The sequence below is a fragment of the Sorex fumeus genome, unplaced genomic scaffold, assembly GCF_029834395.1.
Source record: "Sorex fumeus unplaced genomic scaffold, SorFum_2.1 ptg000014l, whole genome shotgun sequence".
Lineage (NCBI taxonomy): Eukaryota > Metazoa > Chordata > Mammalia > Eulipotyphla > Soricidae > Sorex > Sorex fumeus.
Genome location: NW_026606071.1, coordinates 14,716,394 through 14,834,249, shown reverse-complemented (window position 1 = coordinate 14,834,249; position 117,856 = coordinate 14,716,394). Strand labels below are relative to the sequence as shown.

Here is a 117,856-nt window from a genome sequence, read left to right as displayed (position 1 = left end):
GGAGACCTGAATAGTATTCTCATCCTGTTTACGTAGGACCCAGGTCTCTGAGGCATATGTTAATGCAGGAAGAACAGTGGAATCAAAGAGATGTGCCCGGAGCCGGAGGTTCTTCATCCTCTTATTTATTTCTTCGACGTTCTTGAAGGCGTTCCAAGCCGCTCTCTTCCTCCTGCGCAGCTCGGGTGCCAGGTCATTTGTCATGTTGACTTCTCGACCTAGGTATACATAGCTGTTGCATTCGGAGATGGTCGTTCCGTTGAGAGCGAATGGGGCGTCAGGAACAAGGCTGTTTCTCATAAACATGGTCTTTGTAAGATTCAGCTGTAGTCCTACCTTTCCACACTCACGGTCAAAGTCAGCCAGCATTTGTGCCACTTGGCTGATGTTTGGTGTTATTAAAACAATGTCATCAACAAAGCAGAGGTGGTGTAGTTGCCGACCATCTATCTTCACTCCCATTCCTTCCCATTCCAGTTGTCGCATGATGTTCTCGAGGGTGGCACTGAAGAGTTTCGGTGAAATGGTATCACCCTGCCGAACCCCTCTCTTGACATCAATGATTACGTCTTTGTAGAATGGTGAGATCCTGGTAGTGAATCCGCAATACAGCTCATGGAGGATCTTGATGTATTGGGCTTGAATGCCCTGATTGGCTAGGGCTTCAATGACTGCTTCTGTCTCGACAGAATCAAAGGCCTTCTTTAAATCAATGAACGTTAAACAGAGCGGCATCTTGAACTCCCAAGAAACTTCAATGAGCTTGGTTTTTATGTGGATATGGTCGATGGTGCTAAATCCTTTGTGGAACCTGGCTTGCTCGCATGGTTGTCCTTCATCTAGTGTTCTGCCAATCCTATTTAGGAGGACTCGAGTGAACAACTTGTAGATGACAGACAATAGGCAGATCAGGCGATAGTTGCGAATGTCATGGATGTCTCCCTTCTTGAACAGTGGTATGGTCCTGCTGGTTTTCCATTGGGATGGAACCTTGCATTCAGACAGATAGCATGTGAAGAGCCGAGGCAGTATATTGATGAGTACTGACGGCAGGTTCTTCAGGTGTTCAGGTCTGACCTTGTCTGGGCCCAGTGCTGTTTGTTTCTTTACTGACGAAATGGCGTGTCAGATTTCGGAAGGGAGAACGTTGGGAATGACATATCCATCCTGTGGAATTTTATGTCGGCAAGTGGACATGGCTATCAAAGAGATTTGAGTAGAAGTCATGGATAATCTTCTCCATTGCCATTCTGGAGGATGTGATGGATCCATCAGGACATCGGAGGGCAGTCATCTTGGTCTTTTAGTTGGCGAAGGACAGACGGGCGTTGCGAATACTTTTCCCAGCTTCTGCTGCATCTACCAGTACTTCTGCTCTTCTCTCTTTGAGGTCTTCCTTGATCGCATTTCTGCACTGCTTTGTGAGCTCGGACGTTAGCTTGCGGTTGCCTGAGGCATGCACCAAACCACGCTGGCAAATAAGCTCAAGAGTTTTCGAAGATAGTCGTTTTTTTGTGGCTATCTCTCTTTTGGCGTTCCTCGCACATTCATGGAGGTGCTGTACCAGTCGATCGTATTCCTCATCAATGTTGTCAACAATGGCATCTTCCCATGTTGCCGCAATAGTGCCAAAGAGCTCCCAGTTGGTGGTTGTTCTGGGAGTTCTCTTTTTAAACTTTGCAGCCCTTTCTCCCCGCTGTGTGAAGTAGAATTTTGCACGAAGGAGACGGTGGTCCGATCCCGTTCGGAATTTTGGGACAACAGCAACATCGGTCAGGCAAAATCGTCGATTGAATATAATGTGGTCTATTTCGTTGTGGAATCGTCCACCGGGAGACTCCCATGTCCATCATTTAGATTCTGCCTTCTGGAACTGTGAGTTACCATGGATGGTCTTGGTCGACATGATGAACTCAGACAGTCTCTCACCCTGTTCGTTCCATTCTAGGCCCTGGGTCCCAATGTGAAGTTCTTCAGCTGATCTTCTCGGTCCTATCTTGGTATTAAAATCACCCACAATGATCTTGTAGAAGGTGTAGTCTTCTTTATAGAACTTCTCCAGCTCCATGTAGAACTTCTCGATTTCTCTTTCATCATAATGAGATGTTGGTGCGTAGACAAAGAAGATAGAAACTGCCAGCAGTGAGCCACATCTATTCAAATGTAAACATCCGATTCGGGTTGTTAGGCATTTGAATGAATCAATGCTCATGGCCAAGTTTGTGTTGACAAGGACACTGACGCCTCCGACACCTCTTTTATCGCATGTTCCAAGGAAAAATTCTTCTCCAGTGTCGAAAACGGCATGGTGAGATTCATGCCTTCTTGTCTCGGTCAGACCAAGATGTCATACTTGATCATTCGCGCTTGTACCATCAGGTCCTCGATGGATGCATCTGATGCTAGCGTACGTGCATTGAAAATACAGACGATCATTTTTGTCTTCCTTCGTTGTGGCAGCCTCGTTCGGCCTTGAGATTTTATCGGCCTCTCCTTTCTCATCCTTCTCAGTGCTGCCATGTCGGTGAAGCCTTCAGGGTCAGGTGAATGAGACCAGTTGTAATTACTGGTTTTGGCATATCGAATACACAACAGATAGCTTGCCAGGCTCTTCCGTGCGGGCGGAATACTCTCGGTAGCTTGCCAGTCTTTCCGAGAGGGATAGAGGCTTTTGGGGTACCTCTAATCGCCCTCGTAGGTGTTACCATATTTTAACCCTATCAAATATGGTACGACAATTCCGGAAAATGGGTATTTAGTGTTTTATGATGTGTCACACGGCCGAAAAGCGTCCTGGAGTGTGGTGGCGGCTGGGTAGTGGAGGTAGTGTCGGTAGTGTCTGCCAGTGGGGTATTTATCTGGTCCTGGTAGGGGTAGGGTGGGTCTTCTGTGTGCAATCCGATCCCTGGGTGGTTGGTGGAAGCAGACAGGGCAGGGTAGGGTGGGGCTCCTGATTAGAATTCCTTTGTCACCTGTGGTTGGTGGAAGCAAGCAGAGGATCTCTGTCCCTTGGTCCGCCGAGCCTGGAGTCCAAGGTCTCAGAGAGTTCCGCTTATCTTGTTCTGTGGGTCTTCAGTCTTCCTCTGCTTGCTTCCACCAACCACAGCCACCACCACACTCCAGGATGCTTTCCGGACCCGCGTGGCAGCTCCGGCCGAGACTCATGCACGACTGAAGACCCACAGAACAAGATAATAATATAAAGCTGAAATAATAAATCTCCTTCTTTGATCCTATATGCTAGAGGCACAATTCAATGATTATACCACATATGAGAACAGTTCTGCCATAAATATTAATTCTTTGTTTGCTTCCTTTTTGAATAGTGTCAAGAACTGAATCCAGAGCCTCACATATGTAAGATAAGTGTTTTACCATGAGCCTCCTAAGCATTAGTACCAGCCCCTAAACATCAGTTCTTCAAGTGTCAGTCTTTGAAGCCTGAGAGATAATATGGTGGGTAGGGCTTTAGTCTTGGATATGGTTGGCCCAAGAGATCCTGGGCATTCCATATGGTCCCCTGAGCACCACCAGGAATAATTCCTGAGTGAAAAGTCAAGAGTAACCCCTGAGCATTGCCAGATGTAACCTCAACATCACGGTCACGGTCCTCCCGTTAGTCATCGATTTGCTCGAGTGGGCCCAGTAACATCTCCATTGTGAGACTTTGTTGTTACTGTGTTTGGCATATCAAATAAGTCATGGGTAGCTTGCCAGACTTTGCCCTGTGGGCGAGATACTCTCGGTAGCTTGCCGGGCTCTCCCAGAAGGGCAGAGGAACCAAACTCGGGTCGGCCATATTGGCTGCGTGCAAGGCAAACGCCCTACTGCTGTGCTATTGCTCCAGTCATTGAAATTTGTTCTGGAAAATCATATGCCAAAATTTTTCTCCTTTTTCATGATGACCACCCAGAAGTTAGGATTTCATTTTGTTTTGTTTTGCAGTAACACTCAGCTCTCAGAGCTACTCTTGGTTTTGTGTTCCAGGGGTCTGTCCTGGGGGGTGCTCAGGGATCAAACCAGGGTCAGCCTCATACAAGGCAAGCTTCTTTATCCTTATAAAATCCCTCCAATCCAGAACACCGTTTTTCAAAACGTCTTTTATGATATAATGCATTTTCCCCTTTCTTTACATCTCATGTAAAGAGTTACTGCTGTCAAACTAAGTTAAAATGAGATTCATCTAATTCAGTTTATCTTCTAGATGAATTTGTTTTAAGTGTAAAAAAACTATTAAGGTAATACACACTGTCCTCCTGTTGTTCATCGATTTGCTTGAGCGGGCCCAGTAATGTCTCCATTGGAGACTTTGTTGTTACTGTGTTTGGCATATCGAATACATCACAGGTAGCTTGCCAGGCTCTGCCATGTGGGTGAGATACTCTCGGTAGCTTGCTGGACTCTCCGAGAGGGGCGGAGGAATTGAACTCGGGTCGGCCATGTTGGCTGCGTGCAAGGCAAACGCCCTACCACTGTGCTATGGCTCCAGCCCATTAAGGTAATATATGAGCAAATATTTAGAGTATAATTCAGAATGCAGCCATAAAATAAGGATTGTCTGAATGCTAACAACATAACTACTGAAAACTTCTGTGCCACAAAAACACTCTGCTAACAGCCTGAAAAGGCAAACAGCAACAACCAAAAAAAAATCAAGAAACAAATGACAGAAAAGGGCTAATACTCTAATCATACAGAGATGCTCAAAGTGAAAATGTACAACCAAATAGAAAAAACTGCAAAGGTCACAAATAGGTCATATTTTTTACAAATATATTATAACATAGAAACAACCAATAAACATAGGATTTCAATTCACTAATAAAAAAATTGTAAAAAAAATCAAGTTTTTAAAAACCTAAAAATGGTTAAAAAAAATTTTTTAATTAAAAAAAAGGTAAAATAAATCCCCAAAATACCTTTTTAAAAAATTGAGTTTGAAAGCCAGATAGAAACTATAGGGGTTAAAGTATTTGCCTTGCACACTACTGATTTGGCCCTGGCACTGCATATGATCACCCTGTAATCCCCAAGCAGGAGTAAACCATGAGCACCACCGGGTGTAGCACCACTCCTAAAAAATGGGGAAAGGAGAAAAGATTGCTAATACCCCATGCTGGTTTGGAATATGGGCCCGGGTGTTAGGGGAAGGGCGAGGGGGGAACACAGCCTTCCAAAGTGAGACAGCTTTGAAGACGGAGGCTGTGCCCCATAAAGGATGGAATGGAAAAGAGGAAGATCCTGGAGGAACTATACTCAATACCACCAGCCTCTGGTCTTATGTAGAAAAGTGATACTTGATTTAGTAGTGTTCCAGCTTACATCATGGTACAGATTGCAATCCCCCCATCATAAGAATTAAAGTGGGTTATCACGTATATCTCCTTATCTGCTTTCTACACTCAGTTCTTGTCCAGAGTGATCATTTCCAACTAATATTGTCATTATGAACCTCTCAGCATCTGTATAGCAAACCATAAAGCCCAAAATGAGAAAGAGAAGGAGAAGATAGGAGCCTGCCATAGAGGCAGGCGAGGGTGGGGAGGTGGTTTAAAGGGATGAGAGAAACTGTGGACACTGGTGGTGGGATGGGTGTTGGAACACTGTATGACTGAAATGCAATCATGAGCAATTATGTAATGCTCTATCTCACGGTGATTTAATTTAAAAAAATTTAAGTGGGGGCTGGTATGACCCCTAGTGCAGCTGACGTTGTTACTCCCACCACACACTGTCCACTGGCCAAAAGTGATTTGGAGTGCCACCACGCTACCCCGCCTTTGGTGGCTGCTGGCGTCACTGCAAAATGTGTGCTTTCTGGCATGCCATGACGGTTGTCTGCAAGTACTGCAGCTAAGCAATGTTTCAGCACTCAACAAGGTATGCGAACTCACCAATTGGGCACACACACCAATTGGGTGCATGCTCCCATCATTGGAACAACACAGGGAAGGAAAAACACCGAGTGGGGGCAGGGGAGGGGGAGTTGGGTAGAAACTAATCTAAAGCTTTCCAACGATGTGCAGGGAGCATTTATGCTTAGAAACATGGGGCCCGAGACACAGAATAGTGAGTTAAGCACTTGCCTTGCACTCAGCCAACGTGTCCCAACTCAGTCCTCCTAGGAGTAGCTATACTAACCATGAGACTTCTGACCATCACCCCAAAACGTGAACGTGAACGAAAAAGGATTTTCCCCTTATAGATCAAGAGAGATAATCCAGAGATTATCACAACAAGCTCCTGGGAGTGTGTGGCCGCATTTGCGGCCGCGCGACTATTTATTTACTTTTCTCTAAGTTTTCAGGGTACCTTTAAATATCCCACCCGCACGGCAGAGCCTGGCAAGCTATCCATGGTCTATGCCAAATAGACCAAATTGATATACCAAATCCAGTAATAAATGGATCTCATTCCCCTAACCCTGAATATGGCAGAGTCGAGAAGGATATGGAAGGAAAGGCTGATAAAAATACCAAGGCAGAAATAGGCTACCAAAACAAAGAAAAACAAAAATGATTGTCTGTACTTTTAATGCTCGTACGCTGGCATCTGCTGCATCCATTGAAGACCTTATGGTACAAGCGCAAAAGATCAAGCACGACATCATTGGTCTGACCGAAACGAGAAGACATCAATCACATCATGCTGTTTTTGACACTGGAGAAGAACTGTTCCTTGGAACATGTGATAAAAGAGGCGTCGGTGGTGTGGTGGTGTCGGTATCCTTGTCAACACAAACTTAGCCACGAGCATTGATTCATTCGAATGCCTAACAACCCGAAACGGACGATTACACTTGAATAGATGTGGCTCACTACCGGCAGTTTCTATCTTTGTTGTCTATGCACCAACATCCAGTTATGGTGAAAGAGAAACTGAGAAGTTCTACATGGAGCTGGAGAAGTTCTATAAAGAAGATCACACCTTCTACAAGATCATTGTCGGTGATTTTAATGCCAAGATAGGACCAAGAAGATCAGTCGATGAACTCCACATCTGGACCCATGGCCTAGAATGGAACGAACTGGGTGACAGACTGTCTGAGTTCATCATGTCAACCAAAACCTTCCATGGTAACTCACAGTTCCAAAAGGCTGAATCTAAACGTTGGACATGGGAGTCTCCCGATGGACGGTTCCACAATGAAATAGACCACATCATATTCAATCGGCGGTTTTGCCTAACCGATGTTGCTGTTGTCCCAAAATTCCAAACGGGATCAGACCACCGTCTTCTTCGTGCAAAATTCTACCTCACAGAACGAGGAGAAAAGAATGCAAGGTTTAAGAAGAGGACTCCCAGAACGACCACCAACTGGGAGCTCTTTGGCTCTGTTGCGGCAACATGGGAAGATGCCATCATTGACAACATTGATGAGGAATACGATCGAATGATTCAGCACCTCCATGATTGTGTGAGGAATGCCAAGAGAGAGATAACCACAAAAAACTGCCTTTCTTCAAACACTCTTGAACTTATTCGCCAACGTGGCTTGGCACAAGCCTCAGGCAACCACAAGCGAACATCTGAACTGGCAAAACAGTGCAGAGAAGCCATCAAGGATGACCTCAAAAACAGGAGAGCAGCAGTACTGGTAGATGCGGCAGAAGCTGGGAAAAGCATTCGTAATGCCCGCCTGTCCTTCACCAACTACAAAACCAAGATGACTGCCCTCCGACATCATGATGGATCTATCACATCTTCCAGAAGGGCAATGGAGAAGATTATTCATGACTTCTACTCAGATCTCTTTAATAGCCACGTCCACTTGCCCACATACCACATACCACATGATGGATATGTCGTTCCCAATGTTCTCCCTTCCGAAATCCAACATGCCATCTCGTCGGTAAAGAAACAAAGAGCACCTGGCCCAGACAAGATCAGACCTGAACACCTGAAGAACTTACCATCAGTACTCATCAATACATTGGCTCGGCTCTTCACACACTACCTGTCTGAATGCAAGGTTCCATCCCAATGGAAAACCAGCAGGACTATACTACTATACAAGAAGGGAGACATCCACGACATTGTCAACTATCGCCCAATCTGCCTGTCGTCTACAAACTGTTCACTCGAGTCATCCTGAATAGGATTAGCAGAACACTAGATGAAGGACAACCATGTGAACAAGCCGGATTCTGAAAAGGATTCAGTACCATCGACCATATCCACACGATTACTAAGCTCATTGAGGTTTCTCGTGAGTTCAAGATGCCGCTCTGTCTAACGTTCATTGATTTAAAGAAGGCCTTTGATTCTGTTGAGACAGAAGCGGTCATGGAAGCCCTAGCCAATCAGGGCGTACAAACTCAATACATCAGGATCCTTCGTGAGCTCTATTGCGGATTCACTACCAAGATCTCACCATTCTACAAAGAAGTAATCATCCATATCAAGAGAGGGGTTCGGCAGGGTGATACCATTTCACCAAAACTCTTCAGTGCCACCCCCGAGAACATCATGCGACAACTGGAATGGGAAGGAATGGGAGTGAAGATAGATGGTCGGCAACTACACCACCTCCGCTTTGCTGATGACATTGTTTTAATAACACCAAACATCAGCCAAGTGGCACAAATGCTGGCCGACTTTGACCGTGAGTGTGGAAAGGTAGGACTACAGCTGAATCTTAAGAAGACAATGTTTATGAGAAACAGCCTTGTTCCTGACGCTCCATTCGCTCTCAACAGAACGACCATCTCCGAATGCAACAGTTATATATACCTAGGTCGAGAAATCAACATGATGAATGACCTGGCACCTGAGTTGCTTAGGAGGAAGAGAGCGGCTTGGAATGCCTTCAAGAACGTTGAAGAAATAACTAAAAGGACAAAGAACCTCCAGCTACGAGCACATCTCTTTGATTCCACTGTTCTTCCTGCATTAACATATGCCTCAGAGACCTGGACCCTACAAAAACAGGATGAGAACGCTATTCGGGTCTCTCAAAGAGGAATCGAAAGAGCTATGCTTGGAATATCACAATTCACTCAAATGAGAGATAGAATACGGAGTTCTGATCTTCATCAATGCTCAAGAATCAGGGGCGCTGTCTCATTTGCCAAGACATCAAAAATCAGATGGGCTGGACACATAATGAGGTTTACAGACAACTGCTGGACTAGAGCCATTACTGATTGGATTTCACGGGACATCAAAAGATCACGTGGACGCCCATCTACAAGATGGTCAGACTTCTTCGTCAAGACCCTGAATGATCGGTTTGAGGCTCTGCATGTTCCTAGAACGAACAGATACCATTGGGCTATGCTAGCACGCAACCGGGATGAATGGAGACGTTACTGGCACCCACTCGAGTAAATCGATGAATAACGGGGATTAAGTGATTAAGTGAAGGTCAAGAGAGCTTCTGGACCAGGAGAAATGCATGCTTGCAGCACAGGCATGTTTGTAAACATGAACAAGCCAGCCCCATGGAGTGTGTGGTGTGGGCCCTGAGTAAGCATGTGTGCAGTTGCACCTGCCACCTCATGGCTGCAACATCATCTTCCTCAGATGGGAGGGAGGGCAGGGGCAGAAAAGAAATCTATTCATCGTCCTTCACCTGGTGACCCCCTGGCTGTCCTCAGGCTCTCCTGGTCCTCTCCATGCCCCATGCTGATTTGACCTGTTATTTATTTATTTACTCATTCATTTTTGATACTTTTTTCCTTTTATAAATTTAAATTGTTTTTTTATTTGTTTTTATTGAGACCGTGATTTACCAAGACATTTATGATTTTGAGGCATACAATGTTCCAACATTAATTCCTTCACCTGTGTCCACTCCCCTCCACCAAAGTCCCCAGTTTCCCTGCCACCCACCCCTGCCTGCCTCTAGGCAGGCAACATTTTCTCTTAAAGGCGCTGTGGCTTACAATACTGTTACTGATAGGGTTTCAAGCACCCACTTGGCCACTCTCCTATACCCCCTTCTCCTCCAGAGTGAGCAATGCCCTCCTTCATTGAGGTAGTATTTCCCTCCCTATCTTATCTCCACCTCACAAGTTTCCTAATGAAGACCAGTCCTCATGTTTTTCTTTTCTATTGTTTGGAGCATTTACTCTCACTTACTGTTTATAAGGAAAATTATTGGGGGTGGAGTGATAGCACAGTGGGTTAGACATTTGCCTTGCATGCGGCCAACCCGGGTTCAATTCCCAGCATCCCATATGGTACCCTGAGCACTGGAGTGATTCCTGAGTACAGAGCCAGGAGTAATCCCTGAGCATTGCTGGGTGTGACCCAAAAAGCAAAAAAGAAGAAAAGATTTATTGTTTGTCTCTCTCCCTCTAACTTCTCTCAACATGATACTCTCCAGGTCCATCCATAAAGCAATATAGCAGCAGATTGCATGACTTCATCTTTTCGTACGATGCAGTATTCAATTGTGAATATGTGCCAAAGTGTTTTCTTACGCAGTTATCTGTTCTTAGGCACTATTTCCAGATTTTAGCTACTGTGAACAGTGCTGCAGGGAACAAAGAAGTGCAAGTGTCTTTTCTGCATTGTTTTGGGGTAAAGAAAATTGGAGTATATGAAAATGAGCTCTACAGTATTGGTAAGTCCTTGAGTCTTACTTGTGGGTGGAGCTTGAGAAAAGGCAGAGGAAATGATCCCTCAGATTTGGAAGCCTTGAAGCCCCTGCTTCCAACACCAACCCTGATCCCAAGACTGGACTCTTCAATAGCCCCAACAATGTGATGCTCCAGTCACACCACTAAGCCGACGTTCTACTTGCTATTATCTTACACTGAGCTTTCCATTGTGCTTTCCTTCTCCTCTAATTCTGCAAAATCTCCACCAGTTGTTTTGTTTGGTGTGGTATCTGCCCAATCAGTGCACAGGGAGTCTGGGGGCCATTCCTGGAAATACTTCATTGATGGTTTAATCAAAGGGCCTCCTCTCAAGGACCTCATAGGCATTACACTGAGCTACTTTTCAGAGACGAAGGGGTGCAGGGAATCAAGGCAGGCTGATAACATGGCAGACAAGAGGAATGCAAGACTGCATGCCTTAACCCTGTACTCTTATCCTGCTCCTTGCACCATTCCTTTCTTAATCACAAACATCAAGTTTTCATTCTTCTCCAGTAGTCTTTCAGGAAGATATGCTGTTTACATAGATGTTATCTAAAGTTTATTTCCTAACTTTCTTTCAAGATCTTAAATGCAATCCTTTAAAATGCTGTATTCAGGGGCTGGAACGATAGCACAGTGGGTAGGGTGTTTGCCTGTACACAGCCGACCCGGGTTCGATACCCAGCATCCCATGTGGTTCCCCAAGCACTACCAGAAGTAATTCCTGAGTGCATAAGCCAGGAGTAATCCCTGTGCATGGCCGGCTGTGACCCAAAAAGAAAAAAAAATGCTGCATTCACTAATCTAATTAAATGGAAATGCTACCTTTATCAAGGGAAAAAGTTTCTTTTAAGAGAAGCTGTTCAGGAAATATGCCATCTGTATTAATAACATGTAAGTCCTTAATTTATCCACTAGTCTGGATCTAGATTATAAACTAAATTTTTGCAGGATAATGATTTGAAATATTTTATATTAAATAATTTGATGCATAAACACAGACAGCAAAAGCTATCTGCAGTGTATAATTACGAGCTCAAAAAGCACATCTGGGCCCAAGTTGAGAAGTCTATCAGGTTATTGCTTAATTGTACAGAAGTCCTGAAGAATGTATATATTGCAAAATTTCTGGCATGCTTGCAAATTGCCTAGTGAAAGCTAAAGGCAAAAAAGATTATAGCCAATTAGTGACAAGCCTGTTTTAAAATTAGAATTGTAAGAAGGAAGGGGCTTTTTATAAGCCAAAAATTACAATAATGTTTAAAACAAGTTGGCAGTGACTTCATGAACACAAAATGCAGCGTCTGCATCAAGGTGCTAACACACACCCTAGAAATACAGGAAGGTCTTAAATTCCGTAATATCCCTATTTAGTGCACTACACTTCATTATGTACCAAACTTTTTCACTGTTTACAAACTTTAGGTGAAATGAGTTTTCACAGCTCCCAAATTTTAGTCTATTCCCAGAAGCCCGGACAATGACTGCCAAATGTTAAGTTCTGATCCAAAGAAGCACTTTTAGGCACAAACAAAAAATTCTATCTAAAATGCAACTTAAGGGGCCAGAGATTGTACAGCAGATAGGCCACTTGTCTTGCATAAAAGACCCAGGTTCAATCCCCAGCACCCCATATAGGCTGTTGAGAAACCAACTTATTTAGCCTTGTTCCTAAATAGGCTTTACTATATTTTGCAACACCAAGAAAGCAAATGGCATGCCCTTATCAGACTCCTTCCCCTAGGAACTCAGTTACATTAAGTGTTGTTGCTATTCCCAGATTTATTTCCCCACTATCTACAATTATTAAAATAACTAGCTCTGCTATTTAGTGCTTTGAAGGGAGTATAGCTTTTAACTTCTATCCTAAACTGTCCATTATTTCGAACAGAACTGAGTCACCCAGGAAGCTTTTAAAAACCCAGATTGAAGCATTCCCATTCGCAATTAAATCAATTTCCCAAACGTAGAGTCCAAGAATAGTTTTAAACTTTGTTTTTTAATGTACAGAGATTTGAAAAGCATTCTTCCACCCCATTTTTATCAATCTTGACTGTCTCACAAAGTGGAAAGCAAGGTCTCGGAACCACAGAACTTTTATGCACCAAAACTCATGCCAAGAATTTAGCTACCAATGGATCATTACAAGGACACAGTAAATGGCAATCTGCAGAAAATTATCTCAAGTATACAACTTTTTCAGAGATTTATAGCCAGACACAGTAACAACAAAGTCTCCAATGGAGACGTTACTGGGCCCGCTCGAGTAAATCGACGATCAACGGGAGGGCCTTACCTTACCTTACCTTACAGAAAGCATGTGTGAATGGGAAGTATATGGTTTATCACATGCAGGAAATGTAAAGCATTACTGTCAGAGTAAATTGTTGATAGCATGGAAAACATTTTGCGATCAATAATGTAAGAGGATTGCTAGGATAAGTTGAATAGCAACCTCAAATGTTCACTTCCTAATTCCCAGAGTCTGTTACTATTACTTTATATAACAGGAAAGGGGCTCTCCAAATATGGTTAGAATACTGAGTTGGACAATTATCTTGGATCATCCATGTAGGCACAATATCGTAATCAAATATGCCTTTGTAAGAGGGAATGCAGAGAGTTCACTATAGAAAAGGAGGCAATGAAATAAAGTAGAATTGGAATAATGTGGCCACAAGCTAAAGAATGCCAGCAGCACCTCACAGTTAAAAGACACACAATACAGACACCACTAGAAAGAAAAAGGAACCAATTTTAGCCTAGTAAAACTGATTCCTTGCTTCTAAGAAACCCTAGTAAAATAAGCCTAAGTCATTTAGTTTGTGGAAATTTACATTAGCAAACATGAAAAACTATTACATGGTATAACAGAATAAAATTTATAAAGTTTTGGGCTTCCTTTTTTTGGAGGGGGCACACCCACCACTAGTGCTGAGGGAACTACTCCTGGCTCAGTGCTCAAGGGTCATTCCAAGCCATGCTCAGGGGACCATGCAGTGCCCGAGATAAAATCCAGGGCTCCTGTATACAGAGCACACAGTCACATTGGTTTAAATATTCCCCAATCATCATTTCTCTTCAAAATACACAATTGGCTTAAATATTTAATTCAGAGGCTGGAAAAAAATAATAATAATTCAGAGGCTAGAGACAGTGGATAAGGTGCTTGACTTGCATGCAGCCAGCCCAGATTCCATAACCCTGTGCCCCATTTGGTTCCCAAAACACCAGGTGTGATCCCTGAGCAGAGGGCCAGAGTAAGCCCTGAGCATTGCAAGCCAAACAAAAACTAATTGGCAGGTTAAAGACATACAACTGGCTCAGTGGGTAGCACACATGCCTCCCATGTGAGGTTCTAGGTTCATCCCCAGCCATGTAAATAAATAAAAGACATGTCTTGGAGGAGGTAATAGAGATTTACCCTTAAAAATCAAGTGGAGCAATAGTACACTGCCTAGGGTGTTTGGCTTGCATGGAGCTGACGCAGGTTCAATCCACAATGCCCCATATGATTCCTTGAGCCTGCCAGGACTGACTCCTGAGTGCAGAGCCTGGTGTCCTGAGCACACTGGGTGTGCCCCCCACTCCAAAGAAAAGTGGATAATCAGAATTAAGGGTATGTTACTTTCTAATATAATAAACAACCATACACTGCTTTACCTCTGGTGTTTTCTTGTTCTTGCACTGCTTTCCATCTCTCTCGAAAGGACAGTGACAATATGATGACAAAATCCTATCAATTTCTATTTGACTGAACTTCTTACACTTTTAGAAAATGATCTATACATTGAAACATTTTTTCCAGACATTGATACTGAGGAAAATGAAAGGCATTCAAAATAGACAAATACAGATGAATAAAGTTTTACATATTTTATGCACAAGCTCCTTTGACAATGACAGAAAAGTTTCTATACAATCTAACAAACTATGTTCTTATATATTTTGGAAGTGGGCACACCTGGCTCTGTTTGGTAGTCATTTCTGGCAGTGCTCAGGGAACCACACAGTGCGTGGGATCAAACCCTGGCCTCCTCCTGCATGCAAAGCAAGCACTCTCCCAGCCCAGTGTTTGTTATATAAAACACAAGTGAATCACATGAGGTCAGCCGGCAGCACATGCATGGGGAAAAGGTAGCTCAGATAGAGAAGGGAACACCAAGTACAGGATGTTTGGAGGACTCACTCAGGATGCAAGATGCATGCTGAAAGTAAACTATAGACCGAACATGATGCCCACTCAATACCTCTATTGCAAACCACAACACCCTAAAGGAAAGAGAGCAAGAGGAAATGCCCTGCCACAGAGATGGGGCGGGGTGAGGGGGATGGGGGGTAGGGGGTTACTAGGATTATTAGTGGTGGAGAATGGGCACTGGTAGAGGGATGGGTACTTGATCACTGTATAACTGAAACCCAAGTACGAAAGTTTGTAAGTCTACAACTGTACCTCATGGTGTTTCACTAGTAATAAAAAAAAAAATGGTACATAGTTTATGCAATTATAAACTACTTTCACTAAGAGCAGAAATCCAGGTCAGGATAAAATTCTCATTTTGAAAATTAACTAATTTTGAATGATACAATTATCCTCAAATCAACACTTGACATACTATTCTCTTAAGTTCAAAACATCTTTTGTATTTATCATTTTGGTTTTTTTGAGCCACCCAGCACTGCTCCAGCCAGGATCACTCCTGGTGGGGCTCAAAGAACCAGATGTGGAGCTGAGGATCAAATTAAGTCAGTTACGTGCAAGGAAAGTGCCCTACCCATTGTACTATCACTCCAGCCACTGCATTTATCTTTTGTGTTTAGTATTGTACTCCCTAAATTATATTAGGTTTTCATATTTGATATGAACCAATATAGATGAAGAAAAATGAAAGGAGCACTATAATTCCCCAACACACATAAAATCCCAACACACCACCAAGCGTTCAGATTAAGGCTCACTATACCTCTTAGATGAAAAATCTAAGTCTCTAGTGTGCTTGTTTGGTAGTTTTCTAGATAGTGTATCCTACGCTAACAATGCATAATTTTTCAGGAAACAAATTTGGATGTTTTGACCATCTCAAATAAATACCTAAACATGTTGTGCGGGAATTGGCCTTGTAGTAGGCAACACAGGTTTGATTCCCCGCATCCATGTAAACCCCAAAGTCCTCCAGGAGTAAAGCCTGAGTACTGCTGGGTGTGGCACCCCCCCTTCAAAAAAACAGTATGTTGTGCCAACATACCTGTAGCATCTGCACAATTAACAACTAGCTGCATTCAAGAAATTAAAATCAACTACTTTTCTAAGAATTTATATAATATTAAAGAAAAATATTAAGAAATCTTAGCAGAGCTCAAGAATGCAGACAGTGGTAAGGGAGCACTTGCCATGCAGGTGTGAAGCCCAGGGTTCAATGCCCAGCACATGCAAGAAAAAGAAACAGATGGAAGATAGATCAAAGGGTTAGAGCACATGTTTTACATGCTAGCAGGCAGGATCCAATTCCCTGAACTGCATGGTCCTGAGTAACACAAAGTACCAAACACTGAGACAAGTATAGCCCCCTGCATTGGCAGGGGTAGCCCCCCAATATAAACAAACAAGTATATCTTAGCAAATTTATGAGGCAATAAAAAAATTAGGCATGTAAAATATAATTAAAATGAGCTATGCAAATAAAACCATAGGCAACTACAAAGGGAAAAAGTCATCATATAGAGAGTAGGCAAGCATACTAAGGGAAAAATAATTTGTTCTACTACCATGAATTTGATATCAGTCAATAAATGTGTTTATATATATACAATATAGCTTTTATTGGCAATGTAGTCATGGATTTTAAATATTTTCCTGCTATTAAAAAAAGTATTAATTCATTAAAATTAACTGAATAACCTTTGGAAAGGTCAATTTAATCACCCAAGAAAGAAATGTACAAAAAGAATTATGTTATGTAACAGGAACATAAATTATTCTGTTACCTTCTTTTCCAGATATGAGAAAAAGAATTAACCACATAATTAAAATAACCTTATGGAAAGAAAAAAAATTAACTTCTGGGTCACAGAGATAGCTCAAAGGGCTACAAGGACACTTTCAAGTTGGAAGGTCCAGGTTTGATTCCCCTGCACATAGTCCTGAGAACCACAGGAAGAAATCACTAGCAAAGAGCTGGAATAACCACTATCACACTATCGCCAGGTGTGACCCAACCCCCCTCCCCCAATAATAATAAAATAAAATGAGTGGAATACTTTAAAGGGGGATAAAATAATCCAAGGTGGGCCAGGGACGTGACCATGTGGCTTGTAAATGTAAGGCCCTAAGTTAGAAATCTAGTAGCATAAAAATAATAAGTAATTCAAACAAAAAAACAAGCTTAACTTCCTCATCACAAGAATTATAATGTCTACCTCCTCTAGTCTTAGAATCACAATTTATAGATCAATGGTTTCCCGGGCTCAATTTGTAAATATTGCTTAGGTAGATAAGTGTGTATTTTCAAAATTCTATAAATTGTACTAAGGAAAAAGTTTTATTCAGGTTTTACCCAATTTAGTGAGCAAGTCAAATTCATGGTGCAATGAATACAAATGAGATGTCAATATGAATACAAAAGCAAGAATACAAACTGATGTTTTCTTTTGGGGATTTTTTTATGATCAATTCCAAATACAATACAGGGAGAGGGAATGAATAAGAAAAAAATCAAATGGTATTATTTCCCCATTAACACCAAGCTACATTATGCAAAATGTGTTTCAAAATATTAGCCAGGTCATCAATCCCAGCTACTGTCTTGGTTCAATGTTCATTAGCAACAGGAATCTTTGAAGACACCATCTAGAGAGAACAGCTATATCACTATATATGACTTCTAAACTCAGTAGTCTCTCAATTTAGCAAGCTTATGTAAAAATTACTATTCCCATTGGTATTTATACTGACATTAATATAGATGCATAATTTCAAAGTCAACATTCTTTTATCTGTGAACATAAAACTTCTGAAAATATAATTGTGGGATGGGTAAAGTAACAATTAACTGCTGAGAAAGCACTGTTCAAATATGCTGGCAGGCTTAGAAAGGTAAATATATATACACACTCTCAGTATGCTACCATTTCCCACACTTTTGCTGTACATTTCATAATGTTTTTCCTCAAATTTGAAAAAATAACTAAAATTAATATATTTTCATCTTCATTTAAAAATAACCTTTTTAAATGAAAAACAAGTTCCTTATGTTTCTTCAGTCTCTCATGTTGGATTTAAATTTTTTTCACTACATGTACATTTTTAACCTTTTTTAGCCTAATTACAACCAGTTTGGCAATAATAGGAGTTCTAGTGCTTTGTTAAAAATAGCTTTCGGTAGACTGTAAGAATATAAAATCTGTAGTTGAAGTCTTCTTAAGACAATCATAATGAAGTCATTCATAACACCTGGGAACTATTAAAAAAAAATCCTCACATGTGCATACAATTCAAACATAAACTTTGTGGGGAGAGGGCAGAAAATAAATACATTTCTGAACTCTGCTTAAATGCCTGCCTAGATGGTTAGATAAAGAGATTAATTAATTTCACTAATAGGAAGAGCTAAACTATTTTAAAGATTGTTTCCAAGTACTTAGAACAATTTCGGAAGATGAAGTCATATCAATATATTTCCTGTAGTGTAATATAATCGCTTATAATGAGGTAAAATCTGAAAGCAATTAATAAAAATATTAATAGGGTAAGTCACTATTAAACCAGTCTGAAAAAAAGTTTCTGGCTAATGTAGTTTGGGGAGGGAGTAAGGGAAAAACTGGGTATATTTCCAGTGGGAATATCACTTATGTGCCTTATGTATGTAAGAGTTCATTGTTGCAGAAAGATAAATTCCTCCCAAGAGTGCTGCCTAGGATATACTTTATGTAGCATATAGTAAGACTATTTAAGAATTACTAAAATTCTACATTTATATTTGAAATATATGGTTATGTACGTAGGTCAAAAGTTATTTAAACATTAAAACGTCGATTTCAGTTTTTAAAAGTCTGAACTAGGTACTACAGAATTTTCTTGAATTTCTAAACCTTAGGAAGAAATATTACTATTTATTAAATGGTTTGTGCAAAACTTGAAGCTCATCTTTTTATAGAGGGGTTTATTTGATGAGGATTGTGATCCAATGATTGTTTAGCAGCAATTTTACCAAACTGTAAATTCTTTTATTAACAGGCATTATAAACAGATAATACTAATCTTATATTTAAAAACCATGAGTGCCACACTGGTGAATATACAGCTCATGAATAACTTAAAAAGTATTTCTCATTTAAAAGGCAACACACAGCATACAAAAACCTATACTAAACAGAAAAGCTATAATATGAATACATGATTGATGTGTCTAAAATGATATATATACAGTACATAATTAATGTTAATTATGTGATCAGTACATTTTTCTGTATGATTCCCTTCATGCTTCACTTTCCCCCGAAACTGAATTCTGAACTTCCTCTTCTAAAATTGGTACAATCAGGTTATCCTTCGACATCAAATTATATTTCATCACGAATTTAGTAAACCGATGACACAAAAATGTTTCATTCTGTAGAGAAAGAAAAAATGTTACTTTAATATCTAATATAAACAAAAACTAAACACAAATAGTAATATACACTATTATTCAGATAATAATTAATCAGGAAAACTGACAAAATATACTTACTTCATACTCATCAAATATCTGCCGGTGATGAAAATAAGCATGTGAAAATATTCTGTAAATCCTACGGCATACTGATCCTAGTTTTGCTACAGATGATTCCTTTATGCTAACCCTAAAAATATAAAAGAAAAAGAAATCAAATTTTCAGAGAAAGCAATAATATATTTTTTTTAAAAAAAGGAAGAGGGGCTGGAGCAATAGCACTGCAGGTAGGGCATTTGCCTTGCACGCGGTCAACCTGGGTTCGATTCCCAGCATCCCATATGGTCCCCTGAGCACCGCCAGGAGTAACCTCTGAGTGCAGAGCCAGGAGTAACCCCTGTGCATCGCTGAGTGTGACCCAAAAAGCAAAAAAAAAAAAAAAAAAAAAAAAGGAAGAAAAAACCACAGATCCATAAAATTGGAAAGATCTCTGGTACGAAATAGCTTAATTTTCTCAATTCATAAATGTGGAAACTACTAACAGTAACTAGCAAGGGTAATACTAGAACTGTTGTTTATTTTTTGGGGTTTTGGGCCAGACCTGGTGATGCTCAGAGGTTACTCCTGGAGTTGTACTCAGGATTACTCCACATGGTGCTCAGGGAACCATAAGGGATGCCAGGAATCGAACCCAGGTTGGCCATGTGCAAGGCAAATTCCCCACCACAATTCTCTACTAATGCTCTGGCCCCAAGAATAAGGATTTCCTCTAAAGCAGCTTAATGAAGAGAGTTGGAGGAATAGACAACAGGTAGGGTGTATGCCTTGCATGTGACCAATCAGGGATCAATCATTCTATGATCAGTTGTTTTTTTATCTATACCTAAATTAAATTCAGAACAGTCTGGAAATTTAATAAAATTAAAATAAAATCCTAACACACCAAATTTACTAAAACATACACTTATAACATTAACAAGATGTCAACTAGAAATCAGTAACTGAAAATTATTATTTTATTATACAGAACTTGAATTTATTTTTGCTTTGTTTTTGGACCACAACTGGCAATGCTCAAGGCTTACTCCTGGCTCTGCACTCAGGGATCAACTCCTGGCAGTGCTTGGGGGATCATATGGGATACCGGAGGTTGAACTCACATTGATAACCATGTGCAAGGCAAATGCCCTACCCACTGTACTATTCCTCTGATCACAGAACTTGATTTTTTGAAACCTAGTTCTGATATCTTTTTTCAAAAACACACGTATAGGATATCAAAAATTAGGAGGTAAAAAATGTTATTTTTTTTCATCTGTTTTATATAAACTCTTATAAGTCAGTAATATATGGGAAAGAAAATATATGGGAAAGAAAATTTTCAATCCTATTCACCTCATAACACATATCTTACTAGAACAAAAGACTAGTCACAAACTTCATCAGTAATGTATTATAGTATATATAGGCTTCAATTCAGATGTTCAAAATTTATGAACTAGAGCCAGAGCTACAGTAACAGAGTTAAGGCATTTGCTTCTTATGAGACCAGTCTGATCCCCAGCATTGCACCACATGGTCCCTGAGCAGAGGGCCTCCTGCAGAAGCTTCTAGGTACTATGTATGAGGTGTGGCCCCAACTCCAACCCCCACTTCTCAAAAAAATCTGTCAGGCAATAATAATAATAATAAGGATTTCCTCTAAAGCTGCTTAATGAAGAGAGTTGGAGGAATAGACAACAGGTAGGGTGCATGCCTTGCACGTGACCAAGCAGGGGTCGATTCCTGGCATTCCAAATAGTCCCCATAGCTCTACCACAAGTGATCCCTGAGCACAGAGGCAGGTGCAAACCCTGAGCACTGCTGGTTGTGGTCTAAAGACAAAAAATAAATAAATAAAATAAAGCAGTTCAATTTAGTGAAGTCTGTTCTTTAGGCAAGCTGTCTGAGAAAAGACTATCAGAGATTTAAGGAATCAACCAAATACCTCAATATCAATCATGAGAAGGAAAGCCTTAGAGAATGAAAATAGCATTAGCCAACTCTACCACTAATTGGCTGTTACCTCAAGTCAAATCTGCTGACTTTAATTACAACCTTAATTTCAAAATTTAAATGATTTTGAACAAGTCAAACGTCACTGTCACTGTCCTCCCGTTGTTCATCGATTTGTTCGAGTGGGCCCAGTAACACTGTGAGACTTGTTACTGTGTTTGGCATATCGAATACATCACGGGTAGCTTGCCAGGCTTTGCCGTGCGAGCGAGATACTCTCGGTAGCTTGCCGGGCTCTCCGAGAGGGGTGGAGGAATCGAACTCAGGTCGGCCATGTTGGCTGCATGTGAGGCAAACGCCCTACCCGCTGTGTTATCGCTCCAGCCCAAGTCAAACATAAAATAGGAAAAAATATTTTAAACCTACAGAACATAATGCAATACCACAATATGCTATTAAATAAAATTTAAGTCCAACACCATGTTTAATTTTTGTTTACCTGCTGGGAAAATATTTATTGCTATTCAGAAGACATGCAGCACCATCAAGTGTGTGTCTAGTATAGTCTATAGCAGGACACTAAAAGAAAGGATTAAAAAAATTAACAACGAGTTCATCTCTTAAGATTGGGTCTATTTTTTTCAAATCAAATATATTTTTATACAGATAACCCAACTCTGCCCTTTCCACCCAATATACAATCCCAAAGTATAATCTAATAGGTTTTTAGTATTTCTTTTTCCTAGGAACACTGAAAAATGTTTCATATAAACTCACGGCAATAGTGTTCATGAGAGGGAGAGCCTTAGAGAATGACACACAGCAATAGGGAGTGCCCTAACAGTCAATAGCTTAAAGAAGAGAATACAGCTAGGAAGCACCCAAAAAAACATTATTCAGATATGCTGAGCCCTCTGATTTATTTGTAACAAATAGCCCAGAAGTTGTCTTTTCTTCAAAAATGCCTTCCTACATTCTAGGAAACATCTAATATGTCCCTGGAACCCTAATATCTAGGTGAAAAAAATCTAATAATCTTGGGTGAAATCTAAAAAAATCTAACAATCTTTGGTGAAAAAATTTACCAAAGAATTTTCTCCTTGAACCTCCTCCGAGTTTGTAAATTTGTTTTTATTTTAGTAAAGTAAGTAAATCGTTGATCATCGATTTGCTTGAGCGGGCCCAGTAACGTCTCCATTGGAGACTTTGTTGTTACTGTGTTTGGCATATCGAATATGTCACGGGGAGCTTGCCAGGCTCTGCCGGGCGGGCAAGATACTCTCGGTAGCTTGCCGGGCTCTCCGAGAGGGGCGGAGGAATCGAACTCGGGTCGGCCATGTTGGCTGCGTGCAAGGCAAACGCCCTACCGCTGTGCTATCTTTATCTTACTTCACATACCAGAAACAATAAAGTCCTAATAAAGTAAAATTAAAACTATGAAGTTATTCTCTTCATCTAGGACAGAGAAGAAGCACCAAAAGAAAGAAACGGTAGGCCGTAAGTGCCCAAGAACATACAAATGGATAAACTATGGCACATCTACACAGTGGAATACTATGCAGCTGTTAGGAAAAATGAAGTCATGAAATTTGCCTATAAATGGAGGACATGGAGAGTATCATGCTGAGTGAAATACGTCAGAAAGAGAGGGACAGAATACAGAATGACTGCATTCATTTGTGAGATACAAAAAATATATATTCCCCTATATAGGGGAAGACTAATATCCATGGCCAGGAAAAACAGGGGCTAGGACAGGTCAATGGTTTGAACTAATCACAAGTATGTATGGGATGTGCGTAGGTAAGATAGAGGAGAGACCAGTATGACAATAATAGCTGGGAATGATCACGCTGGACAAGATCTGTGAGTGTTAAAAGTAGATAAAGGAATACTCTTTTTTTTTTCCCCCTTTATTTTATTTTATTTTTTTTTTTAAGTTGTAGATTTACAATTTTTTGTGCTTTGGTTTCAATTATACAATGATCAGATACCCATCCCTCCACCAGTGCCCATTTTCCACCACCATGGATAATATCCCTCCCACCCCCATCCCCCCATCCCCCCTGTCTCTGTGGCAGGGCAATCCCCTCTGTTCTCTCTCTCCTTTTGGGTGTTGTGGTCTGCAAAAGAGGCATTGAGTGGCAAACATGTTCAGTCCATAGTCTACTTTCGACATGCATCTCCCCTCCTGGGAGGATCCTCCAAACATCTAAAGGAATACTCTTGATAACCTTTGAGTATCAATACTGCAAACCACAATGCCCAAAAGAGGGAGAGGGGTGAGAGAGGGGGAGAGAGAGAGAGAGATGGAGGAAGGGAGAGGATAGAGGGATAGAGAGATGGGAGAGGGAGGAAGAGGGGAATAAGGGGGGAGGGAAGGGGAGAGAGGGAGAGAGAGAGAGAGAGAGAGAGAGAGAGAGACAGAAAGACAGACAGACAGAGAGACAGAGAGAGAAGAAAATCAGGCAGGGGGTCAAGGGTGAGGAGTGATGAGTGATGAGAGGGAACCTGGGTGTTGGAATACTTTATGACTGAAATCTAATCATAAGCAGTTTTGTAAGGGTCTATTTCACAGTGATTCAATAAAAAAGAAAAAAAAAGAACAAAAAAAGAACACTAAGCTAGAGATATGGTTCAAATGTCAGCTAAATGCCTTGCAGATGCAAGACCCTGGGTTTGATCACCAGTATATTACCCACTGGGTTAGGTGTGTGGCTCAGTTTCTTAACAATTTTTTAATTGCTTAATTGCCAGGAGTAAGTCATCAGGTGTGGCCAACTACTCCCAAACAGCAAGCAACAACAACCAAAAAAAAAAAAAAACTATTTAAAGACTGAGAAGGAGGGGCTGGAAGGACAGTACAGTGGTTAGGGTGCTTGCCTTGCATGTGGCTGACCTGGGTTCCATCCCTGGCATCCTATGTGGTCCCCCAAGCACCAGCAGGAGTAATTCCTGAGTGTAGAGCCAGGAATAACCTGAGCCTTGAGGGGTATGACCCCAAACCCGAAACCAAACCAAACAAAAAACACAAATAAAAAAACTGAGAAGGAACCAAGGAATCAAACAGTTACCAAACTTATTTCTCCTGTCACCTCCTTTTCAGAAAAATAAAAGCACTTATTGCCCCACTGAAATGCACCATTTTTAAGCAAGCAAATACAAAGCTCACACCACAACTGCACCAGATGAGACAAACACCCCCTGAAAAACACTGCAATGGCCCCCAGGGATGGTTTCACCCACTTTAGGAAACAGTGAAATAGAAGGAAAAAATTAGAGAAATGCTAATAATTATACTATCTTATATTTAATATTTAGGGAAAAGTAGATATGATATTGGCAGAGTATTATAACACATTGCAAAATGGATAGTTATTTTATTTTCAAGAACAATGCATCTTTACTATTTGCATGAAAGGGCAGAGGAAGAGAGTGGGAGAAGAGAGAAGGGGAAAGAAAAAAGGTGCAAGGAAAGCACTGTACTATGTCTCTATGGCCCCTATTAGCTATGATCTTTTTGATCTTTTATGGGGGGGTCACATCTGGCAATGCTCAGGGGTTACTCCTGGCTCTGCCCTCAGGAATTATTCTTGGCAGTGCTTGGGGGACCATATGGGATGCCAGGAATCGAACCCAGGTCGGCCACATGCAAAGCAAACACTGATCTGGCCCCTATTAGCTATGATCTTAAAATTTATTTTGTAAATTCTCACCTCTTTTGGAGTTTTATGAGCTGCACAAAGAAAAATCCATTGTTCAGTTGCTGTCATTTGAGTGCAAGTATCTGGATGGCATTCACTCTATTAAAAATATCAAAAAGTTATAGTTTTAATATGTAAAATAACAATAAAGTTTAACATTTTGGTACTACAGTTCACATAAAAGCCTAGCAGAAAATAATTAGAAATTTTGAAACAGCTTGCAAACACATTAAATTCCAAAAAAAAAAACAAAACAGAACTTTCATTATAATTAATTTAACTTAAAGAAAATATTACCTGAAGTTTGACAGCAAGACCATTTAGCTCCAGGCAGAACTGCCTAAAAATGTAAATACATAAGTGAAAAAACTTATCTTTTTTCCACAGTTATTTTTGTAACATTAACTATAGTAAAAGAAACCCAACAATGCCATCCTTCCTCCATCAATACTAACTGAACTGACATGGCAAATTTCTTGCAAAGACCAAACAGATTTTTAGAACACAATATGAAAACTAAAATCTTAACATTCACTTATCAGAGTTCAGTGAGTTGATAAATTACATTCTGATTAGTAAAATGTTAGTATATACATAAGCATAAAAAGAATGCATGCTTGTATACATAGAGTAAAGATTTGAGTGTACAAAAATCTACATTAACAACACAAAGAAAAATCTAGATGGCATAAACTATGATGTACTTTCCAAGTTTTGTCTTGATTACAAACATATTCCTCTTACAAACTTCAAACACAACCAAAGATACAATGCAGCAGATGAAAGTCCTCTATAATTCTATCACCTTGTTCAAGAAAAACATTATTTAATGAAAATATAAAATTTCTATGCAGATTAAAATATATTACGATCATATATATAATTTTCTAACTTGCATGTTGCTAAATGGACTCTAGACTTTTTAATGATATACTTTCCTTCTAAATTACCAAACAGAGAACTACAAAGTACAGAATAATGTCTGAAATACACTAATTGTTTCTGTTATCTTGCTTTTTTTTTAAATGGTGAGAGGGATTCAACTAGAGCCACACACATGTGAAAGGAATCCCTGGCCACAACAAATGTTTCTGAAAAAATGAAGAATGAAGAAAATTACATGACATTAATAGAATCATTTTTTAACAGACTAATATTTTAATGAGAAGGCAATTCTCTATACACACAGATAACTTCCTCTATAACTATAAAAATGCTGAATGTCGTACAAAAAATCTATCAAATTAAATAACCACTATTATTATCACATCCCTTCTACTGCCCCACATCAAAAGACTTCAAGCTACATGTTTTGAAATTGTTCTCATTTAACAGTGGTAATAAAAAATGCTTATAAGCAAGTTTGCTTTACTTTCTTTTGGGATTTTTACGCACTCAGTGCATAGTGAGAAATCCTAGTCATGGTTCTCATGCTCAGGAAGGAACCTTGATGGTGCTAGGAGAACCATATGCAGTGTCAGGGACCTAATCAGGGCACTTAAAATAAACAATGCCTTATCTCTACCTCTTGTACTTATTCTCTTGAACCTAAGCAAGATTTTTTTAATCTATCCAAGAAACTGACAGGAGTATAAAAAAAGTCTTTATATAAGCCTTTAAGAGTATAAAGAAGTCTTCCCTGGGATAGGAGTGACAATATAGTAGATAGGACATTTGCCTAGCATACAGTCAACCCACATTCAATCCCTGGAATCCCATATGGTCCCCTGAGAACTACCTGGACCAATACCTGAGTGTAGAGCCAGGAATAAACCACTGAGCAACACTGGGTGTGGTCCCCCCCCCAAAAAAAATTTCTTCCTATTCCAAAATTGCTAGACTGTTATGATAAAATGTATTGTGTCTTAAAAGTATCACCTGTACAAGAAGCCTACAGCATATTTCATTTTTTAAAAAATCCTTGTGCAAAGTTGAGGAACTTGGATTCGGGGCAATGGTACAGTGGGTAGGTCTTTTGCCTTACACTCAGCTGACCGAGATTTGATTTCTGCCGCCCTATATGGTCTGCCAGCCCATCAAAAGTGATCCCTGAGCACAGAGCCAGATGCAAGCCCTAAGCACTGCCAGATGTGACCCAAAAACAAAAATAAATCAAGTTGAAACACTCATCACAGAAAATGTCAACCAATTTATTCATAGGAAAAGTCATAGTTCTAAATTCTTACCCAAATTTAAAAACAAACTGAAAGTAACAAACTCAAACATACATCTCCTATCTACGAACTCATGCCCAAATTGAAAGTAACAAACTCAAACACACATCTCCTATCTATGACCTCATGCCAGCTCCTATTTACATTAGTAAATTAATGACTTCGAAAAACAGTCTAGTAACTCATATAGTTATTTCTAAAGTTTAATCTACCTATGCACTAGTCATTAATCCCTCCCTCCCTTCCTCCCTCCCTCCCTCCCTCCCCCCCTTCCTTCCTTTTCCTTTGGTTTCTAGGCCATACTCAGTGGTACTCAGAGATTATCCTTGTTCTGGGATCACTCCTGGCAATGCTTGGAAGGACATGCAGTACTGAGCATCAAGCCTAGGGTTCTCACATGTAAAGTATGTAATCCGGTCCTTTCAGCCATCTTACTGATTAAAAGAATATTTTCAAAACCCAGAGAAAGGGGCTGGAGTGATAGCCCAGCGGGTAGGGCATTTGCCTTGCACGCGACTGACCAGGGTTTGATTCCCAGCATCCCATATGGTTCCCTGAGCACCGCCAGGGGTAAGTCCTGAGTGCATGAGTCAGGAGTAACCTCTGTGCATTGCTGGGTGTGACCCAAAACCCAAAGAAAAAAAAAAAAAGCCAGAGAAAATATTGTCAGGGGTTGAGGAAATAGTACAGTGGTAGAGTTCTTGCCTTGCACACAACCTGGGTTCAATCCTCGGCACTTCCTATCGTTCCCCAACTACCTTCAAAAGCAATGCCTGATTGGGCCCCAAGCAATAGTACAGTGGATAGAGTGCTTCCCTTGCACACAGCCAACACGTTTGATCCCCAACACCACATATGGTTCCGAGAGACTGCTAGGAGTCATTCCTGAGCACAGAGAGAAGGAGTAAGTCCTGAGCACCACTGGGTATAGCCCCAAAACAACAAAAAGTGATGCCTGAGCACCACCAGGTGTGGATCAAAACCAAACACAAAACGAAACAAAAAAAAAGCATTATAATTTTTATTTACCAAAGGGGAGGCTAAAGTTCGAAGCAGATTATAGGTAACTCAACAAAAAACAAGCCTCAACTAGGACATAGAGGGTCAACCTCTATAAAGAGGATAAACAGAAATGATTATAATTAAGAGATATAATTAAGAGAAAACATGTAAACAGATAATACAGCCAAAATTTATAAAGTAGAAAACAATAAGTAAATTGTAAAACTAAAAATACAGAAGTTAAGGGAAAATAAAACACAAATGCTTTAAATTTGGGTTTTGGATTTGTAGATACATAATTATTTCATCTATGTTAAAGATTATTCTTAATAACAGAAATACTACTTAAAAAAGGCCTTCGTTGAAGGTCTGGGAGATAACACAGGGTGCTTGCCTGGGATATTGCTGACCCCAGTTCCATACCAAGTACTGCTGGGTGTGGTCCAACTCCCTCCCCACCAAAAAGAAGGGCCTACCTTAAGTGTTCATATTTCCATACACCTTCATCTTGGCCTTCAGGTGGTTCAAGAATTTTGTCAATATTGGAACAATCTGCTCTTATGTTCTGTTGAATATACTACAAAGAAATTCTTATGGTTAATTGAAATACAGTAAGTCTAATTTAAGATATAAAAAAATTTAATATGCACTCGATCATTCAACTTGTGGATCATGTTCAAAACTGAAAACCAAATACAGAATTAGTAACTCAGAAGAAGGTAATTTTTTTTTAATGGTGGAAAAGAAATTGTATTTAGGATTATCCAGCTGGACTGTTTACTTACTTATTCTTTTTTGTTTTGTTTTTGGAGGCACATGTGATGCTCTGTGATTACTCCTGGCTCTGCACTAAGGAAATTACTCCTGATGGTGCTTGGGTGACCAAATGGGATGCCGTGCACCAAATCCAGGTTGACCACAAACAAGGCAAGCGCTCTGCCCACTGTATTTCTTTCTCCAGCCCCAATTTTTACCTATTCTTATCCATTTCAGCTTCTGAGAGATTGCATCTACTACAAAAATGTAGATATGGTACACCAGGGTTGAAACTGGGATCAAAATGATAAACTCATAATTTTCATATGAACATAAAATACATGAAGATTCAAACCTGAGAAGCAATAAAGCATACACAGGGGAAGGAACCACAACATAATAAAAACTTAGTGACTATATTTTTAAAATGTCCTTACTTACACATAACAAAAAGCCCTTTACACTTAATGTAAAATCAAAAAAAGAACATAAAACATAGACAATGGGACCGGAGAGATAGTACAGTGGGTAAGGCACTTGCCTTGCACACAGTCTTTCCAGGTTTGTTCCTTGGAATCCTATAAGGTCCCTTAAATGATTCCTGAGTGCACAGTCAGGAGTAACCACTGAGCATCGCTGGGTGTGGCCCCAAAACAAAGAAACAGAAAAAAATAGACTAAAAAATAACTGAACAGATAATATGATTTGGCTATTGTCTTGTCAAAGTACTGGATAGAAGAGCAGGAAAGACTAAATGGCAGAGAAGTTGTTGTATCTCTGTTTTTCACTTTGGTATCCTTTGACCTGAACTCAATACAGAATGAAACCAAGAAATAAGATCAAAATTAAAATTAAGGAAAAAAATCACAAATGAGTACTGTTAGTGCTGAGAAAGTGATACAGGAGAATTAGTGCAGGCTCAAGGAGAGGAAAAAGAAACTCCTAAAGCTCAAGGAGGATAGAAGAATTTCCCCAGTGTTACGATCCCTTTTCTCTCTTGTCATAGACTTATGTCTAAAATATCTCTACATGGCAACAAAACAAGACAGCAACTTAAAAACAGGAGACAAAACTCTGAGAACACCCTTCTTTACATTTGCTGGTAGGAACCTATATCTTGCTCTCTTTGCCTTACAAAACTGTACAATTCTGTTAAGTGGTTTCTGAATGGAGAAATTAAATTAGGTAGCCTCAGAAACCAGAATCAGTTACAACAACAATGGAGGTGCTCAAAAGTGAACCCAAAAAGCTGTTTTACAAACTGCTAAACTCAATCTTTATCTGTGCATATATTCATGGATTTGAGTTTAACTCACACAGGGTAACATTTTGAAAACTGGAGCCAGGGCTGTATCAGCAGTAGACTGATTGCCTGACATCTTGCATTTGTGAAATCCTAACCAAGTCTGATCCCGTCAGTCAATTCCCCTTAAAAAAAAGACTTTGTAATGGAATGAGTAACTCTACCAAAACTTTGATAGCAAACTTAAGAAGTAATGCAGACTTAAAAAAAAAATAAAACTTTGGTCCATTCAAATGTCCAGTCTGGTGGGATGGAGAGTCAGTACATGAGGCCAACCCAGGTTTAATCCAGAGCACTTCATGTGGTCCCCCCAACAATGCCATAAGTGACCACTGAGTGCAAAGCCCCGAGCACACTGGGTGTAGCCAAATAAATAAATAAATAAATAATTTAAAAAGACAAAGAAACAAAAATAAAAACAAAAGCAAATGTGCAACTGTATCTAACAAGGTTAAATATCTGCTAGAACAAAAGTAACATTTTTCATAAGATTAAACAAAACTAGGGCCAGAGTAAGATAGTTCAAAAGGCGAAGTGCAAGCTCTGCATGTAGAAGGCCCTGGTTCAATTGTAGCCATGCATGTTCCCCCAAGCACTGCTGGGAACAATTTCTGAGCACAAAGCTGGGTATAACTGGGAACCACCAAGTGTGGCCCCAAAATAATCAAATTTAAATAAAACCACAGTTTCAATCTGTCCAGGAAAATAAAATCACTTTTGAAATAAAATCTCAATTTTCATGGAAAAACACAAAATCAGAATGACAAGATGTCACAGACGCTGGGGACCTGGGTAACTCAGTTGGCAGACCACTGACTTCACATGACTCAGATCCCCAGCTAAATTCTACTTCCTGATGCCCGAGTTACTGTCATTTAGTAACTAACCGTAGAGCCACAACAGTGTTAGATCTCTGGTGCACTCAGAACCAATATATCTGAGCATCACAAATGAAAGTGTAAACCTGTGGCAAGCACTACAATATGCAAGCATCAAAGTCAAGTGTACGTCCCTAAGTCATAACAATACCAAAAAGTGAAGGGATGGAGGGAAACACTTGCATCAAACTGAAATTTTAAAATAAATATATGATAACTAAATTAACTCACTAATAGAATGGAGAACAATGAGTCAATAAACCTGAAGATAAATAGCAATTATCCAATCTGAAAAAAGAAATTAAATGATTAAAATAACTATAAATTAAAATAATAATAAAAATAAATAATAATAATAATGCCTCAGGAAAAACAATAAAACGATTAAAGTCATGTCACTAGAATCCAGAAAAGCTAACAGGGCTAGGGGCCAGAGGAATTGGGGCACTTGCCTTGCACTAGCTAACCTGGGTTTGATCCCCAGCTTCCCATACGGAGCCCTGAACACAGAGCCAGGAGTAAGTAATCCCTGAATACCCCCGAGTGTGACCCAAAAATGAAACAACAACAATAACAAAAAGCTGCTAGATCTACATTTCTAAAGTTCAGTGAAGATGAAAATTAATAAATTAAAGAAGCTGAATGGATGACCTAAGAGAATAATTCAACAGGCTGAGGACGTTTTGTATGCAGGAGACCTGAATTCCATCCCCGTTGTAGGAAACAGTCCTCTTCCCCAGGAGGAATAATGGGAAGTTACCAAAGGTGAATAGGTTCAGTTGGGGAAGATGAAAAATAAAGAGACAGTGATGACTGCACAGGTATCTATATCCTTAATGCCACGGAACTATATACACTATACACTATATATACACACACATAAAAATTGTAAAAAATGTAAATCCTACATTTTGCCACAATTTAAGCAAATATGAGTGAAAACCAGAATCCCAAGAAATGTATGCTCAAAGAAATGTATGCCCAAATACATCATAATCAAACTGCCAAAATCTAAAGAAAGCAAATAAAAATAGACACATGAGCTATGGGAGAAAGATTCCATGATTACAGCTTACTCATCAGAAAGCACAGAAGGAAGACAGGAGGAAATGATTTAACATGGGGCTGGGGAGATATCTCAAAGGTCTCTAATGTACGCTTTGCATGTAGAAGGCCCAGGTTTGAGCCTCAGTATCACAAGGTTCCTTAAAAGCAAAAGCCCAAGCACAAACCCAGGAGAAGCCCTGAGTAACTGCCGGAACCTCCCTCCATATCCTCAAAAAAAGGAAATGATACTACATTTGTAAAGAGTTAAAAGAATTGTCAACCCAAAAAGAAAGGGCGGGGGGATGTGAGGGGGAAGAAAAGAATCATCAACCCAGATTTCTGTAACAGAAATGCACTTCAGGAATGAAGGAATGAAAACATAGACATTTTCAGATGAAAGAAAAATCTCAGCAAGCAAAATTCTCTAAACAAATGCCAAAGGAAGCCCCTCAGACAACAGGGGAAAAATCTGAATAAAATTTTGACCAACAGAAGCAACAAAAATGATAAGCTCCCAGGTATAATTATAATAAACCATTCTTCTCTTGAATTCTGATAAATATGTTTAGCAACTGAAAGCAAGACCATTGTATGATGGAGTTTTTCAGTGTACAGTGATGTAATATAATGATAGCATAAAAAAGGAGTTTGGGGGCCCACAATAAAATTTCAACATTTCAATTAGAGAAAAAATACCACTTCTCAGTAAACTGGAAGAAGTATTTAAGTATAACTCTAGAAAACAAACCTAGAAATAAACTTAAGGAGGCTGAGAGATAGTACAGTAGGTAAGGTGCTTGCCCTGCACACAGCCAATATGGGTTTGACCCTGGCACCACTCATGGTTCCTCAAGCCCATTAGGAATGATCCCTGAGCTCAGAAACAGGAATAAGTCCTGAACACAGTTATGTGTGGCCCAAACAAAAAAAATTTAAGGAGGCAAAACACTTACTGAAACAAAATACATACTGAGAACTATAAAACACTGCTGAGAATAATTAAAAGACAAAATTCATTAAAATTCATCTATTCTTAGGCAGGAAGACCAAAGCTATCCACACATACAATGCAATCCCTATCAAAATTCCAACAATCTTTTTTACAAAAATGGAAATGCTGATTCTCACATTTATATGGGTTTGCAAGGGATGTAAAATATCCAAAATAATCTTGAACAAAACTGAAAGGTTCAAATTCCCCAAATTTAAAATTTACTTTAGGGATCAGGGAGACAGCTCAAGTAGCAGAGCATATGGTTAAACATGTGCAAAGCTAAATTCAATTATGGGCAAAGAATGCCCCTTAGCACCATGAACACCCTCCTCCAGCACAGCTGAGTAAAGCTATGGTGGCCACTGGTCTCCCACCTTCCAACCCCCTACCCTACCCCCCAGGCACTTCAATATGTGGGCCTGGTGATTCCCCCAAGCACACCACTATGAAGCCCTGAACACCACACCATTAGGTCTGTGCTTCCAGTCCAAGCATAGGTAGGCCTATAAAAAACAAAATTTTAAACCTTATTTTAAAGCTTTAGTAGTTAAGAAAAAATATGAGCCAATGGAACTAAGACTAAAAATTTACAAGACAATTCAACAGAGAAAAAGTCAAAAGTGTACTGTTAATGGCATCAGTTACATTCACAATGTTGTGCAAACAAAGCCCTGAACCTTATGGCTTCATGGTGAAACCTACCAATCATTTAAATAACTTAGAGATCTTTTTCAAACTCTTTTAAAAAATGAAAAGAAGGAAGTATTTCCTATCAGTATTGCCTGATATCCAAAGTAATGCTAAGACAATTAGAATTAGGGTCTGGAGAGAGAGCACAAAAGCACAGGTTCAATCCCTGGCATCACATGGTCCCCAAAGTATCAAGCCAGGAGAAGCCCTGAGCACCACTAGTTGTGGACCAACAAAACTCAAAACTAACAACACCCCCAAAACTATAAATAAGGGGCTGGAGCAATAGCACAATGGGTAGGGCATTTGCCTTGCACGTAGCCGACCTGGGTTCAATTCCCAGCATCCCATATGGTCTCTGAGCATCACCAGGAGGAATTCCTGAGTGCAGAGCCAGGAATAACCCTTGTGCATCGCCAGATGTGACCCAAAAAGCAAAAAAAAAAAAAAAAAAAAAAAACCACCTAGAAATAAACATTCCTTATGACACACAAAAACCTAGCAAATCTTATTCAGCAGCAGCAGCATACTATACACCATACTAATCACTATACCAATCACTATACACCACATTTAAATGTGTAGAATGCCAGGGTGGTTTAAAGTACAAAAGTTGACAAATACGATATACCACATTAACAAGATGAAGAATTTTTTTAAAAAATGCTCATCTCAAATGGTGTAGAGAAAGCATATGGCAAGATTCAACACCTCTTGATGATTAAAAAAAAAAACACACACACAACTAGGGGCAGGAGAGTATAACAGGTAGGGCACTTGCTTTGCACACAGACAACCCTGATTCGATTCCCAGCATCTTAGATGGTATCCAAGCATAGCCAAGAGTAATTCCTGAATGCAGAGCCAGGAGTAACCCCTGAGCATCACCAGGTGTGCTCCTCTATCCGACACCCCCCCCCCCAAAAGAAGCACAACTAAAAAATATGTGAAAACTACATCAACGTTAAGAAAAAATTCAAACTAAACATTTATACTCAATGTGTGACAAACTGAAGTTTTCCTCTAGAATATGAAAAAAGCTAAGGAAGGTGTCTGTTGTCACTCTACACTGGCAGCACAACTAAGTCAAGTAATATAAAGGAAACCTAGATAGAAGTTGTTTATAGATGACATGAACCCATATGCTTTATGAAAACTATAAAGATTCCACACTAAAAGTTGTTAGAATTTATAAGCAAATTGGCCTGGAGCGATAGCACAGCAGTAGGACGTTTGCCTTGCACACAGCCAACATGGCCGACCCGAGTTCGATTCCTCCGCCCCTCTCGGAGAGCCCGGCAAGCTACCGAGAGTATCTCGCCCCCATGGCAGAGCCTGGCAAGCTCCCTGTGACACATTCGATATGCCAAACACAGTAACAACAAAGTCTCCAATAGAGACGTTACTGGGCCGGCTCGAGCAAATCGATGATCAACGGGAGGGCCTTTACTTTACTTTACTATAAGCAAATTCGATGACTAGTAGGACAGTACCTCTGTTTTTTTTCAGGTACCAAATATGCCTTGTTCCTCTACTAGAGTCATCTTTGGCCCCATCCTATAGATTTTTTAAATCTTACTGTTAGGATTATCAATGAAATTTTTTCTACTCAAAATATTCAAGTGTATTTCTAATTTCTTTTCTCCTAGGTCTGTCTTCAAATGCTATAATAAATTCACATAGAAATATAGTTTAACTTGTGGTTATCATGCTGCAACCCAAAATGTTTACAGCATATTTTCTTTTAAATATGCTTTTAAAACAATTTTTTAGTTTTTTCTTAGCCCCAATTCCCCCCCCAACACACACTGGGGATAGCACTGTCCTCCTGTTGTTCATCGATTTGTTTGAGAGGGCCCAGTAATGTCTCCATTGTGAGACTTGTTGTTACTGTGTTTGGCATACCAAATGCATCATGGGTAGCTTGCCAGGCTTTGCAGTGCAGGCGAGACACTCTCGGTAGCTTGCCGGGCTCTCCAAGAAGGGCTGAGAAATCGAACTCGGGTCGGCCTGGTCAGCCTCCAGCCCCAACACATTACTTAATTATTGCTCCTTCCAAAACACTAGCATAGCCTAATTTCATACTCCCTTTATTTAGCCTTTACTGCATTCTTATTAACCAAGGAAGGTATTTTCCCCCCAGATTACAGGGCACGAACCACATCACTTTTTCTTTTTAAATCCAATATAAAATACAACGTAATTCTCAATAAAAGTTATAAGAATCTCTTTCCAGGAGATATAGTAGAGCAGGTAGAGTGTTTGCCTTATACATGGCCGGCCTGGGTTCAGTCCCTAATATCCCATAAATTCCTATGCCCTCCAGGAGTAATTTCTGAGCACAGAGTCAGAAATAAATGCTGAACACTCCTGGATGGCACCCCCTCCCCCCGCCAAAAAAAAAAATCTCTTTCCAGGGGTTTTCTTCAAACCAAGCAATCCAGTAGGAGCCTACTTCAATAATTTCTGCTTTGGGGGCTAGAGCTATAGTATAGCGGGAAGGGTGTTTGCCCTGCACGCAGCTGACCCAGGTTTGATCCCCAGCATACCATATTGCCTCCTGATTACCTCCAGGAGTAATTCCTGAGTGCAGAGTCAGGAGTAACCCCTCTGCGTTGCCGGGTGTGACCCCCCAAAAAAAGGGAAAAAAAAATTCTGCCTTCATGAGCTACTTGATAATGACAATAATCTGAAGAAAGGACTCTTAGTCCTCAAATATACTGGAAACAAAGAACTAAAATGGCAACTGAAATTAAAATACCAAGTTTAAATACACGTTCTAAAGTGTTCAGTCACCTTTGTTCTTACTTAGCATTCAATTAACTATAAATTAAATTTATTATAAATACAAATTTAGTATCCTACATGGTCCATCTTAAGTAGTATCAAAATGCTTGCTTACAGTTTGAATTTAAATAATATGTGACAGATAAATTTGAAAAATGTATTCCATTAATTCTATGGCTTCTGGTCTGTGCTAAAGAAATATGTGCAAGGATGAATCTTTACTTTTATATATGACACTTAACTATGCCAAAGATCATTAGAAATGCAAATGAAACTATTGTTATTACCTGCTGAACAGCTAGTGTACTGTCCATTTCATCAAAGGATTCATCAGGCCAATTATAGAAATCCTGTAAAAAAAATTCATTGATATGCACAGTTAGAGATTCAACACTATTACAATTCAGCTCAATTCTTAATAAAGAGTAAGTTTTAACTAGAGGGGGAAAAAACTCTCATACTATAAGCATTGTGATTATCAGGAATATAATCATGGCTGACCCGAGTATGATTCCTCCGCCCCTCTCAGAGAGCCCAGCAAGCTACCAAAAGTATCTCGCTCGCACGGCAGAGCCTGGCAAGCTACCCATGACATATTCGATATGCCAAACACAGTAACAACAAGTCTCACGATGGAGACGTTACTGGGCCTGCTCTAGCAAATCGATGAACACGGGAGGACCGTGACCCAACTTCAATTTGCGGGGGCAATGAGGAGAGTGCAACACCCAGTGGTGCTCAGGATTTACTCTTGGCTCTGCACCTGGCAAATGTGGGAACCACAGAGGATGCTGGGGATTGAATAAGGGTCAGCCACAAGCAAGGCAAGTACCCTACCCACTGTACTATCTCTCCAGTCCTACATCCAATATTTTTAAATGAACTGAATCATGATTTTACTTAATTGAATCATGCTTTACATTTTTTCGACCAAAAAAAAAATCCTCAAATATGGCTCCCATATCCTTTTAAGTATTAGGGAGATACGTTTATCACTTTAAGATGAATTAATAAACCTCGAAAATTTACATTAAAAAAGAATCTATGTACCACAAATCTTAAGTTGTTTTTATTTGGAGGAGGTGGGCCCACACTTTGGGCCATACCCAACTATACTCACAATCACTACTGGAGGGGCTCTGGGGACCATATGTGCTGCTACCAGGGCTTCACATATGCTAAGCAAGGGCTCTACCACTGAGCCATACCCACAAACCAAAATATTGTATTTACTATTTTTCATTTTTCTTGTTTTGAAGCCACAATGGAAGTGCTTGGGGTTTGATTCTGGTTGTACTTAGGGTACCATGTGGTGGTAGGGAACAAACTGGGATTAGCCACATGTAAGGCAAGCACTTTAACACCCTTGTATTAATCTCCCCAATCCTGAATACTTAATTTTATATGCTGGGGTAGAGGGGTAGGCCACTTCTTTCAGTGCTCAGAGGCTAATCCTGGCTCTGTGCTCAGGTATAATCCCTCTTGGTACTGAGGGCCATTTATGTTGCCAGGGATCAAATTGTATGGAGGGATACAAGGCAAGCAATTTAACTCCTGTACTATCTCTGGTCCTCCTTAATTTTACACTTACTTTCATACTGAGATATAAGGAAAGAACTACAGAGCAGTAATAACAGGCAAGGGAATCATACTTTTCTGAACCCCTATTCAGAGCAATTTCCATTTTTGTCCAAATTGCCTTTAAAAAGTCTACTGGGGCCAAGAGATGGTAGAGCCTTGCACACATTCAACCGCAGGTTCAATAGTTGGCATCACATATGTTCCCTGAGCACTGCCAGAAGTGATCTCTCACTGCAGTGCCAGAAGCAAGTCTGAGCACAGCTAGGTGTAATCCAAAAACCAAGTAATAGACTACTGGGCCAAAGAGCTCCTAGGGCTGGAGGGCATGCTTTGGATGTATGAACCATGGGTTCAATCTCTGCCACCACATGGTACCCAGTTCTAAGCCAGGAGTAGTTCCTAAGCACCACCAGATATGGCTGCCCAAAAGAGCTCATCAAAAAACAGTAGCAGGGGAATGCCCTGCCACAGAGGCAGGGTGGGAGGGGGGGTGGGGGGAAATGGGCACTGGTGCAGGGATGGGTATTTGATCATTGTATGACCGAAACTCAGGCACAAGGATTTGTAAATCTACAACTGTACCTCATGGTGCTTCACTAATAAAAAAAAAAAAAGAAAGAAATATAATTCATCTCAACTCAAAAAAAAAAACAGTAGCGATTTTCTTGCGTTGACTTGGAATTCTTTTATAATCTAGTTCATAGACATACTCCTAAGAGATCTGAATTTTCTCATTTAAGTTGGGGCACAAGCTCTGTAGCAGGGGCCAGCAGGGGTCAACCCCAACACTGAAAACATTTTTTCTAGTTGAGTGATTTTCCAGCAAATTCACCTATGTTTCTAGTCTGTACCTAATCTATAGCTTAATGTCTCAACAAAAACGACTGATGGAAAAACTGGGAGAAAAAGTAACAGCAAGTGAATGATTAATAAACCTTATCAATCATCACAAATGATTTACACAAACGCTTTGAGTGGGGGGGAAAAAAAGAGAAAATTGGAGGATCCAGGTAGATGGCAGGCCCCAAACCAAAAAAAAAATCAGAAGAAAAATAGTTGGGGACCAGGCAGTAAAGAGGGTAAGGTGCTTGCCTTTCTGCAGGTTCAATCCCTGACACCCCAGATGGTCTCCCAAGCCAACCAGTAGTGATCCATAAATGCAAAGACAGAAGTAAACCCTGAACACAGCCAGGTATTAAAAAAAGAAAAAGAAAAAGAAGAGAAAAAGGAAAGGAAGTAAATATCTTAATCTATTTTTATAGCTGCCCAATCCAAATGAAAATTAACTTCATTACATGTTAAAAGTAAAAATCTTCCAGAAAGTATTTCAAGTTGTCTTTCTAAAATTAAATGATGCTTACTCAAAAAAAGTGCTTCTCACAGAGGCAGACTGGTGGGTGGGAGGCAAAGCTAGGGAGGGGGAACTGGTTGAGGGAAGTGGACACTGGTAAAGGAATTTTTGCCTGAAACGCAATCATGAATAACTTTGTAATTTCATGGTGACTAAAATAAAGTGATATAAATATTACTATTAAAATTTATCCTATATCATTTATATTTTGGGGCCATACCCAGCTGGCTCAGTTTATTCCTGGCTCTGTACTCAGGAATTATTGCTGGCAATGCTCAGGGGACCATATGGGATTCCAGGGATAGAACCAGGGTCAACCACATGCAAAGTGCTCTAGAAGCTATACTATATCTTCAGTTCCACTAGTTATTTTTTTTAATTTTTTTTCAATTTGTTGATTTTTTTTTAATTTAAAAAATTCAAAATTTTTTTCCCCCAAATTTTTTGGGGCTGGAGCGATAGCACAGCGGTAGGGCGTTTGCCTTGCATGCAGCCAACATGGCCGACCCGAGTTCGATTCCTCCGCCCCTCTCAGAGAGCCCAGCAAGCTACCGAGAGTATCTCGCCCGCATGGCAGAGCCTGGCAAGCTCCCCATGATGTATTGGATATGCCAGACACAGTAACAACAAAGTCTCCAATGCAGACGTTACTGGGCCCGCTTGAGCAAATCGATGATCAACGGGAGGGCCTTTACTTTTTTACTTTTACTTTTCCGTCCCATTACTTATTTAAAAATTTTTTTTTGCTAGCTAGGATTTGGGAGATAGCTCAAGCTGGAGCACAGGCTGTGCATGACAGAGGCTCAGGTTCTACCTCCTGCAGCACTGAGGGAAGCAATCCCCACCACCGTCTGGGATATTAAAGTTATATCAGAAGGGCCAGAGATAAAGGGCAGGGATTAAGGAATTTGCCTAGCATAAACTAACCTCCCAATCCAATCCCCGTCTCCACGTGTTTCCCTGAGCATGGAGAGGAAGCAGTCCCCCAAGCACTGCTGGGAATGGCCCAATCCACCCTTCCAGACCACCCAACCAAAAAAACTAACTAGGAATCATATGTTCTGCTTCATCAAAAGTGTAATGTTGGGGCTAGAGAGATAATAGACGGGCTAAGGCACTTGCCCTCCAAGCTACCAACCCTGGTTTGATCCTTGACACCACATATGGTCTCCTGAGCACTGAGAGGAGTGATCACTGAGCAAAGAGCAAGGAATAATACTTGACACCTCTGGCCAAAAACAAACAAGAAAGGAAAAAAGGAAAGAAAAACTGTAATGCTTTGTGTGGTGTTGAGGAAATAACAAAAGAAATGTAATGGGTGTGTTGGGGGGTGGGGTGGCAGGGAGATTACTGAGGATAGAACCCAGTTCCCATGAATGCAAAGCATGTACTTAAACAACCAGCTCACAATCCCACCTATGATGCATCAGTTGTGGGGGAGGAGGGATGCAGAACTCTGAGGATGCTCAGGGCTATTCCTGGCTCTATGCTCAGAGAGAACTTCTTGTGATGCTCAGGGGATCATTTGTGGTGCCCCAGATTCAAACCAGGGTCAGCTTCATTTAAGGAACAAGCATGTTACCCCCCTGGACTATCTGACCCCTGATGCATTTTAAACAGTAGTAACCAAAAAACTGACTTAAAGAACATTCTCTTGCAATTCAGACATTATATTAAAAAAACAATGGGTCTACAATACAACTAGTATTTACAAAAACAAAAAGATACTCCACTATAATTTTAAGTATTTTAGAATGAGCCATTTCACTAAATGAAATGAGTATGATAAAGGATAAGACAAACTGTTGCTAAAACATTTTTTTAAATTCTTACTTCTTTTGCTGCATTTTATTTAACAACTCTGATTAATAACAAATAAGGAAAAAGAGAACTTCCTGATACTCTCTCATAACATAGCAAACAGATTGTTACAATATTAAAATTCATGTTATAAGATTTCAAAACTCTTAACTTTAGAGTAAATAAAAATAGATAACAATTCTTAGTACAAAAGTCTGTGTCTGCTTATAAAATATAAATGTTGCTCAATTATGCATAAGGAACACTGGTTGGCCCAAAGTAAATAAAAGTACCTGACAAAAGACCATTAAGAAGTTTGGGAAAGGTAAAAAGGAAAGCAGAAATTGTATTTATGGGCCAGAAACATAGCACAGTGGGTAGGGCCAACCCAGCCTCAATCCCGGTTACCATCTATTTTCTCCTGAGCAAGGAGTGATCCCTGAGCACAGTGCCAGGAGTAAATCCTGGGTACAGCCAGGTGCGTCTCTGCACCAAAAAAAAAAAAAAAATCATATTCATACAGTTTAGATCACTAAACTGACACCCTGATTTGATTCAGTACTAGAAATAATTTGTCAAACAAAGAAAGTCGCCAATGGACAAGAATCGAGAGACTTAGTAACCCTGAGCAAACGCAGCCTCAGTTTCCCTATTAGTACCCAGGTCTGGGAAAGTCCTGATGCACAAGTTCCCTGGAAAAGGTTATCGGTTTCAAAACGCTAGGAGGAAGACAAGGAATTGCCGGAAGGACGGTTGCACTGCTTTGCGGTGGTGGTTTTTTTTTCATGTGCCATTCCTCCCTCTATCCCCCTTTCTTTCTTTCTTTCTTTTTTTTTTTAATGCCTGCTTAAACACGGGTAATTTCGGAGCATCTGCGGCCAGAACCTGACTAGGGGAAGGGTGGACGGGCCCAGCCTAAAGGCCTCTCTCTCACACTGCCTTTCCAAGGAGCTCCGGTTCGGCCCCAGGGGTGTCCCCCAGGGAGTTGACATTCCCTGACTTGGCTTCTCACGGAAATTCGCCAGCAATGACATCTGACAAGCCGTAACCTGACGGCGGAAAACTTGTTAGACCAGAGAACAGCTGCAACAATCTGTGGTCAGAGGACAAAACACAGACACACAGAGACACACACAGAGACACAGACACACAGAGACACAGACACACAGAAACACACACAGAGACACACACACAGAGACACACACACAATCTGTAGTCAGAGGACAACACACACACACACACACACACACACACACACACACACACACAGCCTGAGGCGGAGGAGGAACGCCTGCCACCCGGATCCGGCTACACCAGGCGGATGGCAGAAACCGGCGGGGACGTCACCCGCAGCGAGGAGCTGGAAGGGGGCAGGCGACGTCTACACCCCCGACCCCACCCCCAGCCCTCATCCCGGAAAGCCGGGCCGGAGGGGGGGGCTCCCCTGACAGGCCGCGCCCCTCCGACGCGGGTCAGCTGGGGTCCGGGGAGGGGGGGGTGGGGAACAAGACGAGAAAAAGCCGCAGCCGAAGCCGGCTGGGCTCGGCACCTCAGTGCCGGGGGCGGTGACCGCCCGCCGCCCCCACCCACTCCTCACGCCCACCTCAGGGCCCCCGCAGGCCGCGCGGGCCGACGCCTCCGCCCGGACTGAGGGGCAGAGGCTCCGGAAGAGCAGGCCGGGCCCCCGGGGGCTCCCCGCCGGCCCGCCCGCCGCCCCGAGACCCGCGCGGCCTTCCGCTCGGGCGCCGCCAGCTTCGCAAGAGCGTTCCCCGCCGGAAAGGTGCAAAAGATGGTACCTGCGCCTTGGTGCCCGGCCTGTTTCGCCTCAACACTGCCGTCCCCTCCGCCATGACCATAGTGCCAGAGTCCGGGCGGCTCGAGTCAGTACCCGGATGTAGGGGACGGCTGCCTGGGCGAGGGGCGGGGCACAGCTGCGCCCGCGCGAGCGGCGGGGAGAAGCGGCGGCTGAGGGAACAGCCGGGGCGCGCGCGCACGCGCGCGCGGGGCAGGGCGGGAGAGAGGGGCGGGGCCGGCGGGGAGGAGGTGGGCGAGGGCGGGGCCCGGCGAACGCCCCGCGGCGTGGTCAGTGCCCAGCCTCAGCGCGGGCGGGCGCCGTCCGCTGACATCAAAGCCAAGGACTTTTTCAATGACAGTGTCGGAAGCGCAGATTAGAGACGCAGATAGGAGACGCAGAGTGTTAGGACCGTGTGAGGCAAACTTCAAATGACATGTTTTTGCAATTTCTAAGCATGACAACAAATGCTCCAAGATAGATGATGGGAGTAGTTATCCCAGTTTACAGTATTCCAAGGTTTTTGTTTTGTTTTTGTGCTATAACCACACTGGGCAGTGCTCAAGGCGTAAACCAGGTGTAAACCTGGCTCTGTGCTCAGAGATCACTCCTGAATGCTTAGGGGTCCATAATGGGGTGCCCAGGATTGAACCCGTCCGCTGCGTGCAAGGAAAGCACCTTAGTCGCTGTACTATGGTTCAGGTCCCCAGAAGCCTAAGGTTTTTGTTGTTGTTGTTGTTGTTGTTGTTGTTTTTTAATCTTAGATGACAGAGGTTTTGGATTATCTGATGGGAAGTCAAAAGGACAAAGTGTATACTAGACCCATGATTTATAGAAGAAGCCATCAGATGTCACAAGATAAAGGTATGTGCTGTGAGGTGAGAGAAATTGTAAAGGGAGAAGAGAAAGAAAAAAGAGGATACCTTACAGAGTAAAAGATAAGGATTACTGGTTCAGAGAGATAGTACAGGAATTAAGGCACATCCCTTGTTTAATCCCATATGGTACCCCTCAACACCAGGAGTGATCCCTATGTGAAGAGCCAGGAGTAATCCCTAATGCCACTGGGTGTGGCCCAAACATACCCCTTCCTCTGCCAAAACAAATAAATTACTCCAGGTTAAGAGGTGAACCATTCCAAAATAAAATAAGCCTATCTGGGAAAATGTAAAATTAATCCTTGGAGGGCTGGAGTGATACGGTATTTGCCTTGCACGTGGCCCAATCCGGGTTCAATTCCCAGCATACCATATAGTCCCCCGATCACGGCCAGGAGTAATTCCTGAGTGCATGAACCAGGAATAACCCCTGTGCATTGCTGGGTGCGACCCAAAAAGCAAAAAAAAAAAAATTTAATCCTTGGAGTCTGTAGAATTCTTCGTAGAACAGAAGGCCTCCCTAGATCCAAATTCTGGACTTAAGTTACTTAAAAGGGCTGGAGCGATAGCACAGCGGGTAGGGCGTTCGCCTTACAAGCGGCCAACATGGCCGACCCGAATTCGATTCCTCCGCCCCTCTCGGAGAGCCCGGCAAGCTACCGAGAGTATTCGATATGCCAAACACAGTAACAACAAAGTCTCCAATGGAGACGTTACTGGGCCCGCTCGAGCAAATCGACGATCGACGGGAGGGCTCTGGCTCTGGAAGTTACTTAAAATCTAACAGTGGACAGACATGCAAATCACTGATTCTCACACTAAATTCATTGAGAACTGAGGAGGAACACCATCCTAATATTTTCTCCTTAAACAGGGCCTTTCATACTTGGACCTCAATGCTTAACACAGTTAGGGATTAATAAATATTTTTTGAATTAAAAAATCTTTTAGTCCCCGCAGTAGGTTACTGGCACCCAGCCACCCCAGGTGGAAATAGGTTTCCTGCCTTGGACTGTTTCCCCTTGTGGCCTTATGGCCACTATCCTCCAGAGGCCATTGGACAGTCACATTTGGGCCTGCAGTGACAAGACACGCGGAACCTCACAGGATGGGAGTGGAGCCGGCCCTTTCCTCCCCACCCCAACAAGACCCTGAGTCACCACCCAGGAATGGCCTCTCTGGCTCCTGATCAAGCTGCTTAACGGCCATGATCCCAGAGACTCAGAAACAAATCTCGGAACCCAGCAGCTTTTGGCAGAAATGCATCTGGTCCCTGCAGTAGGTTACCAGCGCTCGGCCACCCCAAATGGGAATAGGTTTCGTACCTTGGCCTGTTCCCCCTAATGGCTCGGTGGCCGCCATCCTCCAGAGGCCATTGGACAGTCAGGTTTGGGCCCACAATGATGCGACACGTGGGCCTCATGGAATGGGGATGGAACTGGCCCTTTCCTCCCTGCCCCAACGAGATCCCGGGTCACTGCCAATGAATGGCCTCTCTGGCTCCTGATCAAGCTGCTTAATGGCCATGATCCCAGAGATTCAGGATCAAATCTCAGAACCCAGCAGCTTTGGGCAGAAATCCCTCCAGATTTAATTGTTAAAATTTCAGAATTCCAAAATTGCGCGGCCACTTCTGTGGCCGCATGACATCATATGTTATTCATAATTAGCAATAGAAAAGAAATTGCCTACGGTTGCCTTTGCAGCAGATCTGAGTGTTGGGGTAAAATCCCAAATAATAATGGTGGGTCTGGTGTCGAAATATTGAATTTAATCAAAGTAGAGAGAGAGTAATGTGGAAATCATCTGTCCCACAGGTAGGGGGAGGGTGTGGGATGTGGGGTATAGTGGGGTTTTTGGTGGTGGAAAATAGGCATTGGTGAAGGGGCAGGTGTTTCATCATTGTATGACTGAGACTTAAACCCAAAATCTTTGTAACTGCTCTCATGGTGATTCAATAAATAAATTTATAAAAAGGGGGGGGGGGAAGGAAGGTGGAGTTCATGCCCAATTCAATCAGCTTAATCAATGGCTAAATAAATAGCAATACTCCTACATTAAAATAAAAAATAAATAAATAATCTTTTAGTATCTAGGAGTCAATGATGGAGTTGCAGAAGTATGTCTTGCTCTTTAAAAAATTACCAATCCATTTTCAAAAATAAAATGAATATTTGGGATCTGCATATATAGGAGTGAGCCTTTCCCTAAACCCTCCTCACACCTACCTCTGAAGCACTGAACTGGGAATAGCTCCTGAGCAATGCTAAGTGAGTCCCCAAAACAAAAAAATCTTAAAGGCAAACCAACTTTCTGTTTACAAATCCCTATGAACAGAGTTCCAAGTCACTGAGAATCACTCAGATTCAAACCCAAATTTCACCAACCTCTTCTCTAGTCCTAGAAGAGAGAAGCCTTTGAATATCTGGCATCCTATATCTGCCAGGAGCGATTCCCTGAGCACAGAGCCAGGAGTAAGTCCTGTGCACCACTGGGTATGGCCCCCAAACCAGAGACAGACAGACAGACATACACAGAGAGAGAGAGAGAGAGAGAGAGAGAGAGAGAGAGAGAGAGAGAGAGAGAGAGAGAGATGCAGAGAGAGAGAAAGAGAGAGAGAAAGGGCAGATAAACAGCACCAAAATTGGGAACAAAATACTCACGGCATTGAAAGCTGAACAAAGTTGCACTGTGATGTCAACTGTGGCCTTGTTCACAGGAAGAACCTTGTTCTTTAGGATAGAAATGTTGCTAACTCATAACCTTCACATTTCATGTACTTTTCCGTCTGCAGATTATGACTCAAAGAAAAATAATTTTATAACCAAGGCTAAGGTCGGAGGAGGGATCATGCTGAACATTAACATTTATATGTAATAATGATTTACTTAAATATTCCAGTTGGAGTAGTGGTCCTGTTTGATTTGGGGGCCACATCTGGCAGTGCTCAGAAAAACTCCCAGTTTGGCAGTAGGAGGTTAGTCCCAGAAGTGCTGCAGAACCATAAGGTATAGGAGATAAAAACATATACTTCAGCCCTTTGAGTTATCTCCCTTATTCAGAAGTAGGCTTTTTGTTTATTCCCTTATTTATTTAGGATTAGGGGCTGCACCTGGAACACAGAGGACCATATGGGGTGTCAGGGATCAAACTTAGGTTGGCTGTGTCCAAGGCAAACACTACCTGCTGTACTATCCCTTCAGTCTCCAGACTGCAAGTATCCTTTTGTAAGACATTATGTACAAATAAGCCTAAACAGCAATTCAGAAAAGTGCTACTAACTGTAAGATAGACACTTCACTGTAGTTCCTTGTATCTTGGTATGAAAGCAAGTATAAAATTAAGTACTCATGGGCTGGAGTTATAGTACAGTAGGTCGGGCATTTGCCTTGCATGCAGCTGGCCCAGGTTCAATCCCATATGGTTTCCTAAACCCTGCCAGGTGTGATCCCTGATTCCAGAGCCAGGGATAAGCCCTGAGCATCACTGGGTGTGGTAAAAAAAAATAAATAAATAAAAATAAAAATAATTATATTGAGGGCTAAGGATGCGGCTCAATGATAGAGTGCTGGTGTTGTGTGTGTGAGGCTCTGGATTCACTTGGGGGGCACCATGCAGTGAAACCTGAAGCACCACCAGGAGTGCCCCCGACAATGAGCTGAGAGTGGCCCCTGAGCATTGCCACAAAAGAAACAAACAAACAAAAATACTTGTTTATGGGTGTTTATGGGATTCTTAGGGAAGTTTTAGGAAATATAAATAATTTCAAAAATAGGGGCCGGAGCGATAGTAGAGCAAGTAGGGCATTTTCCTTGCATGCGGCCAACCCGGGTTCGATTCCCACCATCCCATATGGTCCCCCAAGCACCGCCAGGAGTAATTCCTGAGTGCAGAGCCAGGAGTAACCCTTGAGCATTGTCGGATGTGACCCAAAAAGCAAAATAATAATAATTTCAAAAATATCTGGGGGTTATCAATGACTGAATAAATAGCAATACTCCTACATTGAAATAAAAAAAAATCTGGGGGTTGAGGTGATAGGTGAATATGATGGAGGACATGCTTTCCTATCCATGCAAGAGTCTTAGATTTTATCTACGTCACCACATGGTGCCCTGAGCAACCTTAGGAATGACCCCTAATATGGCCGGGGTCTTTATAGAATAAAAACCAGGAGGAAAAACATTGTGTGTATCTAGGAAATTCTAAAATCCATGTAAAATAGTAATATTCTAATATTACTATTTTGTAATATGTGAGGCACTAGGTAAGTGATGAGAAACCTGAAGCCATAGAAACTGAGTTCCTCAAAGAGCTTAAAAATTAATGAGAAAAGAAGAAATCTATATGCTGCAAAACAAAATGTCAGATTGCTAAAGCAACCTCCTGTTGCCTTCTTTCTCCCTGTTCTCCTTCATGTATATTCTTTGCAAGCAGTTTCTGATCTTGCTCAGATGATTATTACTTAAGTGCATCAAGCTGAGGAATAACTTCCTTTAGACTGAATCAAGGTTTTTATTAAATGATAGGCATCCTGGATTGGAGCAATAGTACAGTGGGTAGGGTGTTTGCCTTGCATGCAGCCAACCCGTGTTTGATCCCCAGCATCCCATATGGTCCCCCCAGTACCGCCAGGAATAATTCCTGAGTGTAGAGCCAGGAGTAAACCCTGAGCATCGCTGGGTGTGACCCCAAAAGAAAAAAATGATAGGCATCCATGTAGGGGCAGAGTGATAGTACTTTGGGTAGGAAATTTGCCTTTCACACAGCCAACCTAGGTTCAATCCCCATCACCCCCTCTGGTTCCCTGAACCTACTAGGAGAGATCACTGAATGTGAAGCTGGGAATAAACCCTGAGTACAACCAGGTGTGGCTTCAAAACCAAAAACTAAAAATAATAAAATAAAAATAAATGATAAGCATGCAATTCCATTTTATTCTAAAGATAGGTAAAGTGATCAGATGGAGAACTGTGGGGAAAGATTTTCTTGCTCTTAAGAAGATAACAAAAAAGGATGGTTTCTTTCTCCTGCCACTGAACATTGCCAGGTCTGGGTCTGCCCCAGCCATGTTGGCTTGAAGGACACATCCTTCAATGTCAGAATAAAACTGACATACTATGAATGATACATATATGAGATAGCTGAAGTGTGCCTTGTAGTACAGATTATACATTTATATAGAGTTTTTTTGGTGGTATTGTTGGTTTTGTTTATTTGGGATAGGGATTGGATCATGAGGGGTCTATATCCAGTTAGGTAATTGAAGGTTACTCCTGGCAGTGCGCAAGAACCATATTATAATGGGGATAAAACTCGTGCATGCAAAGTGTGCACTTCAACCCTGTGAGCTCTTCACTGGCCCTAGGGTGAAGATTTTCTTTTTTTTCTTTTTGGTTTTGGGTCACATCTGGCTTGCTCCTGTCTCTGCATTCAGAAATCACTCCTGATAGGGCCAAAGAATGGTGCCAGAGATTGAAATTGGGTTGGCTGTGTGCAAGGCAAATGCTTTGTCCACTATTCTGTCACTCTGGCCCAAATATTCCTTTTCTGGCCAAGCTGAGTTAAAACATCAAGATATATTAATCTATGCTCATAGTTAAACAAATTAGTATCGGTATATGGTTTTATATACTTTCAACAGTATTATAATTTTTTTCTTTCTGAAAGTTATTAAAGGGACCAGAGATGCTTCAGGAATTAAGGTACTTGTCTTGCATGTAGCTGAATCTGATTCCATCTTTGCCACACACCTAAGCCCTGCTAGGTGACATCCCAAAGCACAGAGCAAGGAGCAAGCCTTGAGCACTGCCAAGTTGTCAGCCCCATACACACAAAGAAAAATTTGGAGGGGGTTACAGATTTCAAACTTAGATAACTTAAGAAACAAGCAATTCACTGAACTGCCATTGCACTTCTTTTTATTTTTTTACTTTTTACTTTTTACTTTTTTAATTTTTTTTTTTGTGATACTAGAATATTTGAGCTGGAGTGATAGCACAGTGGGTAGGGCATTTGCCTTCCACATGACTGACCCGGGTTTGATTCCTCTGCCCCTCTTGGAGAGCCCAACAAGCTACTGAGAGTATCTTGCCCGCACGGCAATGCCCGGCAAGCTCCTCGTGACATATTCAATATGCCAAAAACAGTAACAAAAAGTCTCACAAGTTATTGTGAGACATTACTGGTGCCCACTCGAGCAAATCGATGAACAACGGGAGGACAGTGCTACAGTGCTACAGTGCTACAGTGTTACTTGAATATTTAATCAAATTAATAGTGTTGGCAGTCCATTACCAAGATATCCCCAGTAACATTTTTTGCGGGGATGGGGGTACACCCTACTATGCTTAGGGCTTATTCTTGGTTCTGCACTCAGGGATCACTACTAGTGGTGCTCAGGTACCCATGAACGGTGTCAGGGATCAAACAACGTTGGCTGCATGTAGTGCAAGTGTCTTACCTATAGTAATATCTTTTCAGCCTGGCCCAAGTAATTTTTATGTCCTGACATTTGCACCTTTGTGTGGTTCTTTTGTGTTGACTAGGACTGACCTGTATAATCAATAGAATATTGTTTAAAATGATAGTATGTCAGGTCACAAATCATTCATGCCTGGCTCTCTGTTATCACTTGCCTGGGTGAGAAAGCTGCCATGTCTGAGAACATTCATGCAGCCTTCTGGGAAGGCCACAAGGTGAGAAAATGGGAGGCCCTGCCAGAGGCAAGTATCAACTTGACAGCAGGCAGAGTGAACACTCCTGAAAGTTAGTTCTCTAATTCCAAATGAGGCATCAAATGATAGCAGCCTCATGAGAGATGGCTGAATAAGCTATCCAAATCCGCTGCTCCCAAATTTCTGAATTATGGATAATTTTTTTATTGAATCACCATGAGATATAGTTACAAGCTTTCATGTAACTATGGATAATTTATGAGAAGTTTAAGCCATTAAGCTTGGGCTAAGTTGTTATTGCATAAAAACTTAGCCCAATATCTAATACAGTAGCTCCTAAACTTCCAGAAAGGAGAGATAAATTACAATAAATTTTATTTTCTCTTTTTCAGTGGGCATGTGATGTCTCTAATGAAATCAGTATTTTTCTATCCTCTCTCTCTCTTTTGTTTTGTGTTTTGTGCCACACCTCAGCAATGCTTAGGGATTACTTCTGGCTCTTTGCTCAGAGATCAGTCACTCTGGAGGACTCAGGGTACCATATGAAGTGCTGGGGATTGAACCTGGGTCGGCTGTTTGCCTGCTATACTATTGCTCCAACACCACCCCATCTTTATTTTCTTGATTACACTAACCTACAGCTGAAATTATGCTATTGTTTACTATTTGATTCTCCTTCTTTACTGTATCTGTTCTTATGGCACCTACCACATTTAAAATAAAATGACTGACTGGAGAGATAGTATGGCAGGTAAGGCATTTGTTCTACCTGCAGCTGATCCCAGTTCAACTCCCAGCACCACATATGGTCCTCTGAGCACTGCCAGGAGTGATCCATAAGCACAGAACCAGGGGTTTTCCATGAGTATATCCAAGTGTAGCCTCAAAAAAAAAAAACCAAAAAACTTTATAAAGGGCGGGAGAGATAGTACAATGGATAAGGCACTTTTGCCACACATGTGGCCCTCACTGGTCTTCATGCCTGGCCCTGCCCGTGGTCTTGAACATCACTAGGAATGACCCCTGAGTACAGAGCCAGGAATAAACCTTAAGCACAAATAAACAAAAAAACTTAAAGGTTTTGAAATATTATATGCACAAAACTACTGATAAGTTTGTAAATCACTGTTCTTTAATTAAATACAAAATTAAAAAATAAAAGATTTAAAGGATCAGAGAACTCAAATGTGTTGAGTGACTGTTCTTTGCATGAGGGAGGACTGGCACAATAACTAACACCAGGTGGTCCGATATGCACCACCACTCCTGAGCAAAGAGTAGGGAGAAGCCCTTGAGCCATCACTGTGTGGCCTTTATAATCTGACACTCACATAATAGGTTAAGATTTTTTAGTTACTGGGGAGGTCTGGCAGTACTCAAGGGATCAGGTGGTGCTGTGATCAACCCAGAGCTAGACATGTTAGACATGCCATACATGCTAGACATGTGTTCTCCTACTTAAGCCACATCCCTGGCACCCCAATGACATTCTTTTTTGGTGGAGGGCTGGTTTGGGGACCACACCCAGTGATGCTCAGGGCTTAGTCCAGGCTCTCCATTCAGGAATAAATCCTGGTGATGCTCAGTAAACCATATGGGATGCTGAAGATTGAACTCAAGTTGGTTGCATGTGAGGCAAGTGTCCTCTCTACTGTACTATCTCTCTGGCACCCCCAGTGACATTATTTTCAAGTCAAGTTAAAAAGACGCAAAGGGCATTTTGCAAGTCTTGGGCTAACTTTTATCATTTAAGAACTGGGTTTTCAATACCCATCTGATAAGGGGTTAATATCCAGGATATACAAGACACTAGTAGAATTGTACAAGAAAAAACCTCCAACTCCATCATAAAATGGGGAGAAGAAATGAGTAGAAGCTTCCTCAAAAAAGAAATACAGGGGCCGGAGCGATAGCGCAGCGGGTAGGGCATTTGCCTTGCATGCGGCCACCCGGGTTTATCCCTGGCATCCCATATGGTCCCCCAAGCACCACCAGGAGTAATTCCTGAGTGCAGAGCCAGGAGTGACCCCTGAGCATTGCTGGGTGTGACCCAAAAAGCAAAAAAAAAAAAAAAATGGCCTAAAGGCACATAAAAAATGTACATCGCTAATCATTAGGAAGATGCAAATCAAAACAACAATGAGATATCATTTCACACCACAGAGACTGGAACACATCAAAAAGAATAAGAACAACAAGTGCTGGCACGGATATGGGGAGAAAGGGACTCTATTTCTTAGTTGGTGGGAATACCGACTTATCTGGCATTTTTGGAAAACAATATGGGGATTCCTTAAAAAACTAGAAATTGAGCTTCCGTATAACCCCGCAATACCACTTCTAGGAAAATATCCTGGTGGTGCAAAAAAGCACAGTAGAAATGACATATGCACCTGCATGTTCATTGCAGCACTGTTCCAACAGCCAGAATCTGAAAAAAAAAAAAAAAAAAACCCGAGTACCCTGACTGGTTAAAGAAACTTTGATACATTTACACAATGTATTACTATGCAGCTGTTAGGAAAGATGAAGTTATGAAATTTGCTTATAAGTGGATAGTCATGGAGAGTATCATGCTAAGTGAAATGAGTCACAAAGAGAGGACAGGCATAGAATGACTGCACTCATTTGTGGAATATAAAATAACATAATGTGAGACTAACAGCCAAGGACAGCAGAGACAGGGCCAGGAAGATTGCTTCATGGTTGGAAGCTTGCCTTATGAGTTGGGGTAGAGGGCAGCTGGGATAGAGAAGGGATCACTAAGTCAATGATGATTGGAAGGATCACTCGAGATGGGAGATGTGTGCTGAAAGTAGATAAAGGGCCAAACACGATGGCCTCTCATTATCTGTACTGCAAACCACAATGCCCATAAATAGAGAGAGAGAGTAAGAGGTAAATTGTCTTCCATAAAGGTAGGGGAAGGATTGGGAGGGGACAGGTGGGGATACCGGGGACATTGGTGGTGGAAATATACACTGGTGGAGGGATGGGTGTTCAATCATTTGTATGACTGAAACTCAAACATGAAAGCTTTGTAAGTGTAGCTCACAGTGAGTCAATTAAAAAAAAAAAGGTGGGGGAGGGGGAAGAAAATGCTAAGGAAGGGGAAAAAAAGAACTGGGTTTGGGGGCTGGAAGAATAAAGAAAAACAAGAACAAAAATGAAGAGATGTACTCTCTCTCTACTTATGGGCATTGTGGTTTGCAATACAGATGAGAGGCCATCATATTTGGTCCTTTACTTTCAGCACACATCTCCCATCCCGAGCGATCCTTTAATCTGTAAGAGGGAAAGAAAGTTAGATTCATTTTTTTTTAGCTCATAACAGGAAAATCTCCAGATAAAGCTCAGATTATTTTATTAACTATAAAAATACCTAAGGAAATCATACAACTTTTGTATGGAGAAGATATTTCAGTTTCATGTAATATCCAAGTAAATGAAAAACACTAATTCAGCACCAACAAAATGACTTCCTGTAAGCTAAAGCATAAACAAATTCAAAGTCAAAGTGATAAAGTGAAGGACAAAACTTATCACAAAGAACTAATTTCCCAAACAGATAAATATCATGCAAATCACTAAAGGTCAGGCACTCAGTAGAAAAATGGGCAGAAGATATTAATAGTCAACAGAAACATTAACTTAACAGTAAAGGAAGGAAAAAATGTCAAACACATGAGATGCATTTATCATTATTCATAATGATAAAAGCAAAATGATCAGACTGGAAAAGTAAAATCTTTATCACTTTTTTTTCTGGACATTTTCGGCCAGGCCAAAACTGGAGGTGCTCAGGGCTTACTCCTTACTCCGTACTCAGGGATCACTCCTGGAAGGGATTAGGGGATTCATTTGGGGTGCTGGGGATAGAACCCAGTTGGTTGTGTGCAAGGCAACACTATCTGCTGTACTATCACTGCTGCCCTATAATATCTTGTATTATGGGGGATGGAAAGAAATCAGCAATCTCATGCATTACTGGTAAGACTGTTAATAGACTTTATATGAAGGGCAACGTTATGTGTGTATGTATATGTGTACATATGTGATTAAAATTCACATTTTGGGGGCTGGAGAGAAGTATACGAGTTAAAAGGCTTACCTTCCATGAAATCAACCTTGGTTCAATCCCTGGCCCTGCATATGGCCCCCAAACAGGGGAAGGACTGACCCTTGTGCACAAAGCCAGGTATAGTCCCTGAGCATTGCCAGACATGACCCAAATTTGCTCCCCATAAAAATTCAGATAATGTTCACACAGCAATTACATGTCTAGGAATATTTCCTACAGATAAACTTGTTCACATAAACAGAATAATTTATTTTTGATTGGGGGCCACAACCAGTGGTGCATAGGACTTATTTTTGGCTTTTTGCTCAGGGATCATTCCTAGCAGGGCTTGGAAGACCATGTGGGGTGTCAGAGTTGGTCATATTCAAGGTAAGCATGTTGCCTGCTGTATCATCTCTCCAGCACCGATGTGCAGAATAGCACTGTCCTCCCGTTGTTCATCGTTTTGCTTGAGCGGGCACAAGTAACGTCTCACAACAAATTGTGAGAATTGTTGTTACTGTTTTTGGCATATCCAATACATCACGGGTAGCTTGCCAGGCTTTTCCGTGCGTAGCTTGCCGGGCTCTCCAAGAGGGGAAAAGGAATCGAACTCGGGTTGGCCATGTTGGCTGTGTGCAAGGCAAACGCCCTACCCACTGTGCTATTGCTCCAGCCTATATAAGCACTATTTCAGTAACCAGTGTAAAAATGGGCATGCCTTTCTTCTGCTGAATTGAGTCTTAAATTAAAAAACAAAAACAAGGGCTGGAGAGATAATACAGCAGGCAGGGCATTTGCCTTGCACACAGCCGATCCAGATTCAATCCCCAGCATCCCATACGGTCTCTGAAGCACCACTAGGAGTAATTCCTGAATGCAGAGCCAGGAGTATCCCCTGAGCATCCTGGGTATGGCCCCAAAACTAAATAAATAACGAACACAAACAAAGTACCAACAAAAACTCATCACAGAATGTTTTCTAATTAATAAATATCTGGGGAGCATAACATGAAGCCTGCCATAGCCATGCCACCGGACTCTGTGCCAGGCTGTTTCACTCAGGGCACCCCAGAGGAGGGCAGGTGAGAGCCCTCCTTGGCACAAGGGATCCAGCCCAGGCAGCCGAAAACCTCCAGTTCCCAACCACTGCCATGCTCAAGGCTGCTCACCATACTCTTGGGCTGAGCCTCATGCACAACTGAAAGTATTCCTGGACACATCATAAGACACTCCCTACCCATTCTCCTAAGTACCACACCACATTTGATGGGGTTCAGATAATAGGCAGCAAATCATAGAGGGAAATATATCTATGCATGTATACATATTTTCATATATATATTTATATATATGAAAGCTCACATCACTCAACCTTTAACAACATGTTAATGATATCCTAAAGAATGTCTTAATGGCCCCTGCCAAAACAGAACAATCTTCACACTGTTTCCTATATGAATAATTTTTTGTAAGCATTTTCAACAGTTCTTCATAACAGACAATTCAAAATATATTATTTCGGTTGTGCTTTGGGACAGGGATCAATGCTTGGGATGGAAACATCCCAAATTTAGTGGTGGGAAGGTGTAATGGTGGTGGGATTGGTGTTTGAATATTAAATGTAATCAAATATTGTGAACTACCTTATAAAATAAAGAAATTTAAAATAAATAAATAAATATTTAGGAAACCTGTCAGTACCTGCCCATTTATGCAGCCTCCAGCAATGATATTTGGATCACTTGGACAGAAATCGAAGCAGAAGATATCCTCTGGGATTTCCAGCATTAGCTGCAGTATACCAGCTGCAGTACATTAGCTAGAAAACATACTAGCACACACAAAAACACCCCACAAGCCAGACAGTGAGAAAACTTATGAATATCATAACTAGAAAATATACTGGCACACACAAAAACATTTCTTTTTCTATATTTAAAAACTATTGTCATCATTTAGCTCTTATGGACTCATTTCTGAGAATCCTACCTGTAGACTGAAAGTTGCTTTTGCTCCTTTTTGGGATATTGGCCACGTATTCAGATATGAGAAGTTCAGGGGTTCAGCTCCATGAGGGCAATGCATTTGCCCATTTTGTTCCCTGCTATATATCTAGCTTGGCACCTAGTGAGCACTCAAAACTAATTTGTTGAGTGAGAGAAAATGTAAGTCTTATCACTGATAAGACATTTTTAATGTGAGAAAGATGCCAGGCTGGGGGTATGGCTCAGCAGAAAAGCACATACCTTGCATGTTAAGACCTAAGTTTGATCCCTGGCACTGCAAAATAAAACAAAACTAAAAGCAGATGCCAAACGATATGTCCATTGGGTTTTTCTAATTAAAAATATGTATTTCAGGGCTGGAGCAATAGCATAGCGGGTAGGGCATTTGCCTTGCAAGCAGTCAACCCAGGTTCTATTCCCAGCATCCCATATGGTCCCCTAAGTACTGCCAGGGGTGATTCCTGAGTGTAGAGCCAGGTGTCACCCCTGTGCATCGCCAGGTGTTACCCAAAAAGAAAAAAATGTATTTCATATACATGTGCATATATATGTAGTGCTGGAGATGTAACTCAAAGGTCTGAGAACATGTTCTGCATGCTGGAAACCCATGTTCAATCGGTGGCACCATGTGGCTCTCTGAATACTCTCGGTAACAAACGCTGAGCATAGTACCAGGAATAGGCCCAAAACACTTTCAGGTGTGGTCTAAACTATTCTCCTCAAAAGAAAAAAAATATGTATGTGTATATGCACACAGATATATGTGCATACATGACATCAATAAATAATATAAAATATTTTACTAGTTGACTAGGTGACTCAGAGGGGAAGGACCCTTTTCAATATACATCTTATTTGGTGGGGAGAAGTCTTTCAAGCAGTGCTTGGAGGACCAAGTAGTGCTGGGGATTGAACTTGGGGCCTGTCCATGCCAGGCATGCATTCTATCTCCCTTGCCCTTAAGTATATCTATATGTATTTATGTATGTATGTAATGTATATATTATATATATGAAACATGCATACACAATAAGTATATATGATTTTTCCATCCTTTCGGTACATCTTTTGAATTTGGGGGTAGGTGTACAGCAGTGAGTTTGGGCCGCTCATAGCTCAATGTTTGGGGGTTACTCGTGGCAGTGTTCAGAGAATCTTGTGGAGTCAGAGATTGAACCCAGGACCCCTTGACATGCAAAAGCATGTACACTAGTTATTTGAGTTATTTCCCTGGTGCCCTTTTTAAAATTTTTAATTTTTTTGGCTTTTTGGGTAACACCCGGTGAAGTGTTATTCCTGGCTTTGTACTCAGGAATTACTCTTAGTGCTGCTTGCTCAGGGGAACACCTGAGATGCAAAACAAATGCCCTACCTGCTGTACTATCACTTCTGGCCCACCTTTTTGAATTTTTAAAGTTAAACAAATATGTAATCCTTTTTCAAATAATACTAAAATCGAAAACATTACATACTTGATTCAAAAACGCTAAGGTATATTTAGTGCCCTTCTTTTACAGTTAATTTTTTCTGAGGAGGGATTAGGTGATTTATCTAATGTAAAAAGCTACATGAGGGCTAGAGCGATAGCACAGCGGTAGGGCGTTTGCCTTGCACGCAGCCAATATGGCCGACCCGAGTTCGATTCCTCCGCCCCTCTCGGAGAGCCCGGCAAGCTGCCGAGAGTATCTCGCCCGCACGGCAGAGCCTGGCAAGCTCCCCTGACGTACTCGATATGCCAAACACAGTAACAACAAAGTCTCCAATGGAGACGTTACTGGGCCCGCTCGAGCAAATCGATGAACAACGGGAGGACAGTGACAGGACAGTGACAGTGAAAAAGCTACATAGATCTAGTATCTAAGCAGTGCAAGACCAGAGCCTCTCTTATATAAGTTGCCTCAGAATACAGGAAAACACTTAAAGACTCTTCAGAGGGCCAGCTCATAAGCTCAAAAAGCTGGAAATCATGCTTTGCATGCTGGAGCTATGGTTTTGATCCCCAGCACTGCATGTTCTCCAAAGTAGTGCCTGGAGCAAACCCCCAAGAACAGACCTGGGAGTAGCACCCTAGCATTACCAGGTATGACCCTGAATCTAATCCATTGTCACATAAATTATATATTCTGACCTCCCTTTTGGTGTTAACAGTAAAAATCACAATTAACTTGCCGGAAAAATTTCGGTGTATGTCAGGAGAAATATCTGGACAGCACTTCTAAGAAGTTTAAAACTATATCCAGGTAACATTTATTGAAGGAAAACAGGGAGCTTTTGCCTTACCATATCAAACAAGATAATAGTCAGGAGATAGTTCAGTGGATAGAGCACATGGCTAGCATGTGGGTGCATTGCCTGGGTGCATTGCCCAGCACCATGTGGTCCTACAGGCATGCCTGGGTGCAGCCCTAGAGACACTCAGCACCACTGCAGCCAAGGTGATCTGGGTAATCCCTGATACTGCAGGGACTGAGCAGTTCTGCATCCTCACGCCTTTGCACTGAACCACTAGTTGGTGGAGAATTGCTGGTGCAGTCCATGGGCCTCCTCACCATTGCTTGGGAGGCCTCTCTTACCCTCTTCCTCCTATATTAAAAACAATGTGGGGCCAAGAATATGGTTCAAGCAGCAAATACTAAGCAGTAAATGTGAAGACCCAAAGTCCATTCCTGCCACTGTATGCACCACAACTCAACAGATACAGCAGGGTAAGGTGTGGTCTTAGCACTGGCAAGCAACAAACTGTCAGTTAGGCCCATAGCACCAAACCAAGCATTGGCAAGAGTGGCCACTATAAAAAAAAAAAATTAACTGGAGTGGAAAGAATAAAATCAAATAAAAAATAATAACAAACATATGTTTTTCTGGTTTGCGAGCCACACCTGGCTTTGCTTAAGGCTTACTCTGGCTCGGCTCTGTGCTCAGGAATCACTCCTTGCAGGACTTGGGGGGATCAGAAGAGACGCTGGAGATTGAACCCTGGCTGGCTATGTGCAAGGCAAGCGCCCCGCCTGCTGTACTATCTTTCCAGTCCCACAAAATAAGCATTTTTAATTTCAGTAGAATAAAGATTAGACTATAGAACCTAGGTTTAGAGGCTTGTTCTTTCAAGCCTGTTTTTTCTCTTAACACGTATTTTGCTTGCTTACTTTCAAGCCCATGTTCTCCCTTGAATACACCTCTCTGCATTTATTCACTCTTGAGAAGCCTGTGTTCTCTCTTGAACACGTATTCCCCTTCCTCTCCCCTCCTCTATGTAAGTAAATTCCGGTCAATAAAAGACTATCTTGCTTTGCTGAAAAACAAAACAAAACCCAAAAGCAAAATTCAGGAATAGACTTTTTCTTTGTGGGGATGGGGAGAGCCTCCCAAGCAGTACTCAGGAGACCCAGGGGCCACTCTCAGGTCACCAAGCTGGATAGTTCTGTGCTAGAGCTGGAGCAGAGTGTTTCTCAGGCCCTGTGGTGCCAGGGACCACCTGGGCCACCCTGCCAGTGCTCTGTGTCTCCAGAGACACATCCAGAAGTGCTTTGGGGACCATGCAGCGCCAGGACTGAACCAGGTCTTGCATATGCAACACATGTGCCCCTGACTTCATGCCAGCTCCTCAGTCCCAGGAATAGACAAAAAATTTTAATGTGTGAGGGCCCAGGGATGTGATTTGGGACTAGAATAACTCCGATGTGTGATGACCTCCCTGGGTTTGATTCCAGCAGAGCAAAAGCAGACAAAACTGAGTTGGGGTTAGGCTCAGTGGCAAAGCACATGACTTATATGTGTGAGGCCCTGGGTTCAATCCTTGGCACTTCAATTTTTTTTTTTTTTTTGCTTTTTGGGTCACACCTGGCAATGTTCAGGGGTTACTCCTGCCTCACGCACTTAGGAATTACTCCTGGCCATGTTTGGGGGACCATATGGGATGCTGGGAATTGAACCTGGGTTGGCCGCATGCAAGGCAAATGCCCTACCCGCTGTGCTATCTATCACTCTGGCCCTTCATTTTTTTTTTTTACTATAGGATAAAAGTGACCTCAAACTTTGGGAATGGGGGTAATAATGGATAACCTAATTGTATATTTTTTTTAAAAAAACCCTGATATAGTGCACATAGATTAAATGTTCAAAAGAAAATCTAGGTATTTATCACAAAACTGCTCGTTAACCTTGAAGTATGACAATTACTAACATATATTCTTTATATTTACAACTTTCTATTGGGAACGCAAAACCAGTGAAATCACTAAACAATATTGAGGTTCCCTAAAAATAAAATGATCATAGCTCTACCCAATTATCCTATTCTAGTTATATAGCCAAAAGAATTGAAAGCTGGGATCAGATCATTAGTATGGTGGGTAGTGTTTGCCTTGCACAAGACCAACTTGGGTTTGATCCCCAAAATCCCAAATGGTCCCCAGAGCACCACCAGGGGTAATTCCTGAGTGCAGAGCCAGGAGTAAACCTCTAAACATCGCGGAATGTGCCCCCAAAACAAGAAAAAAATATACTTAAAATCTGGATCTCAAGGAGGTATTTGTACATCTCTATAACTATAGTATTATTCACAGTCGCCAAGATGTGGCACTACCTAAATGACCCAGGGTACTGATGAGTGTGATGAAAAAAATGTACATGGTGTATTTTTATACATATACATTTTCATATAAAACTATATATTTTATATACACATGGTATTGTTCATCCTTCCAAAAAGGAAATTCTATTAGTGCCATGGATGAAACTTAAGGACATTAAATAATCCATCATGAGTCTGGAGGCCTCAGTAGCTTAGAGGGCCTGCCCTGGAAAGAGCCACAGATCAGGCCCCAGTGCCACTCTCTGTGCTGAATATGGTCCTGATGGCTCTTATATTTGTCTGGTGGCTCTGTTATCAGATTGCAGGCATAGCAAATGATATCCAGCTACACAGAATGTGTGTGGGCACTATGGCCACCTGTGGTTAGTACCCATGTGCACATCTGAAGGAATGCAGCCTTGGAGAACACTGCAGCTGAGTGTACAAGCACAATCTGATGTATGACTCCACTGAGCACCACAGTGAGTCTGAGTGACCCCTTGGTCATTGCAACATCAAATGAGAAAGAAAAGGAAAAAATACAGAAGTCTAATACTGCAAAATTTCCCTTATTTGAAGTATCTAAAATAATCAAATTCATAAAGAGATTGGTGGTTGACAGGGACCAAGGGGAGAAAATGAGGAGTTGATTTAACAGGAATAATTTCATTATTTGAAATTAAGTTCACTGAGTTGGAACTAAATTGAAATTAAGAATTACAATACAGGGTGATAGAAATTAATTATAATTTTTATAATTATAATTCAAAGAACTGAAATTAAGAATTACAATACAGAGTGATAGTACAGCAGGTTGGACGTTTGTCTTGCAAGAAGTCGACCAGGGTTTAATCCCTGGCATCCTATATGGATATGCAGAACCAGGAGTAACCCCTGAACATCACTGGGTGTGACCCAAAAAGAAAAAAAAATACAATATAGCTCCCTGATAATTTTATTCTTTCTCAGGGTTTTGTTTTTTTAGGGGGTCATAACCAGAGTTGCTCAGGGTTTATTCCTGGACTCCTGGCTCTGTGCTCAGGGATCACTCTTGGACATACTTTTGGGGACCAGATGGGATGCTGGGTCGGCCGTGTGCAAGGAAGGCAAGTATCCTAGTTACTTTACTACATCTGATCCCTCTTACAGGCTGTGTGACCAAATTATATTTCTCAACCACGAGGCAAGGAAAATGTGCTTCAAACCTGGTACATACATATCTGAGGTCCTGGATTTAATTTCTATAATTAAAAAACAAAATCTCATCTTTGCCAGTTTTCTCCATAAGTTAAATAACATAGTTCTTGGGTCTTCAGAAACCATCAGGTAATGGGGGAAATCATGGCCTTGAGACTGCATCCCTAACGACAGTTTTAGTTTCTTCAACTTTTCTGACTTTTATAAATTATCTACTCATCATCACAATGTAATGAGGTTACTTCAGGGCATCACAGAGCTTATACTAATTAGTAAACTGATGACCCACTTAGGTAGTATTTCAATGAGCTTTTAGGAAAAAGGGCAATGTTCAAAGAAAACAAACCTTTAAACTCAGAACTAAGGTTAAAAAAACTATGTGGAAGGATTCTAGAGAAGGTCTGCTGAACTGTGGTGGAAGTACTACTACATCTGGTGGTGGGCACTGTGTGGTAACATCATACTCCTCAAAAACAAACATTTACTCTTGCAAAACAATGTTATTTCAATTGAAAATACTTTTTAAAGACATTTAGTATTCTTGTAACTAAACATAGTAAAAATTCACTGTATTCACTGTCATCCCGGTCATCTATTTACTCAAATGGGTGCCAGTAATGTCTCCATTTGTCCCAGCCCTGAAATTTTAGCAGCCTCTCCTTACTCGTCTTTCACAACGCTGCTGTATTGGAGGCTCTTCCAGGGTAAAGGAAATGAGACACATTTTTGTTAGTTTTTGGCATATCAAATACACCACAGGGAGCTTGCCAGGCTCTGCCGTATGGTAAAAATTAAGCCATAGTATATCAAATACAACATATCCATAAATTCAAGGATGTATCTAATTTACTAGATATTAAAAAGATTATTCCATGTCATTTACTATTTTCATTATCTCAAAAATAAACACAGGAATTTTAAAACCCAAAACTGACCAATGGAAATATGTAACTGAAGTGATACAATGAAAACAGATTTAACTGAAATGATAAATTTGAGTTGGTAATCTTCACTCATTTCAAGCTTTTTTACCCTTCTTGGTTTCCCATTTCCTGAATGTATACCAGAATGTATTCCTATTTCCTGAATGTATACCAGATACCTACTCACAGCTACTTAAGATACCATCTATCCCACACCTTAGTGATTAACATCAGTCATTTATGGGTCTCATTCTCCTAACACTGAAAAGAGCCTTGAATGTGGCACTTTTTGTAATCTCTGGGCTAGGATGAAGGAGATGTTACTGGTGCCTGCTCAAGGTAATCAACGAACAGGATGATCATGATTGTGAGCGTAGCAAATACTTAGAATGAGTCTATAAAGGATTATCTGGACCTGGACCTGGGTACATACAAATCCAGGATTTGGGGCTTCCTAGTCAATGACTGTGGTTATTACTTAACTTCTCTGCTCAAGTCCTCATCAGTAAGGTAAAAACCCTAGGACTTAACTCACAGAGCTGTTGAAAAATTAAACCAGGGGGTGTAGTATAGTGGGTCGGGGCCGTGCACTTGGTCAGCCCCCATTTCTTTCTGGACATGGTTCTCTGAGCACTATCAGGAATTATCTGAAAGCACAGTTGGGTGTGACTCAAACCCTCCTCCCAGCAAAAAAAAAAAAAAAAACCCACAAAAAACACAAACCAATAATTGATACAACACTTGTCAGGCCTTAGAAAAGGTTCTAAGGTATTAGCTGTAACCATTAGCAGTGCCATCCTAGCAGATAGCACTAGCCTGTGTTAAAAATCATACCTGGCCTTGGTTTTTCTCTTTTTTTTAAACCCAGTATTTTCAGTAAAGTTTTGAAAACCAGAAGTGCCCAGGGCTTAGATTTATAATTTATAGTTCAGTTCAGGGATTTGGTATATAGCTTAATGGTGGAAATCATGCTTTGCTTATGAGACTATGGGTTTGACCCCAACTATCAAACCAGCCTTTGTGATGTTTTATCCTAATATAATGGAACCACATTATGTGACAGAGGGATAGGGATAAGGTATATGCCTTGCATGAGAATCCTTGGGTCTGATCCCAAGCACACACACATAAAAAAGAAGTTTCTAAAAATATCTTTAGAGGCTATTCCAATTACACTTTAATTACAATCTGTTACGCATAAGGTTAGAATATTGCCCCTTCATTTTTAGTTTCAAGGCTTTGTATCAGCATCAATTATGATGTATTAAGGCTATTAAATCACTAAAAATTATTCATTTATACATATTTTTATTTAGAAGCATTTATATCAGTACAGTGAAACTAAAAGTTAGAGACTGTTGTCATTAGTTTGGATATCACTAGTTTATTATAAAAGAGACATGGAAATTATTTACATGATGAAAGATTTCAGAACTTCGTGGAATGGGCAGCTTCATGGGATGCCATTTCAATAGTGGTATTTCAATCTACATACTTTCCAAGAATATCACCGTCTCTAAACAAGAAATAATCCTGCAAATACAGAAAAGATTAGTTAAGAAAACTTACAGTAAAGACTTAATTTCTTTTAAAAATCATTCATTTTACACACCTTGTCATCTAGAACCACTTTGGTGCCTCCGTATTCTGGTAGAAGTACTCTATCTCCAACTTTTACACTAACTGGTTGAATCTCTCCACCCTTAAAAAAAAAAAGTTATTCATTAGAAGACATCTAGCTCCGCAAATATTTACACAACACTTTTGTGACATCTGGCACCGACTGTATGATACCCCAGCGCACTGTTGGAGGCAACCCCCTCAGCAGAGTTCAATCCCTTTATACCAACTCCTCCATACTCAAATTACTGCACACAGTGGATTCAACTATAAGCTGGTTTCAGTGTAAAAGTTGGGAGTTAACAGAAGAAGGTGCTTTAAATCAAACTTTTTAATCATTAAAATATTAGTGCAACCCATGTACTATGTGAACAAACCAATTTTTACAACTATATAGATACCATCATCTTTGATATTTCAACATACAAAAAAAAAAAAACTCCTATATAGACTTTCTGAATTTGAACTCACTTCGAATCAATGTAATTTTTCTCCCAAATACAGACTTGGAATAAGGACTGAAGCAGAGTTCTCCCTAGGGCTTTTCCCTATTCCTAACTCCAGTATAGCTCCTTACTAGAACTTTCCCCAAGGCAGCAGGAACTTTGCAATTAACTTACTTGACCCCAAGGACATTTACGGTGCATTCTGGCTAACAGTTCACAGCAAAATCCCAGTAAGGGCAGTCTAATTTTCCCCTTATAAACATGCTTAAGGCCATGATTAAAAGATTCGGACAATTATGGAACTAAGAGTTCAAATATCCAGGCCAGAGTGATCCCGATGCCCCATATGGTCCCCAAGCACCGCCAGAAGTTACTGCATGCAGAACCAGGAGAAGCCCCTGAGCATCGATCACTGGGTGAGACCAAAGCATAGAGTTCAAGTTTCCTCTCAATTCTGGACCTCGGCCACTCGATTATCTTTCCACAGGAATTTTTTTTGGGGGTGGTGGTGGTGGTGGATGGGGAGAGGCACTCAAACTTACTTCTGGGGGGGTGGAAGGGATACTGGGATCAGTGGTGGTGGAGAATGGGCACTGGTGGAGGGATGGGTATTTGGTCATTGTATAACTGAAACCCAAGCACAAAAATTTTAAGTCTAGAACTGTACCTCATGGTGTTTCACTAAAAAAAACTAAAAACCTTACTTCTGGAGATTTGGGGGAGGGAGTGTGGTGTGAGCCATTGATAGAATCATGGTCCCTGGTCCCCTAAAAGGCAAGCTCGCTATCTGCAGTACCCTCTGGCCCCTTTCCACTAATTTATCAAACTTGATAAATCAAAAGCTCTATAAACCAGTTTTTGGTTTATCAAAAATGTAGACTTAAATTTTGCTCATGCATTACTGATATTCTAGAACTCCCAACAGAAAAGCGGTAACTTTTAAAAAAAGCACAAGATCTTGAATATAACAAAAGTAGAGGTTACTTTTGGTAATAATCCACTTATTCTTTGCCCCTAATTTACATAGAAACATTTAGACTCCATTTACCTTCCCTTTCGAGCCCGATCCAACAGCAACCACCGTGGCTTGCAACACTTTTCCTTGAGATTTCTCAGGAAGCATAATGCCTCCTTTGGTTACAGTTTCAGCTGCACTCCTCTCAACTAAGACGCGGTCAAAGAGCGGAAGAAATTTTCTAAATGCTTGTCCTGCCTGCAGAAAGAGAGAGAGATTATATCCGGAAAGAAAACTTGCAACTAAAGAGACAAATCCACCGCCCCGGTGAGCCAGCAACCACATGTGGCTCGCCAAGATAACTGCGAAAATCAGCTCCAATCTTCAAGGAAAGCCGCGGAAGGTTCCACGCTATCTCCCGAGGCAATTTCCCAATCCCTAGGTGCGTTAGGGGTCGTGGTCGCGCCCCAGGGCAGCAGCCAGGACAGTCCCAAGGGTGACCTTAACTTATTCCAAGGTCAAACGCGTCTCCGTTTTGCTTGAAGATTTCAGCAAACGGGGAGGTCAAAGCCTCCGCCTAGGGCCATGCTTGCTTTCGACACGCTGTGAGGGCTAAGCAGGGGCAGCGGCTCGGCCGTGGGGCGCCTTTGCAGGTGCGCAGCCCCTGCTCCCTCCCAGACCCCGGCCCCCTCGGCCGCTGCACGCGCGGGTGCAAGACGCCTTCGGCGGGAGGGAAGAGTCACTGGGGGTGGGGGTGTCGCTTCTCTCGGCTGCGGTCAACTAGGTGGCCCCTGCCCCCTTCGGCTCGGCCCCAGGAGACCTGTCCCAACTCCTGGAGCGCTCCAGGCCCCGCCGGGCCCGCAGACCCGCGAGCCACGCGGGTCTTACCATGACGCCGACTGCCGCACTCCCGAGCTCCGCACTCACGCCGCCGAACGGAGAAGAGCCCCGCAGTCCGGCCCCGCGGCCACGTGAATGTGGGAAAAGGCCGCGCAGTGCGCAGGCGCGCTCGCCCCCCGCCGCCCGCCCCTCCCCGCGCGAGTGGGCGGCCGCAGCGGCGCGCGCCGCGATTCGTCCCCGAGCGCCCTGCGCAGGCCCCTGACGCCAGGACCGGGAGGCGGAAGAAAGAGGAGCTCTTTCTAGGCTTTTCTAGGCCGCCCGCCGAGGTGAAAGGACTAGCCCTTCGCCCCCCTCCCGGAAATGACGCAGCTTGACCCTTGACCCACAGCGAGCGCGGCGCTGCCCGGAAAGTTCTGGAAGCGAGAGCCGCCCGGGAACGAGCTTAAGCAGGCTGCCCAGGGTTGAGCCCGCAGGCCGGGCCCCAGCGCGGGTAGGGAGGGGCGGGGCGGGCGCACTGCGCGTGCCGATTGCCGGGCCCCGGGCCGACGGGAAGGGGGTGGGAGCCCGCCGCACGCGCGGTGCCGCGGGGCGGGGGAAGCGGCGGAGGGAGGGGACACGGGCTCATTGCCGTGTGCGCCCTGCACTCTGTCCCTCACTCGCCGCCGACGGCCTGCCTCGCCGCTGCCCGCAGGTACGCGGCCTCCACGCGCCGCCTCCCCCTCCCCCCCTGCTCCGAGGCGCCCCGGGACCCCGGAGCCGGGCCTCCCCCCGCCCCCACCGCCGCGCCGTCCAGCCCCGAGGGCGCCCGGCGGCCGCGAGCCAGGCAGAGCTCCCCCACGCCGCTGCAGGCCCGGGCCGCGCCGAGCTAGGCCGGGCGGGTGCACGCGGGGGCCCGTCACGTGCCGCGTGCATCGCGGGGCCCGGGCCGGCTGCGGCACGGAGGGCTCAGTCGCGGGGTGGGTTGAGAACCGGGTGCTGGGGAAGGGGGGCTGGGATTCTCCGGGCCCTCCCATGCATCGCCTTCCTGGTCGACTCTAGGACGTCGGGGAGGGTGGCGGTGGTCGCAGCCGAGCGGGGCTGCTGTTTCTGGCCCCGCCGGCGGTCGGGGTACGGCGGCTGCACACTTGACCTTGCTCGGGGCGTCCTGATGGAAAGCCACGTGGGGCCGCGGCGAGTGGGCCGGGCCGCCGCCCCCACTACTGTAGCTCTGAGTGGATACACGGGGACACATTTTACTCGGAGAATTTTTGCAGCGTCAGTAGTGATTGTACTTCCTTCATAGCTGGATCCCCGATTTTCTAATCCTCCCCCCCCCGCCTTTCTATTAGACTTTTGTTCCACGGCCCCGTGGCCCTTTTGGGGTGGGTTTGCTTTTCAAAGCCATTTCTGCGGTGAAAGATGAACTCATTTTTTAGCCACAGGGGTAGGTGGTAGAGCCCGGGAAGCAGAAGGACTGTGCTTTGCGCTGGCGCTCTAGGTCTGGCGTGCGGGGCCGTCCGCGCACATGCGCCGGTAGCCAGGGCTCGATGTAGCGGCCCTCGTCGAATATTTTTTTCTGTCCTAGTGGGACCTGGTGTCACGTTATAACCGACTACAGGGGAGCTCTAGTTCTCATCAATTCTTCATTTCCTCTTCCAGAAATGCTTCGATTACCAGCAGTCCTTCGCCAGATCAGACCAGTGTCCAGGGCACTGGCACCTCATCTCACTCGGGCTTATGCCAAAGATGTCAAATTTGGTGCAGATGCCCGGGCCTTAATGCTTCAAGGTGTAGACCTTTTAGCCGATGCCGTAGCCGTTACTATGGGGCCAAAGGTATCAACGTTTTTTATTTTACCATCCAGTATCTTTGTTGAAGGAGTAACAAGTTTCGTTGATGCAGACCCACAGTTTGAACTATTGAAGTATTCTTTGGGGGAGGGGATTATTCAGTGTACCATAAGTTGCAACTTATTTTTCCCCCTTTTTATTAACATAATGGTCTTAAAGTACTCAGTTGCTTATGCCAGATTTGCCAAACTTGAATGTGTGATGCAATCAGTTGGTAACTCATAGCTCCAGGTGAATTCTTAACTCAAAGTAGACTTAATCTGCTTGAGTTAAATTTTGGCGCCTTTCCCAATAATTCCAAGTATAGAGACAAGGAGTTAGTGTATCTTCCCTAGTACCTCAAGTATGTGCTTATAGGTACTAGTTTTACAGTTTTCTTGCTGTCCTTTCTATTTCAGAGCACTTGAAAAATTTAGGTCACGTTTAATGTGAGCAATTGGTGAGTCAGAAGTAAAAAATAATTTGAAATCTTTGACGATGATGCATAGTTGATTGCTTTATTTCCAATTGAAAACAAGGTATTGCTTTGCTTTGCAAATGGGAGGTTTGGCTGGAATCCAAAAGCTGTGTTACTGTAAGTAACACATTTGAGTCTTATAGTTTGAGATTTAATGTTGACCATCCGTGAATGAAGACACTGTACTTGACTTCCTTTTATTAAAGAGAAGTTTTAAAAATACAAGTTTACGTTCAGTTTCAAATATAGTAAACCCTAGGGTTAACTTAATAGAAAATATGAAGGATATTTTTGATCCTTATCTCCCATAATACTCCCATAATACCCCATTCAGGGATATGCATTTGGCAAGGCAGCAAGAATTTGCTCTGAGATTCAATACCATATTTATATTTATATTTTTATAAATAGTAATGTCAATGTATGATCCTGAAACTTATTTCATTCTCTGTAATTAATTATAGGGAAGAACAGTGATTATTGAACAGAGTTGGGGAAGTCCCAAAGTAACCAAAGATGGTGTGACTGTTGCTAAGTCCATTGACTTAAAAGATAAATATAAAAATATTGGCGCCAAACTTGTTCAAGATGTTGCCAATAACACAAATGAAGAGGCTGGAGATGGTACCACTACTGCTACTGTATTGGCACGATCAATTGCCAAGGAGGGCTTCGAAAAGATTAGCAAAGGTGCTAACCCAGTGGAAATCAGAAGAGGTAGGACTATTTTTTATTCTTTGTTTTTAATTGTTAGTCATCTTAGTTGATTCTTCCTCTTCTTAAAAAAAGATTTTTACTGTTTTTCTTAAGCAGTGGGTGATTGAATGCCTGGCTTTGTGTGGGGCCAATATGCTTGATAGAAAAGCAGGAAATGTGACTAAAGCGTTCCATGTCATCAGGAGGTGCTCTAATCCCTAAGAAAAGCCAATTCATTTATATATTTTTTTGATGGTGGATGAAACTCATTTTTGTTTTTGGGCCACGCCAAGCAGTGCTCAGGGGTCACTCCTGGCTCTGCTCAGGAATCACTTTTGGAGGTGTATTGGAGGGATATATGGGATGCAAGGGATCAAACCTGGGTTGGCAGCATACAAAAGCAAACACCCTACCACTGTACTGTCAAATATTAATTGAAATTATTGCAGACTTTGGGATTTTCCCAGAGAAAATGATTACTACGTATCTTTGGCTCTTTTAGCTGGGGAGAGGAGAGAGAATGCTACCAGAGATTGAGTTTGGAGCTTCATCCTAGAAGAGCAAGCAGTTTTCCCACTTACTCTGGCTCCTAAATTTTTGTTAAAGTAGTAATTTAAAATAAATATTGCTAGTGCCAGTTAAAATGGGGTCTTGAATAAATTCATAATGTGCTGCTCTTGACCTTTAAAAGCACTTTTATGGGGGCTGAAGTAAAGAGCAGGGCCTTGCATGTGTGTTCCTGGCCCTGGTTTCATACCCGTCACTACACATAGTTCCCTGAGCACCTCTGGGGGGCCCCCACAAGCAAAAATCTTATAAATCATAATTACATTAAATGAGATACCAGGTGAGTCAGACCTATAGAGGCTTAGTCAGCCACGTGGAGTTACTTATTCTTGAGAGTTAAACTTGTTTAAAGTTAGGAATTATAATCCATTTTGTTCCTTTTGTGTCTCACTCCATTGAGGGGAAGTGGTTAGGTCAATTTCACACCCCAATAGAGTGTGCTGCATAATTGAATTGGGGGATGACTTAACAAAATGGGGTGAATTTGAGTTTTTAAAAATTGTTAGGCTATGATTTTCCCCCATCCAATTTTCAAAATTGTCTGATGTCATTATATTGAAATTCATGCTATCCTCCATGTAATTAGGAAAAGTATTTCACCAAAGAAGTATATTAACTATGAAGGTAATTAGACCTTTCATTCTAAAACCAGGTGTGATGCTAGCTGTAGATGCAGTAATTGCTGAACTTAAAAAGCAGTCTAAACCAGTGACAACTCCTGAAGAAATTGCTCAGGTAAGGGATTTTCCTCTTTTTTCACAGTTAAATATTTGGGATTTTATTTCTATATGCAAAGCTAGTTGTCCAGCTCTCTGAAGCTGTCTCCCAGGGAACTGTTAATTGTTTTTTTTAAATGTTCTTCAGCCTTTGTTGAAGATGCATAATTTTTGACATGTTGCAATATTGCTACATTTGCCAAGGTGAAAAGAACAATGGTATCAGTATATGCCCCCCTTTAATTTAAAAAGAATGATTTTATTTCATATTTTTTCAAAATATAGCCAAGTAATAAAAAATAGAATTGAGAACCAGTACTTCAGTAGAACTGTCATAAAACATAAAATCCCCTTTGTTTTCAAGCAACCCCCCCCCCCCAAAGAATGTTAATGTGAAAGTTTCTAGAAGTGGATTTCTTTGAGGACAATAGACTTGCCTTTTAATATGGAAAGGTATCTTGATTATTTCAGGTTGCTACTATTTCTGCTAATGGAGACAAAGAAATTGGCACCATCATTTCTGATGCAATGAAGAAGGTTGGAAGGAAGGGTGTCATCACAGTAAAGGCAAGAGTTCTTTTTCTAAAATAAATGCTCAGGAGTTGGGTGATAGGTGTATTCCACCTGTTAGCTGGTGGAGGTTTTGTTTTGTTTTTTTCTTAAAACTTGAAGTGAGGAAATAGTTTTATTTTGGAAATGTAACAGAAGAGCACCATAACTCTGCAAACAAATTCTGCAGAGTTCGGATGTACGGACTGAATACAGAATGGAGTGCACCCAGCCGTTTTCTTTTTAATGGTAGTGTAAAATGCTGTGTTTGGTGATCAAAACTGAGTTTTTCCAAACACAAAAATTAAGTCTGTATATTTCAAAATGAGTATTCAATTTTTTTCATGTAATATGAGCATCTGTACAAGTGGGGTTTTGTATAATAATCTGTAGATTGTTTCATGTGGTTATTCCTAACATAAAGGACAATTTTAGCTATTAAAAGTTGATTTAAATTATTCACTTTGAAAAATTATCGCACAGCAGGACTAGAGTGATACTTGTCTCAGTTTAGTGGGACCCTGGGATTTCTTGTATGCTTCATGGATACATTTGATCAGTGGTGTATAGTAGGATGGGCTTTAATTATAAATTATGTGTCTTATTGAAATTCATATAACTGTTTCTTTGACTTTAGGATGGAAAAACGCTGAATGATGAATTAGAAATTATTGAAGGGATGAAGTTTGATCGAGGTTATATTTCTCCATATTTTATTAATACTTCAAAAGGTAAGAGAAGTCGGTAGCTTAAAGATTGGGGGTCTGTGCCCCAAGGTACTCTGGGGTGCTCTGAGGGCTTCACCCCTTTGAGTTGTCCTATAACAGGTTTCTTTACTCCCCCCCCTTTTTTGGGGGGGGGTTGTGTGAGGGGGTTACACCCGGCAGTGCTCATACCATCTCTTTGTACCATCTGTCTGGTCCCAATAACAAATTTTTTAGAACAGTTGGATGTTTTTAGACTGTAGGCATTTGAATGGAAAGATAGTACTGTGGATAAGATACTTCCATTGCTTATGGACAACCTGAATTCAATCCAAAATAAATTAAAAAATAGATTGTAGGCATTGATATGAGAAAAATTAATTCATACATTCCAAAGTTAATTTGTATGAGAAAGGAAAAGCCTAACTTTCAAAGTCTAACTTTCAAAGTGGACTTTAGGGGTCAGGGCAATAGTACAGTTGTACATAGCACCACTAGTTGAATCTCAAAACCTTTGACCAAACCCACCCCCCACCCCCCCCAAATAAGTAGACTTTGTTTTGTAATAGGCTTTTGTTGGTTGTTTGTATTGTCTGGGAATGGAACCTCACACATAGAGAAAGCAGCCTGTGCTGTGCTGTGCTTGACCTATAGGCCAGGTGTGACTACCACACCCAGCTGCTGCAGAGGTGGGTGGACAGCCCTTGGTTACGTTGGTGTGTAAACTAAAAAAAGGGCACACAGCAGCAGCAGCGGTCTATCTGTCCCGTCGCCAGCGTTCGGTGGTCTCACCCTGCTTCCCCCACCCCAGGGAGGTCGATGGCGATGGGCAGGCGAAGTCAGGAAACGAGGGCCAGACTGGTTGGTCTTAGTTGCTGTTTATTCCAATCCTCTCTCCATCCACTCCTGTCTGTCTCCTCTGGCTCCCCTCCTGCTTCTTCCTCCCCCATGTTACTTCATTCTCCTTCTCGATCACCCTTCACCCTCCTTTTCTGGAGTCTGAATTTTGATTCTGATTCCCTTGCTCCTCTTGCTCTGGAGTCTGGATTCTGATCCCCCGGGCCACTCTTATAGTACAGTTAAATCCCAAAGCATGAGGGTTTGGAGTAACAATCACACATAGGTGCGATCACAATCAATAGGGGTAGAATTCTTTCCCTCTGGGACATCCGCTCCTAGGACAGATCCTCATTAACAGATCAATCCACCCTAGAGCAGATTCCCCTGGGTGTGTTTCTCCTCTCCTTGTCTAACAAACATATAAGCATGTATAATATAGATCATTTTGTATGGATACAGTAAGAAATACTTAAATTTCTAGAATCGCCCTCCTAGGGCCATCTCGATCTCAGACTGCAGTGCTCGGGCCAGATAGTCTTTCCTACCCCTAGCAGGATCCTAGTCTTGTCGTTACTTTTGGATCATGACAGCATTTGTCTATGATCAAACTTTTATAGTTAAGAATCGTGGCACTTTGGCCTGGCCCATTTCGATGCCAGGGTAGCTCACCGCTTGCCCTGGGTCCATTCAGTCCCTCGTCGGGACCCTGCTTTAGGGGTGTTAGTAACTAAGGGCAACTGAGGCTTAAGTCGAGAAAGCAGTTGCCTGGGAGTGAATAATATTCAAAGCCAATTAAATCCTAAGTTACAGAGCATAATGTTAACGGTCTTCCTGTATCTATACAAAAAGGACATTGCATTAAAGTAAACTATTCCTAAGGAGAGGAGAAAGGCAATATTTCACTCATACATATAAAATCATAGATTTCTGAGGAATCTAACCTTACAAGTTAACAGAGTCTGATTAGGGGAAAAGCTGATTAACTGGTTGGGGAGGAGAGCATAGGGAAGAATTTACAGATAAATACAATGGAATGGAAGTGCCGCAGGAGCACTGTGATGGGTATAACCAGATAAACCTGAGCTCCTTGTGGAGAAAGGGAGAAAGGACACAGCATTGTCATCCTACAATTGGTGGTACTCAAAAGTGCTCTGCAGTGCCAAGGATCAAACTTTGAACTCTAGCAACTGAGCTCTTACCCACTCATTGTTTTTCCTATCACCCACTTTGTTTTTGTTTTGGGCCATAGCCAGTGATGCTCAGGGACTTTCATGCCCAGAGTGCCATGCGGTGCCTAGGATCAATCTGACCTTCATTTACACTAAGTTCAACTTGTTTGAGCTTTCTTGCTATTCCTCTGCCCATCTCCCAGCCCTTTTGTTTTGGGTCCACGCCTGACATTCAGGGGTTTCTCAGCAGTGACCCCTGGGGATCATAGGAGTTGTCAGGGATCCGATCCAGGCCAACCAGATGTAAAAGAGACCCCCTGTACCCCAAGTCACCCGAAGTCCAGTGTCTCTTTGTAAAATGGTTGGCTTGGTTTTTTTTTTTATGTAAATAAATTGTAGCATTTTGAGAATATCCTTCATGTTCTAAGATTGGCTTCAAAACTTTTTATAGGTCAGAAATGTGAATTCCAAGATGCCTACGTTCTGCTGAGTGAAAAGAAAATTTCTAGTGTCCAGTCCATTGTACCTGCTCTTGAAATTGCCAATGCTCACCGGAAGCCCCTGGTCATAATTGCTGAAGATGTTGATGGAGAAGCTTTGAGTACGCTTGTTTTAAATAGGTAAGTGGACAGTGTTTCTTTGTTTACTTTTCTAGATGAAAAGCAATTATTAATGTTTGAAAACTTGTTACCTGACATCAGACCACTTGTGCATGGCGTTGGAGAGATAATATAGCAGGTTAAGGCACTTACCTTGCACAAGACCAACCCAGATTTGAACCCCTGGCAACCACAGTGCTCCCCTGAGCACTGCTAGGTGTGGCCCAAAAACTAGGGGGAAAAGACAACTTTGTTTATGTCTAGAGTTGTGGTGATGTGGGCAGCATGAACTTCTATTACAGTGGTTCTCGGGGCCAGAGAGATGGTACAGTGGGTAAGGCACTTGCCTTGGACAAGCCTAACCAGATTTGATACCTAGTATCCTGTGTGGTGTCCTCCAAGATTACCAGGAGTGATTCCTGAGCGCTGAGCCAGGAGTAACTCTTGAGCATTGCTGTTTGTGGCCCCCAAGCCACTTAAAGTGTTTCGCCATTTTTTTTCTGCATGGGACCAATGTCAACAGTGTGTGGGCCCTGGAGCCATTCCCAGTGCTGCTGGCTTGGTGCTTTTGGGTTTCAGTGTGTGCTTTACCACTTGGTGTGTTCCCTGAGATCTTTGGTTCTTTTTTTTTTTTTAATGTGGTCTCAAATTCCTTAATGTTTTGTTACAATTCGTGAGATAACCTAATTTTGTGTGTGCTGGCTCCATTTCTACTTAATAAGTGGATCTGGTGATGTGTGACTCCTTTGTCTTCTTTCTGAGGGAATTATTTTCACTTTTAGGAAGATAAAAGTAAACAACTATCTGAATTTCTTGTTAGAAGTGCCTGGGGGTTGAACAATTGATCTCTGGCCCCTATAAATGGCTGCCATTAGTGCCTTAAATCTGGCCTTGAATATCCTGTATGTTCTGTTACAAATAAAAGTCTGTTAAATATATTTTCACTTAAAACAGGAAATGCTTCGGGTGTGCTAACTCAAGTGAATACTTATTTTCAGTTTTATAATAGAAATGATTAATAATGTTCGGCATATATCAGATTGTTTCTATCTATAGTATTCTTTCCAAACCTCTGAATTTCCTTTTCAGAATACGTATAGCTTGATTGGTGGTAAGATTTGAAGACACAAGAAAAAAAAATACTGTCTCAGTAAAATATACTAGCTTTCGCTTATTTCATGCCTGTATCACAGTATTTGCATTTGTAAGTGAACTGAATTCACTATTCAGACCTGACTTTAAGGGGCTGAAGTAGTGACTCAGAAATAGACCTTGTGCTTTGTACGTTTGAGACCCTGGGTTCTGTCCCTGTTAGCGCAATTTTTTTTAGACAATATTAAGTGGAATCCATGGGTAAGTGCTTCTTAAATAAACCCCAGATTTAAATATAGGTGCCAGTTTGATAGTACAGAGGGTAGGAGGAATTTGTCTTGCATGTGGCTGACCCAGGTTTGATCTTAAACCCCATATGATCTGCTGAGCGCAGCTGGGTTTTAATGTCAAAAACAAATACAAAAAGTTTTGATATGAAAAATGTTTTCTTGCCTCCCACCCGCCTCCAAAAACCAATAGGCTGATTTTCATAGTCTATAAAGTTGGCGTACACTTTTATGATAACTTTTTTTTAACTTAAGTGTCACTGATTTATCATTTGATATTAGGAAACAGTAATGAAATTACAACAGTACACAGTAATTTCCTGTGTCCTATCTTAACATGAGTTAGAGTTGAAAAATTAAAACCTAAAAAGTGGTTTCCCAACTAACATAGCTTAAAAATAACTAGAGACATATTTTATTAGCTTTACTAAATGCAATTAACTTTTTAACAGGCTAAAGGTGGGTCTTCAAGTTGTAGCAGTCAAAGCCCCAGGTTTTGGTGACAATAGGAAGAACCAGCTTAAAGACATGGCTATTGCTACTGGTGGCGCTGTAAGTAAAATATCTTGGCTTAGTTTATGTTACATTTATTTATAGATCAAATGCATATCTTTTCCAAGTTTGAACTTTCCGAAAAACAACTAACAATAAGGATTAAATGAGAAGTTAGAAATGTCAATAAGACTATTAAGTGACAGTAGTGTAGCAGTTAGAGTGGTTGTCTTTTCATGCGGCTGGTCTGAGTTTGATTCCCAGCATCCTGTATGGCCTCCTGAGAGCCTGCCACAAGTGAACTCTTAGCACTGCCACTTGTGACCCCCAAACAACAAAAGACTATTCAAAAGACTCTTCCTAATTCTGGTTAGCAATGGTTTTGGAAGTGTTAAATTTTATTTCTTAGATACAAAATAGAAATGACAAAAATAGTATCAAGGTATGAGAAATACATACTTAATGTTTCAAGATGACCTGCAGAATGTATTGTTATACTAAACTTATGATAGAACTAATCTATAATTTTTTAAAATGTATTTAATAGGTATTTGGAGAAGAAGGATTAACTCTGAATCTTGAGGACGTTCAGCCACATGACTTAGGAAAAGTTGGAGAGGTCATTGTAACCAAAGATGATGCCATGCTATTGAAAGGAAAAGGTGACAAGGCTCAAATTGAAAAACGTATTCAAGAAATCATTGAACAGTTGGATATCACAACCAGTGAATATGAAAAGGAAAAACTGAATGAACGCTTGGCAAAACTTTCAGATGGTGTGGCTGTGCTAAAAGTAAGATTTACTACCTTAAATCAGCTTTTTAGTTCTAAGCCCACAAGTGATTTTAGTTCTGTGGTATTCACTGAGAGTGCTGTGTAATAAAAATGTTTGGAGTTTAATTTCCCTTGGAGATAATTGTTGATAAAGTTATTGAAGTATTGATTTCTGAATTGAACTCTGCAAATTGGTCAGTTTCTGTGTTAAGAGGTGTTTTGCTAATTATCAGTTTGGAGACTGACAATTGACTTTAAGGTACCTAATTGTTTATAGCAAGTAGGTGGTCTTTGTACCTTTTCTAGTAAACAGTGTACTTCATAATGGCTCCGATCCAGAAATCTTGGATGGGAAAAGACATAGTTACTGAATTTTTTTTTTCCACCTTTAGGTTGGTGGCACAAGTGATGTTGAAGTGAACGAAAAGAAAGACAGAGTTACAGATGCCCTCAATGCTACACGAGCTGCTGTTGAAGAAGGCATTGTTCTGGGAGGGGGTTGTGCTCTGCTTCGGTGCATTCCAGCCTTGGACTCATTAACGCCCGCTAATGAAGATCAGAAAATTGGTACGGAGTTACATTAAAACTTGGTTTTTTGGGGCTGGAGTGATAGCACAGCAGGTAGGGCATTTGCCTTGCACACAGCTGACCCCGGTTCAATTCCCAGCATCCCATATGGTCCCCTAGGCACCGCCAGAAGTGATTCCTGAGTGTAGAGCCAGGTGTAACCCTTGTGCATTGCCGGGTGTTACCCAAAAATCAAAAAAAACTTGGTTTTTTTGCAGCCTGATAATTGGTCTTTCTGGTAAAATAATACTGTTCAGCTAACAAAAACAATTTTCAGAATATAACGGTAATGAATGAACTTTTTCAAAGTGAATGATTACAGTACTGAGAATGTTTTCTTAAATAGCAGAGCACATATATTCCTTCAGTGTGCCCTTCACATTTTTAAATTTTCTGTGTTGCTTTGGAACTCAGGTCTCAGGCATACGTGTGTATGTACTTTACAAATGAGCTATATCCCCTGTCCTTTTTTGGGAAGGGGGCACAGCAGCTCTGCTCAGGAGTCACATCTATTCTCAGCATATGAGGGAGGTGCTGGTTTTCAGGTGAACGATCTGGTCTGTGTATTTCAGAATTTTATCGTAAAGATTGTGCTATAATAGTACAGAAGAAAACTAAACCTAAAATGTCTTTATAGGCATAGATATTATTAAAAGAACACTCAAGATTCCTGCAATGACCATTGCTAAGAATGCAGGTGTTGAAGGATCATTGATTGTTGAGAAGATTTTACAGAGTTCCTCAGAAGTTGGTTATGATGCTATGGTTGGAGATTTTGTGAATATGGTGGAAAAAGGAATCATTGATCCAACAAAGGTAAATAGTAAATGCCACTTTCTAAAAGTGCTTTGAAGAGCTTATTTTAAGTCTTGTTTAGTTTTTGACAAGGAAAAAGTAATACTCTGAAACTTTTTTCTAGGTTGTAAGAACTGCTTTACTGGATGCTGCCGGAGTAGCCTCTCTGTTAACTACAGCAGAAGTTGTAGTTACTGAAATTCCTAAAGAAGAAAAGGACCCTGGAATGGCTGGAATGGGTGGGATGGGAGGAGGTATGGGAGGTGGCATGTTCTAATTCATAGAATAGTGCTTTACCATTATTAATGAACTGTGAGAGGAAGCTCAAGGCAGGTGCTCCTCATCTATAACTTCAGAGAAGTCAGTTGAAGGAAAAAAAAACTGAAGAAAAGGCTGGCTGATGTTTTAAGAAAATCGCTATAATCATCAGTTACTGGTTTCAGTTGACAACATATAATGGTTTACTGCTGTCATTGTCCATGCCTACAGATAATTTATTTTGTATTTTTGAATAAAAAGACATTTGTACATTCCTGATGACTGAGTGCAAGAGCCATGTACCAATGTACTGCTTTCAACTTAAATCACGAGGCATTTTTACTACTATTCTGTTAAACTCAGGATTTTAGTGCTTGCCATCACCAGAGGAGAAGTTAAGAAGCAGCCTTTCCGTGGAGAGTAAGAATAATTGTGTACAAAGTAGAAAACTATCCAATTATGTGACAACCTTTGTGTAATAAAAATTGTTTAAAGTTAATTGTAGTTGTGCAGCCTTTCCATAATCTAAAAAGTCTGAGAAATTAAAGTCAATTAGGTGGTATGAGAAATTAAAATCGGTAATGCCTAGCTGACAATTTCACATAGTGTATAGGAAGTCCAGTTCATCCCTGACACCAGTACCACATGGTCCCTTAGCACTGCTGGGTATGACTCAAACTAAGGGGGTAGAGTGGTTTTTCGAGTATGTAAAACATTCATTCCACTTAGCTAATCTTTTTGCTGGAGGATTATATTGATAAAGTTTCTGTTTTTTGAGCCACACTCAGGTTAGTCCTGTGTGGGGGACCATACAGGATGCTGCGGATTGATTGGACCCAGACTTGGTGTACTGTCTTAGGAGGATCACTGTATCACTGTCATCCCATTGTTCGACTTACTCGAGTGGGCATCAGAAACGTCTCCGTTCGTCCCGCCCTGAGATTTTAGCAGCCTTTCCTTACTCTTTACTAATGCTGCCGATTGGAGCCTCTTTCAGGGTCAGGGAAATGAGACCCGTTACTGTTACTGTTTTTGGCATATAAAATACGCCATGGGTAGCTTGCCGGGCTCTCAGAGGTGTATTTCTCTCTGATTTGTTGCTTACTGTCTGAACCCCATCAAATATGGTGTGTTAATTATGGAAAATAAATAGGAAGTGTAGTGGAGTTGGTGCCCAGATCAATCAGCTAATCAGTGGCTGAATAAATAGCAAGTACTCCTACATTAAAAGAATTTAAAAAATAATAAAAGAATAGGGAGTGTCTTGTGATGTGTCATGTTATGTTCATGACAAATATGTTCACTCATCCGAGGCTTTACCAGAGCATGTGGAAAGCGGCCTGGGGCTGGGTCCCTTGAGGCAGGAAGGGCTCTCACACATAAACCACCCTCTGCGGGCGCCAGATAGTCTCATCTGCCACCCTCCAGAACTCACCTGCCGGACAGGAGCATAAAGTGAGGCTCCCATAACCGTGCCACCCGACTCCACGCCAGGCTGTTTACACTCAGGGCGCCTCAGAGTGGGGCAAGTCAAAACCCTCCCAGCCCCTGCAGCTAACCTCTACTACCCAACAGCCACTACACTCCAGGCTGCTTTCCACATGCTCGGGCCAAGCCTCACTCATAAGTGAAGTCCCATGGAACCCAGGTGATGCGGAACTTTGTGACCTTGGACTCTGGGCTCAACGAGACTCAGGAGCAGAGATCCTGTTTCCCCCAATCACTATCTTAGGATAGTGGGAAATTTTTTAATTTCCCCTTAACTCACTCTGCCCTGTGTATATCTTTCATCTGGCTGTTGTTGCTCCTCTTTCCAGAAGATTACTAGAACTCAAGGGCATTGTGAAAACTTGAAGTGTAATGGTAAAGTATAGGTTGACTATTTTCCCAAATGAAATTTGAGTTGTAAAGTGTGGGTAGTGAATCTAATCTGTAACCAGTCCGTCTGAGGATAGTGACTGGCATTTGAAGTAGATGTGGGGTGAGGGAACTTGTGGATTGAGATCATTAAGCTGTGCTGTTTGATTCCATCTCAATAGCGTGTCAGAATTGAGTTATGGGCTCAGCGAACAATTGAGTTAGTCTGAGGTCTGTAGTGTTTCCCAAAGTCTTGAAGAGTGCCGAAATAACGTGGGGAGAGGACCTTCCTGGAATGTAATTGATTTCTGTTTACTCTCAAGGTAGATTTTGAGGAGGATGCTGAGCAAATGAAGGGTGGTACAAGTAATTTTGTCACTGTCACTGACCTCCCGTTGTTCATCGATTTGTTCGAGCGGGCCCAGTAGCTCCATTGGAGACTTTGTTGTTACTGTGTTTGGCATATCGAATACATCATGGGGAGCTTGCCAGGCTCTGCCGTGGGGCGAGATACTCTCGGTAACTTGCCGGGCTCTCCAAGAGGGGTGGAGGAATCGAACTCAGGTCGGCCATGTTGGCTGCGTGCAAGGCAAATGCCCTGCCGCTGTGCTATCGCTCCAGCCCACAAGTAATTTTGGGGGAAAAAATTTATTTTTTAAATGTAGGAGTACTGCTATTCAGTCATTGATTAAGCTGATTGAATTGGGCATGATTACATTTTAATTTAAAATACATTTATAAATTATGAATAGAAAATACATTTTTATTTAAAACATTTTAATTGGATATCCGTGAGATAAATCATTACAAAGCTATTCATAATTGGGTTTATCATACAATGATCCAGCACCCATCCCTTCCCCAGTGTATATTTCCCACCACCAATGTCCTCCCCTTTACCTACCACCATTCCCCAACTCCCCACTTCCCTCTCCCTGCCTCTTAGCTTCGGGCTCTTTTTTTCCTTTTGTGCTTTATAGTTTGCAATACATGTGCCAAGAGGTCATGATGTTTATTCAGAGCATTTGGTATATTTATCAGGAAGGTAAGAGTGATTTTTCAATTGGGTGGCAGCTTTGGGGTGTGGACATGACTGTCGAGGCTTATGGAAGTACAGGGAGGTGGGGGGATAACCCATCTCCACTCTCAGAATGCCTGGAGATTTCAGTCACAAAACCCACACACCAGAGTTTTCAACAGATACGGTGAGGTCGGGCTGGATGGATGGCAAAGCAGGTAGGACGTTTGCCTCTCACGCGGCTGACCCAGCCGACTCGTGTTCTATTCTTCTACCCCTCTCAGAGCCCTGCAAGCTACTGAGAGTATCTTGCCCGCACAGCTAAGCCTGTTAAGCTCCCTGTGATGTATCCAATATGCCAAATAACAAGTCTCGCAATGGAGACGTTACTGGTGCCCGCTCGAGCAAACCGATGAACAACTGGAGGACAGTGCCACAGTGCAATGGTGAGGTCCTGAGATGGACAGAAGTCAGCCAGAGGTATGGCGGTGATTTTGGATTGTGGAAGCAAGCAGCTTCTGGGGGCTCTGCTTGGGTGGGCACCAGACCAACCTGCTCCCCTCCAATTTGCCCAGGTCTGTTCAACCCTGTGCGGATCCGAGATTGTGGCTAAACTCGTGATTATTTGTGGGTTTCTGAAATAAGGCCAATAAATAAGCTTGTATAGTTAAGCCGGGGATGGTTTGTGGGGGTGGCTCCCATATACATAACTTTGGCCATTTAATTTCTTGGTAAACTTAGTCCCAAGTTGTTGGGGTCCAGCCAAAGGCACAGCACAGGCGCAGGCTGGAAGCACCATACCCTCAGTGTTTCTTATGGTGGGGGCATACACAATGCTCATGGCTTACTCCTGATTGAGCATACAGAATGACAGAAATTCAACTTGGGTGGGGTAAGCTGCCTGCCTTTTTTTTTTGCTTTTTGGGTCATAATACCCGGTGTTGCTCAGGAGTTACTCCTGGCTCTGCACTAAGAATTACTCCTGGGGCTGGGCAATAGCACAGTAGGTAGGGCGTTTGCCTTGCATGCAGCCGACCTAGGTTCGATTCCCAGCATCCCAGATGGTACCCTGAGCACCGCCAGGAGTAATTCCTGTGCATCACTGGGTGTGACCCAAAAAGCAAAAGAAAGAAAAAATAACTCCTGACGGTGCTTGGGAGACCATATCGGATGCAGGTCGGCTGCGGCAAGGCAAATGCCCTCCCTGCTGGACTATCGCTCTGGCTCCATGCATGCAAGGTTTTTAAGATATTAGGAGCTGGAGAGATAGTACGAGTAAGGTTCAATATCCAGCACCCTGATACGGTCACATGAGCTCGACAGGAGTCAGCCCCCTAAGGACAAACTGGTGTAGCCCCCAAAATGAATGAACAAAAGTGTTCATAACTCAAAGGAGTTCAGAGAGAGAGTATAGGGGTTAAAGTTCTTACATTGTATGTGGTCAACCCTGGTTTGATGGGACTGAGCACCACTGGGTAAGATCCCCAAATGAAAAAGTATAGGAAGATGACTCAAAGGGCTAGAGCACATACATGCTTTGTATACAGGAGCCCCAAGTTTGTCCTGGCATTATTGTATTGTCTCTGTTGAGGGACCATATGAGATGCTGAGGATCGAAGCCCAGTAGGCTGTATGCATGGCAAACGATCTACCCACATCTTTGAGATATCTAAATGTTCAGGTAAAATTTCACACATTTGAATTGGTTTTGTTATAAAAGTGGAATGTGAATTTGGAGGAGGTGGGGAGTCCTGACTCTGCTCAGGCTGCATTCTGGCTTTACAGAACCAGGATTAACTACTAAATACCACCAGGTGTGGACCAGAAACAATTTAATAAAAATTTTAAGAGGGTATCAGGGTCATGTACTTTCAGACTAGTCAGGATGAAAAATTGACTTCAAAAGGTTCTGGATGGGTCAGGGAAATACTCAATGGGCTGGAACACACGCTTTTTGTGTGGGTGCCCGGGTTCAATACAGTGAAGTCAGATGATCCAATTCTGAAGTGAAGTTCTTTTTATTTGGGGGAGGCATATTTGACCACCCCATGGTGCTGAAGGGCTACTCCCAGGTTGGAGCTTAGGGTGGTTTCTGGAGTTTATGGTGTCTGGGGATCAAACCTTGACCTGCATGCAAAGCCTTTTGCGTTCTCTCCAACCTGGAAATGATTTGGTTTGGGGGTCACACCCTGTGGTGCTCAGGACTTACTTCTGGCTCTGTTCAGACCATATGGGGATTGAACCACAACTGGCTACATACAAAACAAGAGCCTTATCTACCGTACAATCTCTCTGGCCCCTGTAAATTATTTAATGATTTTGGGACCACACACAGTGGTGCTCAGGGATTGAACCCAGGTTGGCTGTATGCAAACCAAGCACCTTAACCCATATTCTTATCTCTCCAGCCCCAAAGTACAAACAATATTCTTTTATACTTGCAGTGCTGCTATACTTTGCCCACCATCAGCCTCAACATTAATATCCCTACACCAATTATCCCAAAGTACTTTAGCTACTTCCTTCCCCTTTCTAGCACCCTTAGATCACAGCTCTGATTGTGTCTTGTTGTTGCCAGAAATTACTTTTTCCTTTTTCCCTGACATTTGGGATTCACTTGATGGTGCTTGGGGGACCATGTGGTGCCAGGGATTAAGCTCCTCACTCCTGCACATGCCCTCTCATCTCTTAAGCTCTATTCCTGACCCTAAAGAAGTTTTATATTCCATAAAGTAAAAGGTAAAGGTAAAAGCCCTCCCGTTGATCGTCGATTTGCTCAAGCGGGCCCAGTAACATTGGAGACTTTGTTGTTACTGTGTCTGGCATATCGAATACTCTCGGTAGCTTGCTGGGCTCTCCGAGAGGGGCGGAGGAATCGAACTCGGGTCGGCCATGTGGCCACTTGTAAGGTGAACGCTCTACCGCTGTGCTATCACTCCAGCCCGATAGCACAGCGGGTAGGGCGTTTGCCTTGCACGCGGCCAACATATTCCATGAAGTATAAGTATCAAATAATGAAATAGTCATTCAGGGATTCTTTTGTTTTTCCCATTTTTTTTAAATCAGGAAGGCATTGGAGGTTTTTCTCTGAAGTGAGAGCAATTTTTTTTTTAAGGTAAGAATCAGGAAACTGGAAGAAGGAAAGGGACATCTTAGAATGATTGCATGGGAGCCCTAGAATTAGGGGATTAAAGTTGCACGACAATTAAGGAGAGTTTAGTTCAGTATGGAGCAAGATAAGGGGATGCCTGATTTTAAGTGACTTAAACACCAGATGTGTGTAATGTCACCAGAAGTGCAAATTTTACACCTAAAAGGTATGATCAATGAACCCTTGACATCAGAGTTCCGAGGTGGTTTCTTTTAATTCATCTTATTTCTTCCCTCTTGGTATAAAGAAGGCAAAAGTAGCTGCAAACTTCAGGACCGCGTGCAATTTAGCAAAAACCAAGGGAGAGCAGTTTCTCTCTGAACTTTCTTTCCAGAGAGGAAACTCTTATTTACCATAAGCAGCTCATTCATCTTCCCCTGATTCTACTGAGCAGATACTTTCAAGAAAGGGTGATATAGTTCTGTATTTCTTCACTGAAGACTCACTACCACACCAACTGCATTACATCCCAACCACTAATTTCAACTCTGAACCCAAAAGTCTACTGTGACATCTGTAATAACAATGGTAAAGTGCAGATTCTTAATTCTATTAAAAGGAAAGTAGAACAGTCTAAGGAAAAAAGAAAACAAAGCTTTTAATATTTGCTATTAGAAAACACCTACAAAAAAAGCAGAATGAAAAAAAGCAGCAGGGCCAGGGTTAGAGCACACGCTTTGCATGAGAGACGGGATTCAATTCTGGCACTACACTGAGTGCCATGGGAGACTTGAGAACACCGAGGTTCCTGAGTACTGCTGGATGTGAATCAAAAAAAGGTATATACAAACAACGGTACACAAACAACTCAGGCTCTGTACATACCTCATTTGGTTTGGGGGTCAGTGAAAAGTTCACAACCAAGTAGACTGTGTGAGTTCTTTTATGATATTACTGAGTTTTTGAGGAAAGCACAAACTCAAACTTATTGAATGGTGATGCATACAAAAAAATTGGGAGCATGACTGTGGTATCTTATAGACCTGAGAAAATGAAAGTATGACATAAGAAGGTTGTTGGGTATAGAATAAGAAGGAAGATCAATATTGATTAAAGATTAAAACTTTCCTAGTTTTGGTTTGGGGGCCACACCAGGCAGTGCTCAGGGCTTACTCCTGGCTTTGCACTCAGGAATTACAGCGGACTTGGAGAGCCATGTGGGATGTCAGGGATTGAACCCAGATTGGTTGTGTGGAAGGCAAGTGGCCTGCCTGCTGTACTATGGCTTGGCCCTCAGTTTTCTATTTAACATTTTTGGTTTTGGGCTACAACCAGGAGTGATAAAAGTTACTCCTGGCTCGGAGCTTGGGGATCGCTATAGGCTGTGATCAGAGAACCATATGGTGCCAGAAATAAAAACCAGGATCTCTCACTTGCAAAATGAGTGCTCTAACACTGAACTACATCTTTGGCTGTTTTGTGAAATTTGCGGGGTGGAGCAAAGCTAGGAGTTTAAAGTTACACACAGCTGTGTTCAGGGCTATTCCTGGCTCTGTACTCTAGAGTGACCCCTGGCGGTGCTCAGCATGTAGTGCTGAGATTCCAACAGAAGTTGGCTGTATGTAAAGCAAGTACCTTGCCTCTTGTATCATCTATGGCCCACGAGTTGTTTTGTTTTGGGGTCATACCCAGCAATGCTCAGGGGTTACTCCTGACTCTGCACTCCTGGTGGTGCTCAGGAGACCATTTGGAATACCAGGAGTCGAACCCAGGCTGGCTGCGTACAAGTCAATTGCCCTACCTACTGTATTATCTCTCCAGGCCCCCAGGTTTATATATATTTAAGACACAAATGTCATAATTAAAACTTACTATGCTAATTAAACAATGAAACAAAACAGATTTCAGTAATCAAAACAACTGTACAAAAATAAATTAACTTTATTAAGTTACCACTTCAATCTTTACATTGATTTGTTTACAAAAATATCAGTTTGAAATACATTATTGAAAGTATCACTGTGTCACTGTCATCCCGTTGTTCATTGATTTGCTTGAGCAAGCGCCAGTAACATCTCCATTAGTTCCAGCCAGCCCTGAGATTTTAGCAACTTCTCCTTACTCGTCCTTCCCAATGGTGCTGTACTGGAGGCTCTTTCAGGGTCAGGGGAATGAGACCTGTTGTTGTTACTATATTTAAAGTATATATAATAAATAGAAAACAGGGATGAAAGATGCTGGAGGTCTTATCAGCATCTTCATCTGCTGCCCACTATTGTAGACAAAATTAACATGTCATCAAAATTACTGAAAGAGCAGTCAAAGTACCTAGAAAAGGTTGCTAATCACTAGAAAAGTAGCTTCAAGTTCTGGACCAGTCACCAAAAAAGAAAACCAACTCACTATTTATCTGGGAACTAACCTCACTGTTGTATTAAATTACTACTATTAAGAACAACTTAAAAATAAGTAAATTTCAGGGAAACTTTATTAACCTAAACGTATATTAATTTAAAATTTTTTATAAAAAGTCTTTATTAAACTGGAAGCAAAGAAAAAGAAGAAAAGACAACTGGACGAAAAGCTCTGCAGAATCTTTAGCATCAGTTTTTAATTTTTAAAAATTAACATACGCTTGTTACATATAAAATTAACATGTATGTTAATTTTAATCATTCCATTAATGTTACTAATAATAACACTTTTTAATATTAACCTAGATTTTGTGGTGCCAGGGACTAAATCCAAGGCTTCACCCATGTAAGGAAAGAGCTCTACTGCTGATCTACACCCCTGCTCAAGATTTTATTTTGGGGGAAGCAAAATAGTTATTTCAAGAAATTAAATTTATGGTGGGGGGAGAGGGAGAGAGAGAGACATATTAAAGAACATGAGGGAAAAAGGATGAAAGCAAACATCTCAGGCAGATGAGATGTGGGGCAAATCTTCAAGGTAAAGAATGTACCAACAATATTTATTTATTGCTTTTTGGGTTACACCTGGCGATGCACAGGGGTTACTCCTGGCTCTGCACTCAGGAATTAATCCTGGCGGTGCTCAGGGGACCATATGGGATGCTCGGAATCAAACCCGGGTTGGCCACGTGCAAGGCAAACGTCCTATCTGCTATGCTATTGCTCCAGCCCCGCCAACAATATTTTAAAGTCAAAATTCTTATTTTAAATATCTGATGGCTAATCAAATACCCTAAGCCATGAGGAAGGTACTAAAACAATAAGTTAAAAAGTGTGAATTTAATAACTTAAACATGATGTGGTTAATATACATACTGTATTTTAACTGACCTATTTCAGAGAAAGTGATTATTAAAAAGTGTAAATTTAAAGTTTCAACTCTACTCAGAAGAGTGATGGTAGTTTTGAGCAATACTAATGACACTGTCACTGTAGATGTATCACTGCTAATGTATTACTCTGAATTACACTTAACTGAGTTTTATGTATATAAGGTTTCATTATTTCAAGTGCAAATTATCAATGGCTAATAAATAAGAGTTGGACTTCAATGCTTTTCTGACTTCTAAAGCAAATAATAAAAACATTTCCTAAAAGTAAACAGACAAGGTTTCAAGCAGTTGACCAGTTCCTTTTTCCCTTTATGTGTGATGAACTTTGTGGAGCATTAATTCCCGAGGTATATTTGTTTCTGGACCGTACAGCTTACAAGCTCTTCTTTCAAAGGCAGTCACCATTTGCTTTACAACTTCATCAAAAAATAATGTTGAAAGCTGAGAGTGTAGAAGGGAGCGGAATTCGAAAGAAATCTGTAGGAAAATGTTAAAAATTATTTTAGGAAACTTAGTTTTATTAAATCTCCACATTATGAAATGAGTTTATTGGCTCATAGTGCTGTACTGGTATACATACATGAGATTTTTGGCACCTCTCAGAAGAGGGAGTCTTATTTCATGCAATAAGCACTTTGAACATAATAAATTTCAGTAAACAAGGTCAATGACTCTCATTTTAAGCTATGAGTCTTTTTATTAAGAAACTGGAAGCAAAGAAAAAGAAGAAAAGACAACTGGAAGAAAAGCTTTGCAGAATGTTTATCATCGGTTCTTAATTTTTTTGGTTTTGGGGCCATACAAGGCAGTGCTCAGGGCTTACTTCTGGCTATGTGCTCAGGGATCACTCTTGGTAGGGCTTGGAGGACCATATGAGATACCTAGGATCAAATCCTAGTAAACTCTGTACAAGGAAAGTACCTTACCCTCTGAACTACTACTTCAGCCCCTAGCAGCCTTTTAATGTACTCATTTTAGATCTATTATACTTTTTTTTTTAATGTAGGAGTACTGCTATTTAGTAGATTATACTTTTGAAACTAAATGAGAAAATGATCCCGATGACAGAAGTAGCACCATGAGACATAACAGTAGAAAGAGATTACATGTCCTTGCACACATACATGTATTTTAAACAATCGTTTATAACTCAAAAGTACCCTTTGTCTTTTCAAGATATAATTCAAGAATGATTTGAGAACAGTACAGGGATCAAGGGGCATATAGCTTCATATAGCTGACCCTGGTTTGATCCCTGGAATCACATATGATCCCTCAGCACAGCCAGGAGTGATCTTTGAGCAGAAAGCCAGGAGTAAACCCTGAGCACCATTAAGTAAGGCCCCCAAGCCAAGACCTCCCCCTAAGAAAAATAGTATTTTTTGTTTTTTAAAGATTTTTTTTTTTATGAGCAGGGCACCACCAACATGGTCAATTAGGAAGGATCTGATTTTTTATTATTTTTTTGTTTTTTGGGTCACACCCAGTGATGCACAGGGGTCACTCCTGGCTCTGCACCCAGGAATTACCCCTGGCGATGCTCAAGGGACCATAGGGGATGCTGGGAATTGAACCCGGGTCAGCCTTGTGCAAGGCAAACACCCTACCCGCTGTGCTATGGCTCCAGCCCCAAGAAAAATAGTATTTTAAGCATCAAATATTAATAAACTTTCTGGGGGATGTGTCAAGGATCAAACTCGGGGTCTAAACATACATAGCATTTTTTTCTGCCACTCAGTTACATCTACAATTCCCCCAGTCTTTTAAAAAATGTGTAGGATAACCCTGCTTTGTCTTGCTTGCCACAGGGAGCTTAGGTTTATTGGGTAACACCCATCACTGTGGGCTGGAGCTATAGCACAGCCAGTAGGGTGTTTGCCTTGCACATGGCCAACCCGGGTTCGATTTTTCCGTCCGTCTCGGAGAGACCAGCAAGCTACCGAAAGTATCCCGTCCGCACAGCAAAGTCTGGCAAGCTCCCTGTGGTGTATTTGATATGCCAAAACAGTAACAAGAAGTCTCACAATGGAGACGCTCGAGCAAATTGCTGAACAACAGGAGGACAGTGCTACAGTGCTACCCATCATAGTGCTCCAGAGGCACTCCCATTCCTCTGTGTTTATCTGTAACTTCCTTCCTTGTGCTCTGCTTCCCCAACTAGTCAATCACTTTTATCTCCTAATCAGACTCTGTTAATTTATAAATATTGCTTTTCTCTTCTCCTTATGTCCTTTGCATACTTTAGAGCAATGCCCTTTTTGTATAGACACAGGAAGACAGTTAATAGTATGCTTTTGTAACTTGGCAGTTAATTGACTCCAAATAATATTCACTCCAGGGCATCTGTTTTCTTGACTTAAGCCTCAATTGCCCTTACTTCCTAGTACCCCAAAAGCAGGATCCTAACAAGGAACTGGATGAACCCAGGGCAAGCTATGAGCTACCCTGGCATTGAAATGGGCCAGGCCAAAGCGCCATAATACTTTACTATAAGTTAAGAGCATCGTCATGGACAAATTCTGTCATGATCCAAAAAGTAACAACTGGATTAGGATGCTGCTAGGGTTAGGAAAGACTAATTTGACCTGATCACTGTAGTCTAGGATCTATAGCGAGATGTCTCCAGGAGAGCCACCCTACAAGCTTAACGTATCTCTTACTGTGTCCATACAAAATGACTATTATTATTAATAAGTAGAATTAAGATGAATGTTTTAATGGTTATTGGACTAAGGATAGAAGATATACACCCCTAAATGGTATTTCCCCCTTAAGCAGATCACCATGCTGGATGAGATTTTGTCCTAGAAGCTTCCCCTGAGGGAAGGACTTTACATATGTTGTTCATATTACAACACCTATGTGTAATTGCTACCCCAACCCCTCATAATTTTGGGCAATAACTAAGACTGTAAGAGTGGGCTCGGGAGGTGGAATACAGGAGGATTATAGGAGTGGGTGAGACTGGAAGGAGGCAGAGGGAGACAAGATTGGAATAAACTGCGACTGATCACCAATCAGCCTGGCTGCCCTGTTCCCTCTTTCCTGCATCTGTTGGTGGCAGCTGCAGGCCGGAGTGGGGAAGTGGCTCAAGACCACCGTATACATAAGGCAGGGAGAGAGTCCACGCCACACACGTTTATTTTGCGGTTACACACTTTTTAATCTGAAATGGTTTTTAAAGATAAAGGGGCATGTAGTGACAGTACACTTGGTAGAGCACTTGTTTTGCACATAGCTGACCAAGGTTGAATTCCTGGCACTCCGTATCGTCCCCAAAAGGGACCTCAAAACACAGAGCCAGGAGTAATCCCTGAGCATCTCCAGGTGTTACCTGAAAACAAAAATGTTAAAACCATTTGTGTATTCATAAAATGAATAAGAAGCCCGCGGCTCTCTGTTGCCTCTCTCTCGCCGCCTGCATTCAGTGGTTTCGGGCCACTTCCCCACCCAAGACAGCCGATGCCAAGGGCGGATAAAGGAGGAAACAAGGGCCAGGCTGGTTGGTATCAATTGCAGTTTATTCCAATCTGGTCTCCATTCTCCTCTGACTTTCTTCCCCAAATCTCTTTTCCTTCTCCTAGACTCCCCTTGATCCTCCCTGATCCCCTGGTTCTCCTTGATTCCTCTCCCCCGGAACCCTGCTCCTAAATTCTTCTCCTCTACGACGTTATTCTCCCCTACATACTTCTCCACATTCTTCTCCTCTGTCCCTCTTGCTAGTCTCTCCATGCTCCAACTCACAGTCCTGGTCTCTCTAGTCTCTCGCCCCTCCAAACCTTGGCAGTAGCACAATCAACATATGAAAGCCCTTCCTGATCTCCTGCAGCCAGATCTGCTCAAGGGTGAAATACCACCTAGAGTGTGTCTCTCTTTTCCTTAGTCCAATAGTCATTTAAGCAATTCACCATAATCCTACTCTTTAATAATATTAGTCATTTTCTATGGACACAGCAAGAGATACATTAAGCTAATAGGGTGGCTCTCCTGGGGACATCTCCTATAGATCCCAGACTACAGCCCTCAGGTCAGATTAGTCTTTCCTAAACTTAGCAGGGTCCTTGTTCAGTTGTTTCTCTTTGGATCATGACAGAATTTGCCCATGACCATGCTCTTAACTTATAGTTAAGTATTATGGCAAATGGCCTATCCTGTTTCGATGCCAGGATAGCTTACAGCTTGCCTTGGGTCCATCTAGTCCTTTAGTCAGGATGCTACTTTGGGGGTGATAGGAAGTAAGAGCAACTGAGACTTAAGTCGAGTAAATATGACAGATGCCCAGGTGTGAATATTATCTGGAGTCAATTAACTCCCAAGTTACAAAAGCACAGCATTAGCTCTCTTCCTGTGTTTATACAAAAAGGACATTGCTCTAAAGTAAGTTATACAGAGGACATAAGCAAAAGAGAAAAGCAATATTTTTTTTTCTTTTTACACTGTGCTTTCATTTTAATAATTTTAGTAAGTTCTGTTCCAAAGAACCTTTGGAAAAAGCTATCACTTGATATGTATACTGAATTTTTAATTTAAAAAAATCAGAATAGAGAAGAAATGCATAAACAGAGGTAGGGAGAAGTTTCTTCTTTCTAAACAAAATAATATTTTTCTGAATTGGGATGGAAACCTCCTATACCCAAAGGGTAATTCTTCCTCCTCCATTATTTCTTAAAGATTTTCTCTTGGAAAAAAAAAGTCCCACATGAACAGTATATCTTCTGTACAAACACACAAATATACAAGAAAGTCCACTTCTTCATTCTTCTACTACTGTAGGGATGTTTTCAAATATTTGGCAAAATCCAGAGGGAAATGAGTATCAACTTCATTGCAATGTCTTTTGATTTGCTGATTTAAATCTTCATTCAGTAATGAATCCCCTGGTAAAGCTTTATCCTTCCTTTTGGTGTTTGAAGATTCAACAGGAGGATTGAATGTCATTGCTGCCATACTGTAAATCTCAAAAAGTTCTACAGCTGATATGCATCAATATCCTGTTGGTTGCTAAAATGCCAATGCTTGAGTTTGGAAGAACATGAAGAGCAAGAGTACAGAGGCGCTTGATGAAGGCAAGAGCTCGCTGCAAAGAAACCTGCTTTCGGCGCTTGGTTAGCATGACATCAAGGCACTGGAGCACAATCTCAACACCTTCGTTGGTAGCACCTGCGTGTAGCTTGAACAGTGTTTTATAAAGATGTGTATAGAATTTCATTGGATCGATATTCAGAACATCACCTTGCCCAGAAAGTATATGAAAAGCAGTCTGGACACAGTGAAAACTTTCTTGATAGCTTAGGTTACCAGACTCAATGAGAGAATGCAGAACTATTAATAAATCATCAAAGAACTCCACATTGATAAGATGAGCAAACTTGGCAAGACCTAGTACTGCTGGCAGGAGAGGTGACCGCTGGGCCTTCTTCAGTATTCTGAAGTATGTTACAAACACAATGTTCAAAGTCTCTGTGTGCAGTTTAAGTTTTTTCTCCGTACTCTCTGAAGCTTCTGCCTCCCGAAGTTCTCGTTCCAGTTTCTCTTCTGCTTTCTTCCACTTTCTCTGCATTCTTGATAGAGTTTTTCTCTTTTCCTTAAAAGTCATGAATTTTTTTGGTTTATTAATGTCCTCGGTATCTTTTTTCACTTCGATTTCCTTGATTCTTAGACACAAGAATGTTTTCAACATCTCTGGTCTAACATCATAATTTCTGCCTTTCACAAATCCAGATATCACTTTGATTACACCGAGGGAAGCTTGGCCTAATTTATCTTGTTTAAAGAGCTTCTTGACTGCCTCACAACACATTTCAGATATCGATTTTGACACATCATTCATGTGAGGGACAATCAATACAATGATGTTGTTGTGAAAGTTGAAATGAGGTAACGCCACCAACAGTTCACACAGACTCTTCACAGCCACCTCTGCCAATCCTTTGTATGCCTTTAAGGAAACCACATTACTTTTCTTCAGTTTTCTTTGCTTCCAGTCTTTAACCATTTGTTCCAGGTTCTCCAAATAAAACTTGTATTGGCTAACTAAGCCTTCTTCAAATTCTCTTAGCCTTTGAGTCTCTTTGCGGATCTTAATAGATTTTTCTGCTTCTGTTAGGGGTCGTATTTTATATGAAGGAGTAATGTCTTTAAATAACTCCATTAGAGAAACTACTGCCAGCTTTCGAATAGTAACAGCCACATCAGGATCCTGTTCCATGAGCATGGAACGTATTTCTTTCAATTTTTTAATATTATTTTCTGGATCTGATAATATTGCAGATGCTAAGGCTGCAATATGCATTTTCTTTTCCTGTAGTTTTTTCTTCCTTTCAATTAAGTGCTCCTCTAGTGTCAGTTCTCTAATGGGTTCTTCAATGATCTCTTCTTCAAGTTCCATCTCTTCTTTGTCCTCTTCATCTTGATTTTCAATAACTGGCTTCTCCCTAGTCTGTGGGATTATTCCACTTTTGTCTTTGATAGGAAGTAAGTGAATCAGTTCCTTCTCTGGTGCAGTTTGAAGAGTTCTTGGTATTTTTTCATATTTATCTATAACACTCTCATGCTTTCGTTTCTTGGCATGAACAGGCTCACTAGAAGAAAGATCTCTTGTTAGAAATGATGCTCTTTGTCCTAAATCCTTCATTAACTGTAAGTCATCTTCATCCATCATGTCTAAAGGAAGGGCTTCCTCTTCTTCCTCCTCTTCCCACTGGATCCTTTTGCCTGGTCGTTTTTCCTTTGGGTCCTCCAATGGAATGGGTCTTTTAGATACAGCATCTTTTACAGCTTGCTTTAATTTCCTCTGTTCTTTACGGTACTTCTTGAGAGTACTTTGTTGTTTAAACTGCTTGTTTTTTAGCTTGTTTTCAAGTTTGACTTTACTTGTCTTTATCAATTTCCGGAAGCTTGGGACCTGTTTTTTATTTCTTCTCGCCTTCATCCTTGGATCGGAAGCGGGTCCAGAGGGGAAAAGCAATATTTCACTTACAAATAAATACAAAATCCAGAGTCCTTAGAATGATCTGACCTTACAATTTACAGGGTCTGATTTGGGGATAATGGTGATTTACAGATACGGAAGCAGAGAACAGAAGAGAGGTTAAAGATAAACACAGAGGAATGGGAGTGCTTCAGGAGCACTGTGGTGGGTGTAACCCAATGAACCTCACTCCTTGTGGCAGAGGAGAAAGCACAAACCAATGTTATCCTACAAAAAAGTTGCAAAAATTGGGGTTCAAGTGGTAGAATACATGCCTAATATATGGGAAGCCCAGGGTTCAATCCCCAGCACCTTATGGACTCTTCAGCCCTGTAACATATGGCCTTGGATCCTTGAACACTGTGGCTATATCCTCCACAACGAGAAAAAAAAAAAGATTTCTGGACCAGAGATTGTATAGCTGGTAGGGCATTTGCCGTGCACACAACCAATCTTAGTTCAATCACCAGCATTCCATATGGTTCCCTGAGCCTGCCAAGATGATCCTTGAGCACAGAGCACAGACCGGGAGTTAAGCCCTGAGCACTGACAGGTGTGAGGCCCCAAAACTAAAAAATACATAAGGTTACAATAATAATAATTTTTTTAGATAATCAAATACAATAATACTAACAAAAGACTTGTAGATTTTATGCAGCCAAAATTTTCTTCATTTTGACTCTGATGACAGCTATCCACTTAAAACTTTTCTGCTTTTAGGTAGTCTTAACAACTTTTCTTTTAAAAAAAAATTTTTTTTTTATTGAATAACTATGAGATAGACCCTAAATAGAATAGTTTTTTTTTAACATATCATCCACATTTCCATTTTAATGTCTTATTAAAATCAAAGTGCTACTCTTCATTTCATTTCATCATCCTGTTATTCGTCGATTGCCTCGAGCAGGCCCCAGTAACGTCTCTTTCATCCTAGCCCTGAGATTATATTCACGGCTCTTTAGGAGAATGAGGCCCATCATTGTTACTGGTATTTGGCATATTTGGTACGCCATGGGGAGTTTGCCAGACTCTGCCCTGTGGGCAGGCTACATTCGATAGCCTGCAAATTTGTCCAAAGTAGGAATGAGATAATAAGATGTCATAAAAAAAGTTCTGATAAGATGTCGCGCGGCCGCAAATGCAGCCGCGCGGTTCCGGGACTCGCGTGGCTTTGTCCCTCTGCCAGTACCTTCATGTGTGCGAAGAGTGGTCTCAGCATGGTGGTGGCTGGTCCTGGAGGTCTTCGGCTGCCGGAGCCCCGGTCGGGGCGGGGAGGAAAGCTCAACCCGCTCCCCTCCAAGGGGTCCCGGCGAGGAACACCCAGGCGCGGGGGCAGAAGACTGCACTGTTCTCGTCCGGGATCTGGATTTTATTTTTAATTTTTTTTTTTTTATTTTAAGAGTAGCACTAGCACAAAATCAAAGTGCTACTCTTAAAATAAAAAAAAATTAAAGGATGGAGTAAATTGGTGGGGGGAGGGTCTTACTGCTGGTTCTGCACTCAGGAATGACTCCTGGAGGGCTTGGGGACCTAACAGCTAGGTTGCTGAGGATCAAACCTGGGTCGGCCACATACAAATCAAATGCTGTACTATTGTTTCAGCTCCAACTACAGATAATGTTTGTATCAACAAACCAAGGTTTGTCTAATGTTATTCCATGTGTAGAGGCATTATTCAGTGGTGTGGACTGAACCAGGGGCTTAAACATGAAAGCATGTACTCTAGTACTTTGAGTTGTCTCCTGTCCCACCAAATCAAGTTTTATTAGGGACTTACTGAAAAATCCAAGGTACAAGTTCTTGGGTAACTGGGAAGACCTGGACTGAAACGCCAAACTGTCTCCAAGTGATTGAAAAGTCTCCCATCAGTACAAGATGCCTAAAACAAAATGAGAAAAATAAAAATCATGATTAAAAAAAAAAAACTATGGCTAAATAGCATTTAGTATAGTCTAAGAATAACTTCTCTAAAAAGTAATTGTTATTTTTTGGGTTTGAGGACACACTGGGTGATACTCAGAGCTTACCCTTGCTCTGCTTTCAGGATCATTCCCGGCAGGGCTCAGTGAACCATAGAGAGTGCTGGGGATTTTAACCTGGGGGAGCTTACTGTAAGGCAAGCACCATACCTGTGGTACTATCTCAATGGCCCCTGGTCATCTACTTTTTATTTCTGGGGTCACACTGAATGCTCAGGGTCAATTTCTGGTTCTGTGCTCAGGGGCCCCCTCTCACGGTGATGTGTGGGAATACACATGATACCAAAGACTGAACTGGGGGTGTTGCATGCAAGAAAACTACCTTAACCCCTGGTGCACTTTCTCTGTGGCCCTTATTTACTAATTTTTTAAAAAGTACCACATGTAAGAATTCAAAAGAAATGGGTATTAAGTTATGGAATGCTGCCTTTGTGTACTTTTTTCTCTGTGTAAAAAAGAGACAAGGGTGAGATGGTAAACATCTCATGCAACAGTACCTGGCCTTGCAATTCCTAGTCCTTGCACAAGTTTACATTATGTTTTTCACATTTACATATTTTTCTCATCTTCTCTCACATTTTCCCTGTTCTCGCTTAAAAATATATAAACATATATATAGATATATAATGTGTGTATAAAAACTATTTTGCTCCAGTATTTTGTTAATTTTTTTAAAAAAGTACAAAAAAAAAGTACAAAGATTAAATGATTTCTTTTGTGTTTTGCTTTTGGGGCCACACCCAGCAGTGCTCATGGTTGAGCACTGGCTCTGCACTCAGGGATCACTCCAGGTAGCGCTTGGGGGAACCATATTGGGTGATAGGGATCAAACCTGGGTCAGCCAAGTGCAAGGCAAGAGCCTTACCAATTGTACACCTCTCTGACCCCTAAATAGTTTATTATCTTTCCTTTTTGGGGGGAGTTGGTGGGAGGGCACACCATGCAGTGCTCAGGGGTTTACTCCTGGCTCCAAGCTCAGAGATCACTCCTGACAGGGCTCAGGGGACCATATGGGGTGCCAGGGATTGGACCCAGGACTGCAGTGTGCCAAGCAAGCATTCTACCCACTGTACTATTGCTCCAACCTCTTTCTTTCCTCCTTCTTAAGTTTAGGGAAATCTGCATACTTATCAGCGCTTGGGAGTTACCACGAGATAGTCAGGATAGTCAGGTGACCCAATGATGCCAGTGAGCACATTCAGAGCTCCTGCATGCAAATCATGTGCTCCAGCCCACTGAGCATCTCTGGCCACCTTATTCACTTTTAAGTGGTGTTGAGGATTCAACCTGAAGCCTCAGCCATGGAAAGCTGTGCTCTAGCACTGAGTTATAATGCAACTATCTTAGGGAAATTTTTTAGAGCTATTATACCTTAACCTGTTTAATATAATTAGTATTGGGAACAATTTTATTAAGAACAATAAAAAACAAATTACCTTTACCAAATGAGGTTTCACCAAGGTCACTACAGATGTATAGCGCTCCAATACAGGTGGAAATCCAATTTCTAATCGTGTTTTGCAGTATCCAGGTCTCTTTGATATTATATCTGATTTTTTACACCAAGGTACGAAGTGCTTGTAATCTTCCATTCCTGATACTACATCATACATTTCCTGCATGGAGTATCTTAAAAGAAGAAAGAAATATTGTTAACTAAGTCTAGTTATACGGTTTATATATACTTTATATATGTTAACACTTATGTATAGGAAGTAAGTCATTTGGTACATATATTGAATAATGTTCTGGGAGAAATTACTTCAAACCAACACAGAAACTCAGGGGGAGGTAAACATACATATATGATAGAACAAGCTATTTGGTAGTCTACAAGTTAAATCTCACTTCAAATTTTACTTTTTTTGGCCAGAGGTGCTCAGGGGCTACTCCTGGCTCTGTGCTTGGATACTGCTCCTGGAGGGGCTTGAGGAACCCTATAGGGTGCTGGGACTCAAAGCAGGGTCAGCAGCATCCAAGGCAAGAATCCTGCCCTATGTCCTATCTCTCGGCACTCATATTTTAGTGGCCAGATCTAAAAAATAAAGATTTGGGGAGAAAAAACTGGAAGCAACCTAAATGTTTGCCTGCAACAGACACGTTAAGAAGATACAGGGGACTGGAGAGATACTAAAGTGGGTAGGGGGCTTGCCTTGCTTACAGTTGACCCAAAATCCCACAAGGTCTCCCCCAAAAACCACCAGGAATAATTTCTGAGCTAGGAGTAAACCCTGAGCACCACTAGGTGTGGCCCCAAAATCATAAAATAAAAATTGCATAAATGAATAAATGAGCAAAAGGATCAGGGGATGTGGCTCAGTGGTGCCAGCATTTGACCTCAACACCACACACAAAAAATTTAAATAACAGGATCAACATCTGGGCCAGAGAGATAGTATAGAAGGTGAGGAACTTGCGTTCCACGTGGCTGCGACCTTGGCTCAAATTCCTGGCACCTCATACGGTCACCTGAGAACTACAAGGGGTCATCCTGCTCATATAGCCAGGAAAGCCCCCACTGCACCATAGGATATGGTCAAGTTCCTCCAAAAACAAAAAATTAAGGGGGTGGGGGTATAAAGAGAACATTATCAAATGCATAAAGTTTATTAATATGTTACGGAAAACAAAAATACCACAAACCAGAAAGGACATATACAATTCTATTAAGAGAAAAGTATCTATTTCTCCCATATTAAACATTTAGTATCTGCATTTTCCTAAAAATAATTATCGAGCACAATCTTTATTATGAAGAAATTATTTTTTAAAGTTCTGGAAAAATACAGCTTAACAGTTGTCAAATAAAGAGCCAGAGTGATAATACAGTTGGTAGGGTGTTTGGCATGCATGGGGCTGACTTGGGTTTGATCTTTGGCATCCCATATGGTCCCCTGAGCACTGTCAGGAGTTGGTTCCTGAGCTTGGAGCCACTAGGTGTGGCACCCAAACGAACTGTTGTTAAGTCAGAGAAATGAATGGGGGAAGGGACCAGGAAGAGCATAAAGGGAGAAAACAATACGTCCACATGTACAAGGCCCCGAGTTTGAACCCAATACTGTAAAGTCCTGAGCACCACTGGGCTGAAGCAACTGCACCAAAAGGGCCTGAGTACTGACCTGTCAGGCCCTCACAGACAGGCCAACACCACAGAGTGGCTCCCTCAAGCTCTGTTGGAGAGGGCCCCCTCCTCCCCAAATAAGCATGGGCAAGACTAACTCTTTAGTATATACTTCACTGTAAAGTTTTTACAGAAACATGTAACAATTTTGTAATCAGAAAAAGAAAAGAAATGATTTAAACTGATCTCTTCCCATCTCTTCCCTGATGCTGCTGCTGTGATGATGGGGGCTGGGTTGGTGTTTATACAACTAGTCACTCGGCCTATCAGGGCTGCACATACACCAGCTGCAATGTTTGCACATGAGCTCACCAGGGGTTGCACTTTGCACTTCAGAAGTGCATCACTTCCAAATATTCTAGTTGTAATGGTCACTGGGTGGCATTTCTGGCCCCAGTCTTTGTGGATTTGAGCTGAGGCTGCTTGCTGGGAATCAGTCACCTCAACGGTGGTGATCACCAAAACCTTGCCATGTGCAGGAGCTGACTCTCGGACTCAGCCACAATGTTGGGGCTCCCAGGCAGCAGTCACTAGATCACACCTGGTACATGTGAGTGGCAATGGAAATCATATCTGCAACCTTACATCTGCAAGGCAGGCACTGACTGCCAAAGTGCCATCCTAGCATCCCAAATAAGCTAGTTTAAAACACAAAGAAACGGGGCTGGAGTGATAGCACAGCGGGTAGGGCTTTTGCCTTCCACGCGGCCAACCCGGGTTTGATTCCCAGCACCCCATACGGTTTCCTGAGCACCTCCAGGAGTAATACCTGAGTTCATGAACCAGGAGTAACCTCTGTGCATCGCCGGGTGTGACCCAAAATGCAAAAAAAAAAAAAAAAAAAACCCAAAAAAAAAAAAACCAAAGAAATTTTGTCATTCTTTTTATCAGCCAGCACACTATTCTGACAATCCAATCCTCAATGAGAAAATACAAAGTAAAATGTCAGGAATACATTATAAAGAATGCAAAAGGCCAGGGATCCTCCCATGACAGCCAGTGTAAGCCTTTCAAATGGGGACAGGAGAGGAGAGGAAAATACTGGCTATCAGCATTATTCTGAAATTATTAAACCAAAGAACGAATTACAAGGCACGTGTATATTTCATATATATATATGTGTGTGCGTGTATGTATATATACATATACATACACACACAATAAAAATTCAGAGGAATTGTTAATCAGCAGCTAATATGACCATCATTCAGAAGAGAATCAATTCAAATTTCTTGTTATAAGAGATAGTTTGTGAGTTGAGAGATAGAACAGAGGTTAAGATGCTTGCTATGCATCCTGCTGAGCCCCTTCCGATCACTGCACCACATGGAGTCACTCCTCCTGAGCACAGAGCCAGGAGTAGCCCAATATTGCCAAATGTGACCCCCAAAATAAAAAACCAAAATAAAATAAAATGTAGGTTATTCTAAAATATGTTTTCAAAATTTTATTTTTTCTATACCAACAAGAGCATGACAGAAAACAGTAGAATAGAAACGCAAAATACTGGAGACTGGAGTGACAGTATATTGGGTAGGGTACTTGCCTTTTAGCTGGCTGACTCTGATTTGATCCCTGGCACCCAGTATGGTCCCTGGAGCCCTGCCAGGTGTGATCCTTGGAGTAAGCCATGAGCACTGCCAGCTGTGGACCAAACACCAAAACCAAAAAACATATGGGGCCAGATAGACAGTACAGTGCGTAGGATGTTTGCCTTGCACACAGTGGACTTGGATTAAATCCCTGGCAAGTAATATGGTTCTCAAGCAAAATACTTAGAAATAATTTCATTTTTTTGCATGACAAACATGCATTTAGCCTTGTGAGCTATCTCTCTGTCTGACCCTACATAAATTGCCGTCAGACAGAGATAGCTTTGTTCTCCCTGAGAACCAAGCCAGAACTAGCCCTCAATCACTGCAGGTGTGACCCCCAAGCCCAAGTTTGACTCTAATACGTAATAAGCCATGCGGCCTTGGATAGATTTCTTATCCTATTAAGTTCATTTTTTAAAACCATAATTTTAAAATATCAGCTAAGGGATTCTTTTGAAGGTTAAATGAAAAAAATTTCAGCACTGTAGATGATGCTTAATAAGCACTTAATCAGGGTTGAAGAGTTAACTCAATGAATTAAAGGACATGTTCTGTTGTTGGAACTTTTGATTTAAACAATCCTAATCCCATCCTGGTCCTCAAACGCCAGCTGGTCTGGCCCAAAAAACCAAAACCAAAAATAAAAGAACAATGAATTTAGCATGAAAAAGGAGGAGAAATAAGCACACAGGGTGGGAAAAATAAGCTTCAGAGGCATGACATTTAATGTACAAGGTCTTTCTGAGCTCGTTACTTTTTCTCAGGTCCCCCATTACGTTAAAATGGGAATAATACCTCATGCACACAGCTACTGCAAGAACTTAAAAAACACCCAAAAGTGCCTGTTCAATGGCAGGTATATCGTAAAAGGAAGCTATTATTGGTGATTCAAAAATGCAGCAGGCTATTTTAATATTTAATTTCTTATTCTTTACATATGATACTTCTCTTTTCAACAGATTCTAGCTGTGGCAAAGACAAATATATAATAAAAGCTTTGTTCCTGCTTCAGAAGATGCTCCTATAGGAAATTAACACCTCCACAGGGACGACTACTGAGGTGCCCCAATTTTGCATGGATCACATGACTACAACTTACCATTGTGACCATATAATATCTGGGAGAATGTAAAGTGTTCTACAGTTCAAAATCAAGTGTATGCCTAGGTTCAATCCATGGCACCCACCCCACCCCCACACCCATTCCAAAGCAATACAGGGCAAACACTTTTTTTCTGGGGGAAAAACAACATCTCCCAGGGGTGTTTGGATTACACAAGGCAATACCCAGTGAAGCAGAAGACAGAAAGCCATAAAATGCTGGAGACTGAACAACAACAACAAAAAAGGCTCAGGTATGCCAAGCACGCAGCCCACTTGATTTCATTCCCTGAGCGCAGAGCCTGAGATCTGAGTCACTGCCAGGTGTGACCCAAAAACAAAAACAAAAAAAGACAAAAAACATAAAAACAAAACCCAAACCAAAACTACATACCACTAACCAAACAAAATGGTTGCTTAAAGATGAAGACAGGGGACCTCTGGCTACTCAACAAAGTACTTAAGCCATGATTCCAGAGACTCAGAAATAAATCTTGGAACCCAGCGGCTTTTGGCAGAAATGTGTCCAGACTCCACATTAAGTTACCGGCCCCGGGCCTCCCCAGGTGGGGAAAGGTAACGATCCACCACCTGTTCCCCATGGTGGCTCTGGATCCGCCATCTTCCAGAGGCCAATGGACATTTAGGTAGAGGCCCACAGTGAGGAGACATGAAGGGCCTCATGGGATGGAGGCGGGGTTAGCCCTTTCCTCCCCTCCCCAAAGAGACCTCCGAGTCACAGCCCACGATGGGCTCTCTGGCTACTCAACAAGCTGCTTAAGCCATGATCCCAGAGACTCAAAAATAAATCTCAGAACCCAGCAGCTTTTGGCAGAAATCCCTTCAGATTTAATTATCAAGATTTCAGAATTCCAAAATTGCATGGCTGTACAACATCAAAAACTATTCATAATCAGCAATAGAAAACAAATTGTCTAATGTTGCCTTTTCTACAGATCTGAGTGTTGTTGTAAAATCCCAAATAATAATGGTGGGTCTAGTCTTGAAATATTGAATGTAATCAAAGTAGAGAGAGAGTAATATGGAAATCATCTGCCATACAGGTAGGGGGAGGGTGTGGGATGGGGGGTATCCTGGGGTTCTTGGTGGTGGAAAATGTGCACTGATGAAGGGACAGGTGTTTCATCATTGCATGACCAAGACTTAAACCCGAAAGCCTTGTAACTGCTCTCACGGTGAATTCAATAAATAAATTTATATATATAAAAAGAGGGCTTACTAGACAAACTGGCAGGCTACTGAATGTAACCTGCCCACATGGCAGAGTCTGGCAAACTCCCCGTGGTGTACCCAATATGCCAAATACCAGTAACAATGATGGGTCTCATTCTCCTAACCCTGAAAGAGCCTTGAATATGGCACTTTTTAAAAATATCTCAGGGCTAGGATGAAGGAGACGTTACTGGGGCCTGCTCGAGGCAATCGATGAATATAAAAAAAGATGAAGACAATCTTTGTCTTTAAAAATGCTTACATTCTCACTAGGGGCAGGGGTTCGATCCCTGGCATCTGTTTCATCCCCTGACCACCTCCAGGAGTAATTTCAGACTGCAGAGACAGGAGTAACCCACGATCCTCCCCAGTATGGCACAAAAACAAAACCAAATAAGACAAAAACATTATAAAAATCACTAGTTGGATGGAGCCTGAGTTTCTGAATCATGTATCTGGAATATCCATTTGAACATTCAGGAAGAAATAAAAGTCTGGGTTTCATCTGTGTAGTTTCTAGTATCACTTTAATTAACATTAGTGACTAGCTTACAATAAAAGCAGATTTTGTGAGAATTGTCATGGGAAAAAAATGAGTGAAAACTGATGAAATGTAGTCTTGTAAGAATTCATGTAATACTATTGAACTGTCCGGAAATAAAGGACCCTTGTTGAAACTGATGTTGGTTTTGTCAAAGCATAGCTTCTCTATTCTCTGCTATATATATATCTATATATATATCTATATATATATATATATATATATACACACACACACATATATCTGCTATATATATATATACACATACCCCTTAGTCAGAGCCAATCCTAGGTCATTGCCTATCTGCATAGAATAAAGCTATACTCACTACTGTGGGGCTAGAAATAACAGTATAGCAGGATAAGGCACTTGCCTTGCAGCAACCACCTGCGTGCAATCCCTGGCACTGCATATGATCTGGAATCCTACCAGGAGTGATTCCTGAGTGCAGAACCAGGAGTAAGCCCTGAGAATCAGGTGTGGCACCAAATCCATAAATAAATAAACACTGTTGATGGCCATTTAAGTGCTACAATGACAGAATTCAACAGATATAGCAGAACATATTATTTAGAGAAAATGTTTGCCATCTTCCAGTTCAATGGTGGGAATCCCTCTATGTCTCTATGTACCAATTTACATATAAATATGAGGCAGTGACATAAACATCTATATGTTTTATGGAGCAATAGCACAGCGGTAGGGCGTCTGCCTTACAAGCGGCCAACATGGCTGACCCGAGTTCGATTCCTCCGCCCCTCTCGGAGAGCCCGGAAAGCTACCGAGAGTATCTCGCCCGCACGGCAGAGCCTGGCAAGCTCCCCGTGACGTATTCGATATGCCAGACACAGTAACAACAAAGTCTCCAATGGAGACGTTACTGGGCCTGCTCGAGCAAATTGATGAACAACGGGAGGATCGTGACTGTGAGTATGTTTTGCATCAGTTTATTAGTATTTATAAAAAAAGAATAGCAAATAGAAATGCAGGTACTAAATAATTGCATTACTTCTTCAGCATATCAAGGTTTAAATCTATCCCTAAGAGCTACCACATAATTGTATTTACTCAACAAATATAAAACAAGGATTATGGAAAGACCAGTCTAGAAAAATCAGAATTTCTAAGATAATTGAGAAAAAAATATAAATGATACACTATAGAAAATTATTAATGTACTCTTTTAGTAGGACTATTAAGTAATATACAAACCCGATAATCCTCCTCTCTGAATATTCTTTTCTTTTCTTTATTAGTGGTGCAGTAATTTTGAAGAAATTTCTTGCATATATATCCTTTGGCAAAACTGAGGTATGTAGAGGAAAAGTTCTGCTCATCAGTATACAACAGGAAGCTAAGTATCTAAAAAGACAAAAATTACTAGATGTAGAGTTGACACTGAAAATTCAGAGGTAATATAATCCATAAATAGTAAATAAGTATCACATTCTAGAAGGCTTTTAAATTACAGACTATTCCTGAAAAAATATATAAACACAAACACAAATATAGACAAAGAAAACTAAAGAAATCTGATTACAATTAGGGTTAGAAGCTTATAACACAAAAGGTATGTTTATCATAAAGATGATTTTCAGCCTGTGGTCACATGAAACTACTTTTCTTGGGGAGGGGGGACAGTTTGGGCAACACCTGGCCATACTGAGGGCTTGCTCCTGGCTCTGAGCTCAGTGTTCACTCCTGGCAGGCTCGAAGGACCACATGGGGTATGGTGATTGAACCTGTGCCGGCTGCATGCAAGGCAAGCTCTCTACATACTGTACAATTGCTTTTGTCCTGAAATTACGTATTTTTATCATAAGTCTGCTTTTCATCAACTATCTTACAACTTTTCTTTTTTCTTCTGGGTCGCATTTCTCAGAGCTCAGGGATTGCTCCTGGCACTATGTTCAGGAATCACTTTTGTTAGGGTTTGAGGGACTATATGGGGTGCCAGGGATTGAACCCCAGTACTCTATATACAGGCCAGCACCCTACCTGCTGGGTTCTCTCCAGCCCCTATCTACTCAGGTTATCTTCTGAACAGGCTCCAGAGAGGTTCTTTAATTCTTTTGTGTTTGGGCCACACCCAGTGATTATTCCTGGCTCTGCACTCAGGAATTACTCCTGGCAGTGCTCTGGGGACTGTATAGGAGGCCAGGTATTGAACCCAGGATGGCCGAGTGCAAGGCAAGAGCCTTCCCCACTGTACTATCATTCTGGCCCATTAATTCTTGGTCTTCTCTAACAAAATTTAAAATTAGGTCTCATCCTGAGAATGAAATTTGGTGGGTCTATAAGAACTTTTGCTATTATTTATCTTCTCCATTTCAATGAATACGTGTAAGAATATATGGCCAGAGCTGGAGGGGACAGAGCCTAATGTGTTGAGCAGATTCTGCGTGCAGGCTTGAGCCTGCTTGTGTTTAGAACATAAGTGGTTCCAGGGACTAAACCAGGCTCAGCCATGTGCAAGGCAAGCTACTTAGCTCCTGTACTCTTTGTGTCCCCAAGTCCCTGCCCTTAAACGTTTTTAGCTATTGGGCTGGAGCAATAGCAAAGTGGGTAGGGTGTTTCACTTGCATGTGGCCGACCCGGGTTTGATCCCCAGTATCCAATATGGTCCCCCAAATACTGCCAGGAGTAATTCCTGAGTGCAGAGCCAGGAGTAACCCCTAAACATCGCTGGGTGTGACCTCCCCCCAAAAAAAGTTTTAGCTATTTCCTCCACTTTTTTGTTGTTTTGGGGGTCACATCCAGAGATACTCAGGCCTTACTCCTGGTTCTGTGCTCAGGAATCACTCCCAGCAGGGTTCAGGGAATCATATGGAATGCTGAGGATCGAAACTGGGGCTGCTGAGTGCAAGGCAAGCAACCTAGTCACTGAACTATCGCTCCAGCCCTAGAACTTTTTTACTAGACACCTTGTTACCTATTGTTAGAAATTAATCATGTAACAAACACTGTATACAGAGATTAATAACTTTCTGATAAATCATATCCTGAAAGACAACTTCTCTGAGATAAAATACGATATAAAGAAAAATAAGACCTTCACTTTGAAATAGGTAAATGGGGGTTGGAGTGACATAAAAGCAGATAAGATGTTTGCCTGGGTGTGATCCCCGACATCCCACATGTTCCCCGAGCACCGTCAATAGTAATTCCTGAGTGCAGAAGCCAGGAGTAACCCCTGAGCATTCCTGAGAATGGCCCCAAAACAAATCCCAAAAACAAAAAACAAAAATTAAGGTAAAATTATCACTGTCACTGTCACTGTCCTCCCGTTGTTCATCGATTTGCTCGAGCAGGCCTAGTAATGTCTCCATTGTGACAAATGCTACTGTGTTTGGCATATCAAACACGTCACAGGCAGCTTGCCAGGCTTTGCCAGGCGGATGAGATACTCTCGGTAGCTTGCGGGGCTCTCCCAGAGGGGCGGAGGAATCGAACTCGGGTTGGCCATGTTGGACGCTTGCTAGGCAAATGCCCTACCCGCTGCGCTATCGCTCCAGCCCAAGGTAAAATTATAAAAAGGAAAAAAGGAATAGGTAAGCAGGTGTAGGGTTGATTAATAAGCTTACTTTTTCTAGTAAAATTCTGAAATTATGGGGACGTAACATACCTGTTGTTGCTCAGACTACTCCTGGCTCTCCTCAGGAGGGATCCTTGGCAGTGTTGGGTGACCATATGTAGTGCAAGAGATCTGAATTGGGGTCAGCTAAATGCCTCCTTACCTCTTGCAAATCCAGTCCCATGATTCTGAATTTGTTTATTTTGCTTTTTGTGTCACACCCGGAGATGCACAGGGATTACTCCTGATTCTGCACTCAGCAATCACTCCTAGTGGTGCTCAGGGGACCATATGGGATGCTGGGAATCGAACCTGGGTCAGCCTTGTGCAAGGCAAATGCCCTGTGCTATCGCTCAGCCACCCATGATTCTGAATTTTGCCACAGATTCATGTATTGTTTTCTTCCAGCTGCTGTACACACTCCATTCAAGAAACCTTATATAATTGAAGTTTTTTCTCTTGGCAATGCCAGGAATAGAACAGAGAGCCTTATATATGCAAGGCATGGGCTGGAGTGATAGCACAGCGGTAGGGCATTTTGCCTTGTGCACGGCAAGCCCTGCTGAGCTGGGTTCGATTCCTCCACGATTCCCCTGCCCCTCTCGGAGAGCTCTGCAAGCTACCGAGAGTATCTCACCCGCACAGCAAAGTCTGGCAAGCTACCCATGAATATTCAATATGCCAAACACAGTAACAACAAGTTTCACAATGGAGACGTTACTGGGCCTGCTCGAGCAACTCGATGAACAATGAGAGGACAGTGCTACAGTGCACTCTATAACCGTTTAAAGGAAAATTGCTGCTCACAGGAAGATAAATTTTCCTGGGAAGTTTGCATACTATTTTGGAAGGGGGTGGGGAGGGTGGAGAGATGGCTGAAGGAGTTTCTCACATCATTCCCAACCATGCTGGAGGAACCATAAGGTACCAGAGAAGATCTTTGAATCTCCTGCAAGCAAAACAAACCCAGTCCTCTGAGCTATCTCTCCAACCCCTGCATGTTATACTTTATATGTAGTAATGAAGGGGCCAGGAGATAACTCAAGGGTTAATGCATATTTGCATGCAAGAATGGGTACTGTGTGTATGGTGGGGGGAGGGGATGTCTTCTCCAGCACCATATGGACGAGAAGCAATACCTCAGTAGCACCTGGCATGATCCCTCAAAATAAATTAAAAGATAAAAAATTCCCTACTTTCCAGACATTATCAGTAATGTCTTTTCTGTTTGCTTTTGGGCCACATCCAGCTGTGTTAAGGGTTCCCATCTGACTGTGTACTTTGGGATCATTCCTGGTGATCTCAAGGCATCATATGTGGTGCCAGGGACTGAATTTTGGTCAGCTTCCTGCAAGGAAACTGCATTATGCCCTGTACTCTATCTCTTGGCCTTATTAATAATGCCCTGAAATGCAATATGGGGATTCATACACATATACAATTAAGCCATAAAATAAATATTACATTAAATGAGGAACATCTTTTTTGCCACTAATCTTCCAATACTATCTTAAATATTCTATCATGATAAACCCGTTAATGCATCATATGGGGAATGAATTCATAAACTCCCTCTTTCTTCATTACCATAAACAGTATATAATCACCTTGAAACTCAAGTTTTCATTTGTGAAAAGCTCTTTTTAATTGCAAGCAACATTTACTTGCAAACCAACATTTTACAATAGTAATAAAGAGAGATTTAGAATATGCTAGAGCACATTCTGCTATAAGTTACCTAAAAATTATTTCCAGAAGTCGTAAAATGTTGCTGTCATATATTAAGGATATAAAATAGTGAATACTATTAAATACTATTCAGTCTAAAATACTAATCCGCCAATATTTTAGTTCAAACAGTATGTCTAAAAGGATGTGGAGTTGGCTGGTTGTTGATTTTTTAACCCAGTGAATCTAAATGTCTTGGAATTCAGCGACAATCGTGCTTTATTCCTTCTTCCCGTAATATTGACAAGTGAATTAATTTAATCTCCAGCTTTAACACTGAAACTTAAGTAATCTTCCAAGTGAAAAGCAACTTTAAGTGGAGTACCGAATCCAAGTTTCTAACTGCGTCTCAACCACCACCCACCAAAAAGGAACCAACTAGAAACATCAAAGGCAGATGTTCAAGGTTACAGAGAGGTGATTAAAAAACAATAACAACAACAACAACAACAAAACCCATGTCCCATAAGTGGGCTAATACCGTTTTGCGAGTATCAAAGGGCGGAGAGGCAAAAACCTCCAGCAAAAACTGGGAAAGAGTATCTGGCGATCTTGAACCGAGGAAAATTAAGGGAGATCACCCCCCCAGGTCATCAGCTCCACAGGCCACCACCGCAGCACGCTGTGGGCACTTCGGGACCCAAGCAGCAGGTCCGGAGGAGAGGAGACCGGAAGTGCCCGCGTCTGCCCTCGCCGGGGAATAGCATCCGCGGCTGTCAACAGCGCTCTGCCGAGGCTTCTAGCGAGGTCGGGGAAACGGAACAGACGCGGAAGCAGAGACAGAGCTAAGGGTCCACGGGCGCGGAAGGATGCCCTCCGCGACCGCGTCTCCCCAAAGCCCAACGCTAAAGCCCCTTTTCCCTTCCACACTCAGGAAGTCCGGGCACATCCAGTCCGCCCCGCCTGAATTCAAATCTCCCCCAATCCTTCCACTCGGCCGAAGCAAGCGACCCCAGGTCATCGCGATGACCCACCCCCACCCCCACAACCCCGCCCCCGTAGTTTATTACCTGACATTTCGCGCAGGTCGCTGTGCCGTGGCTAGTACTCCGGTCACTGCTGCCCGCTTCAGAGAACACCCCGACACAACCTTTCTCAGGGTCTGCTGACCGGCTTGAGCTGCCATGGCGGTCTCACAGAAGCCGGTCACCGCCGGACCCGGGACCGAGCCAACGGCGCCGCCCTCCTCGGGACCGGCCGGGCGGCCTGGCTCCCGCGCCTTCCAGCCAATCGGCGGGTCCCCGCGGCCCCTAGCCACGCCCTCAGGCTGACTGACGCACCCACTGCCGTAGACAGACTGGAAAGGTCAGCGTCACCCCCTCGACCAATCAGAGAAGCGCACGGTGACCTGTGCCCCGCCCCCCTCCCTGGTCCGCTTCAGCTTCCCGCCGCGCCCTGGCGCCTTACGTAAGACTCACGGTGACCGCTCGCCCCCACCTCCCGCACTGGGACTCGCTTGGGATTCGCCGCTCTCTTCCAGCTGTTTCCGGTCGTGAGGCCCCCGCACGTGAGCACCGCCCCGGGGTGGGAGGAAACCCGCGTTTCTGGGTGTTAATTATGTAACTGCCCAAACCCGTTTGCGGACCTCCTTGACTGTCAAGTGCGGCCGATCAGCCTTCTCGCTGTCATTGCTTGTCAAGGACCGCACCTGCTATGCTTAACCCAGAGGGTTACGGAGAGCCACGTGGAAGGGCTAAGGAGCGTGTGCCCCAAGCCAGGCCCCGCTGGCTCCAAGCCTCGGGGTACTAAAAGATTGTTTATCAGGAGGGTGAGACGGTTTAGGCAGCGCAAATTCAGTTTATTGATGGTACAGTGGTCAGACTGACACAGTGGAAGACAGAGTTCCATCTAGCATTCTTAGGTGACTTGTTAGCTGGGTTTCTTCAGGCCAAAAACTTCTGCTTTCTATAGATTAGTCGTGCGAGGGGGCAGGCAGGAGACATGTACCCAATTTTGGGGAAGAAGTTGTGTATAAAATATTCTAAGCCAATCACATAGAAAGGATAAATACGTGTAATAATTTGGATCAACTGTGAAATATTCTGAGCCAATCATGTAGAGATAATAGAAAGCACATAAAATAACTAAAGCTTATCCCAGGGAGGGAGTAATGTGGCGAATTTTACGAATTTGGGTGTCACGCTAGGCCAAATTGAGGCAGGAACGCCCAGGTCAGTTCTAGGAACTGTGGAGCAGAATGGAGCAATGGTGGGGTCTCTAAAGCTTCCTGGACACAACTGATTATCTTAGGGAGGAGCATCTCAGCCTGCCAGGCGTTTGAAATGGGCACTAAAGCTCGGCAACTTTTTTAGGGGACTTTTGCTAGACCACTTCACACATAAGGTTGGACACTCAGTTCTGTCAACTTTCTTCCAGTACAACCAAACATTTTATTATTTTGTTTGTTTGGGGACCACACCTAGTGGTGCTTAGGGCTTACTCCTGGATCTGTGCTAAGGGATTACTCCTAGGGGCACAAGGGTGTTGGGGATTGAAAGGGGTTTGCCAGCTGCTAGGCAAAACACCCTCCCCACTGTACTGTCACTGAGCTGGTACAAAGACCAATTAAAATGTTAGTTATGGGCTAGAAAACATATTCAACACTTTAATTGGCATGTGTGTAGTTTGCCTTTCTCTTATTCATCAAACTTGATGACTGATTTGATTCATTCATTTCAGAGACCATTTATTATTTTTCCTTTCACCTCCTCATCCTTATTTAACCTTTTAAAATTAGTTTTCTGGGGGGCTGGAGCAATAGCACAGCAGGTAGGATATTTGCCTTGCATCCGGCCCACCGGAGTTCGATTCCCAGCATCCCATATGGTCCCCCAAGCACCGCCAAGAGTAATTCCTGAGTGCATGAACCAGGAATAACCCCTGTGCATCGCCAGGTGTGACCCAAAAAGCAAAAAAATAAAAAAAATTAGTTTTCTGTAAATTGTATCGAGACAATAGCGATATTTTCTACTGCCTAAAGTTTTTTTTTTTTATCCTGGTGCCAGGGATAAAATCTAGGGCTACCTATTTTATTATCCTACTGCATAAAATTCTAAGTAGTAAATGAAATCATTGATTATAAGTAGTCAACAAGTACTTATTGGGCACTTTACTCTTAGATGCTGAATAAGTGAACTAAAGTCTTTGCTATTATAGAATTATATTCTAGGAGAGGCTATCAATAAATAACATGTCTTTGCTGTAGATCATAATAAAGAGGGGTTGGAGAGAAACTTGGCAGGAAGGCACTTGTGCTTGGTGTGCAGGAGGTCAGGCTTAGATCCCCGCACCCCTGGGCGCACCCCCTGACATGGAGCAAGGAGCAAGGAGTAGCTTCTCAGCACTGTGGGTGTGGTTTAAATTAAAAAAAAATTAGTAAAGATGAGCAGAGATTGGGATGGGTAAAGTAGTTGATGGTACCGAGAAGATGGTACTAAACAGAGACATAAGTGAACTGTAAATAATTGTGGGGAAAGCAAATGTCCTAAGTAGTAGCTCTTTTGTTGTGTTTTATGAAGAGAACAGCTTTGGAGTACAGTGAATAAGAAAGACAATCCTGGTAAGTAATGAAGTTAGAGAGGTGGTGAGGGCTGTAGTTTAATTATGCCAAAAAGGCATGGTAACAATTTTGGATTTTATTGTGTGAGGAAACATCACTGTTGTTGATGGCAGAATAGTGACTTGGTGGAATGTATATTTACAGAAATATTCTTATTATCTAGTTCTCATCTCATCTCATCTTATTATCTAGTTATCATCTTATTATCTACTTCTAACTCTGGAGAACCTGGCAGGCTACCAAAAGTATCCTGCCCACACGGCAGAGTCTGGAAAACTCCCTGTGGCATATTCAATATGCCAAAAACCAGTAACAATGATGGGTCTCAGTCTCCTGACCCTGAAAGAGCCTCAAATGTGGCACTTTCTAAAATCTCAGGGCTAGGACGAAGGACTAAGGAGACATAACTGGTGTCTGCTCGAGGAAACTGATGAATAACAGGATGACAGTGATACAGTGATTCAAGGTGTTGTGCATGTATATATGTATATACATATATGATTATTATTTTAGACTCCTGTTTTGTTCATTGTAGTCATCTCTTGCTAGATACTTTGTGGTATGAAGTAATGCTTGGTAAGGATGGGAGCACTCCCAGTGATGCTCAGCTTGGCTGTGCCTGACATTCAAGTGCTGAACTGGTGCTGTGACCACCACATCCCTGCTGTGGGGAAAATAGTGGCATTTACTTTTACTTTTTTGTTTAGTTTTTGGGCTACCCCCAGCGATCCTGAGGAGTTACTCCTGGCTCTGTACTCAGGAATTATTGCTGGTGGTGCTTGAGTTCTGATGGGATGCTGGGGATCAAACCTGGTTAGCCACTTGCAAGGCAAGCGCCCTACCCATTGTATTATCTCTCCAGCCCCATGTTGGCATTTTATACTACTACATCATAAGTTCTATTTTAAACTATTTGTATTAATGCTTTGGGTTCAATCCCAAACACAAAGACAAACAAAAAGTAAAGTATACCTTCTTTGACTGAATCAGGAACTGAGTTATTAGAGATTAGTACTATTTTAGATGTTACTTTTTGATAAAAGTCAGTTTATTGGGCTAGAGTGATAGCACAGTGGATAGGGTGCTTGTCTTGCATGCAGCTGACCCTGGATTCAATCCCCAGCATCTCATATGGCTTCCCAAGCCTCACCAGGAATAATTTCTGAGTGTAGAACCAGGAGAAAACTCTGAGCATCATCTGGTATGATACAGAAACAAAAAAAGTATCAGATGGGAATAACTGGAATTATTTTTCTTTAGTAACTGGAACCAGTTTGGAAATATGTTATTTTAAAAAGTGTTTTTCATTGGGCCACACCGGGCTATGCTAAGGTCTTAATCCTGGTTCTGTACTGCTACTGTAGAATCTCTCTGGCCCCATATTTTGTTATTTGAAACAAAAAATTTAACATAAGGAGGTTTAAATCTAAACAAAGATCAGAAAACTAAAGAAGTAAAAGTAAAAGGAACACTGGAATAGAATGCAACAACAACCACCAGATGCAAGTACCATCCCATGTCCCCTTAACCACCTGGCAGGTTTGATGATTTGTTGAGAGGACTCAAAGTTGTACTCTTAGAGGTGATTTATTACAATGAAAGAGTATAAGGCAACATTAGCAAAGGGAAAAGGAAAATGTGGAATGTCTGGGTGCAAACCAGGTACAAACTGTTAAGGCTTCTTTCCCAGTGATCACTCAGTATGTACCAATTTTCCCAGAAACATTTTCTAGAATTGTGAACAATTTCCCACCAGATAAGGTCCATTAGAGCTCAGTGCCTGGGGTTATAATGGGGCTAATCATATAGGCCTCCCTTTTCCATTTGGTATGAAGGGAGGGCATTGCTTGGCTGGTGCAAGCATGTAAGAAACAGAGAAGGGCTGAAGAGATTGATCAATGGGTTGAGCTTGTGCTGTACACGTACATAGCCTGAGTTTGATCCCAGTCCTGTATGGTCCCTCAAGTGCTACCAGGAGCAAGCACAGTGCAGTGAGTCGATCCAAAAAGAAAAAGAAAAATTCCCACAAAATAAACAAACAAAAGAACAGAGAAGAATACATACAGCTGGCTCCCAACTCCCAATAATCTAGGGTTCAGATATCTGAGGACAAAGTAGAACTTGCTGATACTGATGCATATGAAGTGGTTCGTGAGGCATTTTTGATGTAGCCCCAACAACAACTACATCAGACAGTATTCAGAACTTACTCCAGGCACTCTGCTCAGGGATCACTAATGGCTGGGCTCTGGGGATCATATGGGGTTCTGAGACTCAAACCTGGTTTGACTATGCAAGGCAAGTGTTCTATCTACTGTACTATCTCTCAGTCAGTCCCTTAATGAGGCCCTTTTGAGCTGTCACCCTGCATCTCACATATACAGAGACCTTAGGAAACAGATGTAGGGTAGGAGTCTTTAGAAAGCAGCAGAACCAGCAAGTAAGCCCACAATCACTGAGTTCAAATACTCTTTTCTGCTATATGACTTTCTGAAACGTGTTGCCTCATTTTGTACTATCAGCCTATGTCCCCTTTCCCTTTGTTGTTATCACTTGATTGTGACATGTACATCCTATTTTTTGGTTGGTTTTGGTTTTTCAGGCCCCACTCATTGGTGCTCAAGGGTTATTCTGGCTCTGCACTCTGGAATCACTCCTGGTAGTACTTAGGGATCACAAGGAATGTCAGAGATCAAACCTGGGATGGCTGCATACAAGGCAAGCACCTTACCCATTGTATTATTGCTCTGACCCAACATGTGCACTCTACAGCTGCTATACTTTATGGCAGGGAGGTCATATATTTTGTAGTGTTTGCTAGGTGCTACACAGTTGTTTGTGGTATACCAGAGAATGCACACTTTTCTATTGCATTGTCTTGGGCCCATATCCAACAGTGTTCAGGGCTTACTCCTGGCTCTGCTCAGGGATCACTCTTGGCAGGCTTTGGGGAACCATATGGATTGCTGGGGATCAAACCTGAGTCAGCTGCATGCAAGGCAAGTACCCTACCTGCTGTATGGCTCCAGCCCTCAGAAAGCATACATTCACCTTGGTGCTTGAACACCCTTGGTTGTGATGCTCCAGATAGCATACTTTTTGTTGTGGCAGAGATCACAATGACAGTGCCACTTACATGCTGATTATATTCATCATGTGAACCAATGCCAGAGATCAAAGTATCCATGCCAACAAAGCAGACAGGTCCTTTCCCATTTAGCCACCTCCCTGGGTCGTCGTTGTCATCTCCTCCTCCTCCTCTTCCTCCTCCTCCTCCTCCTCCTCCTCCTCCTCCTCCTTCTCCTCCTCCTCCCTCTCCTCCCCCTCTTCCCCTTCTCCTCCTTCTCTCCTCCTCCTCTCCTCCTCTTCTTCTCCTCCTTCTCCTCTCCTCCTCCTCCTCTTCTCCTCCTCCTCCTCTTCTCCTCCTCCTCCTCTTCTCCTCCTCCTCCTCCTCCTTTCCTCCTCCTCTTTCTCCTCTTCCTCCTCCTCCTCTCCTCCTCCTCTCCTCCTCTTCTTCTC

At 42.0% G+C, this 117,856-nt stretch overlaps 4 protein-coding genes across 8 annotated transcripts; 1 reads left to right on the top strand and 3 right to left on the bottom strand.

The window, feature by feature from the left end:
* Window positions 1-16,653: 16,653 nt before the first annotated feature.
* MOB4 (MOB family member 4, phocein) lies at window positions 16,654-67,470 on the bottom strand. Of its 2 annotated transcripts, XM_056111553.1 has the most exons (9): window positions 67,321-67,470; window positions 66,526-66,690; window positions 36,858-36,920; window positions 28,592-28,692; window positions 25,237-25,279; window positions 24,952-25,038; window positions 21,735-21,814; window positions 19,319-19,430; window positions 16,867-19,198 (listed from the first exon to the last, which is right to left on the bottom strand). In XM_056111553.1, the coding sequence occupies exons 1-9, from the start codon at window positions 67,321-67,323 to the stop codon at window positions 19,067-19,069; spliced, it is 786 nt and encodes a 261-aa protein (XP_055967528.1). In that variant the 5' UTR covers window positions 67,324-67,470; the 3' UTR covers window positions 16,867-19,066. The 2 variants fall into 2 exon arrangements, with proteins under 2 accessions (XP_055967527.1, XP_055967528.1); XM_056111552.1 differs by lacking the exons at window positions 66,526-66,690; window positions 67,321-67,470 and adding an exon at window positions 43,099-43,249 and having other exon boundaries at window positions 16,654-19,198.
* A 22-nt stretch (window positions 67,471-67,492) lies between these two features.
* Window positions 67,493-79,942, top strand: HSPD1 (heat shock protein family D (Hsp60) member 1). Of its 3 annotated transcripts, none has more exons than XM_056111551.1 (12): window positions 67,493-67,598; window positions 68,911-69,086; window positions 70,023-70,275; window positions 71,474-71,556; window positions 72,009-72,104; window positions 72,724-72,817; window positions 75,251-75,419; window positions 77,230-77,329; window positions 77,817-78,062; window positions 78,436-78,610; window positions 79,248-79,426; window positions 79,530-79,942. In XM_056111551.1, exons 2-12 carry the CDS (start codon window positions 68,913-68,915, stop codon window positions 79,680-79,682), a joined length of 1,722 nt encoding a protein of 573 aa, XP_055967526.1. In that variant the 5' UTR covers window positions 67,493-67,598; window positions 68,911-68,912; the 3' UTR covers window positions 79,683-79,942. The 3 variants fall into 3 exon arrangements, with proteins under 3 accessions (XP_055967526.1, XP_055967523.1, XP_055967525.1); XM_056111548.1 differs by lacking the exon at window positions 67,493-67,598 and adding an exon at window positions 67,623-67,762; XM_056111550.1 differs by lacking the exon at window positions 67,493-67,598 and adding an exon at window positions 67,856-67,963.
* A 7,605-nt stretch (window positions 79,943-87,547) lies between these two features.
* Window positions 87,548-112,016, bottom strand: COQ10B (coenzyme Q10B). Of its 2 annotated transcripts, XM_056111827.1 has the most exons (6): window positions 111,789-112,016; window positions 106,689-106,838; window positions 99,322-99,514; window positions 97,684-97,785; window positions 88,285-89,413; window positions 87,548-88,124 (listed from the first exon to the last, which is right to left on the bottom strand). In XM_056111827.1, the coding sequence occupies exons 1-5, from the start codon at window positions 111,902-111,904 to the stop codon at window positions 89,246-89,248; spliced, it is 729 nt and encodes a 242-aa protein (XP_055967802.1). In that variant the 5' UTR covers window positions 111,905-112,016; the 3' UTR covers window positions 87,548-88,124; window positions 88,285-89,245. The 2 variants fall into 2 exon arrangements, with proteins under 2 accessions (XP_055967802.1, XP_055967803.1); XM_056111828.1 differs by lacking the exons at window positions 87,548-88,124; window positions 88,285-89,413 and adding an exon at window positions 92,115-92,270.
* On the bottom strand, window positions 93,389-95,887 carry LOC130021068 (nucleolar complex protein 3 homolog). The gene is given in 2 exon segments (XM_056111829.1): window positions 93,389-93,909; window positions 93,911-95,887. Coding segments are annotated over 2 exon segments (2,166 nt in total). The 5' UTR covers window positions 95,868-95,887; the 3' UTR covers window positions 93,389-93,700.
* Window positions 112,017-117,856: the final 5,840 nt, after the last annotated feature.

Bases quoted from the DNA above. Each gene is read 5' to 3' on its own strand.
- COQ10B (XM_056111827.1), bottom strand. From the start codon at position 111,904: ATGGCAGCTCAAGCCGGTCAGCAGACCCTGAGAAAGGTTGTGTCGGGG. The intron at 99,515-106,688 runs GTTTGTATATTA...TCTTCTTTTAAG, and splicing joins TCAGAGAGGAGGATTATCGG to ATACTCCATGCAGGAAATGT. The intron at 89,414-97,683 runs GTAAGTCCCTAA...ATTTTCCTACAG, and splicing joins CTTGTACCTTGGATTTTTCA to ATTTCTTTCGAATTCCGCTC.
- HSPD1 (XM_056111551.1), top strand. From the start codon at position 68,913: ATGCTTCGATTACCAGCAGTCCTTCGCCAGATCAGACCAGTGTCCAGG. The intron at 71,557-72,008 runs GTAAGGGATTTT...TGATTATTTCAG, and splicing joins CTCCTGAAGAAATTGCTCAG to GTTGCTACTATTTCTGCTAA. The intron at 79,427-79,529 runs GTAAATAGTAAA...ACTTTTTTCTAG, and splicing joins GAATCATTGATCCAACAAAG to GTTGTAAGAACTGCTTTACT.
- MOB4 (XM_056111553.1), bottom strand. The intron at 25,039-25,236 runs GTAATATTTTCT...TATTTTTAATAG, and splicing joins GTCTTGCTGTCAAACTTCAG to AGTGAATGCCATCCAGATAC. The intron at 19,199-19,318 runs GTAAGTATATTT...CTTTCTCTACAG, and splicing joins AGATATTTGATGAGTATGAA to AATGAAACATTTTTGTGTCA.